Raw genomic sequence first — 143,107 nt, forward strand, 5'->3', positions numbered from 1 at the left:
GACGTGCTGCCAAGCAGTTATCAAGGGCAGCTCTCAAGATGGAGCAGTAGCCTTGCTGATCGGTCAGTTAGTATGATTCGTGCGAAAACATAGCAGCGATTAAAGAAATCCTAGTGCAAACAAAACATACGTAGAAAGAACAAGACAAGCGCATGTTGGGAACGTCCATCTCGTCGTTTTTTTTCCTGCTATGTTTTTCTTTCACGATTAACTCACTGGCGGCGCAATAATTAAATTCTCTTGGCGTGGGGCTGACCAGGCTGTTAAGAATTATGACGTTAAATCTATCCCTCACGCGAATCTTCATATTTTGAAACTATCCTTGAAATTGCCGCATATTTCAATTAGGAACAACATACCGAACTATTCAGTTTTTATAACAGTAATACTGTGGACTTTAATTTAAAATTGGGCAGTGGATTTTCAGCTCGGAAGATGGAGAATATTTTTCTGAGGGAGGTATCTTTAATGAAGAAGACTGCGCCCAGTAGTCCAGTGGCCTGTTATTGATACCAGCTGGTAGAGCACGCATTTCTCTTTTTACTGGCACCCGTTTGATGCGATTGGCGCACCAAAACTGCGCCGAAGTATTTTTTTCCCGCGCACACCTTCTACCCTTCTACACTTCTACCCTTCATACCTGCATTTGGTTTCTCTGAACTCTTCGATTCCGTAGCCTCGATTCCTTATAGCACTGTTCAGAGCTTTTTCTTTGCTTAATAAACTCACCTCTGGGCTAAACTCATCTGGCAAATCTCTACTTTGGATTTCTACGTTAGTTGCAATGTGCTTCATTTTAACCTTGCGTTTGCCTTTGTAGGATATCGCGACTAACGCCAACCTATGTGCTTCCTAGGTGGTGCGGAACCCATTATACTATTAATAATTTATGCTCCTGAAAAATGTTAAGACAAAGTGCCACACAAATCTCCCTTCATAATAAACAGGTAAAAAAGCGTTTCCACTAAGTTCCCTGGATGGCACCACATAACTCTGCGCACGGCATGCAGGTTTATGTGGTGGTGGTGGTAGTGGTTTTTTTTATTAAAATAATAGTAAAAAGGAAGGAAAAGATTTTTGCTAGCCCCGGCATCTGCCATCGATACTGAAGCACCTGAGCTGGGGCAGCGGAAATAAAGGATAGCAGGCAGAATGGAGAAATTAAATGAAAGAGGTGAGGGGACAGGAAGAGAGGATAGAGGGAGCAGGTTTATGTCCGAGCGCAGTTCTCAGTCGTCGACCATTTTGAAACATTCACGCTTAGCGTACCCAGTGTTATCAGTGAGACACAGGGATTTGTAGCCACGCTTTCTCATTCTTATTATCTTACTTGTCATAATCATTGTTTTCTCGCGGCCATTATTCAAATCCCAATGAAAATCACTCAGAAGCTACTGCGCGAGCTACACTTGGAGTGAACTACTCAGGCCCCTACTTAATAAACGTTTCGGGTAAAGGAAGGTCAATGCTCGCGCCAGTGCGCTCCTTCTTGTCCCGTCTTGGTTTCGCCCTGTTTAGCAGTTATGAACAAGCAAGTCGCCCAATAAGCATCAAATTAGCGACGCCGCATTTAATTCACAAACCATGGGCGGAGGCCGACGTCTTTATGAATGGGCTCCTGATCTTCAGACACATGATCAAATACCAAAAGCAGCTCATGTACCCTTAGGCGGACTACCGACGCAAACTTGAGTGTGCACTCATGTGGTCTCATGCGAAATTATTAGATGCTTTGTTTCTATTGTATAGGTGGATAAACTGATACTTTTCTTCACCGGACGATATCTTCGGCTACCCGAATTTGTATAGTGTCGTTGTCGCATCATTTTGGACCGCTAGGCAGCTACGAGACGGGGAACGGACGCACACACAACACGAAGCTAACTGAACCAAGCGCAACTTTTATATGGTTTATATTCTTTGATGACGCTTCACTGCGGTGATAATGGGTGGGGACAGAGCATGGCGGTATGTGGCGCCATCTAACGCAGCGTACAACAATCACGTAAGGATGTAGATCACTGTAAGAGGGACCTTCTGCAATGTTGAGGGCGTGTCCGTCGGAGCCGTTGTGTTTTGTATTTAAAGTTCCACCCATTCACCTGCTGCAAAAAAGGATTTCGCTCAGATACGGCTAAGTGGCGGGGATCACGTGGGCGGTAGTGTGCTTAATATCTCTCGTGGTGCAGGTAGACCTGTATCATCAGCCTATGTGCACTGTCTACGTTGCCTTCAAAGCCCGTAGGTTACCTTACCCTCGCATTACATGCCTATGCCCATTTCTTCTTGACTTTGACTGTGATGTCGGTAATTAGAGTTTGTTTGCCGACCCATCCTGCTCTCTTCCTGCGTCTTAACGACGCACTTAGCTATCATTTTTGTTTCCATAGGTTGCTGCGCAGTGCTTAATTTAAGTTGAACCCTCTTCGTTAGCCTCCACGTTGCTACCTTATAGTTTCGTACCGGCAAGATACAGCTGTTATACACTCTCCTCTTGAGAGATATTGGTAAAAAGCTGCGAGTGCTTGTCAAATGCAGTCCATACCATTCCTATTCTCCTTCTTATTTCACTTTGTTGGTAGGGAACTGCCGTCACTTCCTTTCGTATTTGTGCTTTCACGAGACTGTTGAGGTGTTTTTCATATAGGAAGCGGTGACCAGGTAGTATACCAGGGTGAAATTAAATTAAATTGGTTTTGGGGGAAAGGAAATGGCGCAGTATCTGTCTCACATCTCGGCGGACACCTGAACCGCGCCGTAAGGGAAGGGATAAAGGAGGGAGTGAAAGCAGAAAGGAAGGAAGAGGTGCCGTAGTGGAGGGCTATGGAATAATTTCGACCACCTGGGGATCTTTGACGTGTACTGACGTCGCACAGCACACGGGCGGTGAAATCCTGCTCTGGTGATGGCGTCCGTTACCGACTGTGGTCACTAGGATTAGGCCGCACTGTTAGCCTGGTTTATTCACTGCCATCGACACAAGGAGTTTTTTTTTTATCCAGTGTAGAATTGCATACCATCGGGATTCGAGCCGCGGACTCCTTGCGTGCAAGGTGGATGCTCTACCTTTACGCCATCGCTGCATCTAGATCTGCGCATGCATGTGTATAATCATTGAGCCGGTGGGTCGATGCCCGACACAGCTATCGCTCTCACTCCTTCCCCGTGAAGAAGTGCAGGACGACCGATAATGCTTCTTTTCATTAATCAATGCAACATTATTCCTCCTTGCTCTGCAGATTGCCAAGCCTCAGGTGGCTCGCAAGAAGTGCACTCCACTTTTTGAAGGAGTACTACTGAAAGCGACGCGAGACACTTCCGTGCCGTGGACAGGACCTCTTACGGGTCACCATGGCCGGCAGAATCAAAAGTTACCTCGGAGTTGCTGCTCCCTTCTTCCTGGCACCGCTGCTGTTCTTCGACAACCTGGTGAGATCTTAAACACTCGCATGTCCAAAAATTTCGGACAAAAATATTGAAAATTGAAAAATTGTAAGACACTTGTATGGAAATATTGAAGGTAATGGTCCATTCTTCTGAAATGTAGCAAAATGTTCCCTTTAAAATGTTTGCATCGATCGCATCGAACGCTTAAGACTCCCCCAGAAAACAAATGGGGAACGCTTTTGACGATAGCAAGCACATTAACAGAAAGAAATATCAAGACTGCCGTCGGGTCATCTGCGGATATATTGATTGTTATAGTGAAACGTTACAATATATGAAAAAATTGCGTTCATATAAGGCTTACGACTCAAAAATGATTTTGCCCAGAATTGTGCGGTATAGGCCTATGACACGCACATGAAATCACCAGTTCCAAAGAAAAAAGAAAAAAAAGGTGGTATACGGAGCGCATACCTGCTTTTTAGGAAGGCCTATTTAGGACTTTATTCATTATCATCATCGTCATCACTATCAGCCTTACTACTGCCACGGCAAGGTAAAGGCCCCCTTCATATCTCTTCACACCCATCCACACCCCCTTATCAGCAACCACCTATCCTGTGGCGTTGGGACATCAGAAGTTCACATCGAAACATTTCCGCTTTGTTCTGAAGTTGTCGGCTGTTCCACAGAATGGTCTCTCGTCCAGAGATGGCACGCATTGCATTTTGCATTGACAACAGTATCGACCGTCGTAAGCGGTTTGTCACAGGTAGGAAGCATGGTTTTTCGGCCACTGTAGTTAATTACCGTGCTACTACATGCGGCTTCATTAGCGACTCTTAAGCGGAAACCAAGAACTGCAATTGAACACGAGTGCACAAGAGGCGCTCCTGTTCTGCTTCCTTCGCTGCGTTCCATTTTAGTGTAGCCTTAGAACGAAACAACTTCTACTACATCGAATGAATTGGTCCATCATAGCGCTTCGTTTATTAGGTGACTGGGGGCTAGAAATTGAGACTTGTTTCAATGCGATCGCGTTAAAGGCCCCGCTGTCCAGAAAATCCGGTGTTGGAGTCGGCGTCGGAATCGTGAGCGAAAAATCACGAGTATGAATACGGCAGGTGGTATCCAGAGAGCAACCTCGCAGGCAGGTGGGTCACCTAGGTCATGCGACCTTGCGGTGTCAACGCAACCTGCCCACCATGGCACATGGTAGTTAAATTAATGATTGGTCGCTCGGGAAGAACAACTTGCCCGGGCCGCACTAGGCCTAGCGCTGTAAGCACCATGGCCATTGCAGGGCAGTGGCGCATCGCTTAAACGCTGCACCACTGCGCCAGAAAGGTATGAACAGATCTATCAGTGTACAGTAGAGAATGACCTCCTGCATATATGGGGATTAATTACGCTGTCGCGTCACACCCTTAATGCGGAGCTTATGTGTCCCCTCCAATTTTTTATTGCTCAGCGGTGAACCGGTCTACTCTACCGAATGAAGCAGAAAGATGGCTGGGCTGTTTATGTGTATATAATTTAATGTTGAAGCTGCTTTTGCAAAGCAATGGTTTCTGCTGTGTATTGCACAAGGAAAACTTTCCCTTGTGGCAGTAGAAATTATTACCTGCTAGGCCAGCAAGTGGCCGACTCCCAGTGCCCGTTATACGTATTTGGCAAATCCGATAAATTATCGTCACTCAAAGCCACAGCTGCCATGATACCGGGTTTGACTCCTCAACACCCGTTTTAGCATTGTTATCACGGTCCTCCGGACGAGAGAAGTGACAGAAGCTGTTGCACCACATCTTCCACCCCCCTGGGAACCACGTGATCTCTCTGAGGCACGCATTATACATTAGGGAGATTTAGAAAGTGGGAACCGTCTCGATTAGGGAGATAGGGAATAGTGGGGTGACAGCGCGCATGCTCAGGACACCAATCAGAGGGGCGTTATTGTTCTGCACATGCGCACCGACACCCCGCTTATTCCCTGAACCCCTAATCGATACGTACCTTCTACCCGGATAAAGCACTGCAAATGGCAGTTATACGTTCTGTACGCTCCAAGTGTGCTCTGTTTACCACGAACCATTAGTACCTGAAAACACCAGCCGTTTCTGTCTTAGAGACTAATTACAAAGGAACGCCAGCCATAGTTAATTCCTGTACGAACTAATCGCTTGTCATAAAAACAAATGGCTGGCGGTTTAGCCTTGCTAAGCACGGAATATTGTGTAAAAATACAGTTTTTCCAGATGGGCACAACTGCCACATACCTGAAAGCGCGATTTAGTTGTACACTGACCTAGGCATCCAGTTATGCGCGTCTTCCACTTTTTCATGGCCAGTGCCAGTTTACCCAATGTACGCCGTCGGTCTATGCTCCAGTGCTGCGTTCCTGCAGCACTGTTGTCGACGCCAGCGCGTATTGCTCTATAGCCGTGTTTCTGCCACATCGTTGTCCACGCCAACGCATGCAGCGCACATCTCGCTGTCACTACCGCCACATAGCTCAAAGCGTGAATATTAGTTTGATAGTAGCATTAGACGACCTGCAGGGCACAGCGCGAGAGTATGCTGCAGTTTAACACGAGGCGTATTCGGCTGCGGCGATGGCCTATGGTGCTTTCGCGCAGTTGCCAGCGAAGCTGATCTGACCGCGCCGCCGCGGCTTCCGATCCCAGTCGCGGATATTTAGATAATGCGTTGCTTAGTTTCGTTTACTGGAGTGAAAAATTGGGCATGTAAACAAATACTCAGAAGACTGTGCTCTTGCGGATAATAAGGAAGAAAAATTCCGTTTTCCTTCAACTATTGCATTAATGGCGTTTCAGTTAAAGAAGCGTCAAGGTATAAGTATATTGGTATTGTAATAAGCTCGAACTAACATGGAATGACCATATAGACCACATTAAACCCTCAGCTCTACGTAAACTCGGTTTTCTTCGCCATAAACTTAGGGGCGTACCTAGCAGCTGCAAGCTATTAGCCTGCAATACGCTTATAAAACCAAAACTCGAATATGCTGCCATCGTTTGGGACCCTCATGGAAAAAAAAGACATAAGAGAATTATAAAAAAATACAGAGACGCGCGGTACGTTTTATATCTAATAGGTACAATAGAACTGATTCCCCATCTTCGTTAATGGCAGCAAATGATATTAAACCACTCCACGTCAGACACAAGATAGCCCGCCTATTCTTCCTTCACCCACTAATTCATGGAAAACTAGGCATTTCTAGTTCTAGAAACGCGCAGAACTCGTCGTAATCATAATCACACTTTAGCACCACACTTCGCGCATACTAGCGCTTTTAAATTTTCTTTTTTTTTTCGCGAACGATTGACGAATGGAACGCCCTGCCTCTAGGAGTGATACCGGCTGTTGATTTTGACAAGGCACTCTGTGAGCTGTTCTAGATATACGTACTGCATTAAACAATTTAATTGTTCTGTGTTTTGCGATGTAGCTGTTCTTGTATTGAGTGAATGTATTCTTCTGCCCTCCCTGCCTGGACTCAAATGAGGGTCAGCAGTATTGTGGGAATAAATAAAGAAAATAAATAAATTTATAGTATCTTTTTTTTTCATTTATGGATATTACTTGGCACAAACGCTGCAAGTGTACAAACACCGCATGCATACAAGCATCGCAAGATCTTGCTCGGAGTTTACCCATGGGAATAGTGCTTTCGAAAAAAAAATGAATTAACCGGTAACACCTCTGTTTGGGCTAGTTGCTGCATGCTTGAATTAGAGACAAACCATGCACACCACAAGAAAAGAAAGAAGACAGTTTTTAGACTTAAAACTAACCTTTTTTGAAAGACACGTTTGCTGGGGTTATTACCCGCGTGCAGAAAAAAATCTTTTGCCTTGCAATTCTATGCACTCCAAGACTGTAAAAAGAGCATTAGCGTCGCATTGCCTGGAGTGTTCTCTCAAGAAATCGTGCCCGCATCAGTTGCAAGATAGCTTTCAAAATCAGATGAGCCGACTATCGGCGGCTGGGTTCCCCTGCTCTGTGTTGGTTGCTCTTTGCGAGACCCTCCTTCAAAAACTTAAGCACGGAACACGAAGAAATACCGTAGAGGATCGTCGCAGGACACGGAAGCCGCTACATGTGCCTTACGTACGCAAAACCTCGCACAACTTGAGGAAAGTGGCCAACAGGTATGGCGCGAGTGTCGTCTTTTCGGCTCCTAACAAGCTGGAAAAGTTGTGCCCCCGAATCTGCAATTCAAGGAAGCGGGGTTGCCAGATGAAGCACGATACCCCGTTTACCAAGTGTTCCGAATGAGTGATCTACGCTATCCCCTTAACGTGTGGGAAGTTTTATGTCGGCCAGACTGGCCACTGGATGAACGAGCGTTTGGGGGACCATGCCCGAAATTTATCAGATTTGAAGGATAAGTACGCACATTTGGTTGCGCACGTAATGAGCTGCGACGGTTGCGGGGCGCGGTTAAATGAGACGAAGATTCTTGGCAAGAGCACAGATAAAACTGCACGTGTTAGTCTGGAGGCTTTTTACATAAAGAAATTTGGCTGTAGGTGTGTCAGCACTCCATCTTTATCTTTTTTTGCTTCCGAGTTCAAAATTTTAAATTCAGCTATCAAGTAACTGTTCTTTTTCTTTTGTGATTTTTGGCCGCCTTCTCATTCCTGCGTTCCCAGAATGTTGCCTTTGTTCACCTTCTTCTCCATGTCACCCTTTTTTCCCCTTGAAACTTCGCCTTATGTAAGGTGCTTCCTGGCTTTAAAAAATTCAGTTGTGAGTTAACGCTTGTGTCTAGTCTTCGTTCTTTTAATGTGGTGTGCATGGTTCGGCGCTAGTTTTTCTCTACATGAATCGACCGCTGGTAGGCTAAAACGGTGTCATGTCGATCGCTTCCCGAATGCCTATATTGTACACTAACGTGACATGAGGCTAGACTTCGTCCCACGTGAATTGAATTTATTTCTCCAGAACAACTGGAAGGATTTCCAGGCAAAAAGCTGCTTTAGCAACTTGACTGGGCCCGGAAAACCTTTACATAGCAGTGGCTTCGACATACCAGCTGATGGAAATGAACATAAAGATACAACAAAGGAGAACAAATATACACACTATCAAATACAAACAATGAATACACTTTTACATGCAATTGTATGGTTAAAACTGCAACTTCTAGGCTCATCTAGTGCAAAAATAATACGTAATTAAGAAATACACATGTAATAGAATCTCAAAGATGCACTTAATGTTCACTTATAAACACTTTGAACCCATATTCACACATGAAAAGCAGAATACACACATCAAATTGTATGAAATACATGCTGCACGTCCATGCTACACGTCCACGTAGGTACATCGACAGCGTGTCCGTAAGTACTTAAGGCGTGTCGTCAATCTGTCTGCCTTAGGGGTGATGGGCCGCACGCGCGCACGGCTGCCTTAAGCAAATTGCAAGGGCGTATAATAATAAAAAAAATGGCAGTGGCTTAGCTCGGCTATGCCAGGATATACGTAGCGAAAGCTAAGGCATAGGTTGGTTAGCCTTGGTTAATCTTGATTGCAAGTCCAGGTTAGTTTGGTTGTCTGGCTAGATGTTGTCACGTAGTTCGTCACGCGGTTAGTCACGTGACCAGTCACGTGTTGCGGTGCGAGCACGGTGGGAATGAGAGCACGGCGAAACTGCGAGCTCGTGGCCAATGTGGCTTTCGCTACAAAATGTTTTGCATTCAACCCTCAACCCCGCCGCGGTGGCTCAGTGGTTCCTCTCTTCTTTCACTCCCTCCTTTATCCCTTCCCTTACGGCGCGGTTCAGGTGTCCAGCGATATATGAGACAGATACTGCGCCATTTCCTTTCCACCAAAAACCAATTAATATTATTATTATTATTATTATTATTATTATTAACCCTCAAGAAGCCTTAGTCAGTTCTATCTTGGACTGTAAAGTGTTTGCGTTCCTTAATGGGCCCATATAGTTTCTAGACTGACAGTTTCAATGGCGAGTGAGTGATGCCAGTAGTTTGAGGTTTCGACATGCTACTTCAGCGACACCAGCTCTCACGCTATTTGCGCAGTAGGTCCCTCATGCTGCTGTCTGTTGTTAAGGTGCAAATTTTCGCCTTAGCACAAGGTCAATATTAATTTCTGTAACTGCATCTTTTGTAAAACAGCGCGAACAACGTCGGACAAGAACAAGAAGGACACGGGACGAGCGCTGACTCTCAACTAAAGTTTTATTAGAAACACCTGGGGCTTATAAAGGACAAAAAACGCAAAGTGCATCACATGATACACTAAAATCGATAAATTATGAGGCAGAGATGTACGCGACGCCCAAAGGCCACCAAGAAACGCTATCTCTTTGTCATTGAGAGTGACTGACGGTTTGCTGACACACTTTGGCTCTTGACTGAATGGAAGACTTCCATTACTTCTCGCGTGGTCTGATCACAGTGCGTGTAAAGCACCTTTGTGCTACACCACATGGCTGTGCATTTCTTCTTCTTTTTCATTACTTCACATTTCTTAGAGTGGCTTACCAAGTAACAAAGTTTCTTGTTATTGTCCATATTTCTGCGCTCCTGCAACCTGTTATTTAAGCAACGTGCCGTCTGCCCGATGCACCGGGCTCCGAATAATAGCAATAATTGATTTTTGGGGAAAGGAAATGGCGCAGTATCTGTCTCATATATCGTTGTACACCTGAACAGCGCCGTAATGGAAGGGATAAAGGAGGGAGTGAAAGAACAAAGGAAGAGAGAGGTGCCGTAGTGGTGGGCTCCGGAATAATTTCGATAATCTGGGGATCTTTACCGTGCACTGACATCGCACAGCACACGGGCGCCTTGGCGTTTCGCCTCCATCCGAAGCAGAGTGGAATTTGGTACACAACCCCTTTGCGACAAGCGACGAACTTGTCTCTGTGCGCGGTGCCACAACCTTTCCTTTTTTCAGACGGTTCCCTCTCCCTTTGGATCGCCGAACATAACTGCTTTAGTTTGATAGGAGCTGATATAGCTACACTTACTTCATACCATCTTGCCGCATTTTTCAGCCCATGTGTGATGTGATGTAGGTAACAAAGAACAGACACATTTTCTTTTTTTCTTTTTTGTTGTAACGAGTTTGCTGAGTGTCCTGCTGTTTTACCCACCTGAGCAAACGAGAGCAGGCCTCTCTTACTCTAAAGCTCTGGTACCCCGCAAGCCTAATCCTGGAGAGTTGGAACTGGAAACTGTCGCTGAGAGCATGGTGACAGGATTTTGTCATAGAATTCCATAGGTTGAGAGTCATAGGAACTACATAGGTTGAGAGTCAGCGCTCGTCCCCTGTCCTTCTTTTTCTTGTTCGTCGTTGTTCGCGCTGTTTTACTGAAGATGCACCTATACCAACTTGCCCAACTGAATGTTCTGCTTAGCCGTAGTTCTGTAGCTGAAAGAGCCTTGAGAGGTGTCTTTGTTGCACGAAGCGGAATAGACGTGGACAGTGTGTCGCTTTGTGTGCAGGTGCTGTTGTACACCGTGCTCCTGGTGGCGCTGTTCACGGTTCTCGAGACGCTCCCGCTAGCCGTGGTGTCCATGTGCCCGTGGGTAGGTGCCGCCTTGATCGGTGTGTCCCAGGCAGACTACGCAGACCTTTTCACCAGCGGCTCTACGGTGAGTAGCACGTAGCCACAACTTTCCAGGCCTTGACTTTGTCACTTCAAACGGAAGTAATGTGCGTTTGGGATTGTCTTCAGGACTTTAGGAGACGGTATGTATGTGTGTGTGTACAGGAAGGAAGAAATGGGTGTGCATATGCACGTCGCATATAGCAGAGTAATCATCATGGCTAATGGATTACAAGAATATTGAAAATTGCCTAAATATATTGTGGGTGGGTGTCGTGAAGCAGCGGCTGGAGCGCCATAAATAGTTCTCACAGCCGATAATCTACACGCAGCTCGACAGACGCTTATGTCTTTGCTTAACTAAGTACGCTACCTGACCAACCAGATGGAGATTTACACTGTCAGTCTTGCGTGAGACAAGGGTGTGATGTTTGGAATGCTCAATTTAATGTCTTAACTACACGTGGGCTATGAGAGTCGTCATGGTGGAGGACTCCGGACCAGTTTTGCGAACCTGGAGTTTCTTAACGTGCGCGGACATCGCACGTCACACGGGCATTTATCAACTTTTTCCGCGTTGTTACGTTTCGCCTACGACGCGCGGTATAGCCGGCGCGGATGCAACGGACGCCGGGGCTTCGTTCAAAGTGGCGGTCATTTTGGGCCCGTTCATCGCTGCCGCAACGCCTCCCGCCAAGCGCGTCCAGGCAGGTTTCAATGCCACGTGTCGTCGTGTGTGCGTGTGTGTGCATGTTGGTGCCCACGCTTGTCAAAGCGCGGCAGCCGGGGAGAGGAGCTCCCCAACTGGGAGGCGAGGAGGTCTGACCGGCGCCGGCCCGGCGGACGCGCACGTCACGTCTGAACATGAACGAGCGTCGCCGTATCGGGCGACTCATCCCAAGCCGTTCCTTCTTGCCCTCGACTCCGAGGGTATAAAAGGCAGCTGCCCCGGACGCCAAAGAGAGACTTCGATTTTCTTCCTTCGAGTAACGTGGTCGCCCTGACCGGCTGCTCTTTTGAGATGCCAGAATAAACAAGTTGTTCTGTTGCCAGTCGACTCATCCTTTGCCAGGACCTTCGGATGTTTCCAGTTGTGCCCCAGGCCGCCAGGCCAACGCTACCCTTGGGGCTTGCAACCCATTTGCAACAACTGGTTGCCAGCGGTGAGATCGCGACAACGGAGGCCAGCAGCGAAGATATGCGGTCAACTGTATGCTGAGCAGCTCAACGACCATCCGGGAGCAGTGCAACGAGCCCTGTGTGATGACTGGTTGCCTGCAGCGGAACGACTGCGCTGAATTCTTGGCTGCGAGGTTTGGTGAGTGCGGGACTTTCTTCTTCTGAGTTTTGCCAGGCTTTTGTTAGTGTCAGAAACAGAGCTGGTAATTGTGTTGTCGTTGCTGCCGGGTTAGTTTGCGGCAAGACAATAGTAGGCAGTAGAGAAAGCAGCATTCGGAGCAGCCATGGATTTGAAGTCGTTGCGCAAACCGAAATTGCTGGAGCTTGCAAGAGAGTTGGGTCTGGATGTCTCAGACAAACTCAGAAAACCAGAACTGCTAAGGGCTATTCTTGAGTTGGAGGCTGAGGATGACGAGCTGTCGGAATGCCTTGAGACCATTGAGGAGAGGGAGCAAAAAGAGGAGCGCGAACGTAAAGAGCAAAAAGAGAAAGACGAGCGCGAACGTAAAGAGCAAAAAGAGAAAGACGAGCGCGAACATAAAGAACAAAAAGATAAAGAGGAAGAAGAGCGCGACCGTCAACACGCTTTGGAAATGAAGCGTCTCGAGGTAGAGATGGAACGCGCTCGTAATGGAAGTCAGGCACACGGTGCAGGAGAACGAGTATCGTTCAAAATGACTGACCTGATGCGGCCGTTTAAGCTTGGAGAGGACATTGGTTTGTTCCTGGTTAACTTTGAGCGAACGTGCGAGAAGCAGGGGTTCTCTCGGGAAACGAGGCCACAGCGCTTGCTCACTTTGTTACCCGGCGAGGCGGCCGACGTAGTCGCTCGCTTGAAGAGAGAGGAGGCAGAGGATTTCGACCAAGTGAAATCGAGTCTGCTAAAAAAGTACAGGCTGTCAGCGGAGGCGTTCCGTCGGAAGTTTCGGGAAAATGAAAAAGGCAGAAGTGAGTCATATACAGAGTTTGCCTACAGGCTTATGTCAAACATGCAGGGGTGGCTCAAAGAAGAGAAAGCGTTTGGTGACCACGAGAAAATTCTGCAGTGTTTCGGGCTGGAACAGTTTTACAGTCGGTTACCTGAGAACGTGCGGTACTGGGTCTTGGATAGGCCAGACGTTAGTACAGTGGCTAAAGCCGCCGAGCTAGCCGAGGAGTTTGTGACGCGTCGGGCTCGCGGAGCTAAGGACGGTCAAAAGGGTGAATTTGGCTCCAAGTCTGAGAGGCCGAAGTTCACACCCATGAGAGCAAGGGGGGACACACGTAGTGCGGATGCGAGTGAAAGCAGTCCGACCGAACGTAAGGAGACGGCGGCAGCAGAAGCCGAACGCAGAAAGCGGTTCGAGACGAGGCAAGCGCGCGTGTGTTATACGTGCCAGAAGCCGGGTCACTTTTCGGCGCAGTGTCCAGAAACAAAAACAAAAGTCGTGTTTTTGTCATTATGTAGCACTGACGAGAACATGAAGCTTCTCGAGCCTTACATGCGAGACTACCTCGTGAACGGGAAAGAGTGCCGAGTGCTTCGTGATTCCGCAGCTACAATGGATGTAGTTCACCCCTCTTACGTAGAACCCGATATGTTCACGGGCGAGTGCGCATGGATCAAGCAAGCCATGGAAGCTCATAGCGTGTGTCTGCCCGTAGCAAAAGTGTTTATTGAAGGACCTTTCGGAGCAATTGAGACGGAGGCCGCAGTGTCATCTATGCTGTCCCCCCAGTACTCGTACCTATTTTCGAACAGGTCCGATCACCTCCTGCGCGAGAAGGGGCTATTGTTCGGTGAGGCTAGCGTTCAGGCCTTAACCAGATCGAGAGTTCGGGAGCTCGCTGCAAAGGCGGTAGTTGCGGGGCCGACGTTGTCGAACAATGAGAAAGGGTCGGAGGCGCAGCAAGCTGATATTCAGAGCACGTCCGAACTGAATAAAATTGATCCTGTAGCGTTGAAGGCACCAGGTACTGGAGAGGAAATGCCCGACACGGGAAAGTTAGAAGAGCTATCTGCAGATTTGCTCATCGCGCCTACGTCCGATGGACTTAATAGGTTGCTAAAAGTCAGCCGGTCGGCTTTGATAGCCGAGCAAAAAAAGGATGGCAGCCTAGAAAACATGCGCTGCAATGTCAAGGAAGGTATGGCCAAGAAAAATGCTCGTTTTGTGGAAAGAGGTGGGGTCCTGTACCGGAAGTATCTAGACCGCAGAGGAGTGGAGTTCGATCAGCTGATCGTGCCTCAGTGTTACCGTCAGGATCTGTTGCGCTTGTCGCATGGCGGTTCGTGGTCCGGACACCTAGGAGTTAAAAAGACCAAGGACCGTCTCTTGCAAGAGTACTATTGGCCAGGGTGTTTTCGTGACGCAGAACACTTTGTGAGGACATGTGACACCTGACAGCGGGTTGGCAAACCAGGGGACAAATCGAGGGCGCCGTTGAAGTTGGTACCTATCATTACGGAGCCTTTTAGACGGCTCGTTATTGATACAGTGGGACCTCTGCCGGTAACAGCCACGGGGTACAGACACATTTTGACTGTGATCTGCCCAGCGACAAAGTTCCCTGAAGCAGTGCCGCTTAATGAACTCAGCTCAGTTGAGATAGTCAATGCACTACTGTCCATATTTGCGCGAGTTGGTTTTCCTGCGGAAATCCAGTCAGATCAGGGCACAGTGTTTACTAGCGCTTTGACGACAGCCTTTCTCGAGAGGTGTGGGGTAAAGCTGTTACACAGCTCAGTGTACCACCCACAGTCGAATTCCGTTGAGAAGCTCCACTCCGTCATGAAGCGCGTGTTGAGAGCATTGTGTATTGAGCAACAAAGTGATTGGGAGCTTTGTCTGCCTTGGGTGATGTTTGCATTAAGGACCGCGCCGCATGCGGCTACGGGGTTTTCACCAGCTGAGCTGATGTACGGTCGCTCGCTGCGGTCTCCGCTTCGCATGCTTCGAGATTCGTGGGAAGGCAGGGGCGACGACCCAGTCGTGGTCGAGTACGTGCTTAGTCTCCTCGAACGCTTAAGAAGGGCACAGGAGTTGTCAGGTGAAGCAATGGCAAAGGCCCAGCAGAGGGCCAAGGTTTATTATGATCGGACAGCCAGGGCCCGTCGTTTTGAGGTGGGCGATAAGGTAATGATATTGCGCACATCGCTAAAAAACAAACTCGACGTGCAGTGGGAGGGCCCAGCACGGATTGTTCAAAAACTGTCGGATGTTAACTACGTGGTGAGTCTGCCAGGAAAACGGAAAGCACAGCAAGTTTACCACTGTAATCTGCTCAAACCCTATAGACAACGGGAAGCAGTGGTGTGTATGATGGTAAACGTTCCCGAAGAGCTTCCGATCGAGCTTCCGGGACTAGGCTCAGTGACGAACAGGGAAGACACTGATCAGGTCATTAGTGACTTAATCATTAAAGCACCGCTGTCGCCTGAGCAGAAAACCGAACTACACCAACTCTTACAAGAGTTTCAAGGTCAGTTCTCTGAGAGGCCTGGTAGGACTTCTGTCCTTACTCATGATATAGAACTTACCTCGCCAGAGCCAGTACGATCCAAGGCGTACCGGGTGTCACCCCGCCAGCGCGATATTATGGAGGCTGAGGTAAAGAAAATGCTACAGCTCGGTGTTATTGAGGCGGGTGAGAGTGATTATACCTCCCCTTTGATTTTAGTTGAGGTACCGGGCAAGGAACCTCGTCCTTGCGTCGACTACCGCAGGCTTAATTCCATCACTAAGGATCAAATTTATCCGATCCCTAACATCGAGGAGCGCCTTGAGAAAGTTAGTAGCGCTCAGTTTATTTCCACCCTAGATCTTGTCAGGGGTTATTGGCAGGTTCCACTTATAGAAGAGGCTAGTAGGTATGCGGCGTTCATTTCACCAATGGGAACATTCCGTCCTAAAGTTTTGAGTTTTGGTTTGAAGAACGCGCCATACTGCTTTTCAAGCCTCATGGACAAAGTGTTGCGGGGACAGGAAGAATTCGCTTTACCGTATTTAGACGACGTAGCGATATTTTCCGCATCCTGGTCTGAGCATATGGCACACTTGGGGGCAGTGCTAACCCGCCTGTGCGAAGCGGGCTTGACAGTCAAGGCTCCCAAGTGCCAATTAGCACAGGCCGAGGTTGTCTACCTCGGTCACGTGATTGGACAGGGTCGTCGCCGCCCCTCTGAAATAAAGGTGGCCGCTGTGCGAGACTTCCCGCAACCGCGCACGAAGACCGATATTCGGTCGTTCTTAGGTGTCGCCGGCTACTATCAGAGGTACATCCCCAGGTACTCCGATATCGCGGCTCCCCTGACGATGCTCTAAGAAAAACAGAGCCCCAAACAGTCGTCTGGGGCGAGACAAAGGAAAGAGCTTTTAGCGGCCTAGAGAGCGCCCTAACAAGCCAGCCTGTGCTACGATCGCCAGACTACTCAAAAGGGTTCGTTGTTCAGTGCGATGCTAGTGAGCGAGGCATGGGCGTTGTACTGCGCCAAAGGGACAATGGAGAAGTGGAACACCCCGTCCTGTATGCTAGTCGTAAGCTGACCTGTCGTGAGCAGGCGTACAGCGCCACCGAGAAAGAGTGTGCGTGTCTCGTGTGGGCCGTTCAGAAATTGTCATGCTACCTAGCCGGCTCGAGGTTTATCATTGAGACGGATCACTGCCCTCTCCAATGGCTGCAGACCATCTCTCCCAAAAATGGCCGCCTCCTGCGCTGGAGCCTCGCTTTGCAACAATATTCCTTTGAGGTGCGTTACAAAAAGGGGAGTCTCAACGGTAACGCCGATGGCTTAAGTCGAAGCCCCTAACGTAGGAATCCGCCTCAAAGTTGTTTGTTACTGATGTTTTCTTCCTGATGTAGGATTTTTAACATATTGCTTTTGTTTATTGTTTCAAAGTGATGATGTGCTTTCTTGTGCAATTTTCCAATTTGTGGACGCGTTCTGAGTGCTGCTTGACTACTGTAAAGAACTAGGCAGTAGTATAAAAGGGGAAAGAGCCTGGCAGAGCTTAGTGAGGGTTGTCTCGTGCTTGCTGACTGAGCGGTTGCGTTTCGGCGTAGTTCTAACGCTTGCTGGGAACGAGCACAAAAATGGCAACTCTCCCGAAGTCACTTTGAAGTGCCCTGTGTGAACCTGAACCTGAGAACGAGGCCTTCTCTGTGCGCTGCGCTCAAGCAACGTCGAGGGACGACCGGTTTCGTTTACGAGCATCATCGAGCGACATCCGTCCGGACAGCGGATGCAGTCCCCTGACCATCGGGATCTCCTTCTCCCGGCGGGGCGGTCTGTTACGTTTCGCCTACGACGCGCGGTATAGCCGGCGCGGATGCAACGGACGCCGGGGCTTCGTTCAAAGTGGCGGTCATTTTGCGCCCGTTCATCGCTGCCGCAACGCCTCCCGCCAAGCGCGTCCAGGCAGGTTTCAATGCCACGTGTCGTCGTGTGTGCGTGTGTGTGTGTGTGCATGTTGGTGCCCACGCTTGTCAAAGCGCGGCAGCCGGGGAGAGGAGCTCCCCAACTGGGAGGCGAGGAGGTCTGACCGGCGCCGGCCCGGCGGACGCGCACGTCACGTCTGAACATGAACGAGCGTCGCCGTATCGGGCGACTCATCCCAAGCCGTTCCTTCTTGCCCTCGACTCCGAGGGTATAAAAGGCAGCTGCCCCGGACGCCAAAGAGAGACTTCGATTTTCTTCCTTCGAGTAACGTGGTCGCCCTGACCGGCTGCTCTTTTGAGATGCCAGAATAAACAAGTTGTTCTGTTGCCAGTCGACTCATCCTTTGCCAGGACCTTCGGATGTTTCCAGTTGTGCCCCAGGCCGCCAGGCCAACGCTACCCTTGGGGCTTGCAACCCATTTGCAACAGCGTCTAAATATGGCCCCGCGACCTTGAGGTCATCAGGCGAACATCAGTACCGTTAGCCACTGTGGCGGGTAACGTGGCAGGAGGAGAATTAATGGGCGGACAAGAGAAAATTCATGAAGCCAGGTGCGGAAGTGTCCTGTAGGCGGCCGCAGGTGGTCTGTGAGAAGCAGCGACTAATTAGGCAGGGCATGCGGTAGATAGGCTGCGAACACAAGTCTCGTTTAATAAGGAGTGAATAAAGGCACAATAACCGCGTTGCCACGCATGCCCAGAAACGTGAGATAGACGGGGGTCATGGCACTGCGTCGTCTTTATGCCTTATTTTGTAGAGCAGGCCAAAAGGCTCGGAGATTTTTCGAGCTTAAAACCAAATCCATGGAGAGGCGGGGGGCAGTACAGAACATAATAATAATAATTGGTTTTTGGGGAAAGGAAATGGCGCAGTATCTGTCTCATATATCGTTGGACACCTGAACCGCGCCGTAAGGGAAGGGATAAAGGAGGGAGTGAAAGAAGAAAGGAAGAAAGAGGTGCCGTAGTGGAGGGCTCCGGAATAATTTCGACCACCTGGGGATCTCTAACGTGCACTGACATCGCACAACACACGGGCGCCTTAGCGTTTTTCCTCCATAAAAACGCAGCCGCCGCGGTCTGGTTCGAGCCCGGGAACTCCGGATCAGTAGCCCAGCGCCCTAACCACTGAGCCACCGCGGCGGGTTAGAGTACAGAGCAGTGAATGCCGTTTCTCAAACGCGCTGAGATGAGAGTTGGCCGCATGAACTCGGGATCATGTGAAGAACGTTGTATATTTACGTGCCTTTCCTTGATGCTTAGAGGAGACATGCAGAGTGGGGCTAATTTATAATTTTTGTGAAGACCTCCAAACAATGGTTCATTAATGGGCTTACGTTTTATTCTTTTCAAATTTCTCGCTGCTCAGTTGTTATTCAAGAGAGGAGAAATAACAACAGATAAAAAATGCGCTTTGCAGCGCGGCTATTATTTCCTCGTTTGCTGTTTTGCGGTTTTGATGACGGCGGTCACGCAACCTGATCACGAAACCATGACCAGATCAAGTGTCTACGGACTGACCACGGGACCCAAACAACTCTTTTGATTGGTTCTCAGATTCACGTCAGTCCTCAGTGACCTCTCCGAAGCCTCTGATTGATTCTCAGAGTTCGTGAAGCCATCATCAAGCAATCAGTGAAGACTTGAGGAAACAATAAAGTTAAGTGTCTGCGCCACCAAGGTCCCGTCGTGAAAGTCGCTCATGCAGAGGCGCAGCGCAGGCGCGGCCACGACTCCACCAGTCGAGTCGTCGAGGTTGAAGCTCAGCGCTGCAGGCTTCGCGAAGTTCGATAAAATGTCAGGACAACTAAAATAAATATCATAACAGCACATCTGTTTACACATCTCCGACTGTCGTAACCATGTTATTTGTTAATCTCTGTCTCTGCAGGAGATCGTGTCACTGGCGGGCTTCCTGGTCGTGTACGTCGCAGTCGAGTTGACGAGCCTGGGGACGCGGCTGTCGCTTCTGGTGCTGCGATCGCAAGGCTGGCGGGTCAGGTGGCTGTTCGCGTCAGTCATGCTGGTCACATTCGTGGCGTCGCTGGTCCTGCCGGCTGCCTTTGTTACCCTGCTGCTGGCCGCCTGCATCTGCAGACTTGCTGACAACATGCCGGCACGTGTATCTCGCGACACTGGCCACATCAAGTGCTCTAACTGGCTCTTATAGACTCTAACCAATCCTCTTTACGTTTTTAATGAAAAGGTTCTTCCCTTTTTTTTTTCAGAGCTTAAAAGAGAGTGATGTATTTTAAACAGCTGAAATTTAATAGAAAGTGCAACTTTGAAGCCGCAGCACATTAGAGAATGTCGCCTGTGCAGTGCTTCTGCATTGGTGATGATGTGCTACTACATAAAGCTCACTTATAGCTTATGTCACGGCGCGTCATCATATTTCGTTTGCTCCGCTCTAGCTCCTTTGGCTTTTTGTGGATCCTGGCAGAGTTCTTGCTTTGCTTGGTTTCATTAAGCGAGAACACTGGCTTCAAAGAACTCGTTAAAACAACCAGAGCAGTCATTTCTTTTCTTTGCCATTGGCATTGGCAAGTCGGGCAGCTTCGTGTCGGATATTGCTTCCTACAGATGTCAACCATATCCTGTTTACGACCTAACATGGATTTCTACAGTTTTTGGTGCCACCCAACGAACGTTTCGAGATCGTAAACACAGGAACGACAAATTTTCTTCAGTTCAAGGCTCCGATGGAAAATGGTTTGGAGGATTACTCATGCTTTCCTATTTCTGATCCCAACTAGCATTTAAAAAAAAGGTCTCTTTACGATAAGCTCGTGTGCCACTCCACTAGTCCGATTTCCAACGCGTATATTCTGCCGTGCACCGCAGGACGACGCAGCAGTGTTATCCCAGCAGCGAGCACGACTCAGTGCTGCCCCCGTGACCCAGACGTTGACGACAGAGGCGAGAATGCGCACCATTTGCTCTGACGAACGCCCTCCTCAGCGATTAGCCCGTTCGACGGCCGCGAAGGACCGTGCATCGCCAACACCCAGCCCAGAGGAGCCTTCGCTGCCCGGACCGGGCTTCCCGTGGGCGCTTGTGAGGATGGACGACGTCGTCAGGCAGATGGTGAATGCGCTGCGCTCGGCGTGCATGGAGTCTCCCCAGCTTCGCCTTCTGCGCGCCAGGAGACGATCCCAGGCGCCCGAATTGACAGACACGCAGACCCCTGCCAACTCGGGCATGCTCCACGCCACTACCACCACGGCAACTTCCAGGACGACTCCATACGAGGCGAGTGGCTTGTATGTCATATTGAAAGGTCTCGTAAGGGCAAAACAGGAAGGCTCATATGAGCTCCTACAGCTGCGAAGGCGGCACATAATTTATTTATTTATTTTACCCCCAGGGCAAAGCATTACAGAGCGGAGTGGGTAATACATATTAACACTGAAAATACAAACACCGCAGAGAACAATAAATTACCAAAATACAGATAAGTTAGAATGAGTGGTCAACACAATATATCATTCGATAGCAGCGGTAGCAGCAGACTGAAACAATACAGGGTCAGGAATTGTGGCAACTGAGGAAGGAAGGTGGTTCCAGTCATACGACGTGAGAGGAATAAAAGAATCCGAGAATGTTTTAGTTTTGCATGTAGAAATGACTACCTTGTGTATGGATGAACAAGGAACAATGAACCATAATGAATAATGAACCGCAATGAAGAATGAAATGACTACCTTGTGTATGGATGAACAAGGAACAATGAACCATAATGAATAATGAACCGCAATGAATAATGAAAAAGGAGCGGGACGGGAGTCCCAGTTCGATGGCCAGCGTTTCAACAGGCGGACTTATTGAAACCAGGGCCAGGAGGCTGATGCTTCTGTCCCATCCCTTGTTCAGTTTGTGCAGTTAAGGATTCAATCCTCCCTGCTTTCTCACGACCTTAAAGAAAAGGTAGCTGCATTTTTCGTTAGTCTTCTTGAGGTTTCTGTGGTATGTTATTTCTTCCGTGGAATCGTCAAGACATACTTACCGATGTCGACGCTACGAATAAGCAGCATTCATTATCATCATTTGGCTCAGAGCGAGTCCACCATTGGATGCACTTAAAATTTTTGTCTCAAAATTATGCTGCTACCCACAAGTTCTTTTGGGCAACCGGAAATTTTGGTGCGATAACCGAAGCCAGCTAAGGAGCACGCGTGTGCTTGCATGACGGAAGCCAACAGTCACCGAAACCAAGGAGTTTATAGGGGATGCATATTTTTTAATTTGTGGTTTTTCGGGGGTCGGATGTCTTGGGTTCGCATCCCACTGGCGGCATGTGGTTGTATTTCTGCTTTTATTAATCTCCTATTTAATAAAAACCACAAGTAAAAAAAAACATCCCCTGTGCTCCTTGGCTTCGGTGACTGTTGGCTTCCGTCATGTATGTCATAACGAGCACCTCTTTCTATTCCCTTGTGATTCACCTTGGTAACCCTTGTTTCCTTATCTTGAACTCCAGCTGTCCCGAGTCCAGACATCGCCCCTTGCGGGGTCCTCTGTGAGCCGCCGAGTGCCACGGTCTATGCCGGGGGTATTCAGAGACCAGGGATCTTTAGCTCGACCTCTGTTCGGCGTTTCTGTTCCGCGAGCGCCTGCGGTGGGCGCCGGCATTTCCCGGTGTGCGCTCAGGGTGACGCGTGATTCTCTGGTGAAGGAGCCGTTACGGACCAGCCCCAAGTCATCACTTGGTAATGCCACGCCTCTCACCAGCCGGAGTAGGGAAAGCATCGGAGAGACGAACGGAGGGTCGTGTTCGCCTTCCGCCCATCCGTCCCTTTGCTCGCCCGGCGGTCTATGTACGCCGCCCAACTCTGCAATACCTCGGACACCGGCTCAGACCTCGACCATGTCGTCCAAGTAAGGCCACACAGGCAGCGACGTTTAAAAAAAAACAGTGCTGCCCCGCGAGCAAGCGTGAAAGGCGAAGACCATGAGATTTAACCTTTAATTAAGGCGTTTCCCTGATCGTCGCCGAGGTTGACTGGAATAGTTTCTTGCAGGCCAATTTCATTTACATCATTATTTTCTCCCGAACCTTCTTTCTATTTTAGTGCGAAAGCACTGTTTCACGAGGTCTAACCGGCTTACCGAGTGTATGTGGAGTTTGACCTTGAAGCTAGGCAAAACCTAGCATATATAATCGGTCCACGCAGAAAGGAAATAAATATTGCCGCGACTGCGTTTCGAACCCGCGACGGCGCGAACAGATTAGCTTCGCTGGTCGCTGCACGAGGGTACTATGCTATCGCCGGAGCCGATCACGCCTCGTGATAAACTGCAACGCACTCTCGCACTGTGCATTTCACGTCTTCGTCTTCATCAACTTCCATCTGCGGCGCAAGCAGATCAGATCAGCTTAATTTCGATCAGAGCTTAACCTGAGTCAAATATCGCCACAAGACGTGCCGACGATTCAGCAAAGCAAAAACCTGAGCCAACTAGCCTAAGCACAAGCTTTCGCACGTCTACTAAATCGAGGAGACGTGAGAAAGCATGTGTTGGCTGGTTGGCTCATAGTTTTGCTTTGCTAGGTCGTCAGCTCTGCTGTACTCCAGGTTTCTGTTCCTGCTCAGCTGTTAATATAGAATTGGCTCGTTATACTTATTACTATTATTATTATTATACTTTTTCACCTGTTATATTTTATATGCGGGAAAAGACTGGTCGACTTGAAAGTTCACGATGAGCACTACACTACGACCACGGGAAAGAGGGAGAGAGAGATGACTACCGAGGCACACGTAACTGCAAGCTCCTGCATGCTGTTCTATTTATTCCGTCGGTATTACCTATCGCTGAGAACACAAATCCACAAGCAGCAATTACCAAATAGTCCAGCATCACGTCTTTTGAGTTCATTCCAGATGTGCAGAGAACAGTGCGGTACACACTTCACTCAGCTGCGATGCCAGTGATTTTTTCTCAGGGAATTAATAGTGAGGAGACAGAAGTTGAAGCAAAGAGAGAGGCCAGCCCAAATATTGTTTTAAGCTTGAAATAAACGAAGCATGGTGGGAACTGCAATGGATTTTAGCGGTATTTCTACGGACTTTAAATTTTTCATGCAAACGGCTGATGCTTGACATAGGAATCATTATCTATCAATAAAATTCGTAATATTGCACGCAAATTATCAAAGCCACTAATAAGAATGAAAACAACTATACATACTTGTTTACAACGGACTACGCCTTCGCGCGATACGGCTCTTTGGTGTCATTTTTTTTTTCGGAAATTTCCGTAGACGCTGAGATTTTACCTTGGAGGCCCTCAAAGCGTGGATCGTTGGAAATCACAGAACTTCGGCCACCGAACCGCACTGAACGTCTGTGCGCGCGTCGCCGGTGCCTTCGATGTTTGCGAGCGTGGGAACGTTTGCCGAGCTTTGAGAAAAGCCGCCTAAACATCCTCGCTTATTATATGCTTTTACCATAGCGGAGACGCAGTAGTGTAGACGTATGCCTGTACCTATTTACCGGACGCTTCCTGCGCAAGCTCAGTGGCCCGGCAGGCCCCACCCATGCCACTGCTCGTGCGGCGGAAGCGTCCGGTTACTGCGTCTCCCGTACGCTAAAAGCATCATTTATGGACAGTTTGGCGGCGCGGCTTGCGCCGTCCTGCAGGCCTGCGTCCAATGAAGCCGACCGGCCAAGCCGCGGACCAGTGCCGCCGAGTTTTTGGACGGCCACGAACTCTCCGGAAATGTCCTCCCGCGAGAAGGTGACCTTGGAAACGACGGTCTTCAGGATGGCCAACCGGTCACCGGTGCCGCCACCAAGGCACGGTGAGAGGACTGTGTCAACAGCACGAGACAGATTTGCAAACCCAAGTGCAGCCCTTGGTGATGAAGGCGCTCGGTTGTAGCGCTTGTTTTCTTGGGGGACTCAAAGCACATGCCATGATGGGGCTGAGGAGTACAATCTTACGCATTCACCAGCCTCCGTGGTCTTTGCGTCCACCTGCAAAGCCTGAGGGCACGGGATTGAATCCCGGCCTTGGATACCGCATTTCTCATGGCGGCTTAGCTGCAAAGTGTGCCTTGGGAAGTCAGTGCACTTTAAACAACCCCATGTGGACGTAGTTATTCTTGATGCATCCACTATGACATTTACAAGCTTGGGGGCCTTAAACCCTACATACTGTGCATTTCTAGGTTTCGCCGAAAGTGAATGTTGTCCGCCTTATCCACACGGCTCCCCTCAAAGGAGGAATAGTTGAGGTTGTGCAGTGCACGATCTTATTTCTGTCTGAATAAAATTCTTAGTCCAGAGCACAACACTGAGGCTGAGGGTTTTATCGAGGTACAAAATAGTCTGCCGTAGTAATCCGCCTTTTTCACGACGCGACTGCGCATGCGCCCATCTTCTGGCGGCGGTGTCGCGAAACATATTGGGAGGGTCGCTCGCTCCACTCGAGACCGGTCGTGGAAGTGTAAACAAACCGGCTTCCTACGCGGGGCGCGTTGCTGCAGCCGTCCGGCTTTCAGCGCGACGCATTTGGCGATACCTACGAAATGTGTTGCATACGGCAGCAATGCCCAATATGTAAAGGGAAGTAAACTCGGATTTTTTCGCTTTCCGAGCGCTTCCCGGGACAGCCTTCGACGCGAAGCGTGGATAAAAAGCAGTTCGCAGGCTCGACGTTCGTGCCGCCCTTGGGCACCGTCAAGCACGTCAAGACTGTGCGGGAATCACTTTGTGACAGGTACGGACTAGGTGCTGTGTTTAAATGCGTGTGCAGTCTATCACGAAGTGTTTTATTCATGGGCAGGAAGGCCTCGAATGTCACCGCGGCACCCAGACTTCGTTCCGACGCTTTTTGCTTTCTCAAGCAAGAAGGCCAAATGGGCAAGTGCTGTGAGCCGCTTTCAACGCGCGATGGAGCGGGCAACGAAAAAGAAGCTACGAGAGCATTCACGCATGGTGCTAAAATTTTGTTGTAATCTCCTATGGAAATTTCCTTGTTTATGCCACTACACCCTGGCCAATCCCCCGTTGTGGGTATGTGCCATGTATTAAGAGACAGAAGAAGAAGAAGGTGCGTTATGCGTGTGTTCGAATCATATCCATGATGAAGAGCTCTGCGTGGTATCGCCGGAATGGATTAATGTGCGCCTCTCGCGCTCGTCTTTTATGGATGCGCATGCTTGATGAACCTATGCAGCGGTGTGTTGTGGGAAAATACAATGAAATGCTAGCAGAGCTGCTTTGTTGCGAGTACGCTTGTGCTTTTATAGCTCGTGTAGCTATTCTGCAGCGCTTGAGCACAACGATTGCTTGTGAAAACTGTTGTCCCCAGTCGTTTTCTGTACTACGGCGTGCACGATGTAGTATCCACCTTTCATTAATGGCAGGCATATACAGCGGAAAACGCCAACCTCACTGATCGGGGGCATTTCATTGAACATTATGTTCCGAATGTAGCCTTCATCTCTGAAGCGGCGGCCCTTGCTAGCTGGTGTTCGCATCGCATGCCGGATGATCGGAGATACTGAAGAACTTGCTCTTCGGTGGGCACTACAGCCTGCCTCGGACTTCGCACCAAGCCATCAGTCAACACTAGAAATACTCCAGGTAACTGGTGCTGCCCAGGACACGCCATCGTTGACAGATTCCAACAAAACGTGCTCCGCAGCGGCACTCAGTCCGGCCGGGTTGGGCGCGCAGTACCCTACCAGTGAGCTTCCAGCGTTGTACGCGAGGTGGCAGCACAGGAAAATGAAAAAGGCGGATTGGCTCCCCTGAGTGCTCATGCGCCTTTGTCAGGTATTTTGACCATCTTCTGGGAAATCAGACTGTGCGAAACGCGCCTCCGAAATCGCGCCTTTGTTAAGTGAGCGACAAGTAAAGAACGTGGTATATCTTTTAACGGTAGAAGTGTGGGATAGTTGGTTTTTCATTCAGCACAAATGCCACGTACGCAGACGAATTGCATTACGAAGAAATGAAGACGCGTGTGTTCGACTTTTCTGCGCCATTTGCGCTCTTTTGAAAACATATCATCAACCGTTTTGTAGTACCTTCCTCCTGCAATTCTTAGGTCCTGTAAGGCGCGTGTGCATTCTGTATGCTTGACTACGCCCTTAATTTTGTTTAATGTCCCTTCACTTGACTGCGCAGATGCAAGTGTCAGCGAGTCAAGGATCTCCTCCATTGAAATGTAAGTGTATGGTCATATGCCTTGAGTAGAAGAAAGAAGAGCCTTGAAACGTGACACATAGTAATAGCATGCTGGTTGAACTTTTCAATCAAGGCTCAATCAAGGTTTATCTGGGCACGCCTCTGCTAGCGAATTGCACTGACTTCTATATGTGCTATAATGTGACCATAGGCACAGTGCAATTTCAACGTTTCCGACATTTTGACTTAAGAGCTAGGTACCCATTTTTGGTGAGATTATACATAGCGGAAGCAAATGTACGTTCTTTGCAATTTTCTTCGTGTTGTACAAAGCAAACACTTCTCTGAATGTCAAGAATATCGAACTCTTTGATGGGCATAGACCCTGTTCCAGACAGTTTCAAAAATTGTATCATCCGCCCGTAGCAACAATCATCAATTGATTTCTTAATTTGGTAGCATTAAAAGCTTTATCGAGAAAAAATTGTGGCGTTGGATTTAAATTCTTCTATTGGCTGGAGGAAACTGTCGCCATCGGACCGGAAGTGACGTCATTTCTGGTAAAGACAACAGCTTCTTATGCCATCGCATTGCCAGCACATTAGGTAACTAAGTGCCCCTGCCAGTTTTTTTACTTGCTTTTGAGAACTCGCCTCTTCCCTCTCCCCACCCCTCTGTACGCAGCGTGTACAAGCGGATCCAGAAGGTGCTGATGGTGGGCGTGGCCTACACCTCCATCATGGCTGGCGAGTGCAGCCTCAAGAGCCGCATCAGGCTCTCCATCGACGCCTATTATGCCGCGTACGTCCATGCGGAGTCAGGGGGTAGATATTAGTGTGAATCCGCAAACTGACCATTTTCTAATATACAGCGTCTAAAGCGAGATACGGGGGCTTGGGGTACACAAACACAGGATTCGCGACGTTTGTGTTATACCTGGCAGCCACCATCTTCAAATTACGTCGTAGTCCGCGATAACTACGGAATCGCCTCTAAGTGGTTTTGTGTGTTGTATGGATTTAATGCTTTTGTGTTTCTGATATGTGATGTTGAATGTTACGATATGTTTATGTCACCAAAGTTTTAGGCGCCTGTCTCCCTTCGTAGAGCTTTGATTCTTGACAGGAGTTTGTTTCGTTAGCATAATCTCCAACACGCGTTTTATTGTGGAAACTGGTTTTATTTGGGAAACTAAGTGGTAGACATTACCGCTGCTCGGTCAATGGCGAATAAGGCACGTAATGCCCCTGTTACAGAGACGGGTTGAAGTGTCGTTCAAGTGAACGGTATCTCAGCTTCCTAGCTACAGCTGGAACTCTGTGGCAGTCGACAGTGTATGTATACGGTGCTTATCGAATGACTTTTGCAGGGCCCTGTCCAACTTATTGATCACGTATGGAACCACATGAGCTTGGTCGGTCCAAGGAATGAAGTGAAGCCACGTGTTCGCAACACGAAAGTTCAGTGCAGACTGGCCTTATTTATGACAGAAAAGCGAGCAGGACAGAACAAGAGGGAAAGCGAGAGAGAAAGAATGAGAGAGTGAGGACTTCCCGGAAACCTAGAGTCTTTCGGGTCGGAGATGAAAAGCGTGCAGTTTTCATCTGAATTGCTGTGGAGATGCACACAAAGCCGCGACATACGATAAATGTGATATCATTGCAGTGTCATTTTCATTACACTGTCATCTTCCTTCGCGACATTAATAAGGTGCAGTTTCTCAGCAGTATCTGCACTTCGCTTATGCCATAAACAAACGCCGCGCACAGTCGAGACAATCCAACAAAAGAGCGCATGATTCCGACATTGGTCGCCTCTTCAAATCTGAGCCCAAACTGGCTAAGAAAACAATGCTCAGTTGACTCCTCACCTCATTGATGTCTCTCTGGGAGGCTGGGAAGCTGGCAGGCACGCGGGTAGGCTGGCTGACCGGCAGGCAGGTAGACAGGCAGACAGGCTGACAGGCTGGAAGGTAGATGGGCAGGCAGGCATGCAGGCTGGCTAACAGGCAGGCAGGAAAGCTGGCCGGCAGGCTAACAGTCAGGCTGACAGGCAGGCAGGCAGGCACGCACGGAGGCAAAAAGGCAGGCATGCGGGCAGGCACACAGGCAGGCAGGCTGTCTGGCAGGCTCGCAGGCATGCAGGCAGGCTGGCAGGCTGGCTGACAGGCAAGCATCAAAGCTGGCAGGCAGGCAGGATGGCAGGCACGCACTGAGGCAGGCACACAGACAGGCAAGCTAGCAGGCAGGCAAGCCGGCAGGCAGGAAAGCTGGCAGGCAGGCTGGCAACACGTTGGCAGGCACACAGGCAGGCTGACAGGCAAGCAGGCAAGCAGGCAAGCAAGCTTGCAGGCTGGCTGTCTGGCAGTTTCGCAGGCAAGCAGGATGGCAGGCAGGCAGGTTGGCTGCCTGGCTGGCAGGCACGAGGAAGGCTAGCATGAACGCAGGGTGGTGGATGTCAGGCATGTTAGCTGGCAGGCAGGCTGGCAGGCCGGCAGTCCAGCAGGCAGGCCAGCCCAGGGCAGGGCTGGCCAGGGCAAGTTGTATTTGAAGTTTAGTTTTTTTATATGGATATGTCATTGTTTCTTCTGTACACACAGGATAAAGAGGCCCAGCCCATTTGTGTCTCTGTACCTGACCTTCCTGATGCCGGTGACTGTGGTTTCGATTGTCCTGTTCTGGGCCTTCATCTATTACATCTACATCCGCGATGAGTACGTTTGTAATGCTGCTGTTCTTCTTGAACGCATAAGGTTTGAAATAAAACGGGCAAAAGCGCTGTAGCTTGTGCCCCTTTCACGTTGCGAATTTAGAAGGCTCCCTAGTCTCTAAAGAGGATTAAGTAGTACATTCGCCTAGCGTCCGTCCGTATAGGGTGCTCTCAGGTCGTGCGAACTAAGTTCAAATCATTATCGCTGCTCCAATAAGGGTAGCTGAAATAATTGAAGAGTCCTGCATCTAATATACGCTTAAACTATCAAAATAAAAAACCGCAAAAAATTAATTCCATGAACACGTGAACGCACGAAACAGCCTTAAGAATCTGATTTCTATAAAAATACTTCCGACTCCTGTGTGCGGTCAGTTTTCTTCGCTTGTCAAGCCCTTTCGGCTCTGGAGATCTTCCTTCTTAACAGATTTAGGGCGCATTTATTATACGCTCTGTCGTTTGAAATAGCGTGCTGACGAAGTTTGAACCAATAGGTCAAGTAGTAATAGGTGTCAGAACTACGACAAGCGCTCAAGGGTTGTGAAATGTGGAGAACCGACCCCTTTATTACGGCTACCACAGTTTGGCTCAAACTTTTAACACGCGCGTTGTCCGTCTAAAAAAATGAAGCGCCCCACAGCGGTCACATTTTGACGCAGCGAAGAAAAGAAATTGGGTTCGACACTCTTGGGTGCGCGCGTCGGATATTGTGAAGGAAGAACGTGCTAACAAAGGAAGGTAAATTAACATTTTAGCTCTTTGTAACGCCCATTTCTTCTCAGCGATTTCTTGTGTGCTGAGCTCTAACCAGGAAGATGACACCCGTGTGCTATATGAACATTTTTTTTTGCGTAGACCTCATGATATGAACGCTCATACATGAGAGATCTCATGCACTTTCCTAAAAAAAGTGATTCCTAAAAAGGTGAATGTCTGATGTGAGCAAATTCATTTCAATCTGCAGTGACCTGGGCGTTATCAGGGAGTGCCGCGTGGGCATACAAAAGATCATCGAAGAGAAATGGCAGCACGAAGAGAAAATCACGTAAGTCGACTTACGTTGATTTTCTTGCGCTGTAACTATTCTAAACGCCATGAAATGGGCTCATTTGCAGTTCACAAATCACGTTTCCCACGGCAGTTAGTGGCCGTATCCGTATTGCTAAATGTAACTGTAACTGCAAGTGGAAGCTACAGCAGCCGTTGCAGGTAGCGGGTTAACTGGGAATTATTTCTCTTGTCTATATAGTAGCAACTAACTTTTAATTCATTTGACCATAGAGAGAAAGAGAGAGAAAAGTTGCAGAGGAAATGCGGGGAGGTTAACCATAAGAATGTTCCGGTTGGCTATCCTGCACTGGGGGAGAGGGAAGAGGGGGGCGTAAAAGAATTTGAGCAATGTGGTCTGCATCTAGCACGACAAACAATGACAAGCGCACTGAAAGTCACAAGCCACCGCAGTAGTAGCCTGCACATCTTGAGGGCTGCCGAACACTGCGACCTGAGTAGAACAGATCTACAGTCCTCTATCACTGATAGGAGGCAGACAGGCAGCGCAGACGTTCTAGTGTGTGGAAAAGCTGCTTGCCGTTGCGGCTGATAATGTTGATGACAACGTAACACATCCCGACTTCTTCTCGGACATGGCCAGGATTCTGGTTCATCCGCTCCTAGTTCACAACGCCGCCACCACGGGCCGCATGAAGTTGAGCTCCTCCTCCTTCTCTTACATTCTTCCTCCCGGTTTGAGAAAGAGACGCTAGTAAGCTTCGCCCATTGTCCGCTTTGTGTGTCCTCCCCTCAAGCCAAGCTCCTCGGGAGGGGGGCACCCTTCGCGTTTCTGTTTTTTTTTCCACCCAGCGTGTTCGAAACGGGCTGACTGTGCGGCTCCCCTAGTCTGTTCCTTTACTGCGGTGCAAGAAAAGAAAGAAGTCGGGTTGGGGTTGAAGCGGTGTACACGCCCCGTCTTTGTCCGACTTTGAGGGGCCATTTGTCAAAAACTACTGGCGGTATATATGCACATCACACAAGATATGGCTAAACGTTCCAGAATTGTGCCAAGGCCCAGCTATCTCTCAGTGACTCCAGAGCATAATGCGTGGAATAGAATTTTTTTAGCGCTGCACCCAACTTCTCCCCGTGGGACGGTCTGTGTGTTCATGGTAAATGGTGTTTTGCTGCACAGAAAATCTGATGACTGGTGACAGAACAGAACTAGCGGCCGTATAAGCACCAATAAGAACCTTGTGTTGCGCATTTGTTTACACGTCAGTGTTTTTATTTTTTCGAAAGAGGTTGCAGTTATAACCTGACTCACCATAATTGTCAAGTTTTTTCGCAACGGGGAAAAAAATTACGGACAACAATTAAGTCTACTGACGAGCTGTGAAGGAGAAAGCTTGCAGCGTGGTGTTCGGCTGCGGCGATGGCGTGCTGCTCTAATGCAATGGCCAGCCAAGCTGATCAGTTCACGCCGCCCGAATGGAAGTTGATGAAGGCGACGATACCCAAACCCAGCTCGAGCCCCTGTGCTTCCTTTTTTCGAGTTGAGTTGAGTTGTCGACAGAAGGACGAAAGGAAAAGCACGGGCTTGCTTACTGGCTCAATGCGGAGCAACGCCCAGCTGCCTGCGTGCTGATAGTAGGAGGTGAAAGATGGGAGTAAAGAGACAGAAGAAAAGCGCGCGCAATAGCCCGTAGGCCACGGGCCAATCCCGGAGGCAGTGCAATACCGGGCTGACCTGTGCCAGAGTGCGTTACGCCAAGCACACCGCCATACTTTCAAAAATATGCGTAACACCCAAGCCTCAAGGGCCCATATGAGATATTAAGCCAGGTATGTGAATGGCATCCCCCTTCGAAAGCGGACCGGGGATTGAGCCACACCCGAATACTCGATCCTGTGCTTCCTTGCTATCGCTCCCCTTTATATTTCTCCTCGATATCATTTCCCTTTCTCCTCCGCCGGCTGCAGCTCGGGTGGTTAAGATATTAGATAGCAATTGCCACGGCCGGCAACATTATTTTCCTTCATTTTTGATGCGAAAGCTTCACTATGCTACCTCGTAACGATTTCGCGGTGCTTACGGTTTTGACCTTCAAGTGGGCCAGAGGTCAGTCCTCTCACGGCGTGGTTCGAGCGTCCACCGATATATGTGAGACAGTTACTGCGCCATTTCCTTTCCTCAAAACCAATTTTAGAAACTAACCTTGAAAGTAAAAATTGAAAATTGGTTTTTTGAGAAAGGAATTGGCGCAGTATCTGTCTTTCATATCGGCTGACACCTGAACCGCGCCGTAAAGGGAAAATGGAGGGAGTGAAAAAAAAAGAAAAAGGTGCCGTAGTGGAGGGTTCTGGAATAATTTAGACCACCTGGGGATGTTTAGCGTGCACTGACATCGCGCCCTATTCACTGAGCCAATGCGGCGGGTTCCCTTCGTGGGTGCGGAACCCACTTCGGAAAGTATTTTATTTACGAAACTTAATTTTTCTTTTTCTGATTAGGTCACGTGGTTTTTCCAAACCTCTGGGGAGGACAACGCCTGATTTTCCTCCTTATGAGCTGCTATGCTTTCGCAAAAATGAAAATATGCTGCCTTCTACTTACGAACGGCGCTGATCATTTTACCTAGGCTGCTTGCACACAACATGTGTTTCCTGCATTTATACACAAGTATGGTGACAGGTTGCTCAGCGTACAAATTATTGAATAATACCATTTAAACGTGCAACCATTTTCGGGATGCGCTGGTATAGGAATTGTACCTGCATGCACGTGACTTTCTGGCGCCCTAGTTCACTGCCTTTTTCTGCATGTGTGTATGTGTGTGTGTTGGGCTGAGTGTGTGGGTGTGCGCGCGCACGCCACGGTAGAGTCCATTGCATGCAGTGGCGCAAAAACGCGGAGCTCCCACTTGGCTTGTCGCAAGTTTGGCTTGGTTAGGAGGGCGAGGGCCGGCTCAGGATGTGAAGCTTTTAAGTTCCATGGCTGATCACCGGCCTGTCTTATGACGTAGGGATAATGTAAACAGGAAATTCGAGAATGTAACATGCAACCAGATCCCTCGGATTTTTTTTTCATCACATTACTCCGCATGAACATGCCCAGATATCGAGAACCACACGCTCGAGACAACACAGGCTTTTTGCGCGCGTGGTTTTCTTCCACCGGCCTTGAGGAAACGCGCGCGCCCATTTTCATACGACAGTAATTCATGTCCCCATAAAAAAAAGACATGCTATGCTTGATGAATCGTTTATCTTCAAGACAGTCACGTTTCCATGCCCGCCCCCCAAGTCGCCACGTGCTCGTCGGCCATGGCGGCCTCGTCGACGGCGACGTGCGCAAGCAGTCATATCGGAAAAGAGCGGGCTTTCTGCGCACCTATTCGCTCGCGTCAGCCGCCGCCTCATCAACCGTCGTCGGACGACGTGCGAAAATTATCTGGTAGGTCCACATTGGTGGCGCCACCCTGTCGTTGCTGCCTCTGAACACGCTTGCGTTTCGTTAAGCAGGCCCGCTTCTCGGGACCCGTTGGTATGCCCCATCCTCTGACTTCGATGCCGTCGCGGCTTAGACGCGGCGTCTGCTTGCCGCGTCCGCGCTGACCATGCGCTATGCTACGCTATCACTGCGGTGGTTTCCTTAGACGGGCGAAGGGGGGCGGGCGGTTTCGGGGAAAACGTCTTGGCACCTTTCCTCTGGCTCGGTCTTTGCCTTCGCCGGTCTACGCCCGCTTGCCACGCCATGCACGCTTCCTGCTGACGGGGATGAACAGGGAAATCGCCGCATCTCGGCGCCGGGCTGTCGACAAACCCTCGGATGGTTCGAACCTCGGCTTTTTAAGCCCTCGTGTTGAAGACATCCGGGTCAGTGGCTGCAAACCATGGATTTAAGAAGTGGGAAGTGTCCCCAGGGAGCGATTAACATTCTTCCCTGTCTGTTGGATGTGCCACGACTCAAGTAGAAGCCTCCTGTGCGGGTTAGCTTCGGTTTCCAGTACATTAGTGCCGTCAACGTCCATTCGGTGGTCGCATGCCTCGCAGTGTTCGGCCGCAGCGCTGCGGTCACGGTTTATTTGTCGGACGTCCGCTTTGTGTTGCCTCATTATTTCGGCGAAGTTCTTCGTTTCCCCTATGTACGATTCCGGGAAGACCGAGCAGGACATTTGGTATACAACCTCTTGGGCCCTTTCTTTTGGGTGACGGCCGTATTGGGGGGGGGGGGGGGGGGGACGAGTGAATCCCTCTACAATAACGACCAAAATAAAGTTATGGTCTGATACATATTTTCTTGTTCTGTTGTGCGAAAAACTTTTTTGATGACTGTCGATATTTTGTTCACTGAAGAGGGCTAGGTCGGGCTGGTTGGTGAATGTTGACGCAAACGACTGGACAGCATCAACGGTACTGAAGAGAATACAGACACCATCGCATGTGTATGTGTTCTTCTTTTCTGTCCCGTCTGTTAGCGCATTTCAGTCGTTACCAGCAACATGTATTTTTTCTTTACCTATATTCATAATAATTCGAAACTATTCAGTTCGCAGGCAAAAATGCGATACTCGCACACCCTATAAGGTTCTCGCTCTGAAAGAACAAAAGTCACTGGCTTTTTTCCTCCTCTCTTAGTCTGTCCAACAGCCATTTCTCAGGCGCCAATACTCGCCGCGAAGGCGGGCCAAGACCATGTGGATTGAGTACTGAGGAGAACAGAACGGCGTCAGAGGCATGTAGTAGTAGTGGTGGTTTTATTGAAATAATGACGAAAAGGAAGGAAAATATTTTTGCTAGCCCCGGCATATGCCATCGATACTGAAGCACCTGAGCTGGGGCAGCGGATAGCAGGATAGCAGGCAGAATGGGGAAATGAAATGAAAGAGGTAGAAAAAACTGTGTTATACTTTGGTGCTTCTTTGTGCGGACGGAAAGAATTTCGAGGCGTGAAGAAAAGAGGTTGAGGGGCGCTGAACGGACAACTTAAACCGCGAAGAGAAGTTCTGGGAACCTGGAAGAGCTGCAAGCCATGAAGAAAAGTCCCCCGAGAGCGCCGCTGTACTCCGACTGCCGTTAACCGGACCCTGCTTCCAACACGTGCTCGAGCGCCCGTGAGCTGGCGCCGATGTATTTGGACGGCGTCTCCAGCAGTGGGCATACGTAGACCGGTTCTGTCGTATGTTAAGAGCGCCGACTTTGGGCGCGTGCACCCAAAAACGGCCCTTGGAGCACACTTGCAGAATATCGAGCGTCCTCTACAGTTTGCCAGCCAAAAACCCTCGTTTACAGACGGCAATCTCGCATTCTTGTACGAAAAATGAGTTTGGAGAGGTCCCTTTTTCTGTATGAGAGAGTAGACGTTGAAAGGATGTGAGGAGCGGGTCGAGATAGGTACTCGTCAAGAGAATTCGGTCATTCTAGCTCTTAGAGGTGGCGCGGCGGTAGTACGGTACTGCGGACGAGGCGGTGATGGCGCCGATGCCATAGCGTGAGTCTTTATGGAAGCAAAGCGGCTTCTTTAAAAATCACACCAAAGGTGTCACAACGTAGAGTCTAGATAAGCAGCAGTAAATGATTCTTGGTCATTAATACGATCCTATGCTTTCGTTTGGCTGCTTTACAGGCTAGAAATAAATCTTTATCGATATTCGCATGTAAACGCTAGTTCGCAAGTGCCGCGCTCGCAAAAACCGCGTCGTTGAAACTTGCGAACTTAGCATGGTGAAGTGCGATAACACTTTGAAGCGTAATTATTTTGCGCGTTCACTTTCTTTTTCTTTCGGCACTTATCCGAAAGCGTAAATAAACTACTTTAATGACCCAGACAGTCTAACGCTATGTTTCGTGCCTACACGAGTGCGGCCCTTACCCGCGTAAATGCGGTATGTGTATTTATTGTGTGCTGGCCTTATGATACCATTGAAAAAAAAAATCAGCAGTTGGTAACAATGGCCATTCCGCAGCGTAATATTACAGCAGTGATCAAAATCAACTTTTTAATGTTGGACTGCATCGAACAGCCAGAAACATCAAAATCCTTGAGCCTACAATTTCGACGTTGATTGACTGCTTGTTTAGGTAAACAGAAAAGTTTTACAAGTGGTTACATTTTCTCGCGGAGGAATTCTGTTCGGTGGCCCTGAATGTGCGCGTAGCTTTACTGCAGACTAATTTCCGACTATATATAGTCCATCTGCAGCGTACGTTGGTCGCATATATGCGGTAAAAGAAGAGGCAACGTAGCTGTTGTTTGAAGCGGCAGCCAGGGGGTCATTCGAGCTTTATAGTACAGTCGAAGTTAGCGCTGAAAATGTGTTTTTGACTGGCGGGGGAAAACGCTGTGATCGAGTGAGCAGACGACGGTTGCCAAGAAGCGTTCACAATTATACAACCACTTTACGCTTTATATCCGAGAAATATATGTACATTGTGAAGTTCTTGCCATTCATGTCGCTCTATAGCAGTCACGTCGTGGCCAGAAAGCCGTGTTTATTCTAGACCAGAATGGACTGAAGCTCGATGAAAAATGTGTTTGCTGCTAACGCCCACCTTAAAATATTACCATATACACCATACTATAGCTAAGTGTTCAAGCACTGCACTGCTTTCATGCAGCTGTAATAGGCTATGTTGGCAGCATGAACAAAACTCCGAACAGGAATGCTTGACGACATGGTGTCGTGGTGGTGTGGACGACATGGTGTTAATCAGCAACGAGTATGTTGCTGATTAACAGACGGGTCATTAGGCTGAAACTCGTTACCAACCTGCAGAATGAACTTAATCACTGCTTTTTGAACACATTACATGTTGGCAGAAACAACATGTTTGCTATTTGGACTGTTCGCAAATTGTAGAATAACAGAATATGCTCATTTTTGACGCGTATCTTAGGCTCCAAACCACTGCGAGTGCACGCGCCGCGCAGAGTGATCACCGGCTCGCCGCTTCAGGAAGAGCCCGCTTTGCGCCCCCACCGTCGCTGAAACGATCGAAAACATCATTGTAACTTTTCGACAACTTCTTTTTTACAGCTGGTGACGACCGTCGGGGCTTCATGTTCCCGCAGGATAGGAGGCAGCCCCCCTAACTCGTCCGAAATTGATTTTGGTGGCACTGTCTACCTTTGCCATGCGCTGTGCTTTTAACAAGGCTGGTGGAATTCCTTAGTTTGGCGGAAGGCAGTAAAGAATCTTCTGCAGAAATTTTGATGTCTTTTTTGGGAGATTTTTGTCTGCGTTTGGAGAAACCCTTTGCCAGGACTGACACATTAGTGGTTGTAAGTTTCTTTTTTGTGACAGCCTGGAGGCAAGAGTGCGTCCATGACCTTTCCGGGCCGTTTTCGCAGAGGCGCCGACTATGTCGTGCAGCTCGTGCTTCGCACCATAGGGAACAGAAACATACCGCATCCAAAAAGCAACCGTGGACTGCGCTCCACGATTCGAGGAAAAGTAAAAGGAGAAAAAACAAGAAAGGCAGGCAAAGGCACAGCAGGAGACCCCTCCCCACTGTCCTTATCTTCCTCCCTCTTACCACCCTGCTACCGGCTGCCCGTGTAGCTCTTGAAAAAGAATTTCTCCGTACCTATGCACCTGCTCAAATCATCCTTGGCCCTTTCCGTTACCGCCTCTCCACATTCTTCATCCGTTTGATGCTGCGTGTTGTGCGTCTTGTTCCCGTAGCCTTTTTGGGAGGAACAGTGCTGAAAATTGTGCCCTAAGGGTAGGGTGGAATTCAAGCAAGTTTTGGTTAAGACGATTCCCAATTCTTGCATATTTGTTTTAAAATCAGCGAAAACAGCAATGACACATCGCTTTGAGCATGCGGCTCGAGGACGGTGTGTGATTCGTTCCGCAGTGTCGCCGTGTACCCACTGATTTCCAATAGGTAGAAGTTTTCTCGAAGCCTGGCGCTTGGTTTCTTTGAGTTGAAGTGCTCGGAAAATGGTCTTCCACCTAACATTGTGTTGAAGAAAACACTTCAACCCATTGCGCTTGGTGCGAGGTTGCCAGTGCGCCATTAAAACTCATCATCAGCAAAAGAAAACATTTCTAGGCAATGGATACCCAAGATTCTTCACTCGATGTATCATCTAAAACAAAAGGATGCAACGAAAACAACTCGATATGCTTATGCTAAGGACACGCTGGTGGCAAAAACGCGTATGCCGTTAGTACGTAAAGGGTGTCTGCGAAACCTTGGCCAGTGTTCTCAGAAAGGAAGGGATGCAAACTACACACAAGCCGGACATCATTATCGGAGGCCTCCTGTGCCACTTCAAAGACAGTCATCCCACCCCAAAAAAAGGCCTAGAGGCGCCAACTCGAATGGCCCTTCCTGGGCGTACGCTCTCAGCGTCCGCGTTCTTAGCGTAAGCCGAAACCGGTCTGCGCATGCGCACTGCAGGAGACGCCAGAGAGCCTAGGTGAGGCGTCCGTGCTAGATGTCGGCATCAGCGCGCGGGCGCTCGTGTACGCGTTGGAAGGGGAGTCCGGTTTATAACAATGGAAGGATCGCCGGGCTCTCGGTGGCTCTTTTCTTCATGGCTTGAAGCTATTTCAGGTTCCCCGAACTTTTCTTCGCGGTTTAAGTTGTTCTTTCATCGCCCCCCAACCCCTTCTCTCCACGGCTTGAAATTCTCTCCGTCCGCTCGACAGGGGAAGGGAGCCAGCATCAGGAACATGGAGATGCATGGCACATTTAAAAGTCGCTGGATCGTTCCGTGGAAACGGCTCCCTCTTCTGACTCCCGCGGTTTGTGCGCTTAAAAAGCCGCGATAACTCCCCGGGAGTCACACATCCAAGAAGTAGTAGCTAAAAATGTTGCCGGCCCAGCGATTGCTATCTAATCCCTCAAGCACTGGAACTGCAACCGGTGGAATTAAAAGCAAAGAGAGAGGATAGCGAAAAGTAGATAGGAGAGCGGCAGAAAAAAAAAACGAGGGTAGGTTGGAACTTATGCAAAAAAAAAAAAATATGTTCGCGCCACTCGTGCGAAAGTGCTTATGGGTATTGTTGCACATATTCGCAACACGGTAAATTCACTGCATATTCAGGGCCGCGAGCATGTAGCGTCCTGTCGCTAATGAATCGCGCTAGCGGCGCATTGCACAAACGGGTTGGGTGGAGCGCCGAGTCACCGTACTGGAGAAAACCAGTAATCTTTTAAACATCGTGTTATCCGACAATAACTTCTGTTCATTTCTTAGCAGATTTAAATTATAATCAAGAACATTTAACTAGAGTTTGACTCTTGATTGCTGCTCTGGGTAACGGCGTAGTTACTGGCTTGCCGAACTGATGGCACACTCTTCAGAATAGTTCCCAGCATGCCACTCTATGAACTCTTCGTTAGCGGTTCATCCTTTACGTACATCTTTGACAGAATTGCCGAAACTAGCATCGATTACAGCAATGGTAAACCCCTTCTCGACGGCGAACGATCGAATCGTGAGAAGCACTTTACCAACCTAGACAAAAATGTGAACTACCACACTACTAATTGTTACATTGGACAAATAACCTACTGGCATAAAACGCAGCACCAGGTTTGCCGCATCTTATGTGCAACACATGCAACATTCACTTCAACGCATCCTTGCTGCACTTGCACCACATCGACAAAAGATTGGAAGAGCTTTCTGCTATTGAGGCTAATAACATGAGTGTTGAAATGTAGACATTAAGACACGATTTTACAATTTTGAATGCGCAGTGCAAGAACCATATACAAGTATCGGTGAGTGAGCTCTAAGTATGAGCGTCCGGGAATTACAAATTTCACTGCTTGAACGAAAGTACCTAGAAGCTTCATTGCTTTGCACTGTTATTGCGTACGCAATTCCACTATCACCTATGCCGGTGTGGTCACTGTACGCGCTTAATGAAAAATGTACCTGTCAAGCAAAAGAGTCTTCTTATAATTTCCTCTATATACCTCATAGAAGGCACACGCTTTCTTGTAGCATTTTATGTAGCAGCCCATGGCCATAGCCTCCCTCCGATGGGGGCACTTTTGATAAAACTGCGCATTCGTACGGCAGGCTCAACCTCACAAAGCAACCTACCAAAGCAGGGACACTGTAGCAGGGCACGGCCGGAATCGAGCCGCCTCCGCTACTCGAGCCCGGCCGCGAGCAGGGACGTGTGCCTTTCCAACGCACCGAGAGAGGGCGCCACACGTTTCATGAAAAAGCTGATGATGCATGATCAATAGTGAAATAGCGCAGGAAGACTTTTACGCCATTGAAATGTAAAATACTTTATACTTCCTTAAAGGTAGGACATTACCCTACGTGAACCTGCTAGAGCTTGTCGATATATTTTAAAATAGGGCTGTAGTGAGCGATAAATTGAAGTCAAGTGGGGTATTTTTCAGGACCTCGCCATAGGCTCCATGCTGTCATAGATCATTGCTCATGGCAAACGCAATATGTAAGCTACATCGATGAAACTCGACTAAATGAAACTTTAAGATGCATTTAACATCTAGGCGAGAGAGCTAATTTCTAACTGTTATGCGCGACGAAATATCAATTTTTATTTTTCGTCGTCATTGAGTTACGCGCCGCCGCGCCGCAGGCTGTCGCGAGATGGCGCGACCGGTTTTTCGAGGCGCATGGTCCAGAATCCTGGGGATGACTGCAGATTAAATCACGTCCGTAGCACACAGATTTTGGTCAAGGGTTCTTGGTGTATGGCAGACTGGTTAAGTGCCAAGAAGCAGGTGGCAAGTGTACTGGGCAGGAGAACAAGATATTAGCGTTGTCTGCTCTTGGGCTTTCACATAAGCGGCAGGCCGGCGAGTACGTTCCGGGGTGGAGGAGGGCAAGACGTGCGAGGGTATGGGCCTGAACGTGGCGCACAAGCGTTGGTGGTGCTTGGAGTGGGATTTGTGCGGAGGGGGGAAAGGAACTGAGAGAGGCGGTAGTGCAAGGAAATATCAGTAGTGGGAGGCTGCTTTGTCCAGCACCAAGCCGGATCTCCAACTTCGGCTGGTGACCTGGGCAGAGGACGTCGCGACTAGGCACCGCCTGGGCGCCACAACCGTCAGCCTGAAGGCTTGCCGGAATGCTGCTGCGTAGATTTCTTTATTTTAAGACTTCACATCAATAAAAGTTTTTCACCACAACCACCACTCTCGGAACGGGAACACCTATATTACTGAGAGCGCTACAGCTTCGAATCATCAGCAGGTCATTTGGTTGAGCGATTTCTTTCGCAAATGTCATGTGGTATGAGCAACTTAAAGGCGATTGCCCGCGTAGAATTATTTCCTCTGTGTCTATAGTTTTCGCACGAATGTTGAGATTGCAATGCAAGGAGCGCTGACGCCTTAGTTTTACTTGCAGCCATTATAATATAGGCGTCGTGCCAGTTGTGAAGCATTATATGCATCGGTTCACACGGAGTTTCCTCTAAAGGAAGTTCGCTAGGTATGCGAGTATTGAGATCAGGCCAATAATACTCAAACGAAGCCAGGTCTTCGGTAAACGATTGTAAACTTGCTAGCCCAGCACTCTTGCGCTGCTATCGCTGATTTATTGAAGAATTTGCTCATAATTGCCCTTTTATTCTATGTTGGCGCAGCTCGAAGGAAATCCTGGGCGTCCTGATGCTTGCCGCAATCGGGCTCTCTGTGGCAACCAATACGAACAAGTATATCGGGTATGTGTTCAATCACGAGTAAGTGATTTGCTAGGATTCGTGTGTATGCAGTATTATCAAACAACGCGCGTGCTTTAATTTAAAGCCCAAGTCCTTGCTCCACAAATTGTGGTAACCTCTACGGTTTCACGGTAGACACATACGGCCTCTTGAAAGAGTCATATTCATATCCTGCAGAAAACCCTGTGCAACGTCGCAGTCAGTGGCTGTGGTGTTTTGAGTGGAAGAGCAGGTGGCCTACCGGCCACCTAGGTGACTTCACCTTGTGACGTCGTCGCAATCTTGTCATCGTGACAGGTTGAACCTGGATGGCGGATTGTGAAGAAACTACCCAGCGTGGCAGGTGGCAGTAAAATTGATGATTGGCTTCGAGACGTTGCTAGGGAAGAACAAACTGGGTCTCATAAGCCCCACCGGTGACTGTGTTTGAAACAGCCACCGGTGGGTCTTGGGTCAGTGGCGCAGGGCAGTGACTAATCGCTTAACCGCTGCACCACGGCGCCAGGAGTTGGTGTGACGACTCCCTGCGATCAAAGAAAGTAAAGTTGCCAATGAACAATTGCACATATATGGGCACGTAGGCCGATCCGAGGCAATAGAGAAACAGTACCTGCGCGTGAGAGATTCCTAGTGCTATCTCATTAATCTTTATGTGATGGTGCAATAAAGAGGAGTGTCTATGTTTATGAAGTGATAGGCAAAAAGGACCCGAGGCCGCTGAGGGAACCGATCAATGCTATCACGTCATGTGCCCAAGGCAGAGATCCCACTCCTCCTCAAGCTTCCCGTGAATTTTTTTTTTTTGCGATGCATGCTTATCCCCTTGCGCTCATGTTGCCATCGTCAAGTTTCAAGCCATATAAGCGACGATTCGTATTGTTCTCTACATATAGCTGCCTTGATGACGTCAGAGCTGATATGTGATAGTGAACAAGAATTGCTGAGGAGGTTAAAAATGTAGCACAGCTTTGTGTTTCACTGTTCGTGAGAATTAAGTCATGTGTTTTCACACTGTTTTGCATCATTTTGGGTTACTTGAATACTTGCGACAGTTTTCACAAAACTTTTCTTTCGGTAGATCCTGTGCACGAGCGCTCTATGTATCGGTAGCCAACGAGGAATGCACCGGCAGATCAGTGTAACGCTCTTGAAATTTGATGGATTTCTGCGCTGAAGCTTACGACGACTGCAATTCGTTCAACGGTCGCTTGTAAGCGCATATGGCGTGCACGAACTTGGGGTATATAACGGGTGAATGAAAGACACTCATTTTTTCGCTCAGGGAGGATTTCCAACTGAGCCCTCAGGAAAGCGAGGGGAAGGGTAAAGGCACAAATATATATCGCGAACAGCCGGAGGTGTGCACGGTGGTGGTGGTGGTAGTGGTTTTATTAAAAATAATAGTAAAAAGGAAGGAAAAGATTTTTGCTAGCCCCGGCATCTGCCATCGATACTGAAGCACCTGAGCTGGGGCAGTGGAAATAAAGGATAGCAGGCAGAATGGAGAAATGAAATGAAAGAGGTGAGGGGACAGGAAGAGAGGATAGGGGGAGAAGTAATATGTACAGACCATTTGTGCACGGTCGGTCCAATCCACAATTGCTCGGCACTGAGGTGTCCCCTACTGACCATGAGCTTACCCATGGCAGAGGGGCCCTGCGGATTCGCGACTCACTGCCAGAGCGGATATTCGAGCCTTTTTGCAGCATTGAGCTGTTGCAGAAAGCGAATACAGCAAGCCGCGGCCACGAATTCAAGAGGAAGACTATGCTTCCCGCACAATTCGGTGTCATTGCAGGCTAATGCTTTGTGTAGGGCAAGAACATTGTTGTGCTTGCCATGAGTGGCGCCCCGAGTCACACGAAGCATGACCTATATATATATATATATATATATATATATATATATATATATATATATATATATATATATATATATATATATATATATATATATATATATATATATATATATATATATGTAATTGGTTTAAAGGAAATGACGCAGCATCTGTCTCATATATCGTCGGACACCTGAACCGTGCCGTAAGGGAAGGGATAAAGGAGGGAGTGAAAGAATAAAGGAAGAGGTGCCGTAGTAGAGGGCTCCGGAATAATTTCGACCACCCGGGGATCTTTAACGTGCACTGACATCACAGCACACGGGCGCCTTAGAGTTTTACCTCCATCGAAACGCAGTCGCCGCGGTCGGGTTCGAACCCGGGAACGAAGCATGACCTCTCCTCACACGTCTTGCGGGAAGGCGTTCCTCTGCGCCCTAGCCCTCGCGCAGTCGCGATTTGAAGGAATTATTCCTTGATAAGGTGAGCTGCAAAGGCGCTATAATAACCGGACGTGTCCGTAGCGCCAGTTTATACATCATTAACGTGTATCAGTTGTCCATAACATAACTTTGCTTAGGCAGCGAATGATTGGCCTTTCTTGAACTTCTTGGCGCGTGCTTCAAAGTGCGGACGCGACCACCGTGTCCTCGCTGTGTGCCCTGGTAGCTGTTGGCGTTCCACCAGAGCCGGGCAAACCGATGCTGACCGGTCACGTGAGCACTTGGCGGCTTGTGCTCCGTCGCTTCCCTTGGGAACTCATTCTGGTGCGACTCGGAGGCATCTCCCTGGAGCTGCTAGCCAAGGTACGCGTGCGCAGTGCCATGACAGGATTCAACAGTGCGCGTTCGAGATTACTCGGTTCGCGAGTAACAGAAACGCCGGACGAGTAGCACAAATACGAATATGGCCGAATATTAAGCTTAGTTTCAGGGCCACAAAAAGAACACAGGCAGAAAGCGTAGCATTTCAAAGGCCCCGACGCTACTAACGGAACCAACACCACTCAATTCGATAGTTATTCTCTAGAAGTCTGGACGGTCTTCAGAACTTAGCAACTTTACACGGCTGAGGAACAGCTGCGAAATGCTACAGCGAATGTTTGATACGAATCAAATATTATTTGAAGGACAGCAACATGAAGGAAAAGGAGAGGTAAAAATTTTAAAACTGTTCAGCATTCATCATAAAAATTAACGATATATTTTTTGTGTATTTACGGCTCTTAAAAGTGACTTTAGTAACAATGTCTTCTACTTTAACTTATGTAGTAAAAAGTTAAAACTGAATTTTTAATGGTTGTCGCTTGTAGCGAGTGTAGAAGCTGGAAAGAAGCCAGGGCTCAGTAACTCGAGTGGAACCAAACTACCAAGTCCTTAATTGTTATCCCCAAAAAACAAACGTGTTGTTGCTGCTCACTTCACGGCCATTCTCACCTGGCCCTCACCCCCTGCTCCGCACAATTAACAAGAAGAGTAAACAAGTCCTGAAATTTATTTTGTTCTTGCAGTTTGCAACAGAGAAAAACAGTTTTCTTTCGGTACCTATTACAGGTAATAATTACGGAGGGCACTTAAGACTACTTAAGTGCTTTGAAGGCGAAACCATTTTTTTTAATTGTTATTTTTTCCTTCCTTTCAAATGACACACCTATTCGTTGGCATACCGTCGGAAGGCAACGCATACACTCGGTTCACATTTATTCTTTAGCACTGCGGTTATGTAAGCCATGGGGTGAACTCTCGCGTCGAAATCTGAATGTCCTTAGTTCGATTACTTCGTACTTTCGGAATTATTTTTTTTCTTTGCTGATGATATCATTGGGGGTTTTCTGAACCACTTTTTCCTGGACACCGACTACGATGCCGGGTTTCATTGCTAATGGGCCATATAAGGCTTTCGCCTTAAAAACTACGGTTAAGCGACACGGGCGCTTATTGGATATATTTTCTAAAATAATGTACGGTGCTTGATGTTTCCAGAAAAAGCTTTCACTCATCGACGGTTGAAGGCTGCCATACTGCAAGACAGTTCGCTCTCTTCCAACTGGTAACAAAACGCAAATAGAAAATTTAGCGTGTACACTATTGTATTGATATGTAAAAGGTCGGGTGACAACTCTTTCACCGCTGCGGTCATTGCGCCGCACTCTGGCGGTGGATGCGCTAAAGTGAAACCACTTTAGTATTGCTCGGACAGTACTCTGTCCTTGTCTCTAGCGCAATATGCCAGCTTATAACAGAGGTTCTCCTATAATCTATCGCGCATCCGTTGTGTTACACCCCGCCGCCGCGGTGGCTGAGTGGTTATGGCGTTCGGCTCCTGACCTGAAAGACAGCGTCCCCCATAGCCTGAGTCGCTTTGGGACTTTAAACCCACATGAACCAAACCAAACCCTCGTTTTACACCGTACGCTCCCTCATGGATGCTGTCTCATGAGTAGCGTGGACGGAGATTGTGGAGGGAAGTTGTCCGCACGAACTGTCATTCATAAGTTGTATGACAAATAAAATAAAATGTAAAAGTTCATTAAGTAACAGTTGGTAAGCAACATATATGTAATGAAAAACACACACAAATAATAAAAGAAAATTTAAAGTAAAGATAGAATAAAAAATAAGAAACAAGGAAAATTTAAAAGTATAAATGAAATAAAATTAAAAATTAAAAAAAGAGAAAAATGCAGGGAGAAAGAGAGGAAGGAGAAATGCTTTCGTATTTCTGCTCTTAAGCAGACTGAAGTGATAATAATATTAATAATTGGTTTTTGGGGAAAGGAAATGGCGCAGTATCTGTCTCGTATATCGTTGGACACCTGAACCGCGCCGTAAGGGAAGGGATAAGGAAGGGAGTGAAAGAAGAAAGGAAGAAGGAGGTGCCGTTGTGGAGGGCTCCGGAATAATTTCGACCACTTGGTGATCTTTAACGTGCACTGACATCGCACAGCACACGGGCGCCTTAGCGTTTTTCCTCCATAAAAACGCAGCCGCCGCGGCCGGGTTCGAACCCGGGAACTCCGGATCAGTAGTCGAGCGCCCTATAACCACTGAGCCACCGCGGCGGGGAGCAGACTGAAGTGCAATCCTGTAATTTTTCATGAAGCATACAGGAAGTAAAACTAAGAGTAATTCTAAACTAAATATCGACGAATGCAGCGTTCCAACGCATCCGCGTTGCTCCTGAAGACTGGGCTGGTGGACAACGACAGGCCGTTAGTGCACTCCGTCTGGTGCCAGGTGGCGCTGTTGGCCGCAACGGCAGTCGTCTCCGAGGTGGACACCAGGGACGTAGACTCACGCTTTGTCCGGGAACTGATTGTTCTGGTAAGGCGATCGTACAGCGTCCCAGTCTCGCATACTAAGCGAAAAAACACCTTTCGTCTCAGTTATTTATCACTTGTTTACTTAACTCCACGGGGAAGCCGTAATTTTGTTGCCGCTTTTAGAGCGCAGCACCTAGGCGCCCGTTCGTGGAATCCGCGCCGTAGATTTTGTCGTCGACGTCGGCGTTGTCGGCGTAGTCGGCATAACACGTCACGTTACAACCGTGGCAGGTTTTAGCAGATCGGAGCGCCACCTGCCACGACGAGAGCAGAGGAATGGAAAACCTGAAGGTTGCGACCACGGGAAGACCCTCGAGTGTGGCTATAGCAGCGTAACACGCCAGCTGCCAGCGGTGGCAGGTGGCATGTGTAGAGTTGCGCCCAAATTTCGCATTACCAACTATGATAATCGTCTGTCTGTTTTTTTAACACACTATTTTTTCTTCATTGCCTCTTGATGCCGTTGTCATCACTCAGTAGTACTTGTTTTGCAAAACGTCGTGGGCCGCAGTTACCAGTGGCGTATGAGGGGGGATTGATTCGTTTAACAAGTGGTTGCAAATGTGGGCAGTATTCTTCTCTTTGTTTGACATTCATGCCCCAAATGACTGGCCAGTAGTTGCTAACTTTTCGTTAAATTCTCCTTGAAGTTCAAAGTGTATAAAACCGGAATCATGGCCATGTTACGCCAAAAGAAGCGTATCGACAGCAGCAGCCACCAATAGTTCATTGAACTAAAATTAGAGTGTGCATGAAAAACAGTCAGGACACAGCGCACATGAAGTAAACATAATTCGCAGCCTAAATGAAAGATTCACGGCATTCGATCTGTCTCATATGAACTCTGCATGTCATGTTGTCCTCAGTTTTACAGCGACAGCTGTTAGGCGCCCATCCCTGGCTTGCGCGTCGTAGTCGCCGTCGCCGTTGGCGTAACCGGTGGGTGCGTTAATGATATCCACCCACCGGGAGGATGTCATTAATGCACCCACCGGTCATCAACGTACCCGCCTTATATCACGGTCAACCTGGGTCGCATAAGCCTACGTGTGGCTCAGTTTGGAACCTGCCAGAGCAGGGGTGCTCTACGTGACCACTAAATCAGTGGTCACGTGACTAAACGCCTAGAGAGCTATCGCTGAATCTCGCGTTACACAGTCGTAACCATCCTGGGAGTTTTTTCAATGTCAGAACGGTGGAGCGAATCCTTAGAAGCTTCAAAACTTGTACGGTCTGCACATCAATGTCGCTTAGAACATGTCAAGTTCTTTTCAAAACAGTGGTCGCTAACACTTATTGCAGAGTTCAGGTCCAGCGTGTCAATGAATTTCTGGGAGAGTGGTGGCAGAAAGAATGCGGGTGTGTGGCAATTGAAATTAATAAATCTTTATTTTTCTCCAATTGCCGTCAGGAGGCAAAGCTCGCTCGCGGCGAGAGAAGGCTCCAATCACGAAATGGCACATGTTAGTGTGACGAAGGCTATAGAGAAAAGTACAGAGTTCTTTTCGGCTACATGGAGCTTGCGGAAAGGTAACCCAGAAACTTCGAGCAATCCTCGACCTTGCTCGAATGTACCTCGGTCAGCCTGTTTTTACCTTTGTTTTTGATTGGCAACCTCGCTCGAGCACAAATACTCGAGGAAGTACAGGATTATCCATTTTGAAGGCTTGTTCTGTGCTTGAACCCAAGGATAGGTGTGTGCCTATCCGCTCTTCGACAAATGCCTTACGGCTCTTCAGAAGTACTTCTGCGAAAGCAACTTCATATATGAAGGAAGCCCAACAGTCACATAAACCAAGGAGCATAGAGGAATGCTTCTATTTTATTTTTCTGGTTTTAATCAATGAGGTATAATTAGTGTAGTTACTTAACTGCTCAATTGTAATTGATTAGGAGAAAGAAAAACAACCGCGTGCCACAGATGGGTTCCACACCCACGACCTCCGAATTTCGCGTCCGGTGCTCTATCAGCTCCCTCCTTTATCCTTTCCCTTACGGTGCAGTTCGGTTGTCGGCCGAGATATGAGACATATACTGCGCCATTTCCTTTCCCCAAAAGCCAATTTTCATTTTAATTTTCTATCAGCTGAGCAACGGCAACGACTGGCTGTCCAGTCTCCGGCTTTCAGGGGTATTCATGTTGCGTGTAACCTAGCCCTGAGAGTGTTCACCAGCACCACCCTGGTCTAATCGCGCTGTACTGCTGCGAATGTCATATTTATTATTGTGTAAATAGCTTTTGTGTACGTTACCCCTATCCTCTCTTCCTGTCCCCTCACCTCTTTCATTTAATTTCTCCATTCTGCCTGCTATCCTTTATTTCCGCTGCCCCAGCTCAGGTGCTTCAGTATCGATGGCAGATGCCGGGGCTAGCAAAAATCTTTTCCTTTTTTTTACTATTCTTTTAATAAAAAAACCACCACCACCACCACCCCCTATGCACGTTGGTATCAGTGACTGTTGGGTTCTTTCATGTATATGTCATAACAAGCCCTTCATTTCCCTTCCCTTTTCTTCTCGAAAGAAGCTTTCAGTCCCGTGCTTCGCTAGTAATGCCCAGCACTGAAGATCTGCTCCCAACATACCTTTGCAGGCGGAGCGATTCGAGGAACACCCCCTGTACTTCGCCCTGCCCGTGGTTTTGGAGTCACGCTGGGTGCTGCTGATGCCCTACACACGCCTGCCACTCATCTTTTTGCATGTCTACGCCAACATCAGCTGCTCGGAGCTGGTCAGCGGACCCCTTTATTTATTTCTTCGCTATTACTTGGCTAAACGCCTAGGGACACCTCGTCGGTCATACCGACACATGAATGCTAAGCCAGCTGTGAAAACAAACCTTGCTGTCAACATGTGAGGGTTGGGAAAACTAATTTGACACTGATGAAGCAAACTCAGGTCTTGAATTCTTCTGTAGTGTTTTCTTTCTTGCCGGTGTTGCCTAAGTATTCCACGTAGACACCTAATCACCTAATTTTGTACATTGCCTTGGCTTTTGAATACATTGGTGTGAAATGGCGCAGGTTTTCCGATATCGGTTACGTTCTTATGAATTCAGAATGCGTCACGACATGCAACTCTCCAAATTATCCCATTACCTCGAGGTAATAATGTTAATCATGTTCTCTTCAGTCTTTTCCATCGACTCTTGAATACTTCAGGCCTAAGATCACTGATATCTTTTTAAATGATTTTATCTTTCCCTTCTTTACTCAACCTTCTGTTTTTTTCTCTAATTTTTATACGTGTCATTCGTGGGCTGTTTTGTTTTGCCGTTGCATATATAAATTATTCCGCTTTTCGTAACCAATCTTTCTTCAAAAGAAAACCATATTAGCTATCTTTCGTTGCATTTAAAGACGTGCTTTGCGTTTTCTCTATTTTTTTCTATAGTTCATCCCTACTACTGTGCTCCCTTTTCGAGATCGCAGTACTCTAATGCTATTGTGTGATACTAAAACCTTGCAAAGTTATGCAAATAATTTTTCGCAATGCACCTTTAAGGCGAAAGATGAAAACATACGGTAGCTATAGTCGGATACAACTCAAGAACGCAGCGACTTTTCCCCGTCAGAGGACCCCCTTCCAACCAATGGCGTCGGCCGATTCTCACGAGCCTGCTAGCAAGACAGCAGGGAGTGAGGGTGAAAGGGGATAGTCCGCTCCTTCTGTGGTCGCGGATTGTCCCCTCCCTTCTGGCACGGGCAGGGACACTTTATTTTTCGTTCTTTTTATGGTCCGACAATAATTTTTGTGCCCTACCTGCATTGTCACGCCGCTCCTTGCGTTGTAACGCTAGCACGTTAATGGGAATCGGCCGGCGCCATTGGCTGAAAGGAGGGTTTTTTGCTGGGGAAAAGCCGCTTCGTTCTTGAGTTGTATCCGACAATAGAGCTAAACATTAAACTGTGTGTAGCACAATTTTCAATTCCACTAACGCTGATCTTGCAGTCAGTATACTAGTGGACAGCTTTTTATGAAACGCAGCGGACGCAAAACAGGAAAGGGAAGGAGACTGTCGTTTATGCCCGTGCCGTGGGTGGTGGGTTGTTCTGGTTATGGGCGTAGAAGGGGTGAATGGGGGGGGGGGGCACAGAAGCAAATGGCTGCCTCCTTCTCTTTCCCCTTAGCCCCTGCTGCATTGCCATAAAACGTTGTCCGCGAGTATATTGTGGTTTCATGTCCACCCCACTAAGAAGTTACCTCTTACGGAGTCTTAGCTCGCAACGATCTTGTTTTGCAGCTCTGGCTTGGTCTTCTGCTCAAGGTCATCTCCTGCGTGACATCCGTGCTGGCGGCCAATACATTGCTCTTCCCCTAGTGCTCAACCCGTAGAAGGAGCACGAACTCCAATCTCCATATTCCTCGGAAACGCGAACACATTTATCTCTCGTGACATTTTAAAACCTCGCTTCTATTGTCCCTTGATTGCGAAACGAATCGGAAAAACTGAGCCACTTAGAATTCCGTGCGATCACTGAGTGGTGCTTGAGACGGATTTTCGCCTTCGACCGCCTCCGGAGATTACCCAATTCGGTGCTGTGACCGGAAGTCGCGTGCGAACTATTAGCTACGCCGACCTAACAAGCAAAGGATAAACTTTTTCGCCGTCATCTTTTGGCCTTGTGTTTCGAGCATTTAGTACGACAAGCAAGCTCTTCATCCCTGTCCACAGCATCATGGCACCATAGTAAACATACGACATCAACATGCGACATGTGAGCCACGGACGGCATGCTCGGTGACCGTGTGTGTGTGGGGGAGGGGCTGGTTAGAGGACCATGTTTGTGGGACTACGTGTAATGCGATGCTAACTTCTCATGCATAACGTGAGTATAATGAAAAACCTGTGGCTCTGCGAATGTCATACACATCTAATAAGAATGACCATCGCGTATGTGATAACTGAGGTTACGTCCTTGCAGTTAGTACGAAGGGTATGTTTGCCCAGTTTGTACAGGTGTTAGTTTATTGCACGTTTCTTGTATGGTGGTGGTAATGAAAGAGCACTGTAATGCATGGTGCTGTCGCTCAAACTTGCGTAAAAATGACGTTTGTAATGAACCTTAGTGTTCAATGCACGACCGTGCCGCTCAAAACACGTGTTTCTTGGCTTACGAGCAGCGCGGGCAGAATAGATATTCGATCTTTTTTTCTGCGTGACGTGCTTTAGCCTGTAACTTTCGCAGTCTGAAGTTAACGTCTTTCTGGAAGTTTCAATGTAATGCACTAAGGGTACACAGCGTATCCTCACCAGCTTGGCCGCTTGGCACAGCAGAGAGTGCGTGCGTGTGTGTGCGTGTGTGTGTGTTTGTGTGCGTGCGTGTGTGCGTGCGTGTGTGTGTCACACTAGACGGCACCCATAAAAGATGCCATCCAGCTGCTGACACGAAAGACTCGGGCTCGATATCGGCCGTGGTGGTCGCATTTCGATGGAGGCGAAATGCTAGATGTCCGTGTACTACGCACCGTCAGCGCACTTAGGTGGTGGTGGTAGTGGTTTTATTAAAAAAAATAATAGTAAAAAGGAAGGAAAAGATTTTTGCTAGCCCCGGCATCTGCCATCGATACTGAAGCACCTGAGCTGGGGCAGCGGAAATAAAGGACAGCAGGCAGAATGGAGAAATGAAATTAAAGAGGTGAGGGGACAGGAAGAGAGGATAGGGGGAGAAGTAATATGTACAAACTATTTACACAATAAGAAATGTGTCCAGGTTATGCGCGTGATTAGTTCATTTTAGATGTATTAAATGACACACGCGCACAGCACTGTGTTGGTTACAACTGGAGTGGGGCGTCCAGTTATTAATCGTTCAAGGTAGAACTCGCGGAGCGTTCGGTCACTTAAGAAACCCCATATAATCGAGATTATTCGGAGCCCTCCACTACTGGGTGCCTCATATCCTGAGCCAAACCTTATTAGAATACTCTATCAATAACTGAAGGAATGGTACAAGCATTGAGCTTGCATGAAAAAGAACAAAGGACGAAACATAGTTCTGTAGCTTCCAGGGACACAAAAAAAATATTTCTCTGTTTTTTTTTTCTGAGCCCTGTCGGAGGAGGATCCGAAGCAACAAATTAATTTGCCTTCAGTACCGCATACAATAAGGACAAAAGACGCCGCTCTTCAAAATCATTGCCTTGGGGGAATGAATCTTACCTCTGCTCATTATTCCATCACTTGGCGATTTTACATCGCAATTTTTGACTGCGTTCACGTTAATGTTTGACGCTGTTGTTGTTCATGAAACAAAGTAACTAACTGCAATCGCCATTGAAAAGATCAGGGACACTGGTGAATCTGTCATGGAGTGGCATTGCTAATGCAGGGAAAACAGCGGACATGTAGGGCCATCGTTGTAGGTGTAATGAAGCGGCATGGCCAATATGAGGGACGCAGTGTACAATTGGGCCATCATTCTAGGTGTAAAGAAATGGCATTGCCAATATGGGGGCAACAGCGGACAAGTATGCCATCATTGCAGGTGTAATGAATCGGCATTCCCAATACGGGGGCTACAGTAGCCATGTAGGGCCATCGTTCGAGGTGCAATGAAGCGGCATTTTCACAGTAGTGCCGCTGCTGGAGATGTTATAAAGGGGCATTGCATGCAGCGAAAGCGAAGAAGTAGGGCCACAGTTGGATATGGCGCAGAGTGGCAATGTAAATATGGGGACTATGAAGTTATACTGGTCCTATGTAGGGCCAGACATGGCCACCACACTCTCAAAATAGGGCCGATGGTTTGTGCTGCTCCGGTAGGTGGACGTACGTAATCTGAAAGATGTTTAAAATGCACCCCCAGCAAAGACATCCTTTTTTCTGCTGCTTGGGGCCCAAGACCTAGAAAAGGAATGGTCTTCGACGCCTCCATGACGTTCAACACGGTCGTGTAATAGGCTAAGCCGCTGCTGCAGGATAGACACCGAAGGAATCTGTCTCTTACTTACTGCCAGGAAGGAAGAACGGAAAGTGCACAGGCCTGCTCACTGGCTCAAGCCGAGCCACAATCGCTACCACGTGCAGATAGAAGGAGAGTTGAAAGATGGGATAGAAAGACAGGATAGTAAAGACACGCTAAAGACAAGGCCGATCCCGGAGGTAGTGCAATACCAGGCCAACCGGTGGCGGGAGTGAAACATCTTTCAAACTCTCCGCCACACCTCCAAAAATAAGTCCATCCTGGGGAAAGGAAATGGCGCACTATCTGTCTCATATATCGTTGGACACCTGAACCGCGCCGTAAGGGAAGGGATGAAGGAGGGAGTGAAAGAAGAAAGGAAGAAAAAGGTGCCGTAGTGGAGGGCTCCAGAATAATTTCGACCACCTGGGGATCTTTAACGTGCACTGACATCGCACAGCACACGGGCGCCTTAGCGTTTTGCCTCCATCAAAACGCAGCCGCCGCGGCCGGGTTCGAAGCCGGGAACTCCGGATCAGTAGCTGAGCACCTTAACTGAGCCACCGCGGCGGGTTTTATACCAGGTGTTTGAGTGCCGATTTTATGTAATATGCAAAGGAAGGTTTTTTGAGGCATAAAGTATGCGGCATAGCATTGCCAGTGCTCATGGAGTTCACTGACCACGGTAAAAAAAAAATTGCTGATGGCCTAGCTCTGTTAGGCTAGGCTATACGTAGCGAAAGCGCGCCGACTTCTGGATCGGAAGCTTTAATATATGAAACCCGTGCATTCACTAGATGCGCCTTTATTCAACATTGAACCTTGAGCCGTCGTGGCGAAGTGGTCGCGTCTCCGCCTCAAACGCCAAAAGGCCTGGTTCGATTCCCAGCCTCGACTGTGGATAATCTTGATGAAAATCTCTGATCCTTTTAACTGTCTGACATTTCCATTGGTTTTTTTCCTACAAAATTCTGTAAATACTGCTGCTGCTGCTGTTGCTGACAGGAAGAATGAAAAGGAAAGCGCGGGGGCCTGCCCACTGGCTCAAGCTGAGCCACAACCGCTGCCTCGGGCTGAACGTAGGAAAGCCGAAAGATGGGAAAGATAAGGAAAGACGCGCGCGTGTATATGTCCCGGCCGATCCCACAGGCAGTGCAATACCGGGCCAACCCGTGCCGGAGTGCTCCAAGCACTCCGCAATATTTCCAAAAATAAATGTAATATCTTAGGTCCAAATGGGACCAGTAGCAGATATTAAATCTAGGTCACAAAATGTACATAGAAAATAACAGGTCGCTGGTCATTATTACGATCCTGCCTATGGATGCAGTAAAGGAAATGGCGCAGTAACTCCCACATATCTCGGTAGACACACTAACCGCGCCGTAAGAGAAGGGAGGAAGGTGGGAGTGAAAGAAGAAAGAAAGAGGTGCCGGCTCCGGAATAATTTTGGCTACCTGGGAATCTTTAATGTGCACTGACATCGCAAAGCACACAGGCGCCTTTGCGTTTCGCCTCCGTCGAAACGCGGCCGCCACGGCCGGGTTCGAACCCGGGAACTCCGCCTCAGTATCCGTGCGGCCTAACCACTGAGCCACCGCGGCGGGTTTTAATGAAGAGCGACATATAGAACACTCGACAGGAGGCGAAAAATTCAGTTTGTTTGAAAGAGTAAATATATATACAGCCAGAAAAAAATAAAACGCTGTTGTGTATACTGCGCACGCGCCGAGCCATTTATGCTACTCTCAAGTGCTAGAACACAAAAGAGTGAAAGATGCTTGCTGTGGTGATGTATACAGATTTATTAATTAATTGACTGATTCATGCCTTCATTGGCGACACTGAACGATTGCATTAGAACAAAAGGATAATCAGGTTTTTCGGCGTCCTCAACCAGCCTCTGTATCACCCATTTTTCGCTGGTAGATAGATACCCGCCGCGGTGGCTTAGTAATTAGGGCGCTCGGCTACTGATCCGGAGTTCCCGGGTTCGAACCCGACCGCGGCGGCTGCGTTTTTATGGAGGCAAAACGCTAAGGCGCCCGTGTGCTGTGCGATGTCAGTGCACGTTAAAGATCCCCTGGTGGTCGAAATTATTCCGGAGCCCTCCACTACGGCGCCTCTTTCTTCCTTTCTTCTTTCAGTCCCTCCTTTATCCCTTGCCTTACGGCGCGGTTCAGGTGTCCAACGGTATATGAGACAGATACTGCGCCATTTCCTTTCCTCAAAAACCAATTATTGGTATTATTGGTAGACACCCGAGTGATACGGGAAGCGACGAGACTTGTCAGTAAACCGCAGCGCAGTTCAAAACCTTAAAACTGTAGTGACGAAGTAAGAGGGCAAGCGGAATTTAAATTTCAATAAAGGCCGTGCGCTAAGGAATACAATGAACCGGATTCTGCATACTTGGCCTGAGTGTACCAATTTTTCGTCCGAAATTTTTGTTCAAATGAAAGGGAGTAAGTGGCGTTCTTTAGCATCATGCGGATAATGGCGTCTCGGTGGCTTCATTGCTATTGTTGCGTTCAGGCTCCTCTACACTCGTGCCAATCTTTCGCCTAAAGATTGCCGTGTGGAGGGCTTACCATCAAGCAAGCAGGCGAATTTTTGGGAGGCCTTGCCCGTTTGGGCGGGGCCTATTATTTGAATCAAAAGAAAGAATGCTTTGTGACCTTGATAATATTTATCTCATGCTAAACGTGTCATACCGCAAGTGTTATGAGCCCTTAGGGAAATGGACACTGGAGTGCGGTGGGGTCGTGCGAGAATCCATGAAAGTGCTCCAAATAATGATAATGTTGCCATAACAGCAAACACTTGTGCAAGTACTTAGCAAGGGAAATCCATAGCGCGGCGGGCTTCCGAAGCTCTGGCCTTACAAAAGTAGTGGTTTCCCACTTATTGTGAATGTCCGTTCACGTCATTGCCCCGCCGCGGTGGCTCAGTGGTTAGGGCGCTCGACTACTGATCCGAAGTTCCCGGGCTCGAACCCGACCGCGGCGGCTGCGTTTTTATGGAGGAAAAATGCTAAGGCGCACGTGTGCTCTGCGATGTCAGTGCACGTTAAAGATCCCCAGGTGGTCGACATTATTCCGGAACCCTCCACTACGGCACCTCTCTCTTCCTTTCTTCTTTCACTCCCTCCTTTACCCTTTCCTTACGGCGCGGTTCAGGTGTCCAACGATATATGAGACAGATACTGCTCCATTTCCTTTCCCCCAAAACCAATTATTATTATTATTATCACGTCATCTCCGAAGTTAGCGGTGCCAATTACGCAGAAGTTTATTTTGTTTCTTATTATAACGACGTTGCGAAGGCGGGTGTTGAGAACGCTAGTCAGGGTTAGCTATGAAAAAAAAAATCGTTTTGTGGGAAAGGAAATGGCGAAGTATCTGTCTCACATATAGGCGGACACGTGGACCGCGCACTAAGAGAAGGGAAGGAAATAGGGTCTAAGAGAAAAGAAGAGGCGCCGGAGTGGAGGGCTCCGGAATAATATCGAACACCTGGGGATCTTTAATGTGCGCGGACAACGCATATTACACGAGGGCCTTTGGCATTTGGCCTCCATCGAACCGTGGCTGCCGAGGCGGAGTTCGAACGCGGGAACTCCGGCCCAATACCCTAGCGCCCTAATCACTGAGCCACCGCGGGGTATTAGCTTTCTTCGGTGCAGCACTTAGCTATCCCTTTTACAGCGCGGTGAAATTTTACTGGCGCACTCGCGTTCGTTTCAGTGCGTTCGCGCTTGTTAACTGGCAGAAAGCGGCAGTTTCCTCATTTTCAAGTCGTGTGAGACGGTAAACGCTAGTAGTTGTAGTAGTACGTGGTTTTTATTAAAATAATAAAAAAGGAAGGAAAAGATTTTTGCTAGCCCCGGCATCTGCCATCGATACTGAAGCACCTGAGCCTGGGCAGCGGAAATAAAGGACAGCAAGCAGAATGGAGAAATGAAATGAAAGAGGTGAGGGGGCAGGAAGAGAGGATAGTGGGGGGGGGGTGAGGTAATATTCACAAACTATTTACACTTTAAGAAATGTGTCCACGTTGTGCGCGTGATTAGTTCATGATGGAGCAATAAAAACACACGCGCACAGCACTATGTTGACGACAGCTGGAGTGGGGCGTCCAGTTGTCAATCGTCCATGGTAGAACTCGCGGAGCGTTCGGTCACTGCGTGTAACTACCTGGCGGAGAACAGACGGGACATCAAGCCCGTGTGTTCGAGGAATGCACAGAGGCTCACCAAGATTTGCTTACGGGTGCGTACACTGCCCTGCGGCCACAATAGCGTCTTGAGGGAGTCCGATAGTATGCCCAGTGTCCTATAGGCTGCGAGAATATCGCGACGAGCATCGGCAAACGCGGCACAGTGAAGAAGCAGGTTCTCTAGTGTTTCCAGTGCACCGCATCCGTCACACACATCACGCGTCCCGATTCGGTGACGCTCCCGACGTTCCCCGAGGCCACACGTAGCCAATGCGGTCACGGAGGATCATTGCATGTTGCGACCGCATAAGTGCGCTACAGCCGTTGATGCTGTCGATGCACTCACCTCCTGCGATGCGTGGGTCGGGGTGCCGCTTTCGAAGATGGTCGTGGATGACCGCACGCACGTCCTCCAGCCCAAGGGGCAGATCGCTGGCAGGTAGTTGGTGTGCAGCGGTCGCGAGGTCGTCAGCTTCTTCGTTGCCGGCGATGCCGCAGTGACTGGGCACCCACTGTGCACGCACGGCGCATCCTCTCTGCACGAGGCGCTCGATACGCGTGCGAATTTCCCGCACTAGTGGGGCTCCGCGGCCGTTAGATTGCAAGCGGCTGAGGGCGACGGAGGGCCGAGGGTGATCCCCATCAACTCCTCCGTGGTGGAGGAGCCTAGGAAGGTTGCGTGTTGCTGGCTGTGCAGTCGCAGGGCGGGGATGGTAGCCGCCGCAGCAAGGGAGCTGCTGTCGCGGGCCACTGAGCCGTAGGTGTACACGAGGAGATGGTCCTGGATCTCCTCGTGTATGACGGCTCTGGCCAGCTGCTGCACAGCACAGAGGGTGTGCTCCGCTTTCTCGCGATGCCGACGATCTCTCGCTGTACCTCCGAGGCAGCAGGCCAGGGCGCGCAGGAGCCGTAGGGGGGTGGACCTTGAGTCAATTGCTCATACTCGAGCAGCGCAGCGCCCATTCGTGAGCGCGGGTGCGAGCGCATACGCTGCAGCATCGAGCCGCCGTCCGCTGCGCGATGAAGCCGCTCGATGTGATCCAGCGCCCTGCGCGCTGCTTGGAGCTCAAGTGGCCACGCTCCTGCCTCGGCCAACGTTGCGGCGCACTGCGAGTTTTTGCCCAGGCCTAGCCACACGCGCTGGGACTTGTGGTGCTGGAGCTCGAGTTTCTTTCAGCACGGCTTGTGCACCGTGACGAGCGGCAGCGCATATAGAGCACCGCCCCCAAAGCTGCGGCATTGTGCGGCTTGCGGGTAACGTTGGCATTGCGTAGGACAACACAAAGCGACGGATGATGTAATGACGCCCTGGTACAGCCATAGTATCTGCCTTTAAGTCTCACGTACGTACGTGAAACCTTGTGCATAGCGCCCGACGTAGCGCTGTTTTACCTGTTTTACCTCCAGCCATACTACCAAGGGATAGAAGCAGAAGAATCCGATTTCCCCCGCCGCACAAATCTCTCAACAGAGAGGAAGCTGTCACTTGGAGACGATTACAGACAGGTTCTTACCCAAACCTACACATGCTAAACAAAATGCACCCTACGATACGCGCGGACAAATTTCCCTGGTGCGACCAAAAACCCACACCACAAAAACCCACACCATATCACATCACGTGGGCCTGTCAAGGCATACACGTGGTCCTCAAAATACAAAACCCAAGTGCGGGCAATGGAGAGAGTGCTGTCCAGCTACCGTTGTGAAGACCAACAAGTAGTAGTAGTAGAAAACATTTATTCCAAAAAGGTAGGATAGAGAGGCGAAAATACATATTTTGGGTGGAGTCCATATTTCAGGACCCCAATGTCCACCGCAGTTGCTCTTGCTTGGGATGTCAGCTTTCGCTGCAAGACCAACAAGGTCTGGTACAGCGAGCACAACGGTCGGCAGTGGCCAGCGGAGCCCTGGACTGAGGGCAGTCGATCATTCATTAAAGTGGACGAGCTCGACAGAGAAGACTCCTGGGATACAACCAAGGGGAGAAAATCTCTGAAGATTCCCCAAACCGCAGAGTAGAATAAAGTTTCCTCCTCCTCCTCCTCCTCCTCCTCCTCCTCCTCCTCCTCCTCCTCCTCCTCCTCCACCTCCTCCTCCTCCTCCTCCTCCTCCTCCTCCTCCGCGGCGTCGATTATGACAAGAATGACTGAAACAGCAGAGGAGGTTGGAATAGCACTGGACATCGCGCACACTAAAGCAGATTGCATAGCGATTGTATAAGAGTCAATCCGAGGATTCACCGCAGGGTTGATAACACCCGCGGCCTTAATCCTAGATCAAAATCCGATAGAAAGTAAAGTCGCAAGACTCGCCGTGGTCGCTCAGTGCTTAGGCGCTCGGCTACTGATTCGGAGTTCCCGGGTTCTATCTCGACCGCGGCGGCTGAGTGTTTACGGAGGCAAACCAAAACGTTAAGGCGCCCGTGTGCTGTGCGATGTCAGTGCACGTTAAAGATCCTCAGGTGGCCGAAATTATTCCGGAGCCCTCCACTACAGCACCTGTTTCTTCCTTTCTTCTTTCACTCTCTCCTTTATCCCTTCCCTTACGGCGCGGTTCAGGTGTCCAATGATATATGAGAGATACTGCGCCATTTTCTTTTCCCATAAACCAATTATTATTATTATTAAGGAAAGTCACAATAACTTGGGCACCTGCCCACGCCTGCTTAACCGGGATCGAAGCGGTCAACACGCTAGCCCCCGGAGCTCCCGGGTTCGAACCCGACCGCGGCGGTCGCGTTCCGATGGAGGCGAAACGCAAGAGGTGCCCATGTTCTGTTCGATGTCAGTGCAGGTTAAAGATCTCCAGGTGGTCGAGATTATTCCGGGACCCTTCACAACGGCACCCCTTTCTTCCTTTCTTCTCTCACTCCCTTTATGTCTTCCCTTAAGGCGCGCTCACATTAGCGGGAAAACGCGCAACGCAGGACGTTTTCCGCGTGCCGCTTCCCGCACAAGCCGGTTTTTCTCCCGCGGACAGCCTGCTGTGCCGTCCCGCAGAGCGATGGGTTCGGTACTTATTTTTCCCGTGCCGCTGACGAGAACAGCCAATGGGCGCCGACCGTGAACCGTGACGTCGGTCCCAGTTCAGTGACCCCGTCGGCGGAGGCGGAGGCGGCGCGCGTCTGGCCGGCCGGGCACTCGGCGGCTGCTTTGCCAGCATGAACATGCGACTTGAGACGGTGCAGAAGCGACGGTGCAGAAGCAGCGAACAAACAAGTAATAAGTACGTTTACCGTAGCCAACAGCTCATCGCTCGAACCAGTCATCCTCAAGACAAAAAGGGCGACGGGAGGGGAGCTAGCAGACGATCAAGACGACGACGCGAGAAAAGGGTGCGCTTTCCAGTCTTCTCTAGTGTCACGTGACTATCCCCTTCTATTTCTGCTCGTTCGAGTCCTCCCTCAGCGCCTCCTCTCTCCACATTCCAAGACAACGGCAGCGAGAAAACGCGCGCAGTGTGAGCGTCATTCTGAGGAGCTGCGAGGCAGCGTCGACGTTGACGCTGTGCCGCTGCGGGAAGCTTCCCGCTAGTGAGAGTGCGCCTTTACGGCGCGGTTCAGGTGTCCACCGAGGTATGTGAGACAGCTACTGCTTCAGTTCCTTTCTTCAAAGTCAATTTTTTTTTCACGCTATCCCGAGAAATTGCACACCGGGCCGGTAGGGGTGCACCTCTAGAAGACACAATACAGGTGACACTGGCTAATTACAGCGAAAAACACAACATTACAGACTAGGCAGGAGAGCATACCCCCCCCCCCCCCCCCGCCTGATCCAGAACTAGACCAAGTAAAGGAAACAATGTGGAGAAGACTCCAAAGAAACACATGTCCAAACCCGGTTCTGGTCAACCACATATGGCCAGATGTACGATCGGACAGATACAAGCAATGTGAGGATAGAGGGTAACTAGGCCATAATATTTGGGAATGCGAGAAGGGTTCAGGAAGGATAGTGGGGATGAGAACCAAGACAGCATGGGAGACCTATCTGCAAAGCCCGGAAAAGAAGAATCAATTCAAAGTAGTCCGACGACCGACGATGCCGCCAGGAACCAAGAGCTCCCGGCCTTCGCCACTTCGCGAGGGGACGTACCTCCGCCACTGCATACAAAATTATTCGTACGATGTCAAAACATAGGAAGTGGATCTGGTGTGGGTCCCGGCTCACGCGGGCGTTCCGGGGAACGAGGTCGCTCACCAGTATGCTCGAGGTTTTATCAGCCGAGCCGGTGAGGGGGTCTCGACCCGGATGTCCCCGCAGGCGAGGCGCTAATTACACATCAGGCCATAACCAATTATTACAGGGAGCTTAGAGCGAGCCTGCCTCCTCCGCACGTTTCGCTCAGCCGCGAACAGGCTACCAAGGTGAGGGGGGTGCAAACGCGGTCGCAGCCAAACCGTGGATGTATTCCAACATCTTCCTGATTTGGTAAATCCGTATTGTCAGCTTTGCGGCGAGCCTGCCACCTTAGACCACGTAATCTGGGACTGCACGGAGGATCCGCCTCCGGCAGATCTAGTCACATCTCCCACGCTTGAAAAATGGGAAGCTGTTATTGCCAGCCCGGACCCGGACGTTCAGTCCCGGGGCACGGCAAGAGCGCAGGAGGTCGCCGACAGACTTAAACTGCCGGCCACCTGGAGCGGCTGAAGTGACCCAGGAATATCACCATCTTCCTGGAAATAAAGTTTTCTCTCTCTCTCTCTTCCGGCCTGCACCTCAGCTGACCGCCCGAACCCTGGGGCCCTGCCCCAGGGCTTACGTGCAGCCTATTCTGTTGGACAAAATATAGCTTACTCTCACTCTATACCTGTTGGCGCCACTGCAGTTTAAACATGCGAGAGAGGAGGAGGAGAAAGAAAGAAGGGAAGAAAGAAAGGAAGGAAGAAAGAAGGAAAGAGAGAAATAAATAAATAAATAAATAAATAAATAAATAAATAAATAAATAAATAAATAAATAAATGAGGGGAAGTTAAACCGAGAGAAGAATCCGGTTTACTACCCTTCACTGGAGAAAGGGGATGATAGATTAGGGGACGTGAGAGAAACACTCAGTGCGTTGCTGGCGCCGATATTCCTGAGCGGTAGGCTCAATGCCCTGGCTTGCTCGCCGTAGCTAACGGCTCATAGACGTAATCCAATATTTTCTTTCATTCCCGCTTATACAAAGATACTTGACGGTCAGAGTAGTATCCTTCGCTTGCGTAATGAATGCAGTGCCAGCAGAACCTTTGCGCAATATGTATATGACATCTCTGATGTACCGAAAAAAAAGCACTCCGTCGAGCCGGATTCGAACCAGCGACCTATGGATGTCAATAGCACGAGACCTGTACAGTCCACCGCTCTACCAACTGAGCTATCGACGGGAACGGATGCATGAGCCGCTTTCTTTGTTCAAGTGTGACGTACACAAAGAAAGCAGTGTGCAGGTTTACCTTTCACGTGACAATGGCCTCAGATGGCTCATGCTCTTAACGTGGTCTATTTTCTTTTGTTGTGATGCGCTTTGACCACAGTTTCAATTATTTCCTCTGGTTTGCATTGTATTCGCTTCATTTTTGTTTGCCTTTCCCGATCCATATTGTTCGCTTCGTTGTGCGTTATCGGCAAGCTTATGACGCATGTACGCATTCTAAATCCCAAGAGAATAGAAGTGTTCGTTCTAGAATCGGTTACCTTCTTTGCGTGGTGTTGACAGCTGTTTATTTATCGTGGTTTAATTTCCTCTTCTTTCATTTCCTCCTCGTCTTCAGGTTTAAAGTAAGCTCTCAACAGAGTCCTTGAGAGGGCATAGAAAAAATCTAGTAAAATCATGAGTCATGTTTTCAGGAGGTGGGTGCGCCTTGAACTGTCTGTGCTGATCTAATGGAGGCTCAAAGGTAGAATCGGACCCATGAATGAAGGACGTCCAAATTGCGGCGTAACGATAACTACGCCCTGTTGCCCTTGGCGCGGCAGGATGCATCGAAAAGACGATTTTGTGACCAAATTTCGTTTTTTACGCACTGTCGTGGAAGTGGGTCATACCACTACGAGACTATTCTTCGTGTTTGAAAAGCGGAGACTTCACACAAATGCGCCATAAACCAGACAAACACAGGACAGCATTCGCGGCGTCTGGTCTGTCGCTTCGTGACGCATAAGCCGCAGTAGTACGGTTTAAAACAGTCTGCTATGGAAGTTTAGCAAGATGATATCTGTGCGGGAAGTGCCACCTTCCTGAATTTCCAAGTGATAGCAACCAGGATATATAAGCTTGAGTTCTCTGTGACAGGACTGCCAGCTGGAACAAGCTGAAACGATTAAAGGCTAACGTTTAACTTAAGACTACAAGCTATTCCTAAAAAAAATATGGGTACTATAAAACGCCGCGTTAAATGTTTCTGGAATGCACAACGTACAGGCTGCATTTAAGTTGTTCTGCAATATAATGACGGAAAAATATCGGCCTGACCGCTTCTGCTTCATTTTTCAATACAATTTTACTTTCACCTGTTTTTATTGGTATAACAGGGTAAAAACGCGTGAGAACAATTAAGGTTAAAATAAGAGCATGTACCCTAACTTCGATATCGAAGCTTGCTTGCCGTTCGGTGTAGTTACAGACACTACAACCAGGACTTACTAAGGCAAAAATTATGCCGCCTTTTTTCACTCTTTCTAGCCGCTTGCGCACATCGCCTCCTGGTGTCAGCGACGCATCACATCAATCCTGATACTCGTGTAGCATACACCACCACCTCCACGCCTGTCAATGGAGGAGGAGGTAAACTTTATTAAAGAAAAGGTCTTTGGCGCGGGTTGGGGTGACGTTCCACTCCCCGCGGTGGGCACCTCTTCTAGGCCGGGCGCCAGGTGGCCGTCCGACGATGTCGCTCGGCGACCTCTTCGGCCCGCTCCGTGACTCGGAGTTGAACCTCCGAGTCCGAGCTGAGCAGCGCGGCCTCCCACTGCGATTGGGTAGAGAGCTGCAGACTGTTCGACGGCTTGTCTTGAGGACATGAGTATAGGATGTGGGGTGTGTCTGCCTTATGGTGCCCACAGAGAGAACAGATGGGGCTGAACTGCTCTGGGAACCATATGGAGTACATGTACGGATTAAAGAAAGTGTTTGTTTGGAGCTGCCGCCAACTGACTTAATGTGTTTTACTAGAGATCTATGTGGGTATGGAAAGATTTGTCTTTCTTTCTTGAAGTGGGTAATAATTTCTTTGTAGGTCGTCATTCGCTCCTTGGCCGACCTGAGCTCGGGGTAACGCACCTTCCGGTTAACTACGAATCCTCGGGCAAATTGGTGCGCCGCCTCGTTTCCAGGATGGCCCGAATGGGCGGGGACCCAGATCAATGTGATCTGGCGGGTATTGGAGATTTTTTGTAATATATTGATGGCTGCTGAGTGGGCCCTTCCTTTGCAAAAATTTCGAATTGCGGTTTTAGAGTCGCTGATGATGTATTTGGCAGTGGTGGAGGTAATTTCTAAAACTATGGCAGCTTCTTCGGCCTCCTCCGGAAATTTCGTTTTATCGATTGTCGCCGATACGACGGGAGAACCTCGATGATCGACAACTGCCAGAGAAAAGGCGTCTCTGTCCGCATGTTCTGCCACGTCCACATTCGCCGTGTCTTTCTGAACTGAAAATTCGAACACGGAGCCCAAACGAAGCACATGCGTCGCCGTTGGCCCTCTAGCGGGCAATCCACGCCTGCCAATGGAACTTGCTCGCGCCAACCGTTTGATGAAATGTCGGTATGACGTAGAGATATGTGTTCACGCTCATTGGCACCTGGGCACTAACTCATACCCTGTTCACAACCGCAGTGGAAAATTTTGGCGCCCGCATCAAAACTACTTGGCATTCTTTCCGATACAGAAGTAGTCGAAAGAATGCTGCTTCCTCACCCTACTGCTGTCCCTCTCAAACTCTACTACCGAGTGAACCCGCCGCGGTGGCTCTGTGGTTTGGGCGCTCGGCTACTAAGCCGGAGTACTTGGGTTCGAACCTGCCGCGGCGGCCGCGTTTTGATGGAGGCGAAACGCAAAAGGCGCCCGTGTGCTGTGCGATGTCAATGCATGTTAAAGATCCCCAGGTGGTCGAAATTATTCCGGAGCCCTCCACTACGGCACTTCTTTTTCTCTTTTCTCTTTCGCTCCCACCTTCCTCCCTTCCCTCATGGCGCGATTGAGGTGCTCACCGAGATGTGAGACAGTCACCGCGCCTTTAATTTTCTCAAAAACCAATTTTCCACTTCTAATAATAATAATTGTTTTTTGAGGGAAAGGAAAAGGCGCAGTATCTGTCTCATATATCGGCGGACACCTGAACCGCGCCGTAAGGGAAGGAATAAAGGAGGGAGTGAAAGAAGAAATGAAGAAAGAGCTGCCGTAGCGGAGGGCTCCGGAATAATTTCGACCACCTGGTGATCTTTAACGTGCATTGACATCGCACAACACACGGGCGTTTTGCCTCCATAAAAACGCTGCCGCCACGGTCAGGTTCCAACCCGGGTACTCCGGATCAGTAGCCGAGCGCCCTCACCACTGAGCCACCGTGGGGGGTATTTTCCACTACTCGGTGCAAGTGTTCATACTCCACTGGCGTTCCCAGAGAATTCATGTTCCTGCTATTTGCATACTGACCTCGTCCGGTGCTTTGCCGCCTCGCCACGTGGAGCTGCTCTAGGTGCCTGCGCACTCGGGGAGACCCGTCAACGAGAACGCCAACACCATAGCCCGAGGCTTGATACACAGGGCACAGGCGGCCGCCGCGTCGGAGTGAGCTCACTCAGGCCTACCGAGCCGAGAGACAGATACACAATTAGCATCGAACCCTATGGCGCCGTCTCCAGCCGCGAACCCTGCCATCCCGTTACATAAGGTCCTGCTACCACCAAACGCTTAGCAATTCCTCTTGCAACCTCTGCAACCACCCTACCCCCACTGGCCCACATTATATTCCAATGCCCGGCAGATCGTATACTCCGAGGGGCCTGGAGCGCTTCACCAGCTGGGAGGAATAGGATTCCCAGCTACGCTCTGAGGAACCGGTCTGACAGAAGACCGCCAGGGACCGAGCTGCCGACGTCATGGGCCCCAGGAACATGAATGTTTCAGTGTAGTGGAGCTGTGCGGGGCCCAGGGCCCTGCGTGTACCAAACTCCTCTGTGTTAATAAATGTTTCTACTACTACTACTATTACTAATACAGAAGTAGCGTACTCTAAATACGAAGCTTCTCTTGCATTTCGTTATTTATTTATTAAATGCTATTTATTTATTTATTAAACTATGGCAAGTCTGGTATTGCCAAAATACTGGATGGAAACGAATTCACTCCTTTATGGCCAGAACGTGAGGAGAGTTTTGATACATTTTTGTGCGCGGGAACATCAAGCAGACTTTATGAACGTGATCTAGGCGAGATGAAAAATGGGGAGCCGATCTGATATTGGCTTAAGAAAAGGGGAGATCACTGTGATACAAGGTATGCAAAAATGATAAGCGAGCTAGTTTTTGGCGCGTGTCCAGTGTTTGAAGGTCTAGGGAAAGCTTTAATGCGGTTACTCTTTGATGACGTGAGTAGGATGATGGGATGGAATCTTGTGGCTTTGTTTTCAACAGATTCAAGACGATTAGTAAGGTTATCCTGGTGAGGGTGCCATATCAATGAAGCATATTCTAGTGCATATAGTTTCGACAAGAATTACATAAGCGTGATGTCTAGTTGCACTGTTAGCAAGGACCAAGCGGCGTTTCACGAGGCCAAGTTTCTTAAATGCCTTGTTAGTTCTGTGCTATATGTGCGTGTTCCGGGAAAGATCTGAATGCAGGTAGACTCCTAAAAATTTGAAGCTAGAAACTGCTTCAATCGGGACATCATTGATTGTGTACAGATTGAGGGGCGGTTCGATTCTTGTTGAAAATTTTAAGTATTTAATTTTTTCGATATTGATCTGCATCTTCCACATGTGAGATCGGATTGAAGAATAAGAGTGCCGTTTGGGTTAATTATGCCTTTGTAAATTACCCAATCGTTTGCAAAAAGTCGTATTGGTGAAGCTATGTTAGAGGCAATATCATTAATATAAATAAAAAAAGTAAAGAGCCAAGCACGGACACTTGCGGAACACCAGAGATTACTGTGTTACGGCTAGAAATGTACTGGTCAAGTTTCGCTGCCTGAGAACGATTAGTTAGGAATTCTTCAATCCAGTTAGCTCCTTTATGGTCAAGTTGAAGGTTACGAGTCTTTATTAGCACACGTTTGTGTGGAAAACGGTCAAAAGCTTTAGAAAATTCTATGAAAATTAGAGCAATGCTACGCGACAAATGTAGGGAACGGTGAAGGTCTGTTACAAGTTCGAAAAGCTGAGTTTGACATGAGCAATTATGCTTGAAGCCATGCTGATTATGAAAAAGGAAGTTATTCTTATTTAAATGATTAATGACGTGGGAAAACAGGATGAGTTCAAATAATTTGCAGGGAATGGAGGTCAATGATATTTTCCTCCATTTATTTACAATGTACCGCATGCCCTCAGGCAGGTTCAAGAATAACAACATTACAATAACATAAGAAAATTAGTGAAGAGAAAACAATAAGATGTCAGGTGGTAAGAATAGTAAAATAAGTAAATATAATGCATCAACCATAAACAGCAATGGGTAACAAACTGAGAAAAAGAAAAAAATTCGAAATTTCCAACGCGCAGAAATCTCACTCAGAACAGGCACATGACAGCTGGTTAGTCTCAGGTCGTCGAACTTGAAATAACTCATTGGAGTCGATGCTACTCGTTAGGCGAGTTTTAATTTTTAAATGTTTTATTCCAATATAATCAAAATTGTCCACGTACAAGATGAAAATAATAAATGCAATCCTATCTTCGATAATGAATCTTGGACGTTGTTCGGAGCAGTTAAATATGCTGCCGCAAGGGCTCGCGGAGGCGAAATTTGCAGATATCAACATTGGCTGTTATGTGCATGACTTTAAACAAAGTAACATATGTTTAGAAAATGTCGAAAAAAGCGACGCCCAACGTGGGGCTCGAACCCACGACCCTGAGATTGAGTCTCATGCTCTACCAACTGAGCTAGCCGGGCCTTTTTTTTCTTTTGCCTTTATTGCATGGATATAGTGACGAAAAGAAAAGTCTAAGCAAGCTTACGCCACAAAACACCAGGCCACCTTACCCCTGCATGAACCCTCCTTCCAAAACATCAAAAGTCTGGGAGGCACACATATGCATCCAGATAGGGGAGCCAACTAGGCAGCTCTTGCGGGGCAGCATATACTCCCCGCAACGAAGCGCATTGTTCACGAAAGAAAGATTTCGACGACCGTGGTGATTCGGCGTAGCGGTCCATTATGCGGCTCTTCCAGAGACTAAATAGTCCCAGCAACATAAATAGATCATATGGCCCAGCACTGTTTTTCTCCGCGGGCAAAAAACGAATACTGTAGTGTGTGATGTCAATGTCCTTCTTAATTGTTCGTTGTAAAATGTCCCAGGAGAAGATAGCATCAATGCACAGAACATAACAACGGTCAATTGTCTCTGGTGTATTGCACAGCCGACAATTCACCCTCCATGGCGCAAGCATCTCCTTAGGATGAAGCCATGCCTTCACAGGCAGCGTTGACATGTGCAGCTTAAAAAAGAATGTTTCCGCGGCAGAAGAAATGCACATTCGCCTAATACGTTTTAAAACAGTGGTGTCAAGGAACTCCAAAAAAGGTTGCCGATACAATGGTACAGGGAACAAATACTCTGTAGGTGTCTGAGTCACCTGCCTTCTGGAGAGGTAGACAGGTAGTCTAAAGAAAAGCGCACAGTGACTAAATTGAAGGTGTCAGCCACTTCCTTAAGGAATCCCAATAAAGGCCCCTCACGAGTGTGTCCCGTCAGTGCGAATAGGAAAGACAAATGAGCACTGAGATGCCTAATACGCACGGCTACTAAAAAAGGGTGATCTGAAGATTTGAAAAAGAAAAAAAAACGCGAGACAAGCTGGTGCACTGAGCTAGCCGGGCCATGGTCGCGGATGAAGATTGGTAAGTATTCGTACAGTGTCTCGCTCAACGCCCAGCCGGAGATTTTTGCGGCCCCCGTTTATGATGATAGGGTGTGTCGCTTAGTGAGCGTTATACCGGCTCCTGGAGAGTGGTACCTGAGCATTTGCTGCTTAGGGCACGCGCAAGCAGCACTTGGAGCCGTTCCAACTGCTCCGCGAAGCGGAGATACTGATCAGCAGAGGAGCAAGCAGACGCAAGAAGTACTGACAAGAGCCCGGAGAGGTGACTAACCGCGTTCTCGCGTGCGTTTCTTTTTTTCGTAGACGCTGAGCGCTTCAGTTGAATTAAAATGATGAGCGTAGCACGTATGCTTTGCCGGACGTAAGCAGTATGGTCGTGTCCACGTTCTCACCATGCATGGTGCATGCCAGGAGAGCTGTGCCCTTCTGTTGTAATGCAGTTGATGGATCAATTAAAGGATTGCTTTAATGAACTAATAAAATTGGCGGTGGTTTAGCTCTGATTACACCTGGAGTGACGCGATAGCTACAGTTGGCCGAGTGGAACTTGGTCACGGCGCCGCGCTGCCGGCAGCTGCTCCGCACCACGTGACCAAGCACGTGACAGCGTGGCGGCGCCGCCACGCTCAAGGCTCGAAATGCTACCGTAATGTAGATATCGCTACAGTATATATAAAACGAATGACAAATTTCCATGGGATGGAAGGCATAAGCACAATATTGACAAACTTTTCTGTCACTGTCAGCTCAGTGGTAACAGTAGCAGCTTGAAAAGTAACTTGTTCTGCCTGCATTCACATGCTTTAACAAAATATGCTCAGGGTCCAGTTGTTCACACGTACTTTGAACGAAGAACGTAGGTCTTAGACAGTACACAGAGAAGGCAAAGGACAGGGTTATTTGGAGAGACATGGGAAAGGTCTTTGCCCTGCAGTGGGCATAGTCAGGTTGATGATGATGATGATGATGATGATGATGATGATGATGACAGAAAAGGCGAGGATAAGGCTGGCGCTGTCTCAACGCCACGTTCTTCGTCCAAATTGTATTCACATACTTCCCAAAACGACTTTGTCCGGGTGAGCTTGACCTGTAAGGGGCCTGAGGGATGGAGAGCGGTCGTTTTGCAGAATGGACAGCTGTGGTCGTGTGGGTTCAGGCAAAAACGAGGATGAGTGGGGTACAAGATGTAGTACAGGTAATATTTCGGTAGGGCGAAAAGTCTCCGATTTTTTCTTTGTTATCGAGTTTTGGAGGCTATCTTCAGCATATATCTCCAAGGAAGATACGCAGGTTTCTTCTTTAACCCCACTTATCGCTTTCGAGCACGGCTCTTCGCGCGTTTAACAGGAAAATAAGGAGGCTCGATATAACAACTCCTCTAGCGCTGTAAGTGCGTTGTTTAAGTTTGTCGTATTTTACTAAAGCCACTGTTCAAGTGAACGTATGGAAACTACGTGTGCGTATTTACTCTTTCGCTATTTGCACTAGTGCATCTAGCATGCCAGAATGTCCTCCCTTATATTCCCCGCACAACTATGAGCGGTTCGGCATTTTTTTCGTTCTGCAACGCCAGAGGGCGTACTACTTGTTACTTGTCTATGCCTATCAGAGGTCTTTCCATCGGGCACACACAGATATCAAGATAGCCGCTCATTGGATTGTGCTAAACAGGTGCAGTGGGCTCACGTTACCGTTTCCACTGTATTTGCGCCAGGCACAGACAGCAATCCATCGGGAAATGGGGTGACTCTAATGGAAAGACGAAAAGAAAGCTCCGGGGCATATTACGTTGCTTCACTGGGACGAAGCCGTCACAAAGACAAGAGAGCATCATCCCATTCCTGCTACTGCGAGCGCGTCCACTTGGGGCCCAGACATGCCTGTGCAAGACGCCTTACCGAACGCACCACTCCCTTTCTAACATGACCCTCATTTTTCAGGAACACGTTCGCTCATAAGCAAGACCACCTGCGGGCACTAGTTGAACAGTTTCTGCTGGTATCACGGTTATTACTGCACCTTGCTGCATTCGCTAAACGTCAGCAAATGATTTTGTCCTCACGCTTTACGTTGATCGCCGAAAGCGTCAAGTCCGAAGCGGCGAGCTTGACTGAACAGATGCAACCGCTTTCTGTGAACTCTCTGCCTCTCTGTGCAAAATATCTGTTGATACAAAAGTTGAAACCTATGCGCCGTTACATGCGCACTGCCGGGTAGCACTGAAGTCTGCCATGAAGCTCGGTACACATCCACACACCGTTGCTACGTGACAAGCAAACCGCACGCAACAATTCTGGAGAAAAGCATTTTTAAACGCGAAAATGTTTATGAACGCAAGTTTTTCATATATTTTAATAGTTCGCTATAACAATCAATATATACGGAAATCTCTCATTGACAGGCTTGCATTTTTGTCCTAATAACGCTTTTGCCATGGTGGAAACCGTTCCCCATTGGTTTTCTATGGAAGTCTTAGCCGCCCCATACGAACGAAGGAAAAAATTTAAATGAAACATCTTGCGACACATCGGAAGAACAGGCGATTACCTTTAATATTGCTATATATGTACTTGCATTTTTTTAAATATTCAAAATTTTTGTCTAAGAACATTGCACATAGCCGTTTTTTGTTGCTTTAAAACAAAAAAGCCTTATCACAATGTGAAATGATAAGTGCAAGAACTATGATAATTCAGAAAGTTTGACGAAGTGAAATATTAAGATGTTGGTTTCCTTTACTACTCTGATTGTTAGACGAACGAGTTGAAAAACCTGACACCCGTAGGCAGTGTTTTGCAGCTACTACCATCAAGACAGCCGCGACAGCAGTGCGCCACTTGTGCTTTTTTCTTTTTTGTCGACCAGGCAGGAAAAACAAATACAACACATTACAAGGTGCTATCAGAACAAAGACAGCACTCGTAGGTTAAAACCGTTTCAGGGCAACAAGTTCATTCAACAGAGTGTACCATTCTGGTTTGTCGGCTTTTTCCTTATACATATCTCTCAGGTAAGCAATACTCTCAACAAAGTACTCTCTAGCAGGTCGCACATTTTCATCTGCATGATGGACACCCATTCGTGTTGTCCATACACCATGCAGTACTAACAGCATGAACATATCATACCGTGCACCGTCTTCGTTGTCAACTGTCAAAAAACGGATGCCATACGGCGTTATTGGAAGATCTTTCTTTAGCGTCCTTTGCGGGATGTCCCAAAGAAGGACCGCATCCCAAGAGTCCAAGAATATATGGTTTACAATTTCTGGTTTGCGGCATATTATACAGTTTGTGCACCATGGGACATATATCACCTTCTCTTCCAACCATTGCTTCACGGGCAATGCGCCACTATATAAGTGGAAAAAAAATGTTTTCACCGATGGCCGCACGGCCATCTTCTTCACCCTTTTAAGAACACCACCACCCTGACCATCACCATTCAGTATGCGATAAATGGGCACTGGTAACATCAAATCTGAAAGGTCCGTATAGAGCCGCCTACGTTTTACGCCACTAAGGTACTGCATCGAGAAACGCACTTTCAGTATTTGAAAAGCTCCAACCACTTCACGCAAATACCCCTGCACACCTCGACGATGAAACCCTTTCGCACAAACCCTAAATTCAGGTAAAAAGTTTTGCAGCCACACTTGCATCACTGTCCTAAAAAAAGGGATCCTTTTGGTCACGCAGGAAAATGAATCTCGAGACAAAATGCCTTAAAAACAAATGTACAAGACCCAGCCCACCGTTCTACATCGAGAGAAACAAGTTTGTCCGGCTCGTGCGCTCCCAGGTTGACCCCACACATACACAGCTAACACTCTGTGCAGCTTCTGAACACACATTATTGTCGTGAACATCGCCTGCAGCACGTACCATACTTTCGCGACAAGGAAAAGGTTACACACTGTTGCGCGAGCAAAAATGAAAAAATCCCTGCCACCCCATTTAGTTGTTTTCGAACGGACATGCTCAGTTTGGAAGAGCAAGGTTCCGGGCTAGTTGGTAATGCATTGTACTTAGATCTATAACAGCGCGAAGAAACGCGGACACCACGAAGAAACGACACACACGAGCGCTGACTCACAGCTGAATTTTTATTTTGAAGGAAAGATGCTTAATAGAAGACATGAGAGGGGGGTTAACAGGGCTGCTGCAGCGATAACCGGCAATCAGTGTGGTCGCGTCACAAAATTTCAAAAACAGGAACGAACGAAGTAAGCGATAAAGAGACGGTGTAAAGAGCCGCAAAAAGGTGGTCAGGTGACAGCAACAAAAACAAAGAAAAATTACCCAAAAGGGGAGAGAATGTATTAAAACCATGAAAGATGAGAAAATACAAGTGAATACATAAAAAAATAAAGACGTAAAAGCTTTATAAACGTGGCCAAAAAAAAGGGGGGGGGGGATTAAACGCGTTAAAATCTTATAAGATGCTGCGGAGGATAAAACAAGATAAAGGCACTACCAGCAAGGGATCATTGAATCATTTAGCTTTAGTGGCACAAAAGAAACTAAGTGTTCATCAAGCCACCCAAAAAATTCAGCCCTTTTTCCGACAAGGAGAGGGATGCAGTGCTCACGCATTGTTCACCAGCATGATGAATTTGGAGGGCTTCGATGATTTCTCTCGTCAACCTATCGCGTACTCGGCCGATAGTGGTGCAGCGATTAAAGTCAGGGGTGCAGATTCCTTCAGAGTTGTTTTCTGTGATTTGGGGTTCTTACAGTGCTTAGCCAGGTGCCCAGAAATGGCTATGCTTTTTACGTTGTTTTGATGTTCTTGGAGACGGATATTGATGCACCTTCCCGTTTGACCGATATACCTCTTCCCGCATGACACGGGGACGGAGTAAATTATTTCTGAATCACAGGGGACATATTGGTCCCCCAAAATAATGAGGCGTTCTTCAGGCATCAAGTACTGCTTAACATAGGCAAAAATTATATCTTTCCTCCCCTGCATTAGGCGCGTACACACAAATCACCCGATATTTCGCTTTACACAAAAGGAAGTCACACACTAATATTCTCCTAGACGGGCATGACATGGTGCTTTGAACAGTAAGACCGGGCAACTTTTTCGCATAGAATACACATCCTGCTGACAACCCAACAGCGTGGCTAACGACGGCGTAGTACCTTGTTGTGAAACACAGCACCATGCTCCCAGTCTCACCCTCTTCCTCGACTTTTGTCTCCTGAACAGCTAGAATGTCAATGTAATTTTCTGTTACTAGCCGATACAACTGACTTTGTTTTCGCTTGTGTGCTAACCCTCTGACGTTCAACGTAGCTACACGTAGGGGCGGTTCAGGAGCCATTTATGTTTGCAGTAGGAAAGAGGCCCGGTGCATGGTGCTTACCTTTAGCATCTAGCATATCGCTAGACGCCTCCGGGGCCGTCCGATTGGCTGCTCTCGCTTTTCGACGGAGCTGGCTTGTCGGCAGGCTTTCTGTCCGCGTTGACGTTTGGTCGCGGCTTGAAGGTAGCCCGCAGTCCTTGCACCGCTTTCACTGGCGGGTCGCAGACGCTGCTTGCGAGCGCCTTCTCGTCGCGGTCTCCGGAGTCTTCGTGGGGGCGTTTCGTTGCCGTATCGGTACCCGTTGTGACGGAGGCGTCATTGGCTGGCGGTTCCTGGCCCTTAGACGATAGAGACGGTAGTGCTTGACTACTCGCTCCGATTTTGTCGAGGTCCCGCTGCACCGGTGGTGGACCAGGCAACGGCTGACTCGGACGATCCGCACTTGTGTCCTGCGGTGCACCAACGAGGGACGATAGCTCTGCCACCGCAGTAGGCACCGGCTCACCAGTTCCCTCCGCCGCGTCCTCTGCCTCGGTCGCGTCCATTAAGTGCAAGGCCTCATCCCTTGCACCCGATCCCATTGCCGAGGCATACGTACAGTCGCGGACAGAAGTAAACGGAGCGCGCCGCCTAGCCGAACCAGACGAAAGCTCAAAATCGTCACGCGCATGTGCAGGACCCTTAGTGGCGCAACCCTCTCATTGCTCTCCTTGCATCGCATTCGGCCGGCGTCAGTGTCGCGTTGATGATGATCATGGTCGGATGGTTGCGCCCTTTGTAGCGAGCGGGCATTTCGTCACGCACGGAAAGCTGCCTTGATGCCGTTTCACCTGTGAAAGCTGTAGGCGCGTTTACATCACTAATATCCCACGTCCTTCGAAACTTTAGTTGCCTCTGAAATTCATTTCAGTCTCGCTATCGACTAATGTAGTCAAAACACAAGGTCGCCCGCCACAGTTTCGGATTCTTTAGTCATAGTTACCGTTCATTTTCGCTTTGTTCCTACGAGGCACCGATTCAGCGGCAATGCATGCGCCCTGTGTGTCTGTTCGGCAGCACATTGCTCCTGCATTAGAACCTGGCCTAGGAGGTCAGCTTAAAATAAGACGAAATCCCCGCTCTTGGCGCTTTTTGGAGCGCGATCCAGCGTCGCAAGGATAGTGACTGCTTCCAGTGGTTCTGGACGCTGCTGCTGGATTGGCACGTCTATACTGTAAAACAGTCCGATGTCTATAAGTAGCCGGTATATGTGAAGTAATATACCTCGCACAGAAGAGTTCGGACCGCTGGCCGGTGCCTGTCGTGGCTCATTTTCTGATCAGTGGGCGTGCACTGGCACTTAACGCCGAATTTCGCAACGCGGCACGCAACAGTGACGCACCGCTGCCGCAGCATTCATGTGGGTGAGAGAGCGGCTGCTTGTAGTCATTATAAATTCCGAAAGTGCTCGCAACGCGATTACCTGAGCTCTGCTCCGCGCATGACACCGCGATACGCAACGCGCTGACTCGGTGGCGATAAGAGCAGGTTCAGAGACAGTGTGCTTCGCTGGAGACAGGCAGGGTGCATGCACTGGTGTAGTGTCGGCGGCTCGCAGGGCCAAGGCGAAGCACCAGTGATAACTGTAGGAAATTAACACAAAACTGAGGCAGTACACCGAGTGTTCCAAGCGCGTTTGGTTGCTAGTGAGACACAGATGAGTCCCAGCCGCAGCAAAAGTTCAAAACACGTGGGTTATTTGCGGCGTAAACGCGCCTCCAGCTGTCTCACATGAAGCGGCTTAATGGTAGAGCCGTCCCCGCGCAGTCTGCCTTGTCAATACACCGGTCTGTGTATTCCGAAATTCTCGCTACCTACACATGGGGAGACCATCCGATCATGATCATCATCAGCACGACATGGACGGCGGCCGAATACGAGGCAAGCAGAGCAATGAGAGGTTCGTGCCGGTAGGGGGCCTGCACATGCGCGTGGCTATTTTGAGGTTTCGTCTGGTTCGCCTAGGCGGCGCTGACAGGCAGCTCTTTCAGCAAATTTTCAGCAAAGCACGTGGTACATAATTTATCGAAGGAGGGTAGACCGGTTACAGCAATAGCTTCACTTGAGCAAGGAGAGTGGGAAAGGGCAGAGAAGAAGGTTCCTAGTGGCACATCAACAGGACCAGATGGTATCCCGATTATGTTGATAAAGAAGTTAGGACCAAAATCCAAGCAAACATTAATACAGGTAGTGAACAAAATAATAGTGGATGAGAAAGTCCCCGATGAATGGCGATTAAGTAGAATGAACATGATATATAAGGGAAAGGGGGACAAAGCACACGTAAGTAACTATCGCCCCATAACAGTGACGTCTGTGGTTTACAGGGTGGTGATGCAAATTATAAAGGATAGACTGCAGGCTTGGGTGGAGAACGAGGGGGTGCTAGGGGAACTACAGAATGGGTTCCGGAAACAAAGGAGGTTGGAGGACAATCTATTTTCATTGACACAGTGTATAGAAATTGCGGAAAAGGAACATAGGCCCTTATTGCTAGCATTTCTGGATATTAGGGGAGCCTATGACAACGTTACTCAGGAGCATTTGTGGGACATATTAGGCACATTGGATGTGGAAAATGGAGTAATTAATCTTTTAAAAGATATATATAGAGGTAACAGAGTGCTCATAAAATGGGAAAAAAATGTATCAGGGCCTGTAGAGATACAGCGGGGGCTTAGACAAGGACGTCCTCTGTCCCCTTTGTTGTTCATGTTGTACCTGCAAGGTTTGGAGGCCAAGCTAGAGGGGAGCGGACTAGGTTTCAACCTATCTTTTTTCAAGCAAGGGGAATTGATTAAACAGACATTACCGGGACTAATATATGCGGACGATTTAGTGATAATGGCTGACAACAAGGAAGACCTGCAGAAGTTGTTAGACATATGCAGTACAGAGGGAGATAGATTAGGCTTCAAGTATAGTAAGGAAAAATCTGCAGTCATGACATTTAATGAAGAGGGCGGCGAGCATAGAATACAGGAGTTCGTGCTAAAGGTAGTGAATGAGTACAAGTATCTTGGGGTGTGGATAAATAACAGTGTTGAGTATCTGACAGAGCATGAAAAATATGTAATGAATAAAGCTAGTAGGAATGCAGCTGTCATGAAAAATAGGGCACTGTGGAATTACAATAGGTATGAGGTGGTAAGAGGGATCTGGAAAGGGGTGATGGTCCCTAGCCTGACCTTCGGGAATGCGGTCCTGTGTATGAGGCCAGATGTTCAAGCAAGGCTGGAAATTAGGCAACGGGGAGTAGGGAGGTTAGCTTTGGGAGCACATGGCAATACACCAAATCAGGGGGTACAGGGTGATATGGGATGGGCGTCTTTCGAGAGCAGAGAGGCTAGCAGTAAGATAGCATTTGAGGAACGATTGAGAAGGATGGAGGAAAAGCGGTGGGCTAGGAAAGTTTTCAGATACCTGTATATAAAGAATGTTGACACGAAATGGAGAAAGCGAACTAGAAAATTGACAAGCAAATATCTGGACAGCAGTAAGGGGGCAAATCAGCAATTATCGGTTAAGAAAAAGGTTAAAGGAACAGAGAGAGCTTTGTGGAAAACAGGGATGCTGACGAAATCGGCACTAGAAACATACCGGACCTTTAAACAGGAAATTGTCAAAGAAAATATCTATGATAATTGTAGGGGAAGTTCTTTGTTGTTTGAGGCCAGGACTGGAGTTTTGCGGACTAAGAAGTATAGAGTCAGGTACCAGGAGATAGACACTTTGTGCATTGCGTGCGGAGAGGAGGAGGAAACGGCTGAACACTTGATACTTTTCTGTAAAGGGCTTCACCCTACAGTGGAAGGCAGCGGGGCTGACTTACCCAAGGCATTGGGGTTTAGGGATAGTGAAGGGAAAGTGGATTTTAAGAGGTTAGAAGTAACCAAGCGAAGGTTATCTGATTGGTGGCTAAAAGCAAGACAGGAGTAAAATTTCACAAGACATGGCTAGGTGGCTTGAGCCACCGCCCGATGTAAAGGGTTCAGCCGTATCCATCCATCCATCTTCTTGTGCGGCGCGCTCCGTTTAGTCCTGTCCGCGCCTGTACGGACGCACTGGGAGTCCTCGTGTTTGAACGCCTGCAGCTCGAGCAGCGCGGCACCTTGCACTCTCTCCGGACGTGGCCAGTGCCGCGACAGCGCAAGCACTGCATCGGACGACCGGGTGCGACGACTAAGGCCAGTTCTCCTCCGACCCGTATTTGATGCGGGACATCTTCAGCTGTCATGCTCCTCTTTAGATTCAGAACGACCGCCCTCGTCGTGGAGCCCTTGTGGCTCACACCTTGCACACGCCACCGCTCTCTGCTAACGTCTATGACGGTCCCAGATGCCGCTAATGCGGTACGCGCGTCCTCGTCGGCTACGCCATGCAGCAGCCAGTTAATCCTAAACCTCATCTGCTGATCCTGTGGGTCGATGATGACGCAGCGACGCTTCTTCACCTTCAGTTCCTTAAAGGCCAGCAGCCGCTTTGTAGCCTCCGCGCCGTTAAGGGTGACTGCCCAGAAGTGATTGACCTGGTAGGCTCCCAGGGCCACCACGTCCGGCAGCAAACCAGTAGGCACGAGAGCATCTATCTAACGTTCGACCCTGTAAAGCCTCGCTCGCACGCCGCCGTGCAAAAACGCGGTGTTCACAACGATGCTTCCTTTTGGCAGTTGGGGCAGTATCAGCTGATAATCGGTGTCGTCGCTATCGGTGGTCCTGTTTCCGCGGCCAGCAAGGGCCGCTATCGCCGCTCCGCCGGAGCTCATGATTCTGCGTCCGCACCGAACGGTAGCCGGAAGTAGAATCTAGCCGCGCGATAGGCGTAGCTACAAGGAAGCATGTATTAACGCACATGCTAACTGGCCGGTCAGGCAGCAACCCTTTTGGAGTCTTGCCAAGGTGTGGCAGAGTTCATTGGCCAATGTCTTAGCTGCCGCCACAAAGCACCAGTACTGCTGCAACCCCGCCGAGCAAATGTGTGCAGCACCTGGAGCTGCGTCAGCTGAAACTCTAAAGCAGAGAACGAGGGAAAATAGCAAGTCTTCTCGGTGGCTCGATGATGCAACCAACCTGGCACTCGCATGCAGTCCGACATCTAGTCCACACTTTGCGCTGATTTAGATTGAGATTGCGGGCGCATCGACCGCAGTCGCGTCCACGTTAGCACCACGGAAGGTGAGCTCGGGGAGAACATGCAGTGCGCCAGTTTGCATAAAATTTTCTCTGGCATCAAGGATATAACCTTCAGCGTATCGGCGAGCTAAGTGATTGAAACCTCCACCTGCTAATCTTTTCGGATGGTTATAGGAAGAAATTATTCATGGAATATTACTCAGGGTGAGAGCCCGGATGAAAAAACATCTGCAGTTCTCAAGGCTTAGGATGAGGCTCGGTATAACGATTCCTGCTGCGTTCTAAAGAGCGCTGTTCAAATATGTCGTCCTTTGTTTAATGCCCGTCGTAAGTGAACAAATTACAAATGCTTCATTCATTCATTCATTCATTCATTCATTCATTCATTCATTCATTCATTCATTCATTCATTCATTCATTCATTCATTCATTCGCACTCTTAAAGAATATAAGTTACAAAGATTCACCCAAGGAAGCAACCAGCGGCACATTATTTTTCGTTTCTGCTCGAAGACCGAAGTACTGCGTGCCAGCTAACGAAAATGATACGACTCGCGGTGACAATACCGACATCGGCAGATTTTACCGTAACGCGGCGCGTCCCTCGTTCAAATACTGCTGTTAGACGTTGTACACCGGGAGGGAATATGTTTGGGAGCGTTGGTTCATCGTTACAACAAAAGTATAGCGCGGTAACTACAGAGGACGAGGCGAGGACATGACAGGCGCTTGTAGTTAATTAAATTTCTCGTAGTGTTGCCCATGATTTTCTCTTAGTTTACTTCGAGCGCTGAGAGCTTAAGCTCAGGTGGTGCTTTTGCTTTAGCAAAATGACTCCCTTCTTATCACCCCCTCGCCTTTAACCATGCATTCGTGTTCCCGGCAGCCATGCAGAAAGTCGCTTCATAAAAATGTAAAGCTGTGAGAGTGCTGCTACGCGGCGCAACACCAAGCTCTTATACCTTCATGGGGAAAGGGCAGCGCCACGAGAGCAGCAACAGAAATCCTCATTTGACAACGCCCTTTGCTTAAGGTATAACAATTGGCTGACAACGTAACACTGCGCCCTTTTTAGTTTACGATAATTTGTGCGTATGGTGAAGACCGGATTCGCTCTTCGTGATTTCTACGTTTACAGAGCGTTTGAGATTAGCCTTACCATGTACCGTTTTCTCCGGGAGCTACCATGGCACGTGTTTCGAGAGTATTATTTGCGGAAAGCTTTAGCTTGAGGCTACCTCGGTACTGCATAGTTGCCGCACGGGGAACGAAGTACGCATGCATAACCAGCTTCCGGCTGATAGATCTAAAAGGCAACGTTCGCTTGGGGTTTCAATATTCAATATTCGCCGTTTATGACTATGACAGCTCCACAATTTCGTTTCTCAAGCTTAATTTCGCGCCATAACGCAAATGTAAACCAATATAGTAAAAATGGTAACAGGACGACCGTAATAACTGCTGAAGGTAATCACAGCGCTTGTTCACTGCGCAAGGTTACTCAGGGAGCCAGGAAAAAAAAACTTCTCCGTCGAGCCGGATTCGAACCAGCGACCTAAGGATGCCCATAGTGCGAAGCCTCCTACAGTCCACCGCTCTAAAAACTGAGCTATCGACGGGGACGAAGAAGAAACCGGCTTCTTTTCGGGAAGTGCGTTGTGTGCAGCCCTTGCAGGAAATGCCATCGCGGAAGCGAATCGTTTTACTTTTGACGGGACAATGGCATCGAGGGGCCTGCGCCGCTATTCGCTTCATTTGCTTTCTGCACTGAGGGTTTTCTTGTCTCGTTTTATTTTGCTGCAAATGTGAATGTTTTAGAGAAACGGAAACGCGCCGCAACTGGTGCCTCATTCTCGCTGGACACTTTAACCAGTCAATGAAAGGATTGATAAAGGAGAGGGTAAAATGAGATAGAGCCGCCGCATTCGTGGTTCCCGATTAATTTCCACCGCCCGGGTTTCTTCAACTTCGCTTGTATTTTGTATTTTGTCTCCGTTTTAATGTTGCCGTCGCGGCAGGGATTAGTTTTTAAGCGAAACGCTTCACTAGGCTCGTGTGAGCCACACTACAGATTTGCCACAGGTACACATGCACGAAACCAAGTGGCGTCACGCGGAGAGCAGGTGGTCGCTGCTGCCGCAGCCGTCGTAGCCACCGCGCGCTGACTCCGTCGTCTGACCGTGAAACCGAGTGACGTCACGCGGAGAGCAGGTGGTCGCTGCTGCCGCAGCCGTCGTAGCAACCGCGCGCTGAGTCCGTCGTCTGACCGTGAAACCGAGTGGCGTCACGCGGAGAGCAGCTGGTCGCTGCAGCCGCAGCCGTCGTAGCCACCGCGCGCTGACTCCGTCGTCTGACCGTGAAACCGAGTGACGTCACGCGGAGCGCAGGTGGTCGCTGCTGCCGCAGCCGTCGTAGCCACCGCGCGCTGACTCCGTCGTCTGACCGTGAAACCGAGTGACGTCACGCGGAGCGCAGGTGGTCGCTGCTGCCGCAGCCGTCGTAGCCACCGCGCGCTGACTCCGTCGTCTGACCGTGAAACCGAGTGACGTCACGCGGAGCGCAGGTGGTCGCTGCTGCCGCAGCCGTCGTAGCCACCGCGCGCTGACTCCGTCGTCTGACCGTGAAACCGAGTGACGTCACGCGGAGCGCAGGTGGTCGCTGCTGCCGCAGCCGTCGTCGCCGCCGCGCGCTGCCTCCGTCGTCTGCCCTAAACCACGAGCATCGCCACGAAGCTTCTCGCTTCGAGATATCCCGGCTTAACAGTTTAGCTAAGCCTCAGCCCAACTTTTTTCTTTGCACTAATGCGATCGATAGAGAGGGAGAGAGATAAAACTTTATTGTAATTCGAGAAGGCTGCTCGAGCAACTTGGGTGGCACCCCTAGTCCAAGGCGCCACTGGCTTTCGCTGACTGACGGACTTGCTGAACCAACTTTAGTTGCTGATCCGGAGCCTCGCTGGTCAGGGCCACCTCCCATTGCTCACATGTCGGGTTGGACACAGTTAAGTGTCTTGGTTTCGCTGTGCATTCCCACGATATGTGGTAGAGTGTAGGGCAAGCTCCACACCAAGGTCATGTATTCTGATATAGAGTGGGGCTAATCTTGTGTAGGATGAACAGGTTAGGGAGTGTCGGTCTGAATTTTCCTCCAGTCTATGGCTTCGGTGGAGACGAGTTTTTTGTGAGGGGGTGAATATTTTCTGCGCACCAGCCTAATATGTTTTAATCTGCCACTATACGTGCTAGGCATGGGCGTGGGGCAGGGATGAGGATCCGCCCGGTTGGGTAAATCTCGGGCTAGATCGTTGGCTTCCACATTGCCAGCTAGTCCTTCGTTACCAGGTGTCCATGTTAGTTTGTGTGTTTCGCTTATTTTGACAAGTAGCTCTGTTGCTCCTGAGGGAAGCCTGGCATTAAGAAAGTCTCGGCAGGCGTTTTGGGAGTCTGTTATGATGTGGGAGGACTCTCCTTTTTGGTCTTTGTGTGTGATGATGATAGCGATTGCCAGAGCCTCTGCAGAGGAGGGGTTTTTTGCACAGATAGACGCTTGGATGGCCGGTTTTAGTTGGGGGTCAATTGCAGCGACTGAGAACTTTGCCGGCGTGGGGTAGGCCCCAATGTCTATGTAGACGGCTTTACAGTCTTTTTATAGTTGTTTCTGAAGTGCCTTTGCTCTCGCTTGTCGCCTGCCTTGCTGATGAGCATGATGCATGTGACGTGGGATTGGACTAACGGATTGGACTAATGGTGTGGATTGGAAGGGAGGTTTTACTGCTTCTTGTCTCCAGCCCCGGCCATTTCCCTAATTTAGACAGGATCGTCCTTCCCGCATTTGTTGTTATACGCCGTTCTTTTCGACTTTCAAAGAGGGCTTCTTGGAGCTCGGTAAAAGTGTTGTGCATACCAAGCTCTAGGAGTCGTTCTGTAGAAGTGGCTATCGGAAGATTGAGGGCAGTTTTGTAAGCCCCTCTTATGATTGTATCGATAGCTCTGTTGTCCACAGTGCCCAGTTTTTTGGTAAGGGAGGCCGTATGTTATCCTGCTCATAACTAGGGTCTGGACGAGTCTAAGGGTGTACTCTTGCAACAGGGCAGAAAACTGGGCTAGTTGGTATACGTTCATGATGATAAATCCAGGCTCTCACACCAATCCAAGCGCTGTGTCCCCTCTGTGTCGTTGTGGGTGTCCTCTTCTCTCATACCCTTGCGGTGCCCAGTAATACGGCGAATCATTCTTGAGATTTGATTAACGGTTGTTTTGATGGTTCTGATCGTATGGTCGGATCTGAGGTTACTTTTAAGCCAGAGCCCCAGTATCCGGATCTTGTCCACTTCGTTAATCTTGCGTCCTTCAAGGAAAAGCTCAACTTCTCCTGGGGATATGTAAGGTAGTCTGAGAAGTGTAATGACCTCAGACTTCTCCGGGGCACATTCCAGACCACTTTCCGGGGCAAATTCTTCAACCCTGTGTATGGCTTCTTGTAGGGCTTCTTTTTAGGCACAGGGCTTCTTCTTTTGGGGCTAAAGAGCCGTGTGTATTCCATAGAGTTATATCATCGGCATAGACCGTGTAGCCTATGTCGGGCAGCTTTTGAAGCTTTCTTGCTAGTTTTAGCGTGGCAATATTGAACAGGAGGGGGTATATTACAGCCCCTTGAGAGTTACCCTTATTAGGCATGGAGAAGGGTTCAGAACGGACTTCACCAATGCCTTTGGTGGCGGTTCTGTTGGAAAGGAAAGCCTTGATGTAGCTAAAGACCTTCTATCCACAGTTTAGACCACTAAGCTTCTCTAGGATAGGCTGATTGGAGATGTTGTCAAAGGCTCCTTTTAAATCCAGGGCTAAAAGAAGGTTTTCTCCGTTGGTGGGTATTGTATTAATCACTTCTTCGCTAATCCTTAGGAAGGCATCCGGTACAGAGGCCTTTTCAGAATCCCACCATTGTGGAGGGGTAAAAATTGTTATCTTCTATATAGTTCTGGAGTCTGGTGTGTATGATTCTTTCATACATTCTGCCCAGGCAGGAGGTTAGGGAGATTGGGCGGAGGGACTCTACTGCCGGGGGTTTCCCGGCTTTGGGAATCATAGTGATGTCCGCTAGGCGCCACTCAGCTGGTACCTGGCCTTTCTCCCATAATTCCCTTTAATGTAGTTTGTTAGGTTCTTCAGATGGTCGTTGCTGAGGTTCCGAATTATAGCGTTATTAACCTCGTCTACGCCCTGTGCTGTGTTCCGCTGAGCCGTTCTTGCTGCAGCATAAACTTCAGACACCGTTAAAGGGGCGTCTAAGCTTGGAGTTTCTTGCCCTTCGTAGGTCAGGATACATGGAGGGGTGTGTTCTTCTATGTACTTGCGATGCATGGCTGCTATGAGGTCGTCGTCTGTGCCTTGAAACTTATGGGCAACTGTTTGAAGAGTTCGGCTGGTGACTGATTTGGCCTTATACGGGTCGATCATCCATCTTAAGATGGTTCATGTCTGTGCTGTGCTTAGGGTGCCTTTCAGGGAAGCGCAAATTTCAGACCAGTTTTGTCTAGATAGTTGTATAGCATATGCTTGCTCTTGCTGTGTAATCTCAGCAATTCGTAGATGTAGTTTTCTTTTGAGACGCTGCCTTTTCCAGCGTTTAGTGAGTTATTTTCGAGCCTCCCATTGATGCAATAGGTGGCGATCTATATCCGGTGCTTCTACGGTCCGTTGGATGGTTTCAGTGTTGCATGCGCGGGCATCTTTGATTAGTTGAGTCCACTCTTGAATACATTTAATGCCTCCTTCTGGCGGCGGGCATTCTCTGATTTTTTTACATTCCGTGATCTGTACATTTCCCAGAGCTCCTCTGATTCTGGCAGTTGGTATAGAGAGACTTATGATCTTGAGGTCGCTTCCAAAGAATTCCTCTAAATTAGTCCAGGTTGCGCGATTAATGTTCCTAATGAAGGTGAGGTCTGGGCAGGCATCTCGGCTAATACTGTTCCCTGTTCTAGTGGGAGAGGTAGTATCAGTGACGAGCCCTAAACCTAGCATTTACACGGCTTCAAGTAGATTTTCACCTTTTTGAGAGTCGCTTATGTAGCCCCAGCAGCTGTGTCTTGCATTCATGTCTCCCGGAACCATCAAGGGGTTGTCCTAGGCTATTCTGACGCATTCTGTTAGTATAGGCAGAAAGTCTTCCTTCTCGCGGCTTGGAGGGCTGTAGAGATTTAGGACAAAGATGCTCTGTTTTCTCTCTTTTTCGGCATAACTTCCACTAGAACATGGTTAATATCTATGAAGGGGAGTTGATGTGCGACTGTCGTAACTGATTTGGCACAAGAGTAGCTACTCTCGGCGAGTCCGTATGTGCCATTGTATAATATCCACGAAGGTAAGGAGCCACGCGGGTTTACTGGAGACTGATTATATCTAGTGGTATAGGAGTCTTTTGAATGAACGTAAGCAAGGAACTGTAATTATTTTTGAAGGTTCGACAATTCCATTGCCAGATTTCTAAGTGATTTTGTGCTTGTTTACGGGAGGGGGTCATCTTGACTGCTAGCTACATATTCAGAATCGCTGACGTCAGCCACGCTTGTGTGTCTTCTGTGGGCTTTGGTCCGGGGGTTGTCAGTTAGACTTGCGCGTTTCTTGACTCCCTGCGTTACGAATTGGATTTTAGAGTTGAATTATTCGTGCACAGCGGAGATTTGCTGCTGCATTTGGAGGGCTTTTTGTTGCATTTGTTGTTGCATAGCTTGCATCTGAGCCTGGATTTGGGCCATGATTTGTTGGAGAGTGGGCTGTTCAACATTTTTGTCAGGTGGAGGGCATTGATGAGGGGCTTGGGGTAAGTGAAGCCCCCTCTCATTTCAGGCTTTGACTCTGTCCAGATCGTATTTAACATGTATTGACATCGCACTTTGACGTACTCTATGGTGATGTCCACTTAACGCGTTACGCGTGACGCGTTACGCAAGCATCACAATTTGGGGAAGGTGCCCACGCGAAGTTTCTGAACGCAACGCTATCATACACCGCTGCAAAAGAGGCCGTTTCCTCTTCCCCTGGGCTAGAGCTGTGTGGAAGGCTCTTCGGCAACACGCAATCGAAATTGCTAATCTGGCTGTGCTTGTGCAGCACTGGAATTGTCTGGTAATGTGCACGCCCGCAATTATGTTATGTTAATGAACGGACTGCATGTATGGTATTGTTTGCATTGTACATTTGAATCACTGTTTAATTCTTGTAGTACTATTGTACTGCATAACTCATTGTAATGCGTATGGGACGCACGGTTTAAGAATATTTTCTTACACCATGAAGTGACGTCGCGGCTGCAAAAATTGTTCCCCGGCCTAGTCAAGGTCGGTTGACCACTTTCTGCAATAGGAGCTTTTAACATTGTACGAATGTTGGGAATAAACTCGATTTGATTTGAGAAATTACGCTAGCGATTTCCCTTTACACTTACTGTTTCCGTTGTTACACCATATCCAGCAAGCAGTTATCAAGGACGACGCTCATTGGTCTGGGATAGCTCCATCACCGGCCGCCGTGGTGCATCCAACTGTCGCCATCCTCTTCTACTTCCCGATGATTTACTAGTTCCGTGCGCACGCCGTTGCTTTAAGGGCGTTGTATATACCTGTAGTACACCGGAAGAACTTGGCCAGAGATCCCGGGTTCGAACCTGGCTGCGGCGGCCGCGTCTATTTTCCTTAAGTGCGCCCAGAGCAGCCCTTCCTTCGGGAGGTGGCGTAAAAGCGTAACTATTTTCTCTTTGACTACACAATGGCCCCTGGTTGCCTGCACTTCAAAATGTTGATGTGACGACGTTAACCTGCCGGAGATCATTTCACAACTACGGGTTGTTCTTCCTTGGGCTGAAAAATACGAAAAAGAGCACTCCGTCGAGCCGGATTCGGACCAGCGACCTATGGATTCACGCAGCACGAGACCTCTACAGTCCACCGCTCTACCAACTGAGCTATCGACGGGGACGGAGGCGACACCTGCTTCTTTTCCATAAGAGCGCCCGCAGCAGCCCTTCCTTCGGGATGCGGCGGGACGAGACAATAGCCCCAAGCGGCCTGCTCCGCAACTCACCTTCCTGCGTTTCGCACTAAGAAATTGCTTATGTCACCATTGTTCTGATTGGCTGCTTTTCTCGGGTTTCTTCGTCCCATTGTGTTCCTTGTTCAGTGGACTCCTGTAATTGTAATAGTTTGTTCAGATACGCCATTTTGAAGAACTCCTGACGCAAATAAGTGTTCCAAATTGCAGTAAAATATGATCAAATTGCCGGAAGATGTACGCTATGATCACTGTCATAAGCATTATATACAGCCTTAAAGGCCCAGGGGGGAATGATATAAAACACATGAGATGGCGCGCGGACGTCGCCGAACATAGCACAGATATTGCGCTCACATATAACAAATAATGCAAGAACAATGAAAACTAGAAACCCTCAAGAAAGCATTTGACCGGTCGGTGTCTCTCCTTTGTGTCCTGTATTGTTACGCGCTGCTCTATTTTCATGGATCACCAACTCGCCCAACAAGCAACACTTCCGGAATAAAACGGTGACACAAGGATGATTAAATCACAAAAGGGTAATTAAATATGCTTAAAGGGTCAGCGACCACGGAGAAAAATTTTCGGGATTAGTTTTAGTAACATCAAAACCAGAACATCTCCAAGGACGTGCGCTGCGTTGCATTTTCTTTACCATTGTAGTATAGTGCCCACTTACCGCCCTAAGAGGTTCGATGGAAGATAAAATGGTTAAACATGTCTTATATTATTATCCTGCTTATTTTGCTGTTTCCTGTCCAGACTACTAAACTGACCGACGGCTTTTGCTTCTAATTTATTAATTACTGCATGTCATTCAAACATTTTTGTTTAAATAATTATCACTAATCCAACGCATTTCAATCCATTTCAAATTTTGTTTTCACTCGTTTGACTATTTTTCCACTTTTCCTTCCATGCACGGTAGTTTCCTGTCTTCTAACTTTATCGACGTCCACGCTAATTCGACCATTTTTCGGTTCTCTGGCTCATCGCATCGACAACAAATTTTGTCGCACATCACCCGCTATCGATTACAATCATTCGTAAGATCGTAACTGTTCTCAGAACGACACAACGGCTGTCGACACGGTTTGCGGACACGCAATGCTGCTTGACCTATACATATATATCGTATTATGCGGAGTAAGTTCATAGGGGGAGTCAATCTGACAGCACACTGCGCATGGAGCCAATGCATTCATCCTAAACAGGCTTGACGTTCGGATCAAGGGACATATATAGCAAACGAGTTTTTTGCGCGGATTTACGTGGACATTATGCGGACATATAGGAGATGCTTCTCTTTAAGGCTAAAGATGCTTTCCACTCCGCTGTTTGCACTAGATTACTTCTTTCAACCAACAATGGAGGCAGATGATGTGACTATATTTACATCAAAATGTAAAATATCTGCCAAGTCTACTGTAACCATTATTGCTCGCTTTGAATGGGTGGGGTGTTTTTTAGTGCATAGCATTTCCGGCCGCCATCGTGGATTTCGCCGATGGGAGTCCGAAACCAGGGCCGGGTGGTCTAGAACCTCTGTCGGTTTTGAGAAAAGTTGCTGATGGCTTAGCTCTAGTTAATCCTGGTCCAAAGCAAAAAGCTGCATCTCCCTGGCTGCGTTTGTGTTCGTGCGACTGGCTGTTTCCATAGACGCGTTTCGGGTGTCCACCGAGATATGTGAGAGAGGCGTGATTTCCTTTCCTAAAATCCAACTTTATTTCATTTTCCTTCTCTTTACGGGCGCGGTTGGGGTGCCCACCGAGAAATATGAGACAGGCGTAATATCCTCTCCTTAAAACCAATTTTCACATTATTTTTGACCCGCCGCGGTGGCTCAGTGGTTAGAGCGCTCGGCTACTGATCAGGAGTTCCCAGGTTCGATCCCGACCGCGGCGGCTGCGTTTTTACGGAGGAAAAACGATAAGGCGCCCGTGCGCTGTGCGATGTCAGTGCACGTTGAAGATCCCCGGGTGGTCCAAATTATTCCGGAGCCCTCCACTACGGCACCTCTTTGTTCTTTTCTTCTTTCACTCCCTCGTTTATCCCTTCCCTTACGGCGCGGTTCAGGCGTCCAATGATATATGAGACAGATACTGCGCCATTTCCTTTCCCCAAAAACCAATTAATAATTCATTTCATTTTCCTTCCTTTACGGGCGCGGTTCGGGTGCCGATCTCCGCGGCAGGCGTCGCATCGATCACACGTAGCGTTCCGCTGAACGTATACAAGTGCACCGGCGTTTTATGCAGAACCCACTTTCATGACTTGTGCAGGCGATGCCGGCAGACGCTTTACCGCTGGACCGGAGGTCAAGGTCAATTGCCAAAGGTTAAAAGTCAAAGGGCAAAATTCAAAGATCAAGGTCAAAGTCGAGATAGATGGTGTAACAGCCGCTGGTGTCCCAGCTTAAGCTGACGTCATGTGTCGAACCTCACTACCACCAGTTATGCTCATGGTTTGACCTCTACAGACATTCAAGTCGACACTTGAGGCCACCGTGACCTCTAGCTACATAGAAGTTTAAATTTGCGGCCTCCGTGACCGCTAGCTACATTCAAGGTCAACTTTGCGGCCCCGCTGAGGGCTCTAAATTTTAAGCTGGCGCGGTGAAGCTTTTCGCTTAAAAAAAGGAGCATAAAAATACATTACGCGCAACGTGGGGCTTGAAGCCATGACCCTGAGATTAAGAGTATCATGCTCGACCGACTGAGATAGCCGGGCAACGGCCGAGGCGGCAGAGTAGCATCGGTTGGCTGCACGGCCAGGCGGCAATTTTTTTTAGCTTTGCCAAGGGGTGTGGCAAAGTTCTTTGGCCGATGTAATAGCGGCCGCTACAGAGCAGCGCTACTACTGCAACCTCGCCGAGCAAACGTGTGCAGCACCTGGAGCTGTGCCAGCGGAAACCAGAAACGGAGACGCGAAGCAGCGTGGAAAACGAAGAAAAGCGTCTTGTCGGTGGCTCGAGGAGGCAACTAACCTGGCGCTGGCGTGCACTCCGACTTCTCGACCACACTTCGCGCTGCCTTCGATTAAGATCGCGGGTGTACAGACTCGGCTGGATGAAACAAGCAGCGCTGCCGCGTCCACGTTAGCACCCCGAAAGATTGATTCGGGAAAAACTGTGCCTCCAGTTTGCATGCGATGCTCGTCCCAGACGAAGGATTACTCTGGCGGTTGAAGACACAACTGATCGCGATCGATGACGAAATCCTCTGGCACAGATGCCTCCAGAAGCGGTTGCAACTTTCTTCGTGTCATCGAGCTAAGTGGTTCAAAGTTCGAACCTGGAAACTTTTTGAAAGGTTGAGAAAGAAATGAATTAGGCAAAGGGAGCTTCATGTAGAAATGTCTTTGCGCATGAACTTTTCAAGGTGCAGGATGAGGCTTGATGCAACCATTCTTGCTCTCTTCTAAAGACGTTGTTCAAGTGCGTCATCCTTTGTTGGAAGCCAGTGCTAAGTCAACAAACGCTTCATTCATTCTCACACTCATGAATCTAGGTTACCATGACTTTCTTTCTCAGCAACCACTCTGCCTCAGTGGTTATGGCACTCGGCAGCTGACCCGAAAGAGGCGGGCTCGATCCCGGCTACAGCAGTCGCATTTCGAGTCCATCGAAATGAAAGCGGCCCGCCTACATGCGATGTCAAGGCATGATACAGCACCCCAGATGGTCGATGTTATCCGCATCCCTCCACTACAGCGTCTCTCACAACCTGAGTCGCTTTGGGACGTTTAACCCCCTAAACCAAACTAAACCAAACCAAAATCAAGACATTCTTTAATTCACTCAAGAAACAAACCAGACACATACTATACTTGTTTTCGTTTCAGCTGCAAGATCGAAGTACTGTGTGCTTATTAACAAAAATGTCTAATTTTCCAACGGTGCGCCACTATTTCAGATACTCCTGCTACATGCTGTATTTCAAAAGAATTTCCTGTAGTGTTGCCCAAGATTTTGGCTTTCAGTTTACTTCAAACGCAAAGTGTTCTAGCTAAGGGGGTGTTCTCGCTTTGACACACTGACTTATTTTCCTTAACTCCATCGCCATTAACCATGCATTTATGCACTCGGCAGCCATGCAGAAAGTGGCCTCATAAAAATGTATACTGCTACGCGGCGCAACACAGCGCTCTTACTTTCATGGGGAAAGGGCAGCGCCAAGAGAGCCACAACAGCAGTCCGTCATTTGAAAACGCCCGCTACAGCAAGACATAACAATTAGCTGATAACATAACAATTAGCTGACAACGTTACACTGCGCCCTTTTCAAGTTTACGACAATTTGCGCGTACGGTGAAGACCGTGATACAGATTCCCTTTTCGTGATTTCTACGTCTACAGAGCGTTTGAGATTAGCGTTGCTGCGTACAGCTGCCTTCTGGAGCTACCATGGCATGTGTTACGCGAGTATTATTTGTAGAAAGCTTTAGCTTGCGGCTGCCTCGATCCTGCACAGTTACCGCACGGGGAACGAACTACGCTTGCGAGTGGCACCCATGCTCAACGAGCTTCCGGCTGATACATCTAAAAGGCAACGTTAGCTAGGAGTGCTTAATATTCAATATTCGCCTCTTATGAATATGAAAGTCCCGCAATTTTTGTTTACCAAGCTGAATTTCGCCTAACGCAAATCTAAAACACTTTATTAAAAGTGTTAATAGGATCACTGTAATAACTGACGAAGGTAATCAGCGCTTGTTCACAGCGCAAGAATACTCAGAACTTGTGGGGCGGGGGGGGGGGGGTGAGAGGAATTCCTCCGTCGAGCCGGATTCGAACCAGCGACCTATGGAAGACCATAGTGCGAAGCCTCCTACAGTCCACTGCTATACCAACTGAGCTATCGACGGGGACGGAGGCCAAATCTGCTTCTTTTCATTAAGTGGGTTGTGTGCAGCCCTTGCTGGAAATGCCATCGCGGCAGCGAATCGTTTTACTTTTGACGGGACAATGGCCTCGAAGGACCTCCGCCGCTATCCACTTTCCTCGCATTGTCCACTGAGTGTTTTCTTGTCTCGTTTTATTTTACGGCAAATGTGAATGTTTTATGGAACAAGAAACTCGCCGCAACTGGTGCCTCATTCTCGCTGGACACTTTAACCAGTCAATGAAGGAATTGATAAAGGAGAGGGTAGAAAGAGATAAAGGCGCCGTATTCGTGGTTCCCGATTAATTTACACCGCCCGGGTTTCTTCAACACTCGCTCGTATTTTGCATTTTGTGTCCGTTTAAATGCGACCATGGCGGCAGGGGTTTTTTTTTTTTTGCACTTCTGCGATCGCTGTTATCCGTCCAAAGAGGCGATTTCCACGAACTCGGTGGCAGTGCCTTTTATAATTTAATACCGGTAATGGGCGGGAGTAACTGAAGTCCCTCCCATTTCAGGCTGTGGCTTTTTTCAGCTCGTATTTAACATGCATTGACATCCCACTTTGACGTACTCTATGGTGATGTCCACCTAACGCGTTACGCAAGCATCACATTGTGGGAAGCAGCCCACACGGAGTTTCTGAACGCAATGCTATCCTATACCGCTGCAAAAGAGGCCGTTTCCTCTTTCCCTTTGCTAGAGCTGTGAGCAAAGCTCTTCGGTAACAAGCAATCGACAGTGCCAATCTAGCTGTGCTGGTGCAGCACTGGAATTGTCTGGTAATGTGTGCGCGCGCAATTATGTTATGTGGATCAACGGACTGCATGTATGGTATTGTTTGCATTGTACGTTTGAATCCCAATCTAATTCTTAAAGAACTATTACCATTTTGTTCATAACTCATTGTACTGCGTATGGGACGCATGGTGTAAGGATATGTTCTTACACCATGATGTGACGTCGCGGCTGCCAAAATTGTTCCCCGACCTAGTCAAGGTCTGTTGACAGCTTTCTGCCATAGGAGCTTTCACATTGTACGTATGTTGGGAATAAACTCGATTTGATTTGAGAAATCACGCTAGCGATTTCTTTTCACATTTACTGTTTGCGTTGTTACACCACACACAGCAAGCAGTTATCAAGGACGCCTCGCATTGGTCTGGGATCGCTCCATCACCGGCCGCCGTGGTGCATCCAACTGTCGCCATCCTCTTCTACTTCCCGATGATTTACTAGTTTCATGCGGACACCGTTGCTTGAAGGGCGCTGTATATACCTGCAGCAAACCGGAAGAACTTGGCCAGAGATCCCGGGTTCGAACCCGGCGGCGGCGGCCGCGTTTCTTTTCCTCATGTGCGCCCAGAGCTGCCCTTCCTTCGGGAGGCGGCGCGAAAGCGTAACGGTGTTCTCTTGACGACACAATGGCCCCTGGGTGCCTGCACTGCGATTCAAAATGTTGATGTGACGACGTTAACCTGCCGGAGATCATTTCACAACTACGGGTTGCTCTTCCTTGGGCTGAAAAACGAAGTGCTCCGTCACGCCGAATTCGAACCAGAGGCCTATAAATGTCCATAGCACGAAGCCTCCTACAGTCCACCACTCTACCAAATGAGCTATCGACGGGGACGGAGGCGACGCCGGCTTCTTTTCCTCAAGAGCGTCGAGAGCAACCCTTCCTTCGGGATGCGGTGGGACGAGAAAATGGCCCCAAGCGGCCTGATCCGCAACTCACCTTCCCCCGTTTCGCACTAAGAAATTCTTTACATCACCATTGTTCTGATTGGCTTTCCCCCGCGTTTCTTCGTCCTATTGAGTTGTCTTTTAAGTGGACTCTTGCAGTTGCTGTAAATTGTTCAGATACTCCATTTTCAAGAACTCCTGACGCAAGTAAGTGTCCCAAATTGCAGTAAAATGTCGTCAAATATCCGGAAGATATACGCTAACTAAGATCACTGTGATCTGCATTATCTACAGCCGTAAAGGCTCGAAGAGCATAACATGAGGGGGCAGGGGGGAATGATATAAAACACATGAGATGGCGCTCGGACGTCGCCCAACATAACACAGTTTTTGCGCGCAAAATAACAAGTAATGCAAGAACAACGAAGACTAGAATCCCTTAAGAAGGCAATTCACCATTCGGAATAAAACTGTGACAGAAGAATGAATAAATCACAAAAGGGTGATTAAATTTGCTTCTAGTGTCAGCGACCACGGAGGAAAAATTTTCGCAATTAGTTTTAGTAACATCAAAACCAGAACATCTGCAAGGACGTGCGCTGCGGTGCATTTTCTTTGCCCATTGTACTATAGAGCCGACTTACCGCCCTAAGAGGTTCGAAGGAAGATAAAATGGTGAAATCTGTTTTATAATATTATCAATAAGAAAACACTGAAAAACCAACGCAAATACATTAATGAAACTAGCACGCATAAAGCGAAATAACCATCCTGGAACAAGCTGCCTCAAGAAGCTGTAAGTGTTGAGAGTGGCGAACTGTTCTCATCATTCTCATCGGATGTGTTTAATAAAGGTTGATCTGTGGGGTATCGATGTGCTTTGTAGTGCTTTGTTAAAAATGTTCTGCATTGCTTTGTTTCCTTTCCGTTCGGATGTTAGGCAGTATCAAACCACTTCCATTGAGATATTTTGCTCTGTGTTGCGCCTGGACTGTATGTGCACTCTTTTGGTTCCATTATGTTCTCATATTACTTTGTACACTCCACTCATTTTCATGTTTTCATATCTACAGCGCTAAAGACGGGACAGAAGGAACACACACGTCACACAACAGAGCGCTGTTTTTCACGCCGGTAAGCTTGTCTCACCATACTCAATAGTTCCGGTCTAGATGTTTTCGGCTCGACCGCGAACTTGGGCCCCTGGCATAGGACTTGCCAGATGTTGTGTGGAAGGAAGACACCCTCCTTGACGTGGATCTGTTGTCCTGTCGCTGGGGTCTTCTTGGGAAGTAGCGCACGAAGTGCTGATGATCGTCTGCTGCCAAAGGAATTCAGTGGTACGGTGAATACACCCTGATAACTGCTGCCACTGGTTCTTTGAATGGTCTGGTCCCGCATAGAAATGTACCAGAACCTTCAGGTGTTCCATGTACGCCGCACTTGCTGCAGCCATTCCGACCGGAGAAGCTTGCAGAGTCTTCTTCCATGGCTCGCTGAGGGTTAAACACCGCCAAATAGGACGGAAAGGTCGGGTGGAAGGATCCTCCTTCGAACGAAAAAGCCGAGCGAGCGAGCTCTGCACGTAGCCGCAGCGACTACTGGTACCACTTGGGAAGGATCAAGAGCACACGCAAAAGAGAAATGAAGTTCCACAATACATTATGCTGGGCGAGTTGGATTTAACCTCCATATCTACAGCGCTAAAGACGGGAAGGAACGAACACACACAACAGAGCGCTCTGTTGTGTGACGTGTGTGTTCATTCTGTCCCGTCTTTAGCGCTGTAGATATGGAAGTTAAAAACCGACTCGCCCAGCATACTGTATTGTGGAACTTTTTTTTTTAATTGGTTTTGGGGGGAAAGGAAATGGCGCAGTATCTGTCTCATATATCGTTGGACACCTCAACCGCGCCGTAAGGGAAGGGTATAGGAGGGAGTGAAAGAAGAAAGGAAGAGAGAGGTGCCGTAGTGGAGGGCTCCGGAATAATTTCGACCACCTGGGGATCTTTAACGTGCACTGTCATCGCACAGGACACGGGCGCCTTAGCGCTTTTCCTCCATAAAAACGCAGCCGCTGCGGTCGGGTTCGAACCCGGCAACTCCGGATCAGTAGTCGAGCGCCCTAACCACTGAGCCACCACGGCGGGGCATTGTGGAACTTCATTTTCATGTAATTTTGCACTGTGTTTTCCGTGTCTACACAGCACGGTTTTCTTTCCGTCCTCACGTTAAGTGGCATCAAGAAAGTCCTACTGAGGCCCTATGTTGGGCTGATAGTATCTGTAGATAAATAAACTGAGCAGGGAGTTTGTTTCTTGCTGAAATATCTGCAAGTAATGGTGAGAAGGAAGCGAAGACGCACACGCGTCTGGGAGAAAATGTTTGCGTGCGTTATGGGCTCTAGTAGAAAGAGAGATAGGAGGCAGACAAAACAGGCGCTTTCGGTGAGAGCTAAATCCAAATATATCGTGAAGAAAATTTACATCTTGAGTGTTGCGCCTCTTTTTCCATATTCTTTTTTCTCCTGTTGTCGGCAACATTTTCTTTTATTCAGATTATTTTTATTTCAGCATTACAGGCCGGTCCTAATCCTCTAGGCTGTGGAAATATGGGGGCGGGGGGGGGGGGGGGGCAGCCTTTCGCTCCCGCACTCCCACTCCTCTTATGCAGCGTTCCCGCTCGCTAACCGCGGAGGGGTTCGTGCTCGTGGGAACAAAGGGAAGGGACGACAAAGCGTGAACACTCATATCGTATTTATTACACTTGCAATTAATACATAGAGCGGGCCAGCTAGCTACAGAACATCAACGAGGCATTCCTCGGAAATAGAAGGCTACGTAAGAAGGGCTTCCGACTTACCGGCGGGGGCAGTGGCGCGACTTCAGAGATATCGGCGGCGAACATTTGTATGCGCCGACAATGCCGGCCGGGTTTTTGCCGTGCGGGCCGCATTCTTGGAGCCAAGCTATCCCCGAGCATTTGCTGGGGAAGGAGACAAGAGCGCACGTTTCCTGCTCTCGCTTCGCTGAATGGAACCATAAGTCGAGCGGCAAGGCACGACGGATCTCCGTGCGCCGGCCGCGGAAGGCGAGGAGAACATCAGCTGCAACCGCTCGTGACGCTGGCCTGATCTCGAAGGGACAGACAACGGCTCCGAGGAAATCCCCGTAACCTATGAGGTGGCGTTCCCGTCGCTGTTTCCGCTTCCCTCATGAGGGAGACTTTCCTGCTCCTCCAGCTGGTGCTGTCCTGACGCACGATGGTGAAGATGGACCGCGTCGAAATTTTGGGGGGGAAACAGGTTCTCCACAAGGCAAGACGAACCTAGACTTTTGTTTCCCTATTTCCTACTCCTTGGTTGCAGTCGGCTCACAGATTTCAATCTCCCCTTGAAGCGCTCCAATAAGCAAATTGACGCAGGCATGAAAATTTGAATAAATATTCGTATTTAATTAACCAACGACGCGGAATTTAAAAGCTCTTCTGATATGCGCCACAATGAGAATGCTAACTAAAAAAATGTCAGTGGCTTAGCTCGGCTATGCCAGGATATACGTAGCGAAAGGTACGTTTCCCTAGCTGAACTTGTTGTAATCACTATATGCCTAGCAATGGGAGACACTCTGTATACACATCTTTTATTGATGCTCCGTCTCGGCGGCTATGCGCCCTCTGTTACGCTCGCCATTTTGGCATATCCGTTTGGTAAACCGTCCCTCTCTGTTCGAGTGTCTCCACTGCTCTCTTCGCCTTCTTGCGCTCATTCTCTATTTGTTGAGTACTCAAATGTCAGGCGACAACCTAAGGATCGGAAGAGTTAATCTTCTCTTGTCTATACTTCCGTTTCGCAGCGGCTGGACTCCCCTCTGCATTCATGTCAAACGTTGTGATACAGCCGCCCATTACATCGCCGCCTTTTATACGCAATGCTGCGCATGCGACGCGTGGTTCGAGTGATAGAGCGGCGTGCGGCGAGGCGGCGGCGGAGCGCGCTGCGCACTTCTGTGGTCTCTCTTGTTACTATGGTATCGCCACGTGCGCACAACCGCTCATCCGCGTGACGGCACACGCGGCTCCGACGCTGGAGCGGACGCGCGGACGCGACGATGGCGAATCGCGAGCCGCACCTGCTGCTCCTCTCCGGTTGCCATGGTAACGGCGCATGCGCACAAATACCCTCTCCCGACCACCGCGAAATGCTTGACTGGCAGCCCCAGTGTAGCTCTCGCTGCAAAAACTACCTGTAACACAAACGAGATCTTAGATGTCTTTTTTAGTGCATGTCAGTACTGTGGGTGGTGTTAAAATGTGTGAAGGCATGAACAAGACCAAAGGAGACGCTACGCCAGGAATGTGAGCTCAAGGTTTCTTTTTGTGACGTCGCGCCTAATTGTTTTCAGCAGGCCGAGGTGAAAAATCGCGCAGCGCAGTTATGAATGCATGCGAAGACAGCAGCGAGGTATGCTTACGAAGTGTTCCAGGAAGATTAAGCGTATTCAACCTTTGGTCTGAGTGGCGTAGATCACGCCATGGTCCCAAGTTCGGCGAGTCTTCACAACAGAGCGTTTCGATATGTACCACCAATTACAGCGATGATGTCACGTGAAACTTTGTATTTATAGATGGCGCGTGGATAACCAGTATAAAGCTGAGATGGTATTGTAGTGTGAGTTGCAATGTGAAGGCAGCAAAATTTCATAGCCTTGTATTTCGCAAAGTTTAATGGCGTGAGGCAAGATTAACGCCATGTGTGACAGCGTTTAGGCGTTTTTGGAGTGCGTTCATGAATTCTTGCTCAATTAAGGCGTCGTGTACGAAGACGTTGTCAGCGAACAACCTCAGTTTAAACAGTGTTGGAAGTCAGGTCATTCATGTGTATTACTAAAAATACAGGAAACAGCCACGCGTCCTGTGTAACACGCGATTTTAGCGTCAAAAAGGAAGAATTATGATTACAAATTTTAATTATTACACTCTTCTCAAGGAGTGCGCTACTTACGTTTAAAAAATTTGTATAGCTACAAGGCCGGACAACTTAAGATTATGTGGTCATGGAAGACACGATCAAAGTCCTTCGAGAAGCCTAAAATGTGAACCAGCCAGGGGGTAGCGGCCACTTATTGTAATAAAACAAGTAAATGTGGTTAACTGGGTTGCGAATGAAAGTAGCTTCCTACGGCCGTGCTGTTGAGGATGGAAGTTGACTGGCTTAGGGTGTTCTTAGTGGTCCCCTGATTTTCCTCAGTGCTATTTTCCAGTCGTCAGGCATGCTAGCAGTGCTGAGAAATTGTGAAAATATAAGTCACAGCATTTTATATTCCAATGATTGAGTATTTTTCTGTCTCTTATTATTGATTTTGTCTTAGGCAAGTAACGCTGACAGAGTAAGTGAGCGAATAAAGTTTGGTATGCCGACGTCTGCATTATTATTCTATTCCTTTCATTGCTTGTGAACAAAAGTGCGTATCCGACTCATGAAGATGAGCTTCACGAGTGCGGAAACTGAAGCGAAATACTCATTTAGAGCGGTGGCACCATTCTCAGGGCTGACCAGCTCACCACTGCGACGTGCTGATTCTGACTAACCTTTTCGTTAGCCTCCAAGCTTAGGCTCCTCTGGTGAGTGTGGAAAATTACGTCTTTTACGTGCTTATGCGGGATAATTGGAGGTCTGCTGAGCATGACTTGGCGGTAGATGTCAAAATTACACATCAGCATCACCCACCAAGACTATTTTCCCCGAGCAGCAGGACACGCTGATTTTGGCTTCCTCAGGCAGCAGCACAAAACAGTTGTCATAGAAAGAAGGCAGCTGTCACTGAATACAAAGAAAGCATGATGTAACTGCGATTATTTTTGTTGTTTCTTTATTGCAGTATAAAAATAATTGCGTAATCGCTTACAATATAATTTCAAAAAAAGTAGGCCAAAAGACAACGTTACTAGTGATATCCGAATTAATGAGCTCAGCATGTGCTCTACCAACGGGCTGCTTGCGAAATGCGGAGGGCGTAGGTTCGGGTCGCACCGGTGGCTTAGTGCTTTTTCCTCTACTCTGTGTGAAATTATTCTCTGCCTAGACGCTTAAACGACTAATTTGTTGCTGTAATCAACACAAACAGGAAAGAAAAATAGTGCATTCCCCTAAATATTTATTTGTGTCAGGCACTGTTTACTTCTTCCGTCTGTATCCTGGCCTGCCCCTCATCTCCTTACGCTCGTCCGTTAAAAAATTGATCGGGTAGTTTCTCGGACATTCCTTAGTGCACTTTGGCTCTTCAATTTTTATGGTGCAAGGGCATTTGTGGCCAAAGAGCGCCATGGCACAAGGTACTTTCGTTTGCTCAAGATGGGGTCTTTGACCCATTTCCCAAGCATCTCACCCTGAATACGCCGAGCACCTGGCCAGGAGAAGCTTGTACTCATGGTTTTAATGCCGTGACATATAAAAACAGAGAGAAAAAAAAAGTCCAAGATCAAAATGAGATCTTGCTAATAATAGCCATGGTAGGCATGGTAGGCACTCAGATTGTGCTGCCAACGCCGCTGTCAGCAATGACCCGTTATTTTATTTGAGAGCATTTACACAATATAAATTGGAATGTGTCATTCTGCGAAAAGGGTTTAATATGCTATACTATATGTTCATAGAAAAAATCACAGCTATCTACACCATTGCGCTTTTCCTAAAATAACTTTACCTATTTTAAAGGAAGCGCGAAAGCCTTGTATGACTCCTGATTCACAAAAATGTGTAAAAGCACGAAACCAATTGTTTGGAATATTTTTTAAATCGAAAAATCTGTCAATCGTAAAACTATCCAAATACTTAAGAATAAATCAGGCTTCAAAAAAAATATGAGCGCACTTAATTCTGCTCACGTGTGCAAATGCGAAAACATGTGTTACCATGGCAGCCGCATTGGTTCGCCGCCACCGCGTTCACACTCATTGTATCACTTTATTTCCTTAATTATTCGCCTTAATTTATCACAGTTTCTCCTCTTTTCTCCTTAATCACCTATTTTGGTTTTTCAAATTTGGCGCCATTGCTGTTTCCCGTCTAGACTACTGTGCCGTCCGACGACTTTTGCTTCTAATTGATTAACAAATTACTCTATGTCCTTGAAGCTTTTTAGTTCAATTAATTATCACTCATCTAACACATTTAAATCCATGTCCTTGAAGCTTTTAGTTCAATTAATTATCACTCATCAAACACATTTAAATCAATTTCAAACTTTATTTCCTCCCTGACTATTTTTCCACTGTTCTTCCATGCACGGTTGTTTTCCCGTCCTCTCACTTTATCGACGTCCACGCTATTTCGACGATTTTCCGGTTCTCTGTTTTAATTAATTAACTATTCATCCCATCACCCTCACAAAATACCCTGTCGATTACTATCGTTCGTTTGATCGTAACTGTTCTGAGAACGACACAACGCCGGTCAACACGGTTTGCGGATACGCACTCGCCGACACAGCCAAATAATGCTTCTCATTAATAAATATGATTGCCGATGTTGCTCGACCTATGCAGATATATCGAAATATGCGGAGTAAGAGCAGTGACATCCTTTTGAGTACTGCGCATGGAGCCAGAGCATTCATCCTAAAGAGCTTTCACGTTCCGTTAAAGGGCCATCTATAGAGAACAAGTTTTTTGCGCGGATTTACGTAAACATTACACGGAAAAATAGAAGATGCTTCTCTTTAAGGATAGAGATGATTTATACTACCCTGGTTGCGCTATATTACTTCTTTCAACCAACAATGGAGGCAGAAGATGTCACTATACTTACATCAAGATGTAAAGTATCTGCCCCGTCTACTGTAACCATTATTGCTGGCTTTGAATGAGTGGACGAGCCGCCGTCCGGTGCGCGGTGAAGCCGGTCGTTGTGATTCAATGCCCTGCGCGCTGCTTGGAGCTCAAGTGGTCACGCTCCTGCCTCGGCCAACGTTGCGGCGGACTGCGAGTTTTTGGGCAGGCCTAGGCACACGCGCAGGTACTTGCGGTGCTGAAGCTCGAGTTTGCTAGAAGAAACCTGAGCTTCAGCACAGCAAGTCCATGCGCGTGTGCCTGGGCCTGCCCAATATCTCGCAGTGCGCCGCAACGTTGGCCGAGGTAGGAGCGTGGCCACTTGAGCTCCAAGCAGCGCGCAGGGCATTTAATCACATCGATGGCTTCACCGCGCACCGGACGGCGGCTCGCTGCTGCAGCGTATGCGCTCGCACCCGCGCTCACGAATGGGCGCGGCGCTGCTCGAGTATGAGCAATTGACACAAGGCCCCCCCCCCCCCCCCCCCCCCCGCCCCCCCTACGGCTCCTGCGCGCCCTGGCCTGCTGCCTCGGAGGTACAGCGAGAGATCGTCGGCATTGCGGGAAAGCGGAGCACACCCCTCTGTGCTGTGCAGCAGCTGGCCAGAGCCGTCATACACGAGGAGCTCCAGGACCATCTCCTCGTGCACACCGACGGCTCAGTGGCCCGTGACAGCTGCTCCCTTGCTGCGGCGGCCACCTTCCCCGCCCTGCGATTGCACAGCCAGCAACACGCAGCCTTCCTGGGCTCCTCCACCACGGCGGAGTTGATGGGGATCCTGCTCGGGCTGGACCTGCTGCTCACCATCGGCCTTCCGTCGCCCAGGAGTGCTCTGCTGTGCGACTCCCGCGCCGCCCTCAGCCGCCTGCAATCTAACGGCCACGGTACCCCACTAGTGCGGGAAATTCGCTCGCGCATCGAGCGCCTCGCGCAGAGAGGTTGTGCCGTGCGTGCACAGTGGGCGCCCGGTCACTGCGGCATCGCCGGCAACGAAGAAGCTGACGACCTCGCGACCGCTGCACAACAACTACCTGCCAGCGATCTGCCCCTTGCGCTGGAGGACGTGGTGCGGCCATTCACGACCATCTCCGAAAGCAGCACCCCGACCCAGGCATCGCGGGAGGTGAGCGCATCGACAGTGTCACCGGCTGACGCGCACTTACACGGTCACAACGTGCACTGATCTTCCGCGCGCGCATCGGCTGCGTGTGGCCCGGGGAACGACGGGTGCGTCACGGAATCGCGACGAGTGATGTGTGTGACGGATGCGGTGCAGTGGAAACACTAGAACACCTGCTCCTTAGTGTGCCGCGTTCGCCGATGATCGTCGCGATATGCTCGCGGCCCATAGGTCGCAGGGCACACTACCAGACTCCATCAAGACGCTATTGTGGCTGCCCGCAGGGCAGTGCGCGCACTCGTGTGCGAACTTAGGTGAACCTCTGTGCATTCCTCGAACACACGGGCTTGACGTCCCGTCTGTTCTCCGCCAGGTAGTTACACGCAGTGACCGAACGCTCCGCGAGTTCTACCTTGAACGATTAATAACTGGACGCCCCACTCCAGTTGTAACCAACACAGTGCTGTGCGCATGCGTGATTTAATTCCTCTAAAATGAACTAATCACGCGCACAACCTGGACACATTTCTTATTGTGTAAATAGTTTGTACATATTGCTTCTCCCCCTATCCTTTCTTCCTGTCCCCTCACCACTTTCATTTCATTTCTCCATTCTGCCTACTATCCTTTATTTCCGCTGCCCCAGCTCAGGTGCTTCAGTATAGATGGCAGATGCCGGGGCTAGCAAAAATCTTTTCTTTCCCTTTTACTATTATTCTTAATAAAACCACTAGCACCACCATGAGTGGGGTGTTTTTTACTGTATAGCAATTCCTGCCGCCATCATGGATTTCGCCGATGGGAGCGCGAAGACAGGGCCGGGTGGTATAAAACCTCTGTCGGTTTTGAGAAAAATTGCTGGTGGTTTAGCTCTGGTTAACCGTGGTCCAAAGCAAAAAGCTGCATCTCCCTGGCTGCATTTGTGGTCGAGCGACTGGCGGTTTCCATAAACGCGGCTCGGGTGTCCACCGAGATATGTAAGACAGGCGTAATTTCCTTTCCTTAAAACCGATTTTCATTTCAATATTATTATTATCAACCCTTACGGGCGCGTTTCGGGTGTCGGTTTCACCTAGCGTTCCCGTTGAACGCACCAAAATGCACCGGCGTTTTATGTAGAACCCACTTCCATGACCTGCGCATGCGATGCCAGCAGAACCGGAGGTCAAGGTAAAATGTGAAAGGTTAAAAGTCAAAGGGCAAAATTCAAAGGTCAAAGTGAAAGTCGAGATAGATTGTGTAACAGCCGCTGGTGTCGCTGCTGTAGCTGACGTCATGTGTCGAACCTGGCTACCACCAGTTATGCTCATGGTTTGACCTCTATCTACATTAAATGTGAAACTTGCGGCCACCGTGACCTCTAGCTACATTCTAGGACTTGCGGCCCCGGTGACAGCTCCAAAAGCTGGCGTAGTGAAGCTTTGTGCTTCAAGAAATGAGGAGCCTGAAAAAGACTACGCCCAACGTGGGGCTCGAACCCACAACCCTGATAATAAGAGTCTCATGCTCTATCGACCGAGCTAGCCGGGTGACTCTTCATAGAATAGAATAGCTTCATAGCTAGCCGGGCGAAGATGTTGCGACTGGTCAAGTGACATCTTATCACTAAGAAACAGACAAATCAAAGAAGTGTGGCTAGGAATATGACTGGATTACAGCTATCGCAACAACAGCTGTGCTTGGAATTCCTCGAGATTAAACTATATTTCATGGAAAATGACTGGATACTGCGATGTTGAACTTTATGACATGATGACCAGGCCTGGAATGTCTATCGGAAGTTATAGCTTGCAGAAAACATTTTAGCGCAGACTTATGACATAGACGAGCCCAGGCGCGTTCGTACACTCCCGGCTGGTGCGGTAACATGTCGGCCAAATCACTCCAGCTGTCTCCCACCACGAATGACGTGAACCGTCAAAACATGGCGTTTTAAAAAAAACCGCGCCCAACGTGGGGCTCGAGCCCACTAACCAGAAATTAAGAGTCTCATGCTGGACCGACTGAGCTAGCCGCCGGGAACGGCCGAGGCGGCAGAGTAGCATCGGTTGGCTGCACGGTTAGGCGGCAATTCTTTTGGAGCTTTGTCATGGGGTGTGGCAGAGTTCATTGGCCGATATTATAGCGGCCGCCACAGAGTAGTGCTACAGCTGCAACCTCGCCGAGCAAGCGTGTGCAGCACCTGGAGCTGAGCCACCGGAAACCTAGAACGGAGACGCGAAGTAGCGTAGAAAACGAAGAAAAGCGTCTTGTCGGTAGCTCGATGAGGTAACTAACCTGGCGCTGGCGTGCACTCCGACGTCTCGAGAGTCCACACTTCGCGCTGACTTGGATTAAGATCGCGGGTGTACCGACTCGGCTGGATGAAACAAGCAGCGCTGCCGCGTCCACGTTAGCACCCCTAAAGATTGCTTCAGGGAGAAATGCGCCTCCAGTTTGCATGCGATGTTCGTCCCAGACGAAGGATTACTCTGGCGGTTGAAGAAACAACTGATCGCGACCGATGACGAAATCCTCTGGCACAGATGCTTCGAGAAGCATGGTTGCGACTTTCTGCGTGTCAGCGAGCTAAGTGGTTCAACCAGCAATCTTGTTGAAAGGTTACGAAGGAAATTAATTGAGGCAAAGAGCCTACATGTAGAAACATTTTTACGCAACTAGTTTCCAAAGTGCAGGATGATGCTTGATGCAACCATTGTTGCTACCTTCTAAAGACGTTAATCAAGTGCGTCATCCTTTGTTGAAAGCCAGTGCTAAGTCAACAAACGCTTCATTCATTCTCACACTTATGAATCTAGATTACAATGATTTACTTTCTCAGCAAACGCTGTGGATCAGTGGTTATGGCACTCGGCAGCTGACCCGAAAGAGGCGGGCTCGATCCCGGCTACAGCAATCGCAATTCGACTCCATCGAAATGAAAGCAGCCCGTGTGCTGTGCGATGTCAGGGCATGATACAGCATCCCAGATGGTCGATATTATCCGCATCCCTTCACTACAGCGTCTCTCACAACCTGAGTCGCTTTGGGACGTTTAACCCCTTAAACCAAACCAAACCAAAGTCAAGACATTCTTTCTTTAATTCACCCAAGAAACAAACCAGACACATACTTGTTTTCGTTTCAGCTGCAAGATCGAAGTACTGTGAGCTTGGTAACAAAAATGTTACATCACACGGTTACGATGATGATATCGTCGAATTTTACCAATGGCGCGTCACTATTTCAGATACTCCTGCTATATGAGGTATATCAAAAGAATTTCCTGTAGTGTTGCCGAATAATTCAGCTGTCAGTTCACTTTAAACGCAAAGAGCTCTAGCGAAGGCGTAGTTTTCGCTTTGACACACTGACTTCTTTCCTTAACTCCCTCGCCTTTAACCTTGCCTTTATGTACTCGGCAGCCATGCAGAAAGTCGCTTCATAAAAATGTATACTGCTACGCGGCGCAACACGGCGCTCTTACCTTTATGGGAAAGGGCAGCGCCAAAAGAGCCTCAACAGCAGTCCGACATTTGAAAACGCCCGTTACTCCAAGACATAACAATTAGCTGACAACGTTACACTGCGCCATTTTTAGTTTACGATAATTTGTGAGTAAGGTGAACACCGTGCTACTGATTCGCTTTTCGTGATTTCTACATCTGCAGAGCGTTTGAGATTAGCGTTACTGCGTATACATATATACAGCTGCCTTCTGCAGCTACCATTGCACGTGTTCCGCGACTTTTATTTGTTGAAAGCTTAAGCTTGCGCTACTTGAGTACTGCACAGTTACCGCACGGGGAACTAACTACGCATGAGAGTGGCACCCATGCTCAACCAGCTTTCTCTGATAGATCTAAAGGCAACGTTCGCTAAGGGTGCTCAATATACAATATTCGCCGTTAAGGACTATGAAAGCTGCGCAGTTTTGTTTCCCAAGCTGAATATCGCACCCTAACGCAAATCTAGAATACTTTAGTAAAAGTTTTAATATGATGACTGTAATAACTGAGGAAGGTTATCAGCTCTTGTTCACTGCGCAAGGATACTCTCAGCTGGTGGGGGAAGGGGAAATTCCTCCGTCCAGCCGGATTCGAACCAGCGACCTATGGATGACCATAGTGCAAAGCCTCCTACAGTCCACCGCTCTACCAACTGAGCTATCGACATGGACGGAGGCAAACTCTGCTTCTTTTCGTTAAGTGCGTCGTGTGCAGCCCTTGCAGGAAATGCCAACGCGGCAGCGTATCGCGTTACTTTTGACGGGGCAATGGCCTCGAGGGGCCTGCGCCGCTATCCACTTTCCTCGCTTTGCGCTCTAAGTGTTTTCTTGTCTCGTTTCATTTTACTGCAAATGTGAATGTTTTAGAGAAAAGGAAACGCGCCACAACTGCTGCCTCATTCTCGCTGGACAATAGCCAGCCAATGAAGGCATTGATAAAGGAGAGGGTAGAAAGAGATAGAGGTGCCATATTCGTGGTTGCCGATTATTTTCCACCGCCCAGGTTTCTCAACTTCGTTTGTATTTTGCATTTTGTGTCCGTTTAAATGCGGCCGTCGCGACAGGGCTTAGTTTTGAAGCGAAAAGCTTCACTAGGCTCGTCAACACCGGGCATCGCGAGAGCCACACTACAGATTTGCCACAGCTACGCATGCGCGAACCCGAGTGACGTCACGCGGAGAGCAGGTGGTCGCTGCTGCCGCAGCCGTCGTAGCCACCGCGCGCTGACTCCGTCGTGTGACCTAAATCTCGAGCATCGCCACGAAGCTTTTCGCTTCGAGATATCCAGGCTTAACAATTTAGCTAAGCCTCAGTCCGTCGTGTGACCTAAATCTCGAGCATCGCCACGAAGCTTTTCGCTTCGAGATATCCAGGCTTAACAATTTAGCTAAGCCTCAGCCCAACTTTTTCTTTGCACTAATGCGATCACTAGAGAGAGAGAGAGAGAGAGAGAGAGAGAGAGATAAAACTTTTATTGTAATGCGGGAAGGTTGGTCGAGCAACTTGGGTGGCACCCCTAGTCCAAGGCGCCACTGGCTTTCGCTGACTGACGGACTTGCTGAACCAACTTTAGTTGCTGATCCGGAGCCTCGCTGGTCAGGGCCACCTCCCATTGCTCACATGTCGGGTTGGACACAGTTAAGTGTCTTGGTTTCGCTGTGCATTCCCACGATATGTGGTAGAGTGTAGGGCAAGCTCCACACCAAGGGCTTGTATTCTGATATTGAGTGGGGCTAATCTTGTGTAGGATGAACAGGTTAGGGAAAGTGTCGGTCTGAATTTTTCTCCAGTCTATGGCTTCGGAGGAGACAAGTTTTTTGTGAGGGGGTGAATATTTTCTGCGCTCCAGCCTAATATTTTCTAAACTGTCACCATTGGTGCTAGGCATGGGCGTGGGGTAGGGATGAGGATCCGGCCGGTTGGGTAAATCTCGGGTTAGATCGTTGGCTACCTCATTGCCAGCAAGTCCTTCGTTACCAGGTGTCCATGTTAGTGTGTTTCGCTTATTTTGACAAGTAGCTCTGTTGCTCCTGAGGGAAGCCTGCCATTAAGAAAGTCTCGGCAGGCGTTTTGGGAGTCTGTTATGATGTGGGTGAACTCTCCTTTTTGGTCTTTGTGTGTGATGATGATAGCGATTGCCAGAGCCTCTGCAGAGGAGGGTTTTTTTGCACAGATAGACGCTCGGATGGCCGGTTTTAGTTAGGGGTCAATTGCAGCGACTGAGAACTTTCCCGGCGTGTGGTAGGCCCTAATGTGTACGTAGACGGCTTTACTGTCTTTTTCTAGTTGTTTCTGAAGTGCCTTTGCTCTCGCTTGTCGCCTGCCTTGCTGATGAGCATGATGCATGTGACGCGGGATTGGACTAACAGTGATCTTCTCTCGGGTTTCGATTGGAAGATAGATTTTACACCCTCTTGTCTCCAGACCCGGCCATTTCCCTAATTTATACAGGATCGTCCTTCCCGCATTTGTTTTTATAAGCCGTTCTTTTTGACTTTCCAAGAGGGCTTATTGGAGCTTGGTAAAAGTATTGTGCATACCAAGCTCTAGGACTCGTTCTGTAGAAGTGGCTATTGGAAGATTGAGGGCAGTTTTGTAAGCCCCTCTTATGATTGTATCGATAGCTCGGTTTTCCACAGTGCCCAGTTTTTGGTAAGGGAAGCCGTATGTTATCCTGCTCATAACTAGGGTCTGGACGAGTCTAAGTGTGTCCTCTTGCAACAGGGCAGAAAACTGAGCTAGTTGGTACACGTTCATGATGATAAATCCAGGCTCTCACACCAATCCAAGCGTTGTGTCCCCTCTGTGTCGTTGTGAGTATCCTCTTCTCTCATACCCTTGTGGTGCCAGGTAATACGGCGAATCATTCTTGAGAATTTATTAATGGTTGTTTTGATGGTTCTGATTATATGCTCGGATCTGAGGTTACTTTGGCCAGAGCCCCAGTATCCGGATCTTGTCCACTTCGTTAATCTTGCGTCCTTCCAGGAAAAGCTCAACTTCTCCTGGGGATGTGTAAGGTAGTCGGTGGAGTGTAATGACCTCAGACTTCTCCGGGGCACATTCCAGACCACTTTCCGCAGCAAATTCTTCAACCCTGTGTATGGCTTCTTGTAGGGCTTCTTTTTAGGCATAGGGCTTCTTCTTTTAGGGCTAATGAGTCGTGTGAAGCCCATAGAGTTATATGATCGCCATAGACCGTGTAGCCTAAGTCGGGCAGCTTTTGAAGTTTTCTTGCTAGTTTTAGAGTGGCAATATTGAAAAGGGTGGGATATTATAGCCCCTTGAGGAGTACCCTTGTTAGGCATGGGGAAGGGTTCAGAATATACTTCACCAATGCCTTTGGTGGCGGTTCTGTTGGAAAGGAAAGCTCCGATGTAGCTAAAGATCTCTCCACAGTTTAGACCACTCAGCTCCTCTAGGATAGGCTGATTGGAGATGTTGTTAAAGGCTCCTTTTAAATCCAGGGCTAAATGAAGGTTTTCTCCGTGGGTGGGTATTGTATTAATCACTTCTTGACTAATCTTTAGGAAGGCATCTTGTGTACAGAGGCCTTTTCGGAATCCCACCATTGTGTAGGGGAAAAATTACCTTCTGGAGTTCTGGAGTCTGGTGTATGATTCTTTCATACATTTTGCCCAGACAGGAGGTTAGGAAGATTGGGCGGAGGGACTCTACTGCCGGGGGTTTCCCGGCCTTGGGAATCGTAGTGATGACCGCATGGCGCCACTCAGCTGGTACCTGGCCTTTCTCCCATAATTCCTTGTTAATGTAGTCTGTTATGTTCTTCAGATGGTCGTTGCTGAGGTTCCAAATAATAGCGTTATTAACCTTGTCTCCGCCCGATGCTGTGTTCCGCTGAGCCGTTCTAGCTGCAGCATAAACTTCAGATACCGTTATAGGGACGTCTAAGCTTGGATGTTCCTGCCCTTCGTAGGTGAGGGTACATGGAGGGGTGTGTTCTATTTACTTGCGATGCATGGCTGCCACGAGGTCGTGGTCTGTGCCTTGAAACTTATGGGCAACTGTTTGGAGAGTTCGGCTGGTAACTGATTTGGCCTTATACGGGTCGATCATGCATCTTAAGATGGTCCATGTCTGTGCCGTGCTTAGGGTGTCTTTCAGGGAAGCGCAAATTTCAGACCAGTTTTGTCTAGATAGTTGTAAAGCATACGCTTGCGCTTGCTGTGTGATCTCAGTAATTCGTAGTTGTAGTTTTATATTGAGGCGCTGCCTTTTCCGGCGTTTAGTGAGGCCTTTTCGAGCCTCCCATAGATGCAATAGGTGGCGATCTACTTCCGGTGCTTCTACGGTCCGTTGGATGGCTTCAGTGTTGCTTGCGTGGGCATCTTTGATTAGTTGAGTCCACCCTTCAATATTTTTAATGCCTCCTTCTGGCGGCGGGCATTCTCTGATTTTTTTTCCATTCCGTGATCTGTACATTTCCCAGATCTCTTCTGATTCTGACAGTTGGTAGAGAGAGACTTATGATCTTGTGGTCGCTTCCCAAGGATTCGTCTAAATTAGTCCAGATTGCGTGATTAATGTTCTTAATGAAGGTGAGGTCTGGGCAGGCATCTCGACTAATACTGTTGGCTGTTCTGGTGGGAGAGGTAGTATCAGTGACGAGCCCTAAACCTAGCATTTCCACGGCTTCAAGTAGATTTTCACTTTTTTGGGAGTCACTTATGTAGCCCCAGGAGCTGTGTTTCCCGGAACCACAAATGGGTTGTCCTGGGCTATTCTGACGCATTCTGTTAGTATAGGCAAACATTCTTCCTTCTTGTGGGTTGGAGGGCTGTAGAGATTTCGGATAAAGATGCTCTGTTTTCTCTCTTTTGCGGCATAACTTCAACTAGAACATGGTTAATATCTATGAAGGGGAGTTGATGTGCGACTGTCGTAACTGATTTGGCCACAAGAGTAGCTTCTCTCGGCGAGTCCGTATGAGTCATTGTGTAATATCCACGAAGGTAACGAGCCACGCGAGTTTCCTGGGGACTGATTATATCCGGGGGTATAGGAGACTTTTGAATGAACATAAGCAAGGAACTGTCCTTATTTTCGAAGGTTCTACAATTCCATTGCCAGATTTCTAAGTGGTTTGGTGCTTGTTTACTGGAGGGGGCCATCTTGACCGCTAGCTAGATTCAGAATCGCTGATGACAGCCACGCTTGTGTGTATTCTGTGGGCTTTGGCCCGGGGGTTGTCAGTTAGTCTTGCGCGTTTCCTGACTCCCTGCGTTACAACTTGGATTTTAGAGTTCAATTCTTCTTGCACAGCGGAGATTTGCTGCTGCATTTGGAGGGCTTTTTGTTGCATTTTTTGTTGCATAGCTTGCATCTGAGCGTGGATTGGGGCCATGATATTTGTAGAGTGGGCTGTTCAACATTTTTCTCAAGTGGAGGGCATTGAACAGGGGCTTGGGGTGAAGACCTTAGCAATCTACGGCCTCAGCCGCAGAACACAACACCCCAAACTCCTGTTCGATTGCTATTATCCGTCCAAACAGGCGATTTTTGCGAACTCGGTAGCAGTTCCTTTTATAATTTAATACCGGTAATGGGAGGGGGTAAGTGAAGCCCCCTCTCATTTCAGGCCTTGACTCTGTTCAGCTCGTATTTAACATGCATTGACATCGCACTTTGACGTACTCTATGGTGATGTCCACCTAATGCCTTACGCAAGCATCACATTGTGGGAAGGAGCCCACGCGATGTTTCTGAACGCAATGCTATCCTATACCGCTGCAAAAGAGGCCGTTTCCTCTTTCCCTTTGCTAGAGCTGTGAGCAAGGCTCTTCGGTAACAAGCAATCGACAGTGCCAATCTGGCTGTGCTGGTGCAGCACTGGAATTGTCTGGTAATGTGTGCGCGCGCAATTATGTTATGTTGATGAACTGACTGCATGTATGGTATTGTTTGCATTGTACGTTTGAATCTCAATCTAATTCTTAAAGAACTATTACCATTTTGTTCATAACTCATTGTACTGCGTATGGGACGCACGGTGTAAGGATAGGTTCTTACACCATGACGTGACGTCGCGGCTGCCAAAATTGTTCCCCGACCTAGTGAAGGTCTGTTGACAGCTTTCTGCCATAGGAGCTTTCACATTGTACGCATGTTGGGAAAAAACTCGATTTGATTTGAGAAATCACGCTAGCGATTTCTTTTCACATTTACTGTTTGCGTTGTGACACCACATCCAGCAAGCAGTTATCAAGGACGACTCTCATTGGTCTGAGTCTTTCCATCACCGCCCGCCATGGCGCATCCAACTGTGCACATCCTCTTCAACTTCCCGATGATTAACTAGTTTCATGCGGACACCGTTGCTTGAAGGGCGCTGTATATACCTGTAGCAAACCGGAAGAACTTGGCCAGAGATCCCGGGTTCGAACCCGGCGGCGGCGGCCGCGTTTCTTTTCCTCATGTGCGCCCAGAGCAGCCCTTCCTTCGGGAGGCGGCACGAAAGCGTAAGGGTGTTCTCTTGACGACACAATGGCCCCTGGGTGCCTGCACTGCGATTCAAAATGTTTATGTCACGACGTTAACGTGCCGGAGATCATTTCACAGCCGTGGGTTGCTCTTAGATTGGCTGAAAAATACGAAAAAGAGCACTCCGTCGAGCCGGATACGAACCAGCGACCTATGGATGTCCGCAGCAAGAGACCTCTACAGTCCACCGCTCTACCAACTGAGCTATCGACGGGGACGAAGGTGAGGCCGGCTTCTTTTCCTCAAGAGCATCGAGAGCAGCCTTTCCTTCGGGATGCGGCGGGACGAAACAATGGCCCCAAGCGGCCTGCTCGGCAACTTACATTCCCGCGTTTCGCACTAAGAAATTGCTTATTTCACCATTGTTCTCATTGGCTGCTTTTCTCGGGCTTCTTCGTCCCATTGCGTTCCCTTTTCAGTGGACTCCTGTAGTTGTTGTAATCTGGTCAGATACGCCATTTTGAAGAACTCCTGACGCAAATAAGTGTTCCAAATTGCAGTAAAATATGATCAAATTGCCGGAAGATGTACGCTATGATCACTGTCATATGCATCATCTACAGCCTTAAAGGCCCAGGGGGGAATGATATAAAACACATGAGATGGCGCGCGGACGTCGCCCAACATAGCACAGATTTTGCGTGCACATATAACAAATATTGCAAGAACAATGAAAACTAGAAACCCTCAAGAAAGCAAATGACCGGTCGGAATAAAACGGTGGTAAAAGAATGATTAAATCACAAAAAGGTAATTAAGTATGCTTAAAGGGTCAGCGACTACGGAGAAAAATTTTCGGGATTAGTTTTAGTAACATCAAAACCAGAACATCTCCAAGGACGTGAGCCGCGTTGCATTTTCTTTACCCTTTGTACTATAGAGCCGACTTACCGCTCAACATTTGTTTTGATTCATTACCGTTCTTATATAAGGCAGTATGAAACCACTTCCATTCATATTTTGCACTGTATTCTGCGTGGACTGTATGAGCACTCTTTTGTTTCCATTCTGTTCTCATATTACTTTTTCCAAATCCACTCCTTTTGATGTATTTCTTATGTTTTTTTCCTCGGTTGCACTGCACTGTTTTTTTTCCTTTCAGTCCTGATGATAGGTGTTTTCAAACCAGTCCTATTGAAGCCCTATTAGGGCTGATAGTCTTACGTGGCGGCCAGCCGAAGAAGGAGACACGGTGATCAATGGCAATGAGATGATTTAATGGCTGCCGGCCTAGCGCGAGCGCTCCTGCCCGCGCCATTGCACAGTTCGTCGTCTTCTTCGTCACAATAGTATCTTTTGATAAAAACAGAGATCACTGCGGCAACTTGCACTGGAGGAATGCGAAAGCATTGGCACCTCGTCTCTTTTCATTTCAATCGCCCATTTTGAGTTTTGAAATTTGGCGCCATTGTTCGTTCCCACCCACCTACTTGTTTTCATAACCATTCGCTATGCTCACAACCATTCTTTACATATGTGACATTTCTGGTCGTAACTAATGAACTAATCATTCGATTTGCATCAAATTTTCTGCACATCACTTTCACATTGTCCTCTATTGATTACAATCATTCGTTTGATGCTGTCTCTTTTGAGAAGGCCATAACTGCTGCGGACACATTTCGCGGACACGAAACCGCTTTCGCATTAAAAACTGAGCATGGAGTTTATTCCATGGCGAAGTTGCCGTAAGTAACGGTGAGGAAGGGAACGAAGACTCACGCGCGTCTGGCACAAAATGTTCGCGTGGGTTATGGACCTTAGTAGAAAGAGAGATAGGAGGCAGAGAACACAGGCGCTTTTGGTGAGAGCTACATCAAAATGTATCGTGAAAAAAATGTGACATCTTGAGGTCGCGCCTCTTTTCCCATATTCTTTTTTCTCCTGTTGTCGGCAATGTTCTTCGTATTCAGTGTATTTTTTTTTCTTGCATTAGAGACCGGTCCCAATCCTGTAGGCAACACGAACGAAGACTTTTGTTTCCCAATTTCCTACTCTTTGGCTGCAGTCTGCCCATAGAATGCTATGTGCCCTCCAAGCACTCTAATAAGAAAACTTGCACCTGCATGAAAGTTTGAATAAACGTTCGTGCCTAATTAGCTAAGTTCGTGGAATTTAAAAGCTCCCCTGATTTGCGGGAACACTTATAATGCCTACTGAAAACTGCCTGTGACTTAAACAATATCTTAGCTGATTTTCTTTGTGCATGTCAGGACTGTGCGTGGGGTTAAAATGTGTGAATGCACAAATGAGACAAGAGGAGATGTTATTCGAGGGACGTGAGCTCAAGGCTTCTTTTAGTGACTTCTCGCTTAATTGTTTGCAGCAGGTCGAGGTGATAAACTGCGCAGCGCAGTTATGAATGCCTTCGAGGACAACAGCGAGGTATGCTTACGAAGGGTTCCAGAAAGATAAAGGTTATTCAACTTTGGTCTAAGCAACTTTAGACATAGCGGCTTTTTATTTCCTGATGGTGAGTGGCCTAGATAACGCTAAAAACAGCCCATATTTTGCGAGGCTTAGCAACCGAGCGTCTCCATATGTGCTCCCTATTACAGCGATGATGTCACGCGCAAATGTATATTTATATGATGGCGCGTAGATAACCAGTATAGAGCTGAGACGGTATTGTACTGTGAGTTGCAATGTGAAGAGGGCAAAATTTCATAGCTTTATATTTCGCAAAGTTTAATGGCGTGAGCCAAGATTAACGCCACGTGTGACAGCGTTTAGGACTTTTTGGAGTGCGTTCATGTAATCTTGCTCAATTACGGCGTCGTGTATGAAGACGTCAGCGAACAGCCTCAGTTTAAACAGTGTTTTAAGGAAGGTCATTCAAGCGTATTAGTAAATTTAAAGGAAAGCGCCGCGCGTCTTGTGGAACACACAATTTTAGGCTTCAAAAGAAGGAAGTATGATTATAAATTATCAATTATGACACTCTCTTTCAAGTAGTGCTCAAAAAATTCACGTTCAAAAAATTCGTGCAGCTACAAGGCCGGGCAACTTCAAGAATATTTGATGATGGAAGACACGATCAAAGACCTTCGAGAAGCTTCAAAGAGTGAACCAATCAGGGAGTAGCGTCCACGTATTGTAGTAAAATGAGTAAATTAGGTTAACTGGGTTGCGCATGAAAGTAGGTTCAAACTGCCGTTCTGTTGAGGATGGAGGTTGATTCACTTAGAGTGTTTTGGGCGGTCCCCTGATTCAGGCAAGGCGTTATTCGTGCTATTTTTCATTCATCAAGCACGTTAGCAGTGCCGAGAAATTGCAGAAATATTAGTCATAGTAATTGATATGGCAGTGATACAGCGTTTTTATTTCTTTTTAGTTGTTTTGTCGTGGGCACGTAACGTTGACAGAGTAAGCGAGCGAATAAGGTTTGGTGTGCCGTCTGCATTATTGTTTTATTCCTTTCATTCGTTGCGAGCAAAAGTGTGTATGCGACTCATGAAAGTGAGCTTTACGAGTGCGGAAACTGAAGCGAAAAACTCATGTAGAGCGGTGGGACCATTCTCAGGGCTGATCAGCTCGCCTCCGCAACGTGCTGATTCTGTATCTAGCGTTTTCTTTAGCTTCGAAGCTAAGGTTCCTGTGGTGAGTGTAGAAGATTACGTCTTTTGCGTGCTTATGCGGGATAATAGGTGGTCTGCTGAGCATGACTTGGCGGTAGACGTCAAAATTACAGATAAGCATCACCCACCAAGACTATTTTCCTCGAGCAGCAGGACACGTTGATTTTGGCTTGTTCAGGCAGCAGCACAAAATATTTTTCATAGAAGTCATCTGTCACTGGAAACAAAGAAAGTATGACGTAACTGCGATTATTTTTGTTCTTTCTTAATTACTGTATAAAAATTTTTGCGTAATCGCTTACAATATAATTTCCAAGAAAATAGACCAAAAGCCAACATTACTAGTGAGATCCGAATTAATGAGCTCAGCATGTCCAGTGCTCTACCAACGGGCTGCATGCGAAATGTAGAGTGCGTAGGTTCTAATCGCACCGGTGGCATAGTGCTTTTTCCTCTACTTTGTGTGAAATTACTTTCTACCTAGACGCTTAAACAACTAATTTGTTGCTGTAATCAACACAAACAGGAAAGAAAAATATTGCATTCCCCTAAATATTTATTTTTGTCAGGCACTGTTTACTTCATTCGTCTCTATCCTGGCCTGCCCCTCATCTCCTTACGCTCGTTCGTTAAAAAATTGATCGGGCGTTTCTCAGACTTTCCTTAGTGCACTTTGGCTCTTCAATTTTTATGGTGCAAGGGCATCTGTGGCCAAAGAACGCCATGGCACAAGGTACTTTCGTTTGCTCAAGATGGGGTCTTTGACCCATTTCCCAAGCATTTCACACTGAATACTGAATACGCCGAGCATCTGGCCAGGAGAAGCTTGTACTCATGGTTTTAATGCCGTAACATATAAAAACAGAGAGAAAAAATAGTCCAAGATCAAAATGAGATCTTTGCTAATAAAAGCCATGGTAGGCATCGTAGGCAGTCAGATTGTGCTGCCAACGTCGCTGTCAGCAATGACCCATTATTTTATTTGAGGGCAAGTATACAATATAAATTGGAATGTGTCATTCTGCGAAAAGGCTTTAATATCCTATACTATATGTTCATAGAAAAAATCACAGCTATCTATACCATTGCGCTTTTCCTAAAATAACTTTACCTATGTTAAAGAAACCGCGAAAGCCTTGTATTACTCCTGATTCACAAAAATCTGTAAAAGCCCGAAACCAGTTGTTTGGAAGATTTATAAAATCGAAAAATTTGTCAATCGTAAAACTATCCAAAAACTTAAGAATAAATCAGGCTTAAAAAAAAAATGAGGGCACTTCATTCTGCTCACGTGTGCAAATGCGAAAACATGTGTTACCATAGCAGCAGCATTGGTTCGCCACCACCGCGTTTACACTCACTGTATCACTTTATTTCCTAAATTAATCGCCTTAATTTATCACAGTTGCTCCTCTTTTCTAGACTACTGTGCCGTCCGACGACTTTTGCTTCTAATTGATTAACAAAATACTCTATGTCCTTGAAACTTTCTAGCTTAATTAATTATCACTCATCAAACACATTTAAATCCATTTCAAACTTTAATTTTACTCTGACTATTTTTCCACTTTTCTTCCATGCACGGTTATTTTCGTGTCCTCTCACTTTATCGACCTCCAAGCTATTTCGACGATTTTCCGGTTCTCGGTTTGAATTAACTATTCATCCCATCGAGAACAAATTTTGTCTCATCACCCTCACAAAATACCCTATCGATTACTATCGTTCGTTTGATCGTAACTGTTCTGAAAACGACACAACGGCTGTCAACAGGGTTTGCGGACACGCACTCGCCGACACAGCCAAGTAATGTTTCCCATTAATAAATGTGATTGCCGATGGTGCTTGACCTATACAGGTATATCGCAATAGGCGGAGAACGTCCGATAGATTCCGTTTGTGCACTGCGCATGGAGCCAGAGCATTCATCCGAAAAAGCTTTCACGTTCCCATAAAGGGCCATCTATAGCAAACGAGTTTTTTGCCCGGATTTACATGGACATTACGCGGATCTATAGGAGATACTTCTCTTTAAGGATAAAGATGCTTTCCACTGCGCTGGTAGCGCAATATTACTTCTTTCGACCAACAATGGAGGCAGAAGGTGTTTCTATATTTACATCAAAATGTAAAGTATATCTGCCCTTTCTACTGTAGCCATTATTGCTCCTTTTGAATGAGTGGGGTGTTTTTTAGTGGAGAGCACTTCCGGCCGCCATCACGGATATCCCCGATGGGAGTCCGAAGCCAGGGCCGGACGGTCTGTTGTTGTTGTTGCTGATAGGAAGAAAGAAAAAGAAAGTGCACGGTCCTGCCTACTGGCTGAAGCCTAGCCACGCTCGCTGCCGCGTGCTGGAAGTAGGAGAGTTAAAGGATAGGAGAGGAAAGATAGAAAGAAAAGGCGCGCGTTAATATGCCCAGGGCCCATCCCGGAGGCAGTGCAATACCGGGCCCACCCGTGCCAGATTGCTTCAAGCCAAGCACTCTGCAATATTCCAAAAATAAATTTAATATCTTGGGTCCAAGGACCCCCCCGCCGATATTAAAACAACTATCAGGTATCAGCCGGGTAAAACCTCTGTCGGTTTTGAGAAAAATTGCTGGTGGTTTAGCTCTGGTTAACCCTGGTCGAAAGCGAAAAGCTGCATCTCCCTGACTACATTTGTCATCGAGCGACTGGCGGTCTCTATAGACGCGGCTCGCGTGTCCATCGGGATGTGTGAGACAGGCATAATTCTCTTTCCTTAAAATCAACTTTCATTTCACTTTCCTTCCCTTACGGGCGTGGTTAGAGTGGCCACCTAGATATGTGTGACAGGCGTAATTTCCTCTCCTTAAAGCATTTTTATTTCATTTTAACGCTCACCGCTCGAGGCCAGGGAATCTCCCAGCAAGCAGCGCGGCGGCTATACAATGCCGCAGCTTTGGGGGCGGTGCTCTATGCGCTGCCGCTCATCACGGTGCGCAAGCCATGCTGGAAGGAACTCGAGCTCCAGCTCCGCAAGTCTCTGCGCGTGTGCCTATGCCTGCCCAAAAACTCGCAGTGCGCCGCAACGTTGGCCGAGGCAGGAGCGTGGCCACTTGAGCTCCAAGCAGCGCGCAGGGCACTGAATCACATCGACCGGCTTCACCGCGTACCGGACGGCGGCTCGCTGCTGCAGCGTATGCGCTCGCACCCGCGTTCAAGAATGGGCGCGGCGCTGCTCGAGTGTGAGCAGTTGACACAAGGCCCCTACGGCTCCTGCGCGCCCTGGCCTGCTGTCTCGGAGGTACAGCGAGAGATCGTCGGCATTGCGGGAAAGCGGAGCACACCCCTCTGTGCTGTGCAGCAGTTGGCCAGAGCCGTCTTACGCGAGGAGCTCCAGGACCATCTCCTCGTGTACACCGACGGCTCAGTGGCCCGCGACAGCTGCTCCCTTGCTGAGGCCGCCACCATCCCCACCCTGCGACTGCACAGCCAGCAACAAGCAACCTTCCTGGGCTCCTCCACCACGGCGGAGTTGATGGGGATCCGGCTCGGGCTGGACCTGCTGCTCACCTTCGGCCCTCCGGCGCCCAGGAGTGCTCTGCTGTGCGACTCCAGCGCCGCCCTCAGCCGCCTGCAATCTAACGGCCGCGGTACCCCACTAGTGCGGGAAATTCACTCGCGCATCGAGCGCTTTGCGCAGAGAGGATGTGCCGTGCGTGCACAGTGGGTGCCCGGTCACTACGGCATCGCCGGCAACGAAGTTGGCGACCTCGCGAACCAACTACCTGCACACCGATTACCTGCCAGCGATCTGCCCCTTGCGCTGGAGGACGTGCGTGCGGCCATCAACGACCATCTCCGAAAGCAGCAGTCCGACCCAGCCATCGCGGGAGGAGAGTGCATCGACAGTGTCACCGGCTGTCGCGCACTTACAAGGTCACAACGTGCAATGATCCTCCGCGCGCGCATTGGCTGCGTGTGGCCCGGGGAACGACGGGTGCATCACGGAATCGCGGCGAGTGATCTGTGTGACGGATGCGGTGCAGTGGAAACACTAGAACACCTGCTCCATACTGTGCCGCGTTCGCCGATGCTCGTCGCGATATGCTCGCGGCCTATAGGTCGCAGAGCATATTACTAGACTCCATCAAGACGCTATTGTGGCCGCAGGGCAGTGCGCGCACTCGTGAGCGAACTTTGATGATCCTCTGTGCATTCATCGAACATACGGGCTTGATGACCCATCTGCTCTCCGTGGGGTAGTTACACGCAGTGACCGAACGCTCCGCGAGTTCTACCTTGAACGATTAATAACTGGTCGCCCCGCTCCAGTTGTAGCCAACACAGTGCTGTGCGTGTGTGTTTTAATTCCTCTATAATGAACTAATCACGTGCACAACCTGGACACATTTCTTATTGTGTAAATTGTTTACATATATTGCTTCTGCCCCTATCCTCTCTTCCTGTTCCCTCACCTCTTTCAATTAGTTTCTCCATTCTGCCTGCTATCTTTTATTTCCGCTGCCGAAGCTCAGGTGCTTCAGAATCGATGGCAGATGCCGGGGCTAGCAAAAATCTTTTCGTTCCTTTTTACTATTATTTTAATAAAAAAAACCATTACCAGCACGATCAGTTTAACGCGACCGCGTTGAGGAGCTCGTGTCGCAGAAAAGCCGGTGTCGTCGGCGGCGTTGGCCGTGAGCGAAAAATGGCGCATCTCAGTGGACACGTGAACCACGCAGTAAGGTAAGGGATTTTCCTTCCCTTACAATGCGGTTCGGGTGCCCAGCAAGAATTGGGAGACGGGCGTCATTTCCTTTCCTTAAAACCAATTCTTCAATCCATTTCGTTTTTATGGAGGAAAAACGCTAAGGCGCCCGTGTACTGTGCGATGTCCGGGCTCGTTAAAGATCCCCAGGTGGTCGAAATTATTCCGGAGCCCTCCACTACGGCACCTATTTCTTCCTTTCTTCTTTCACTCCTTCCTCTATCCCTTCTCTTACGGCGCAGTTCAGGTGTCCAACGATATATGAGACAGGTACTGCGTCATTTCCTTTCCCTCAAAACCAATTATTAATATTATTATTATTATTATTATTATTATTATTATTATTATTATTATTATTATTATTATTATTATTATTATTATTATTATCAATCCATTTCCCTTCCCTTACGGCCCAGTTCGGGTGTGCACCAAGATATGTGAGACAGGCGTCCTTTCCTTAAATTGTCCAACGGGCCACGCGTCGCGCCGAACGGGCGATGGCTTAATTCTGTGCACCCCTTGGCAACGCTCCAACACGTTGTCGCGTCTCACTTTTACAGACGAAGCTTAAGCGTCCTCCAAATTTTGCCTTCCCTTACGGGCGCGTTTCGGGTGTCGATCTCCGAGGAAGGCGTCGCATCGATCACACGTAGCGTTCCGCAGAACGCATCAAATTGCACCGGCGTTTTACGCAGAACCTACTTTCATCACCTGCGCATGCGATGCCGGCAAATGCTTTCTTGATTGACCGGGGGTCAAGGTCAAATGTCAAACTTTAGATGTCAAAGGCCAAAAATCAAAGGTCAAGGTCAAAGTCGAGATAGATGGTGTAACAGCCGCTGGTGTCGCTGCTGCAGCTGACGTCATGTGTCGAACCTGACTACCACCAGTTATGCTCTTTATTAGACCTCTACCTACATTCAAGTCCAAACTTGCGGCCACCGTGACCTCTAGCTACATTTAAGTTGAAACTTGCGCCCACCGTTACGTCCAGCTACGTTCAAGGTCAACCTTGCCGCGCTGACGGCTCGAAAAGCGGGCGCAGTGAATCTGCTCGATTCAAAAAATTAGAAAAAAATTTACGCCCAACGTGGGGCTCGAACCCACGCCACGACCCTGAGATTAAGAGTCTCATGCTCTACCGACTGAGCTAGCCGGGCAACGGCCGAGGCGGCAGACTAGCTAGCATGCGTTGGGTGCACGGCCAGGCGGCAAATTTTTTTTGGGCTTTGCCAAGGGGTCTGGTAGAGTTTATTGGCCGATGTTATAGCGGCCGCCGCAGAGTAGCGCTACTACTGCAACCTCGCCGAGCAAACGTGTGCAGCACCTGGAACTGTGCCAGCGGAAACCAGAAACGGAGACGCGAAGTAGCGTAGAAAACGAAGAAAAGCGTCTTGTCGGTGGCTCGGAGGCAACTAACCTGGCGCTGGCGTGCGCTCCGACGTCTCGAGAGTCCACACTTCGCTCTGAGTTAGATTAAGATCGCGGGTGTATGGACTCGGCTGGATGAAAGAAGCAGCGCTGCCGCGTCCGCGTTTGTACCCCGAAAGATTGCTTCAAGGAGAATTGTTCCTCCAGTTTGCATGCGATGATCGTCCTGGACGAAAGATTGCTCTGGCGGTCGAAGAAACAAATGATCGCGATCGATGACGAAGTCCTCTGGCACAGATGCCTCGAGAAGCATGGCTGCAACTTTCTGCTGTCATCGAGCTAAGTGGTTCAAACCTCCAAACTTTTTGAAAGGTTGCGAAGGAAGTTAATTCAGGCAAAGGGAGCCTTCATGTAGAAACGTCTTTGCGCATCAACTTTTCAAGGTGCAGGATGAGGCTTGATGCAACCATTGTTGCTCTCTTTTAAAGACGTTGTTCAAGTGCGTCATCCTTTGTTGAAAGCCAGTGCTAAGTCAACAAATGCTTCATTCATTCTCACAGTCATGAATCTTGGTTACCATGATTTCCTTTCTCACCAACTGCTCTGGCTAAGTGGTTATGGCACTCGGCAGCTGATCCGAAAGAGGCGGGCTCAATATTGGCTACGGCGGTCGCATTTCGATGAAAGCAGCCCGTGTACTGTGCGATGTCAGGGTATAGTTAATAACCCCAGGAGGCCGAAATTATCCGCAGTCCTCCGCTACAGCGTCCCTGAAAACCTTAGTCGCTTTGGGACGTTAATCCCAATAAACAAACCAAAAGAAAAATCAATATATTCGTTCTTCAATTCACCCAAGAAGCTAACCAGCAGCACACGTGTTTTCGTTTCAGCTGCAAGATAGAAGTAAACGTGCGCTTACTGACAAACTTGTTACGACATCTCGCGGTGATGATGACGACATCGTCGAATTGTACCGATGGCGCGCCCCGCGTTCAGATACTCCTGCTCCACGTTGTATTTCAGAAGAATTTCCCGTATGCCCATAATTTTGCCTCTCAGTTTATTTCAAGCACTAAGAGCTTTAGCACAGGCTTTGTTTCTCTTTGACAAACTGATTTCTTTCCCATAACTACCTGGCTTTTAATCGTGCATTTCAATTCAATTCAATTCAATTTCTTCTCCAGCTGTACACTAAAACGTTCTCCGGACTAAAAGGCCCGACTGGGTCTTGACTGAATCCCATAGACGTTTACAGAGCAGCGACAGTCAGTATATACAGACAAATGGTATACAGTGTATATATATATATATATATATATATATATATATATATATATATATATATATATATATATATATATATATATATATATATATATATATATATATATATATATATATATATATATATATATATATATATATATAACAAGTACATACAAAGCACACAAAACAGGACCCACATATACAGAGTTATATAACCACAAAATGTGAGGCAGAAGGCAATTGCATTTTACTGAAATATTCGTGTAGATTTTTGGTCGAAAATTTTTTGACCCTTGTTGACATGGACCTACCGTTTCTCTTAGAACCACCTACCCCAGTTGTGCACTGTCTCTGTACTGCCGAGTGCACCCGTTTACCACCTGCAGCCGCTACTTGCGTTTTGTTTAAACCTGTTCCACCTCTACCCAAAGTTCCAGTATGTCATCACTCCTGACCTTCATTTGCCCGTGATAAAGAATGCTGCCCTTGCATACACAGTTGTCACAGTATCGGCAAAGAGCGCGTGTCTACCTGTTCTCAACTTCAGTACGCACGTCCAGACGCTTCCTCAAGGCATGTTCCTCGCCACGCTGTCCTCGACCGACGAGGACGTGATCTCCGCAGTCACAAACTGTGTATCGCCTCCTTCGAACGGTCATTTCACAGCTATTTCAAAACCTGACCATTATGCCAATATAATCGCTTCCGATCTCTCCGCAGAACAAGCACAGGCGCTTACGCATTTACTGGCATCCTTTCAGGACATATTTGACTTCAATGACCGCCCTTTAGCGCGTACGACTATTGTGCAGCCTCGTATCAACACCGGTGAAGCCGCTCCTCTGCGCCGCCGGCTTTACAGGGTGTCCAGTTCCGAACGCCAAGTGATACAAAAGAAAGTCGAAAAGATGCTCGCTAAGGACATCATCGAACCGTCCTCCAGTCCTTGGGCCTCTCCAGTCGTCCTTGTTAAAAAGAAAGGCGTCAGTTGGCGTTTCTGCGTCGATTACTGCCACCTGAACCACATCATTAGAACAGACGTGTACCCACTCCCAAGGATCGATGACGCTCTCGACTTCCTCCACGGATCTCAATATTTTTTTTCCGTTGATCTTCGTTCCTGTTCTTGGTAAATCGTCGTTGGTGGGCAGGACCGCACAAAAAACAGCTTTTGTCACACCTGACGGTTTATACCAGTTCAAAGTCATGCCTTTACGATTTTGTAATGCACCAGCTACCTTCGAAAGGATGATGGACTCGCTCCTTCGCGGATTTAAGTGGACTACGTGTATGTGCTACCTCGACGATGTTGTTGCCTTCTCGCCCACCCTTGCCTCACACTATGAACGTCTCAACAGTATCCTGACTGTATTTCGTACGGCTGGGCTACAGCTCATCACGTCCAAATACCGATTCAGCCGCCGGCAACCCACCATTCTTACATATCTCGTCGACGCATCTGGCGTACGTCCTGATCCCGCTAAAATTGAAGCGGTGTAACACTTTCCTCGTCCACAGTGCCAGAAGGACGTGCGCAGTTTTCTTGGGCTGTGTTCCTACTTTTGGCGTTTTATTCAAGATTTTGCCCTTATAGCTCGTCCCCTCACTGACCTACTGAAGACCGGCACCGAGTTTACCTGGGGCCCTGATCAACAAAATGCGTTTTCCATGCATCTCCGCCTGCTGACGTCATCACCGATTCTGGCACATTTTGATCCCGCGGCCCCTACTGAACTCCGCACAGACGCCTGCGGCTGCGGGAGTGGAGCAGTGCTCGCACAACGCTCCCGGGGTCCAGACCGCGCCGTTGCGTATGCTAGCCGCCTGCTTTCACCTGCCGAGCGAAATTACTCGATTACCGAACGGGAGTGTCTCGCCCTGGTTTGGGCTGTAGCTAAATTCCGACCATACTTGTTCGGGCGTGCTTTTTCTCTTGTCACGGACCACTATGCACTTTCCTGGCTGTCCTCGCTGAAAGACCCCTCCGATCGTATTGGCCGCTGGGCGCTACGCCTTCAGGAGAATTCGTACACTGCTGTGTACAAGTCTGGACGTCTTCATCAAGACGCTTACTGCCTGTCTCGGTACCCTGTCAAGCCCCCTGATCTCAGTGACATTGACGATATGCCTTGCCTGTTTGGCATTTCTGATTTACACAGCATCGCTGAGGAGCAGCGCAAGGACCCATGTTTGCAAACCATCATAGAGGGCCTCAGCTCGGGAAGCTCGAAGCGCTCCCTGCAGTTCTTCGATATAAAAAATGGCATCCTCTATCGCCGCAACTTCCGTCCTGACAGGCCCTCCCACCTTCTAGTCATTCCCCAGCAGCTGCGCTCTTCTATAATCGCAGAACTCCATGACCTGCCTGCAGATGGACACCTTGGTGCGGAAGAACCTATGACCGGATACGGCGCCGCTTCTTTTGGCCTGGTTTATACCGTACCGTCCAGCGTTACGTCACCACTTGCGACCTCTGTCAACGCAGGAAGAAGCCTTCGGCACCACCTCCTGGTCTTCTGCACCCTACAGATGTGCCCGTGGAGCCGTTCCACCGTGTAGGGCTCGACCTCCTGGACCATTCCCGACCTCGGAATCCGGAAATAGGTGGGTCGCAGTAGCCACCGACTATGCCACTCGGTACGCTATCACCCGTGTATTGCCTACGAGCTGCGCGACCGATGTCGCTGTCTTCCTTTTGCACAATCTTATTCTGCAACATGATGCCCCTCGTCAATTACTCATGGACCGCGGAGGCTATTTCATGTCTCGAGTTGTTGACGACATCCTGCGCTCATGTTCGACCAAGCACAAGATTGCCACAGCATACCAACCGCAGACGAACGGGCTAAGCGAGCGTTTGAACCGGACATTGACATACATTTTGTCTTTGTATGTCTCCCCCGACCACAAAGACTGGGATCTCGCCTTGCCCTATGTGACATTCGCCTACAACACCTCCCGGCATGACACAACTGGTTACTCTCCGTTCTGTCTCTTATATGGGAGACACGCCGTCCTGCCTTTGGACACACTTGTCCCATCCGCTGACCGTCCCGTCACCGCCTACGCCAATGACGCCATTGTTCAAGCTGCAGAGGCTCGCCAAGTCGCCCGTAGTCGGCTTCAAACGCCCCAGCAAGCACAGAAGTTTCTGTACGACAATCGCCATCGCCACGTCAACTACGAACCGTGGTCGCTCGTTCTTCTGTGGTTTCCTTCCCGCCGCGTCGGCCTCTCTGAGAAACTTTTGTTCCCTTACCATGACCCTTATCGTGTGGTGCGTCACGTCACCGACGTCACGTATGAAGTTGCTCCTCATACGCCTGCATTCTCATAAGTAGACCACCCACCGATATTTTTCACGCCATGCGCCTCAAGCCCTACCACGTCGCTTCTCGACCACCGGCCTAGCGCCGAGACGGCGCTCGTGCCGCCGGGAGTCATGTTACGACCAAGTGGCCGGCAGTGGAAGACGAAGTGGCCCCCCGCATGAAAGGACGAACAAAGAAGAGGAGGTTAATGCAGCTCCCTGTCCGTGTTGGTGCTCCCTGCTAGGAACGCTTTATTCTAACCACCAACACTTGTAAATAAATGTAAATAGTATTTCCCCGTAACAATATCTTTATGCCGATTTAATATAACAGGTAGATTGTGCTTTATGGACTGCAATGTATATAACCGGTGAAAAAATGAGGAATGAGCGGAGGGTCGGTGTTACGGGTAGCAACATTGAGTTCATGGCGTGTCAGTGAAGATACACGTTACAAGAAAGATTGCAACTCTTTTGTGGAAAAGGGACATGACTTTAAGATGCGATACTCATAAAAGTGATGGATTGGGATAATAATGTAGTCAGCAAAACTATCGGCGGTGATCAAGCCAGGATCAATATTTGCAATGGGGCGCATAACTTTATTTTGAAGGAAACTGATTTTGTTGATTTTGACTCGCCAATGTATGATGCATCGCAATCCTTGCAGAGCATCTTGTATAGAACGCCGGGGTAACATGTGCGCTCTAGGCGGTCCTTCACGTGACACAGCTGCTGTTTCAGCTTGCTGTACGGTACGTGCGCAATTCGAACGCCGTATTTGGCAAATATTTGAGCCAGAGCCTCACTTGAACCCCGGGAATACGGGACAGTCGCGCGTTTCTGTTGCCCAATAAACTGGGGCTGAGCAGGTTCCTTACAGCGGCGTTCTTGATTGTTTAGCATCTGACGGGGGTAGCCATTATTTTCAAGGTCGACGCGAACTTTCTCCTGCTAGGAAGAGAGAAGGCCAGGGCTAGAACATAGACGACCCGCTCGCTTGAACAGAGCGGACTCGACGGAGCGTTTATGGCCTATGGGATGGGCAGATTTAAAATCGAGGTACTTGCCGGTATGTGTGGGCTTTCGGTATACGGTAGTGGCGAGCCCATCGGGAGTGCGGAGAACGAGAACATCGAGAAAAGCAATACTTCCGGCGGCTTCTTCTTCCATTGTGAACTGAACTGTTGGTTGAAAAGAGTTGAGGTGGTCCAAAAAGGGTTTGGCATCCTCGCGCTGAATTACGCAGAACCAATCGTCCACATACAGTAAAAACAGTTTCGGACGAGTATGAAATGATTGTAGGGCCGAACATTTAATACACTCCAGCGCGAGGTTGGCACAGGTTACGGACACATATGCACCCATGACCGTACCAAACACCTGCTTGTAATATACGTTGCTGAACACGAAATATGTGTTCTGAAGACAGAAGCTTAAGAGGCGGCACAGATCAACTGTTTCAAATGTCGTACGGGATGGTAGTGATGTATCTTCTTCCAGTGCCCTTTCACAGCATTCAACAGCGAAGTGTACTGGAACGCATGTGAACATCGATTTCACATCGAACGAGACCATGATGTCTTAGTTGTCAACCGCCACGGCCTTGAGTTTAGCAACGAAATCAGCGGAATCTTTCACGTATGTCGGCGTACGTCCAACAAGAGGTCCAATAACCTGGTGCAGATACTTGGATAGGTTATAAAATGGGGAACGCGTGAAGTCAACTATCGGCCTGAGTGGTATGTCCGGTTTATGAATCTTAGGTAAGCCGTAAATAGCGGGTGCTGAGCCGTTATGACACAATAGCTGGTAGTAAAGGTACTTTTTCGCAGGAGGAACAAATCTGAAAACATCCGTTAGTAGTTTTTGGAGCCCTGTTTGTATTTTCTTTGTAGGATCCTTGCTAAGCTTGGCGTAGGTGACCGCATCTTCGAGGAGTTCGGACATCTTTGAAAGGTACTGAGTGTGGTCGAGTATCACGGTTGCGTTTCCTTTGTCAGCCGGAAGGACTACTATCTTTTCGCTGCTCTTGAGTCTTTTTAGGGCATGCTTCTCGGACATGGGTGAAGTGTCGGTTTTAGTAGACTGCTTTAAAAGCGCTCCAATAGCACGTGAGCATGCTTCAGCTTGAAATTTTGGATCTACAAGACGAACTGCCTGCTCAACAGCACAAGTCAGTTGACCTACCCTGGGGGCAGCGCCTGTGTTTCTTGAAACTCAGACCACGGCTTAGGAGTGCATGTTCTGCAGGATCCAAGTTGTGCGACGAGCTTCGAGCGAGAACTCAGGAAGGATGTCAGAGATATTAAGGCCAGCATGACTTTCATAAACCAGTGCTATGAGGAAATGAAAGCTTCCGTGAAAAAAGTTGAAGCAGAGAACGAGGCTCTGAAAGAGAGTATAAGCACGTTGAAGGAAGAACGCGAAGCTCTCTATGCGCAAGTAAAAGAGCAGGAATCCCGACTTATGCAGAACGAGCAACACTCGCGGTGCCTGAACGTCGAAATTAAAGGATTGCCACGGGTAGACGGTGAAAACCTGCATGAACTGACAAAACAGTTGGGTGAAGTAATCGTTATGCCTCTGAAGGACACTGACATGGAAGTCTGCCATCGGGTCCAGACCGCCGGAAATTCTACCTCCCCTAACATAATTGTGCAGTTTACTCACAGAGCTCCGCGCAACTATTTCTTAGAAAAAGCAAGAAAGCACAGGCTAACGGCTCGTGACCTCGCGATAGAACAAGATGATAAAATTTTTGTCAATGAGCACCTGTGTCCGGCAATGAAACGCCTCTTCGGTGCTGTAAATGCCGCGAAAAAGGAACGAGGATGGGAATACGCCTGGGTCAAGAATGGAAAAATCTACGTTCGCCAAACTGAAACATCAACAGTTATTCCTATCACTAGCAAGGATCAGCTCTCTAGGATTGCTTAAAATGCTCCAGCTTATCTGTACAGCTTGTATGCTCTAAACATGGATTTTCTACCACAGCAAATTCATAAATTGGTCAAAAAGAAAAAACCTGCCCTATCTTTTTTTCATCAGAACGTCCGATCTTTAAGAAACAAAGATAATGAAATGCATGCTTTGCTAGAAGTATTTGAAATGTCTTTCACTGTGCTCATGCTCACTGAAACATGGTATGAACGCGAAACGGCTATATTCTGCCCATCTGGTTATCAATGCTTCTATCGAAATCGTCACGACAAAAGAGGCGGTGGTGTTTCTATCCTGGTAAAAGATAACCTGCTGTGTGATACCGAAGAGAAATTCTGTGCTGTCACTCCTGATTTTGAAGTGCTTACCTTACGACACCTTGACAATGTGTTTTGCGTGGTCTACAGACCGCCATCTGGTACCTTTAGCCGTTTTTTGGCCTTCCTTGAAGAACTTTTAGAATATGTGACGGAGCAAAAAGCACATATCTTCTTAGGTGGAGACATGACTGTGAACATGATTGTATCTACTCCTTACCAGAAAGACTTGAGCCTTACCCTTTCTACTTATGGCCTATCTAATGTAATCACCAACCCAACGCGTATCACAGAACAAAGTTCTACATTACTAGACGTATATATTACCAACGTTAACACAGACACTACATTTGCTGGCACTCTTTGTACAGGTATAAGTGATCATCTGGGAACCTTTTTATTCGTAGACAAGCAATTTCCCATCAAGTGGAATGAACCAAAGCCCAAATATCGTCAAGTTATTACATCTTCGCGTCTTGAATCATTCCGCCAGGATGTTGAAAAACAAACATGGGATGCAGTATATGAATGCCGTGAGAGCAACACAGCGTACCTTATCTTTATAAGTATACTTAAGAAAATATACCACCAGCATTTTCCAGTAACACAAGTAAAAAAGCCAAAGAGAGCGCGAAAACCTTGGTTAACGAGAGAACACCTGAGAATGGTCAAGCATAAAAATGCGTTGTATGCCAAATTTGTAAAAACTAAAGATCTAAATATACTTGCAGAATTTAAGAGCTACCGGAGTAAACTTACGTCTACGCTAAGGAAAGCTAAGGATTCATACCTAATAGATATGTTCGATGCTGAAACTACACTGCGGCCAGATGCAGCCTGGCGCAAGTTGAACTCTTTGGTGCGTCCCGGTACTCCCACGCTTACACTTGGCACCTTTAGGCATGGGGAAAAAGAGCTCCCCGGTGTTCCATTGGCAGATGCTTTCAATCACTTTTTTATTCAGCAAACGAAAGATAATGAACTCGATGGGAGTACCATTAGAGACTACGCTCAGTACGTGCGAGGAAACGATAGGATAAGTTCGCTGTTCTTGGCCCCGACTGAAACAGCTGAGGTTTTCTCTTCCATCAATAACTTGAAGAATAGTAAAACGCTGGACGTAAATGGCTTCCAGATATTGCCCGTAAAATATGTACTTGACATACTGTGCCCGATTATTACCTATATTTATAATTTGATTCTCTCTACTGGGGTTTCCCCTAGAGGAATGCAAATTGCTCGAGTGATACCCATTTTTAAAAAAGGTGATAAGAACCTATTCACAAACTACCGACCGATTTCTATACTGCCTGTGTTTTCCAAGGGCATCGAGAAAATAATACATCACAGAGTGACTTCTTATTTTGACGAAAATCACTTATTTCTAGATTTTCAACATGGATTCAGGAAGAAAAGATCTACAGAGACAGCACTTCTAACTCAAAAAGAAATTATAATTAAGGCATTCAGTGAAAACAAGCTCACCATGGGTATTTACATCGATTTTACTAAGGCCTTTGACCTCATAAATCATGATATTCTTCTTTTTAAATTGGAAAGGTATGGTGTGCGGGGCCTAGCGCTAACCCTATTACAATCTTACTTATCTCACAGAACCCAATATGTAGATATAAACACAGCATCCTCTCCTACCCTCCATATAACATGCGGAGGGCCCCAAGGAAGCATTCTTGGGCCTTTGCTATTTTTAGTTTATATAAATGACATCGTCTACAGCGCTAGTAATGTTCAGGTTGTGTCATTTGCAGATGACACAACTTTTTTTGTCACAGGTATTTCCGAGGCCGAGGTTGAAAGCAAAACAAGCGAAGCCCTTAATAAACTGCACTCATGGGCAGATGCAAACTCCTTGCGCATAAATCCGTCAAAAACACAAATTCTGTTATACCTCCCTAAGGGAAAGAAAATACCTAGGCCTCTCAAAATAGCCTTAAAAAGCCAACCAATAGAGCTTGTGACTTCTGTAAAAACACTGGGCGTTATCTTTTCTCACAACCTAACTTGGAATGCGCACATAGAACACATTTGTTCGAAAGTTTCCTCAGCTCTAGGTATACTTGGTCGCTTTAGACATATTTTTCCAGTAAGGGTAAAGATGTTGCTCTACAACGCGTTAGTACTAAGTCATATCCAATACTGCAGCTTGGTTTGGGGAACAACAGGGGTAACAAATCTTCATAGATTGCATTTGCTGCAGAAAAAAGCCGTCCGATCCATAGCAAATGTGCCATTCCTTTTCCCCACAAGACATATCTTTATAAAGTATGATATCCTTCCAATCTTCGCGTTATACTTTTACAGGCTTCTATTATGCTATAAATACTCTTCACAACAACGTGACAATCCCTTTATTGTACTTGGACAACTGAGAGAAAATAACAGCTGCCGTAACACTAGATACAAAAAAACTTGGATCACTCCAACACCAAGAACTTACTCTATGAACCAGTCCTTAAGTTACAACCTTCCCCTCTTGCTAAACAAACTAATCCATGACAATTTTGATATTACCAGAAATTCAAAACACAATATCCGTGACTACTGCCGAGACAATTTCAATCTGTGAAAGAAGCAGACATGATTTTTTTTTGTATATTTTAGTGATGTAAAACATTTGCTTTGAGTACATGTGTGTATTGCGACTTTCGTTTTGCATGTGTGTTCGCGCTTCGCGTAAATGTGGATCTGCATCGGATACCCATGACATTACTAATTGATGTAAATGATGTGACCCTCGCCTTCCTTCTGTACTGCCATTGTCTCAAGGAGTCGGGACCTTCAGTCAAGCTGTTACCACAGCTTTTAGTCCCGGCTCCTCCTTTGTAAGAAAGGAAAATAAACTTGAACTTGAACTTGAAGTTGTAAATTCCTGGTATAGCATGGCTGCATTCGGTGTTGCCGAGTAGGCGCAGAAACTCAGCTTCTTGGCTGGCGACCCTGTCCGCTTGGGTTCTGGATGAGACTTAGTTCGCATGCAGCAACACGTCGATGACATCAGTGGAAAGAAGATCCTGAAGTCTGCGTTGAGAGAAGATTACTTCGTTTTCAAGGCGCTTGATAGTGGCCTTGGTGTCCATGATGCGGGCCTGAAGGAGACGCCGTTCTGCTTCAGCGATGGTTTTTCTTCCGAAGGGTGTCTTTACGAGTTGAGGTAAGCGAAGGGACTTCGGTATAAGCCCGTATGCTTTGCAACGGGAGTTGAAATGCACGTGGCTCTGAAACGAGGCCAGTCTTGATTTCACGGAAACGAACTGACGGATCTTGGTAATCGCAGCGGGCCCTTGTTTTCCGCGAAAGGCAACAAAATCAAGGGTTCGACAGAATCCTGTCTGGCGAGGGGGAAGCATACTGGAAGCACAGCCAAGAAGTCGCCAGCCAAGAAGCAAAGTTTCTGCGCCTACTCGGCAACACCGAATGCAGCCATGCTATACCAGGAATTTACAACTTGTCGTCGCACAACTTGGATCCTGCAGAACATGCACTCCTAAGCCGTGGTCTGAGTTTCAACACAGGCGCTGCCCCCAGGGTAGGTCAACTGACTTGTGCTGTTGAGCAGGCAGTTCGTCTTGTAGGTCCCAAATTTCAAGCTGAAGCACGCTCACGTGCTATTAGAGCGCTTTTAAAGCAGTCTGCTAAAACCGACACTTCACCCATGTCCGAGAAGCATGCCCTAAAGAGACTCAAGAGCAGCGAAAAGATAGTAGTCCTTCCGGCTGACAAAGGCAACGCAACCGTGATACTAGACCACACTCAGTACTTTTCAAAGATGTCCGAACTCCTCGAAGATGCGGTCACCTACGCCAAGCTCAGCAGGGATCTCACGATGAAAATACAAACAGGGCTTCAAAAACTACTAACGGATGTTTTCAGATTTGTTCCTCTTGCGAAAAAGTACCTTTACTACCATCTATTATCTCATAACGGCTCAGCCCCCGCTATTTACGGCTTACCTAAGATTCATAAACCGGACATACCACTCAGGCCGATAGTTGACTTCACGCGTTCCCCATTGTATAACCTATCCAAGTATCTGCACCAGGTTATTGGACCTCTTGTTGGACGTACGCCGACATACGTGAAAGATTCCGCTGATTTCGTTGCTAAACTCTAGGCCGTGGCGGTTGGCAACGAGGACATCGTGGTCTCGTTCGATGTGTAATAGATGTTCACATGCGTTGCAGTAAACTTCGCTTTTGAATGCTGTGAGATGGCACTGAAAGAAGACCCATCACTACCATCCCGTACGCCTTTTGAAGCAGTTGATCTGTGCTGCCTCTTAAGCTTCTGTCTTCAGAACACATATTTCGTGTTCAGCAACGTATATTTCAAGCAGGTGTTTGGTACGGCCATGGGTGCATCTGTGTCCGTAACCTGTGCCAACCTCGCGCTGGAGTGTATTAAACGTTCGGCCCTACAGTCGTTTCATACTCGTCCGAAACTGTTTTTACGGTATGCGGACGATTGGTTCTGCGTAATTCAGCTCGAGGATGCCAAACCGTTTTTGGATCACCTCAACTCTTTTCAACCAACAGCTCAGTTCACAATGGAAGAAGCCGCCGGAAGTATTGCTTTTCTCGATGTTCTCGTTCTCCGCACTCCCGATGGTCTCGCCACTACCGTATACCGAAAGCCCACACATACCGGCAAGTACCTCGATTTTAAATCTGCCCATCCGACGCGGCGGCTCCCACCTGGCGACATAATGCGCATGCCGCGATCTATCCTTTCTCTTTTGAAATCCTCGCCGCTTTTGCAGAGTCGCAAGCTCTCTCGTTATTTGTACTTAAATATAATTGTGAACTCTCATTAGTCTAAGCCAAGTTATCGTCTCGCAAAGGAACCTTTGTTAGACGAGCTACTGATCTTTTAAAAGCGAAAGCTTTTACTGCTCCCATCCGCACCTTCCTCGCCGTGTGCGCGAGTTTGACCTTGAACCAAGGAGAAGCCACGTGGCAGCTATGACGCCACTCAGCCGCTGCCGCCACTGCCGAAACCGAGCGGTCGCCTGTGCATAGTCACGTGACAACCATGACGTCACTTAATTGCAACTACGCCGAAGCCATGCGCTCGCTCTGTATAGATAGCCTCCGCAGCCTCACAGGCGCTGCCAACGGATTGCAACAGCTCTCGAGAATATAGCGGCAGCAGTCGTCATGGATGATCCAGGCGAGACGCCTCGTGAGCTGTCTGCGTCTCACAGGCTGCGAAGACGACAGGCCGAATCCGATCATCCAGTGGACGCAGCTTGCCGAGGGGCTGCCGCACAGAGACGAAGAGAGTAACCAAAGCGAAAGCTTTAAACTTAAGCCTGGTAAACATTGGCTAGACGTCAGTCATCACCACCAAGCAACAACCAAGTCCAGCCAAGCTCTACCGGGCTTAACTTTCAAGCTTTCGCTTTGGTTAGTTAGGTTTAGGCGGGGTAGACCTTTGCCTAATTTCGTCTTTAAAGGGACCCAGAAAAGGGGTTTCAATAAAGGTGCGATATGTCTGGGACGTTAAAAGACGACGGTTCATAATTATCTCCCAGCAAGAATTATTTTAATGCGTTTTGTGGAAGCTGAAATATATGCAGACAAAGTGTGAACTTCCGCGTCTTCGCGCCTTTCCTTCTCTCGCACGCCAAAACGGCGGCGCTCCTCCGCCGGCCCCATTCACGCGGCCCCTACCCTACCTCCGCCGGCTGCGGCGCGCGCTTAGTGGCCGTGGCCGCGGTAGCGCGTGACGTCTGAAAGAGTTTGGCGCTCTGAACCAATGATAGCCCCCGACTACTCACGTCATTTGCAAGAGGTGACGTCGTCTGCCAGGCTTTCGTGCGAAAGCCCGGCACCGCGCGTCGCCGCGAGGTGCGAAAGCGGGTATTTTTAACAATGTATTGTAAATTTCCCGCTTGCTTTTGAGGTCTCGCACGCGGCATGGACGCTCGGTGGCCTGTACTCTACATAGTGCAAGCATTTTGAAGACAAGCTCAAACACCTTTCTGTGGCGCTTTAAATCATCACAAATGAAAGAATACCGTTTCGGGAAATTTCCTCCGCAGCTATGCTGAAAAACACCGCCAACACTCAAATTGTCAAGTGCCCCGGATAAAGCGGTCAGTTTCCGCCATTGACAATGCCTTTGGCGACGAAAGTGAAAATGTTTTCTTGCTACCGTAGCACGGTAGTGAGGACAGCCTAGCGTGGGCGGGGCCGACAAGACTACGCGTCACGTGCGCCATGCAGTGACGTGTACTGATGGGCGTTGCAGGGCGCGCGATTAAGTCGTGTGACCTTTAAAAGGCACGATAGGTACTTCAAATTTGTTAAGCCTCAATTACCCGAGGGCAATCGTGAATTCGAAACTATAAAAACTGATACGGCTATTACTAACGACCGGCTACAAATCCGCATAGTATTTCCCATGCGCTTGTGTAAAACCCATAACTGAATGGATAACTACGATCGCTGATATAGAAAAAAATAAACTAACAAAATAGGACAAACTAAAGTGGATAAAGGGCCCCCCCAACAAGAGAAAGATGAATGACAAAAAAAAAACCTCCCAATGCAGAACACAAGGAAATCGAATTTGCAGCGCCAGCCACTCCGGGCAATTGTCCTGTCAAGGGTAAATGGATAATCTGGTACTGCGGCTCCTGAATCAGGGACTGCACATGGCGCACTCAAAGGAAAGAAAGCTCGTTTCGCACTTCTCGCATCCGTTCCCGTCGATAGCTCAGTTGGTAGAGCGGTGGACTGTAGCAGGCTTCGCATTATGGACATCCATAGGTCGCTGGTTCAAATCCGGCTCGACGGAGTAAATTTTTTTCTTCTTTAATTGGTGCACATTCCCTTTGTGTAGTACAGCTGCTAGATTATTACTGTCAGCAAGTTCTTATTATTGTTCCACCAACGCTTGCATTAGGTCAAAAATGGCCGAAAGCTCTCTTAAACAGAGTTAAACCCAGTAATTCACAGGGGCTGGGAGTGTATAAAAGATATGAACCTCCACTATTTATGCGCTAATGGTCCCATCACTGCAGGAGAGTGGAAACATACGAAATATATTAAGAAAATACGCAACATAATTCGCATTTTCGTAGAATTAACTAATTTTCGTGGTTTCTGAATATCAGAGGATGATAAAACAGGGCACAAATGCGCAGGCCAATGAAGTAAGTAAGTCGAAAGCAAAATTAAAAACTGACATGATTTGTTAATGCAGCATATTACAATCAGACATATCTGAGAGCTTAAACTTGCAATGGGCACTGTTTTGATAAATATGTTGGAAAAGGCCGCATCATCCAGTAGATCAGCAACCCATGTATTTCTGCGAGCAGAAATGAAAATGTACGTTTTTACACCCGACCGCGGCAGCTGCGTTTTTATGGAGGCAAAACGCTAATTAAGGCGGCCGTGTGCTGTGCGAAGTGTGTCCACGTTAAAAATCCCCAGGTGGTTGAAATTATTCCGGAGCCCTCCACTACGGCACCTCTCTCTTCCTTTCTTCTTTCTTTCACTCCCTCCTTTATGCCTTCCCTTACGGCGCGGTTCAGGTGTCCCACGATATATGAGACAGACAAAAAAAAATTATTATTATGTTTACACTCTGTATCGCAGGCGCTAAGAGGCGCATTACAGAAAAAATACTGCACGTAAAAAAAGAAATAGAATATCTTTTCATAAATAAAAATATTACGCCCAACGTGGGGCTCGAACCCACGAACCTGAGATTAAGAGTCTCATGCTCTACCGACTGAGCTAGCCGGGCGACGTGTGGCACATGACAGTAGAACGTATTAGCGCACTTCTTCGCACGACGTTCAGGTGGCGATTGTTATTGCCTTTTCGTTTGTGGCAATGAATGTTGCCCAGTGTGTACTCCTAGAAACCGGCTCCCGAACATTTAACTCTTAGGCCACGCGCGTTCAGCACTCGGAGCCGCGCCAACTGCTAGGGGAAGCAGAGATACCGATCAGCAGAGGAAAAATCAAGAATAATTCCAGAAAGCCAAGTAAAGGTGGCCGACTACTATCGCGTGCAGCCTCGTCGACGTCGCACGCTTCGGTAGGGTTAACATGACTGACTTGCCGCTCAGGTATCGCTCGACGCAAAGAGCAGCGTAGACGGGTCCAACGTAGCGCCAACGGAAGGTGCATGATGTCGGGCGAACTGTGTCCTCTGTCCACGTGCATTTTATGGATTGATTAGCGGCTTTTTTCTGCATGGAGTAAAACGTAAACAATCGCAAAGAATCAAGCAGCTTCCTTATATGCAAGGCTTGAGCAATTGCTGCAACAGACTGTTTGAAATCAGCGTGCGCAGTGGTACGACACGCCTTTGGATCTCTTCGCTATTATAGCTGTGCCGGAGAGGTGCCAGATGTTCGCCTGGCTGAGGCAGGGGTTCGTGATTTTTCTATCTGTTCGGTAGCCCCAACTTACTCAAGATCTGTTTGTCTGTCTTTGTTGGGACAGCCTTCGGCCGCCAAGCCGACGACTTCATGAATGGATTTTTTTTAGGCCCCACTTGTATCGCTTTTCAGGACAGTTTTTCGCAGCGTACTTGGAGCGTTGAGCTAGTGCAATGTATCCAGGGGTAATGTCTCCTATAATGAAATAGATTTGAGTTAAGGCTGCAGTTATTAGATAATTCTAGTTGGACGTACAGAGTAAGCTGGCGTACCGAATACCCAGGAATTCTGGGCAAAACCATTCTTCAACGGGAAATCGTTTATGAACGCAAGTTTTTCATATATTGTAAGTTTTCACTTTAACTGTCAATATATCCAGAGATCAGCCGACGGCAGTCTTGCATTTTTGTTTCTATTCACGTTTTTGGAATCGTCAAAAGCGTTCACACCATTGCTTTTCTATGACGATCTTAACTGTTCGATGCGATCGCTGGAAACACTTCAAAAGAAAGATCTTGCTACATACCAGAATAATGGATTATTACCTCCAATATTTCCATAAGAGTGTAGTACAATTTTCAAATTTTCAAAATTTTTGCCCGAGAAATCTGGAATTGGCATAGCTCACTGCGTTGCGCACGCTGTAAATGGCGAAAACACGACTCTTTTAGATTGCCATGACATAGCGTCCCTCAGGTAATGCAAACTTTACCTCAGGTTTACGTGCAAACAGTGGCGTCATCTAAAGACAAGGCGTCAAAGCACATCAACGCTGGGTTGAAGAAATTTTTATCAGTAATTATTGATAACAAAGGTGGGTGCATTGCGAGCCTTTTTTCTTCCCAAACAAAAACTATGTCAATAGAAGAAATGTAACAGCTGACTATAAGCTAGAGAATATTTCGCCGGGTATCGTTGCTACGAAGAAAAAAGTGCATAATATAGTTAGGCCTAAGAGAATAAAAATGGCCAGATTTTCTGAAAAACAGGGCCTATTTCTCGTAAACACGGTAACGTAAACACGGTAACGATATGCTATAACTATTTTATATAAATGCATTTAACGTACTGTGAACATGATGTAACAAGACACAATTAGAACACTGATTGCTCATGAGTCAAAGTTCCGGTCGCTTTATGTGCATTCTGAGTCCTGCGCCGTGTCCAAATTACGTTGTTATCAACCATCTAGCCCGAAGAAAAGTACAGTTTGAGTTCAAGAGTGCAAGCTGCCGGGCTAGCCTGCTGCATGATGTGAAGAAGTCAGCGCGAAAGAACAGACGAGAGACACTAGAACCAAAAGACTGTGAATGACTGTGGCTGGTGAATGTATTGTTTGCCTTCTTGTATCTCCCGTCTCGCTTTCGCGTTGACTTCTTCACATTATTAATGTGTCGTCTAAATTGTCGCCCTTCTTCAAGTAAATCTTCAAGTGACAAATGCCAGACTACTGGATAGTATTTCCTGTTTTATAATTCTTACGATGAATATAGCTTGCAAACATATCCTTCGTTGATCTAACGCAAACCTACGAGTCATACATTTTTCGTCCCCCAATAAGAAGGTTATTTAACACAAGATACTTGCTAGTTCTCTATTCTTATGCGTACCTTGTGCCCTAGATGTTATGTTGCACCTTGCGACAATATTGCTGAAAAAAGTAGAAAGGAGAATGGCGAGAAGAAAAATAAAATACCAGTCCGGTCGGCCTGCGTTGGTACGACGACGTCACCACGCTAGACCTCCTAGTCTGCATTCGCGCTCATGTCAGTGCAGGTACTTCGGGGCCAGGAAGAACAGCGCAGCCACGCATTGCATTTTACCGAGAGCGCCACTCCCCGATATACGTCCCTCATGGTAGATGGTACGCCTGCGAAATATGACCCCTGAGCAGAAGGCGAACACGGCAGTCTCAGGTTACAATGTACTGCGCATGCGCGTCGTCAGTGCGCATGCGCAAATCGTCTTGAGGGCGCCAGATGTCGCCAGGCACCCGGCAGCTGCACGCGTGCCTGCTGCATCGAGACTTATCAGCGCGTGTTCACCGCCGGGGCGGAGGAGGAGGGGTGGGTGGGTGGGTGGGTGGGTGGGGGCCGGGGCTTCTGGTATCCCGTAAATGGTAACGGTAACATGGAACATTAGACTCTCGATACCCCGGTAAAGGTAACACGGTACACGCTATGATAAATGTATCTGTTGACTCTCTGCTTAACGTGATCCTTGTGGATAAGCCGTGAGCTTCACTTGATTAGGGCAGGAATTTGGCGAGTTGGTTAAGGTGCATGGAGGAAAAGGCGCGTAAATACGAAGACGCTCGTCCTTGCAGATTCACTTGAGCAAACTGTTAATCCCCGGCTCCCTGTCTTCCTTTTAACGATGCCCATCTTGTCCTGAGATATAGTCATGCAGAAAATCGCTAGACGCAAACGGAGGCAACGATATATACGTTGATACAAGGTAGGCAGTATTAGGACAGCCGCAGCAGCAGTGCGCCATTTGAATAGCTCGTGGCGGAAGCCATGTTTCCTCTAGTTTACTGACAACATTCCATTTCGTGTCTTTACGATAACGTTTACGGGTGCGGAAGCCTGTGCTTAAGATGCGTTCTTCATGGCTCTTCAAAAAATTTGATGAGACGATGGTAAGTGCCAGTAGTTGCTTAGAAATAGTAAACAAATAATAATAAT

General features: G+C 48.2%; 2 protein-coding genes, 10 non-coding genes and 1 pseudogene across 12 annotated transcripts; 4 read left to right on the top strand and 9 right to left on the bottom strand.

Moving 5' to 3' along the window:
• The first annotated feature begins 3,245 nt into the window (after positions 1-3,245).
• On the top strand, positions 3,246-27,571 carry LOC144119729 (uncharacterized). Its single transcript, XM_077652279.1, has 8 exons — positions 3,246-3,429; positions 10,896-11,045; positions 19,488-19,712; positions 20,441-20,848; positions 22,077-22,474; positions 24,241-24,401; positions 26,737-26,776; positions 27,421-27,571. The coding sequence occupies exons 1-8, from the start codon at positions 3,352-3,354 to the stop codon at positions 27,569-27,571; spliced, it is 1,611 nt and encodes a 536-aa protein (XP_077508405.1). The 5' UTR covers positions 3,246-3,351.
• A 1,826-nt stretch (positions 27,572-29,397) lies between these two features.
• On the top strand, positions 29,398-51,858 carry LOC144118648 (uncharacterized). The gene is made up of 6 exons (XM_077651522.1): positions 29,398-29,449; positions 30,410-30,490; positions 42,030-42,107; positions 47,103-47,270; positions 49,863-50,000; positions 51,513-51,858. Exons 2-6 carry the CDS (start codon positions 30,467-30,469, stop codon positions 51,588-51,590), a joined length of 486 nt encoding a protein of 161 aa, XP_077507648.1. The 5' UTR covers positions 29,398-29,449; positions 30,410-30,466; the 3' UTR covers positions 51,591-51,858.
• On the bottom strand, positions 46,935-47,008 carry TRNAS-ACU (transfer RNA serine (anticodon ACU)). Its single transcript has one exon. It is a non-coding gene; the product is annotated as a tRNA-Ser (tRNA).
• A 4,842-nt stretch (positions 51,859-56,700) lies between the features above and the next one.
• LOC144122296 (U5 spliceosomal RNA) lies at positions 56,701-56,816 on the top strand (annotated as a pseudogene).
• Positions 56,817-63,675: 6,859 nt separating this feature from the next.
• On the bottom strand, positions 63,676-63,766 carry TRNAY-GUA (transfer RNA tyrosine (anticodon GUA)). The gene is given in 2 exon segments: positions 63,676-63,711; positions 63,730-63,766. It is a non-coding gene; the product is annotated as a tRNA-Tyr (tRNA).
• An 18,685-nt stretch (positions 63,767-82,451) lies between these two features.
• Positions 82,452-82,543, bottom strand: TRNAY-GUA (transfer RNA tyrosine (anticodon GUA)). Its single transcript is given in 2 exon segments — positions 82,452-82,487; positions 82,507-82,543. It is a non-coding gene; the product is annotated as a tRNA-Tyr (tRNA).
• Positions 82,544-88,805: 6,262 nt separating this feature from the next.
• On the bottom strand, positions 88,806-88,896 carry TRNAY-GUA (transfer RNA tyrosine (anticodon GUA)). The gene is given in 2 exon segments: positions 88,806-88,841; positions 88,860-88,896. It is a non-coding gene; the product is annotated as a tRNA-Tyr (tRNA).
• Positions 88,897-93,749: 4,853 nt separating this feature from the next.
• TRNAY-GUA (transfer RNA tyrosine (anticodon GUA)) lies at positions 93,750-93,841 on the bottom strand. Its single transcript is given in 2 exon segments — positions 93,750-93,785; positions 93,805-93,841. It is a non-coding gene; the product is annotated as a tRNA-Tyr (tRNA).
• Positions 93,842-108,556: 14,715 nt separating this feature from the next.
• Positions 108,557-108,654, bottom strand: TRNAY-GUA (transfer RNA tyrosine (anticodon GUA)). The gene is given in 2 exon segments: positions 108,557-108,592; positions 108,612-108,654. It is a non-coding gene; the product is annotated as a tRNA-Tyr (tRNA).
• Positions 108,655-114,604: 5,950 nt separating this feature from the next.
• TRNAY-GUA (transfer RNA tyrosine (anticodon GUA)) lies at positions 114,605-114,695 on the bottom strand. The gene is given in 2 exon segments: positions 114,605-114,640; positions 114,659-114,695. It is a non-coding gene; the product is annotated as a tRNA-Tyr (tRNA).
• A 9,182-nt stretch (positions 114,696-123,877) lies between these two features.
• TRNAK-CUU (transfer RNA lysine (anticodon CUU)) lies at positions 123,878-123,955 on the bottom strand. Its single transcript has one exon. It is a non-coding gene; the product is annotated as a tRNA-Lys (tRNA).
• Positions 123,956-138,729: 14,774 nt separating this feature from the next.
• On the top strand, positions 138,730-138,821 carry TRNAY-GUA (transfer RNA tyrosine (anticodon GUA)). The gene is given in 2 exon segments: positions 138,730-138,766; positions 138,786-138,821. It is a non-coding gene; the product is annotated as a tRNA-Tyr (tRNA).
• An 884-nt stretch (positions 138,822-139,705) lies between these two features.
• Positions 139,706-139,778, bottom strand: TRNAK-CUU (transfer RNA lysine (anticodon CUU)). The gene has a single exon. It is a non-coding gene; the product is annotated as a tRNA-Lys (tRNA).
• Between the last annotated feature and the right edge of the window lie 3,329 nt (positions 139,779-143,107).

This window comes from Amblyomma americanum, chromosome 2 (assembly GCF_052857255.1).
Source record: "Amblyomma americanum isolate KBUSLIRL-KWMA chromosome 2, ASM5285725v1, whole genome shotgun sequence".
Lineage (NCBI taxonomy): Eukaryota > Metazoa > Arthropoda > Arachnida > Ixodida > Ixodidae > Amblyomma > Amblyomma americanum.

Excerpts from the sequence above, each read along its gene's own strand:
- LOC144119729 (XM_077652279.1), top strand. The coding sequence starts at position 3,352 with ATGGCCGGCAGAATCAAAAGTTACCTCGGAGTTGCTGCTCCCTTCTTC. Across the intron at positions 19,713-20,440 it reads GACTTGCTGACAACATGCCG|GACGACGCAGCAGTGTTATC; the intron begins GCACGTGTATCT and ends CGTGCACCGCAG. Across the intron at positions 24,402-26,736 it reads GGTGCCGCCACCAAGGCACG|ATGCAAGTGTCAGCGAGTCA; the intron begins GTGAGAGGACTG and ends TTGACTGCGCAG.
- LOC144118648 (XM_077651522.1), top strand. The coding sequence starts at position 30,467 with ATGGCAGCACGAAGAGAAAATCAC. Across the intron at positions 30,491-42,029 it reads CAGCACGAAGAGAAAATCAC|CTCGAAGGAAATCCTGGGCG; the intron begins GTAAGTCGACTT and ends ATGTTGGCGCAG. Across the intron at positions 47,271-49,862 it reads TCCGGGAACTGATTGTTCTG|GCGGAGCGATTCGAGGAACA; the intron begins GTAAGGCGATCG and ends ATACCTTTGCAG.